Raw genomic sequence first — 144,179 nt, 5'->3', positions numbered from 1 at the left:
GCCATGTAATGAGGAAACACCAGGTAAGACACAATCTCATAGTCCAAACAAACAACATACGTTACTTTATGCTGTGCAGAATAAGCTAGGACTTTGTCGTGGAGTACAAACAACTCCTCGCACGGCTTCCCTCTACACTTCGTCTTCACAGCCCCACGTAAGCTCGACAAAAGATTTCGGTTGTATGCTTCTGTGACGGTTTGTTTCTCACAAGCATAATCTGTTAGCTACACACACTGGCAGTCCCAAAAAACTCTCAGCGTCCCCTTCCCCGATGACGGTTGGATCTTCGTCTTTTTCGGTGGTGATGAATCCAAGTGCTGCTGCCGGTTTGCTTTGGTTCTTTGTCTCGGGGTCCTGCTGATACACCCATGACCCATCTGTGGTAATTAATTGACTAAATATAGCAATTAAATTTTCCTGTCACAGCTACATCAATTTTCCTGCTGCCTGCAGGCTTTTCGAATTGTGTGAAGACGTGCAGTCCAGAGAATGGCATCGTTTCTCGTGTTCAAAATGTCCTACAAAATGTTGAACACTGATCCATGACTCATTTGATTTCCACGGTCGCTCCGATTGTGACACCCCAGCCTCCGAGATCCAAGGCCTCCACTTCTCTTGTCCCATCTAGTTCTCCGCAAAGAGATGGTCTGTCATTGAGTTCTTCCCCATTGGGCATGTCTGGCCACGCCACAATGGATGCGACTGCAGCACCTAACCACGACATCGTGTGGTGGCGCATTAGTGTCGTACACTTCCTCCTACTCAGCATGAACTATTGCAGCGTTGATCCCTTCAAATAAAAGAAAGATGGATTACCGCACGATTTTCCTTTTAGCAACGGGCTGCGCCACTCTGTTTTACCTCCTCGGCGCCGTGCTAAAATACTGTGACTCGGAGATTTCAGTATGTACCGAGATTGCAAACATCTACTGCAAAGGAAAAAAATTAATTATGTAACTTTATGTTTTCGAGGTAATAATCACCAGTTCACGACTAACCTCCGAGGCGGTTTAATAATATAGCTATTTGATCCCAGAGTGACTTACAGCAAGTGGCTAGTATAAAGAAGGGATAATGTCTCTTCTTTTCGTTTCCATTCCTTCCGATTAATTTTCTGTTTTAATGTAACATGTAAGTGTAGAATAGCTGCTTACCGACGTTCGGTTTATAAGTGGCAGTTTAGCCCTGTCAGATAAGACCAAAAAATGTCAATCGGGGGAGAAATTCGTTTAGTCACAAGTTGCTGTACTGTGGCAGCAGGGGAGTATCATGTGCAACTTATTAACACCCCTGACCGCTGAGGTGTGAGCGTGGGGTTCGGATGGCGTACGGAGGCACGTTTTTGGGTTTTTATTGAATGTCTCGAAAACTGCAGCACCTAGCGAAAATGTTTCTCTGTAAAGAATTAAGCTACTTTAAATTTCCTACAGAATAGTTCCTTTTTATTTTTTCTCTGGGAGTAATTACTATGGAGGGGAGAAACGCAGATTTTTAAAAATAGTGTTTTTACTGTATGAAATTGTTGTTTGTTGTTAAATTCAAATGGTTCAAGTGGCTCTGCGCACTATAGGACTTAACATCTGAGGTCATCAGTGCCCTAGAACTGAGAACTACTTAAACTTAACCAACCTAAGGACGTCACACACATTCATGCCCGAGGCAGGATTCGAACCTGCGACCGTAGCAGTCGCGCGGTTCCAGACTGAAGCGCCTAGAACCGCTCGGCCAAAACGGCCGGCTCAACTGCAGGCTATTTCAAAAAGTTACACATAATGTTCCTCAATTTCCCTTATGAATAACTGGGAATTCAGTGTGAATGCGGAGATGTTCATTTTCCACAAAGTGCGTTAACACCACTTGGAACTCAGATATGAATTAATAAAAATTGCAACACAATAAAAGCATGCGGGCAGAGTCTACGTAAATCTCTTCCTACTGTTCTACACTGCTGAAGGGCAAATTGATTCATAGTCATCTTGTACGGCAGTTGCAGCTCTCCTACGGGAAAAGTGACTTTTACATCACGAGCACTGCTTGATTTTTAGTTTACAGACAGACTACAGGGTGTTTCCCTTAGAGCGTGCAGAAATTTAAGAGGACATTGAGGTTGCTCCACTAAACAATTTGAGGTAGGGAAATTGGGGTCGGAGAAGCCAGCTTAAGGAGATAATAGGACAATAATATTACTGCGTAGTTTTTTACTTACATTAGTTACAAATAACTGCAAACTGGCCCAATGAAGATACCATTTGTACTATATCTTACAAAATGTACTGAAACTGACGGCCATTACCCTCAATGCAAGCATGTCATCGGCGAACAAGATTCCGACCCACACTGACAAATATCCCTGGTCTGGTCTGGTCTGGTCTGTTCTGTTCTTCATGTCGCCAGGTCCCTCGTTTCTTCTTTCCAGTTAACGAGTCTCCCGCATTCGTCGATCGAGAGAAATAAACACTCGTCGTGACGGATGATGTCTGTTAGAAAATCCTTTCCTGTAGACCCTTTCAGCAGCGAGAGCACTGCACCGTAATTCCCCATGCACAGAGTGCATGTCAGTGAGTTCTGCGAAAGTGTACCGGTACTGCTCCATCGTACTGTACTGTATGTGTCTGAATAGCAATGAGTAATGAGTAGGTCTGTCGTTGATTCATAGCAGTTCAGGCAGTTTGTCCTTAGGTTAGTTAGGCTTAATTAGTTCTAAGTTCTAGGGGACTGATGACCTTAGAAGTTAAGTCCCATAGTACTCAGAGCCATTTGAACCATTTTGAACCTGCATCATGACTTCCTAGTAATCAGACTCGTCGTCCTTGATTCCGTGCAGGAAATAAGGAATGTACAGGGTGTTTCAAAAATGACCGGTATATTTGAAACGGCAATACAAACTAAACGAGCAGCGATATAAATACACCGTTTGTTGCAATATGCTTGGGACAACAGTACATTTTTAGGCAGACAAATTTTCGAAATTACAGTAGTTACAATTGTCAGCAACAGATGGCGCTGCGGTCTGGGAAACTCTATAGTACGATATTTTCCACATATCCACCATGCGTAGCAATAATATGGCGTAGTCTCTGAAAGAAATTACCCGAAATCTTTGACAACGTGTCTGGCGGAATCGCTTCACATGCAGATGAGATGTACTGCTTCAGCTGTTCAATTGTTTCTGGATTCTGGCGGTACACCTGGTCTTTCAAGTGTCCCCACAGAAAGAAGTCACAGGGGTTCATGTCTGGCGAATAGGGAGGCCAATCCACGCCGCCTCCTGTATGTTTTGGATAGCCCAAAGCAATCACACGATCATCGAAATATTCATTCAGGAAATTAAAGACGTCGGCCGTGCGATGTGGCCGGGCACCATCTTGCATAAACCATGAGGTGTTCACAGTGTCGTCTAAGGCAGTTTGTACCGCCACAAATACGCGAAGAATGTCCAAATAGCGTGATGCAGTAATCGTTTCGGATCTTGAAAATGGGCCAATGATTCCTTTGGAAGAAATGGCGGCCCAGACCAGTACTTTTTGAGGATGCAGGGACGATGGGACTGCAACATGGGGCTTTTCGGTTCCCCATATGCGCCAGTTCTGTTTATTGACGAAGTCGTCCAGGTAAAAATAAGCTTCGTCAGTAAACCAAATGCTGCCCACATGCATATCGCCGTCATCAATCCTGTGCACTATATCGTTAGCGAATGTCTCTCGTGCAGCAATGGTAGCGGCGCTGAGGGGTTGCCGCATTTGAATTTTGTATGGATAGAGGTGTAAACTCTGGCGCATGAGACGATACGTGGACGTTGGCGCCATTTGGACCGCAGCTGCAACACGGCGAACGGAAACCCGAGGCCGCTGTTGGATCACCTGCTGCACTAGCTGCGCGTTGCCCTCTGTAGTTGCCGTACGCGGTCGCCCTACCTATCCAGCACGTTCATCCATCACGTTCCCAGTCCGTTGAAATTTTTCAAACAGATCCTTTATTGTATCGCTTTTCGGTCCTTTTTTACATTAAACCTCCGTTGAAAACTTTGTCTTGTTGCAACAACACTGTGTTCTAGACGGTGGAATTCCAACACCAGAAAAACCCTCTGTTCTAAGGAATAAACCATGTTGTCCGCAGCACACTTGCATGTTGTGAACAGCACACGCTTACAGCAGAAAGACGACGTACAGAATGGCGCACCCACAGACTGCGTTGTCTTCTATATCTTTCACATCACTTGCAGCGCCATCTGTTGTTGAAAATTGTAACTACTGTAGTTTCGAAAGTTTGTCCGCCTGAAAATTACTGTTGTCCCAAGCATATTGCAACAAACGGTGTATTTCTATCGCTGCTCGTTTAGTTTTTATTGCCGTTTCAAATATACCGGTCATTTTTGAAACACCCTGTACATGTAAATAAACAGCATAGTACGTGTAAACGTGCACACATGTTAGTTGTAAATAAGCCGGACAACAGTAATGCTAGACAAAGCGGTAGTCAAGTTTAGTTCCATATCTTCTTAGGATGGATTCTCATACCCCAAATTCCCGACCTCAAATTGTTCAGTGGAGCATTCTCTATATTCTGTTACATTCTTGTACGCTCTTACGGCAACACACTGTATATCTCCCCAGCATTTCCTATCCACAACTGTCAAGTAAATAGATAAAATAACTTCGTTGAGCTCCTGTTTGTATGGTGGAGATACTTTCAGTTTATTAAGCGACTCCTTATGTTCAGTAGTTAAGTGAGCTTTCGAGTAAAATACGCTCCTGTATACAACGGCTGTGAACTGCTTCTTACGTAAGAGTAATGTTGTCAGTCACCAATGTAATGTTGGTGGGAAAGGGATTGCTTTGGTAAATGTGGCGTCTTGCTGCTGTCTGACGTTCACAGGTTATTTTAAAACCATACAGGCGTGTCGTAGTCACTGGGTGGTGAATTAATCGAGGATTAATTGTGCTACTGGTAAACTGCATAATTGTCTCCAATTCAGGAATTTCTGGCACTGTAGAGTGGGCTGCACTGGTTGGAGCCAGTTATCAGTCTTCCACAGCGTGTTTTGCAATGTGTGTGTCAATATGTCTGACAGAATAAGGCTGATCAGGTTTAAATCTAGAATAGCAATCTTCTGTAACGCATTGCTTGACTTGTGTTTAAAGCTTTGAAGTTCCATAACACGTAGGTGGTCTAGTTCCATTACGTAGGGAGACAATTTAAGCATCACGGCTGCTTCAGATGTCGGGAGAGCTGAGGCTGGATCAATGGATTTGATACCCTCAAGCTGCGAAAAGTATTCCCGCGATTGACAGTAGAGACAATGAAACAGACTTTATCGAACACGTGTTGACAGCACGTGACACTTGGGGTAGGCGCTTCAGCGCGGTGGATACAGTAGCTCACACCCCCAGCTGCTGAGCTTTTCTGCATAACAGCTCTTTTAACAATTGTAAATAAATACCCACTTAGTAAACTGAAAATAAGTCAACTACATAAACAGGAGCTCAGTGGCGTTATTTTGTCTACATACATAAACCAACACTGCAGAAAATTCTGGGGAGATATTGACTGTAAGCTGAAAAACGAGCAGCGCACATTGTGGAGGAAGACTCAGTTCCCGAAACAACACTACAGCTGCCGTACAAGAAGACAGAGAATCAATTTCCCTCTAGCAGTGTTTAACACTACGCGGAGATTTACGTACAATCTGTCCGTAAGAGTTTCTTGGCATTAGTACTGTTAGTGATCCGTATGAGTATTCCGTGTAGTGCTAACGCATTTTGTAGAAAATAAGTACCTGAGCATGTCTGCAAAATTACAAGTTCCAGAAGTATTAACACTGATCGCAACGTGTATCCGAATAATGGGATTCATTACGAACCTGCACGGCAGAAATGTTGTACGTTAGGGAGCATTACTAACAATATCACCAGAAACAGGTATTGATTTTCATGGCTTTCACGTTCGAAACTCGTGCACCAGTTTCTCAGTGTTGCGGAAGGCCAAAGGTTCCAATAGACGTCAGCCGCTAGCCGGTAGAGTGAGGCACGAGAATTGCCCGTTGCGAAAGTGCGAAGTGCACAGGCGGGGCTCGTGGGCGTCCCCGCCAACTTGCCAACTGTGGCGAAACGGCCCGCGATTGCCGTCGACAGGTGCAAACCGCCGCTACTTCTCGTTTCTGATCTTCCGATGACACTACCTAGTCTTTTCTCTACGTAAATCAATGACCGTCGATTGCTATCCGTGAAACAACGATACTAGGAAAGTGAAAGAAATTCTGTTCTTCCACGGTTTACTTTTCTGCCATTTACTCTATAATGTCGGAGATGTGCAGCAATTCACTTCGTGTCGTGGTCAGAAAGTGATTTCAAAATGTCCGTGTCATCTGAGAGTCCAAACTCTCCTATTCGTTTTCAGATAAAATTGCGACACTTCTTCTACGTCTTGTGACAATAAGTACCTCTTTCGGTGGATGAAGCGAGTTCCTGCACTGATCATCAGTGGGGCCTCATACCAATAACGATAAGTCGGCGATAGGTGCACGTTCGGAAGCATCCATGCCAAAATAAAGTTTTAATTTAAATTTTTACTGATCTACATCCCATAATCATAATATACTTTACAGTGACTAATTGTGTAAGAAATCTAAGAGCTGTTCCATACTGAGGGCGGGAAGAAACTGACTAACCTCTTTATAAAAAATAAATAAAAGGTTAGTCGAGGCATTTCCAGGACAGGTTCTGACATATTGCAGTGATATGAAACCAGAGCAATTCGACTGTCTTAATAACCCAGAAAAGTCAATTTAGTAAACTAGATTTTAACACTTCGTTCTACCCTTCAACGAGCATTATCACTCAGTTTTAGGATTTCGTCATTTATTTCACATGTCGAAGAAAGATTTGCAGGCCGTTATATTCACAATTACAGACTTCAATAGTTTTGGTAAGTACGAAATTCAGTCTGCAGAAGGATGTTTCCTGAAAGCCGCTGGTCCATGGGCAGTGGTGAGTGGTGCTGTGACGTATCCTGGCAAGTCCTATAAAAATGAAGGGTTAAGGAAGTACAAAACTAAGTATATTACTGTCGATAAAAACTGTAACTAATACAACAGATAACTATAAAACCTACAACTCGTGAATATATTTTCTGTGTTAAAATTGGTAATGAAATATGTATTTTAGTATCAAAGACTAACTACACAATGTAAAGACATTATTTGTAACCTTGGACATCTTATCTCATTTAGGTTGAAAAAGTCTTGGTTCAAAGATCGAATACTACTTTTGTCTCTACTGTTGGAGAATTAAGTCGCTTACCTATTCTGGCGTACGAAGTATGTGATGCACGTATTTTCTTTAATAACATATGGTAAAAAGTAAATTTCTCCTGTTCTAATTCAAAACCTATCCCTCCCTGTGGAAATATTTAAGCCGAAAATAATTATTTAAAGTGAGTTGTGTAGAAGATTGTCCATCTGGCTTTCTTATGTCGTAATGGCGCACAGGCGGACATTACGTGGATTTAATTAGATATTAAATATTGGACTTCACCAACTAGTTGACATTACAAATACTTTGAATACTGATAATAATTTTCAAGCATTAATATCTGCAAAGTTCATTTTATCAGAACTTTTACGGAATTGCATGGAGAGATTTAACTGCAGTAGACAACCAGGCTTAGGTTTTGCTTCACGATATATTTGAGTTTGCAATTAAATTTATCCACGGAAATTGTTGAAATAAAATGAAGCCAGTTCGGTATCAATGGAGTTATTTATCGTGAATACAAATCCTTTTTCTACGTAGGTGGTCATATCGCTCTCTCTTTGCAACAATTAATTTAACGGGCAATAGCAGTACTAGTTTCATGCTGCTTCTGATTACCTTTGAGCTAGCCGCGATTTTAGGTAACGTAATCAAAACATTACAAGCAAAAATGTACCCATGTATACTAATACCTGTGCCTGCGTAGCAACCATGTAAGCCGCTTTTACGAGAGTGCGGGATATACATGACGCCAACGGTGTATTAAATTTCCTTTACCTTTTCCCAACAATCTCGACCACATGTTACATTATACCACATCTTACGTTATAATCAAAACACTTTATTACCAAAGAAGAGAGAGGAACGATACATAACGTAGCACCCATGCACAGGTATGCAGTTCCTGTATGTTGAAAGAAAAAAGGAAATGGTTTGCTGTTCTGGAGGTATCCAACAGTGATGTACTGGTGTTCGCAACTAGAAAATTTCTGAGATAGGACATAAAGGAATTCGTGATCATATTCTTCAACCGACATTACCACTCTTCTTGTCTCGCGTAATGTGCTAGTACCCTCCGAAGGAAGACCATATCCACCAGGGATGACATCAACCGTGAAGGAAAACAAGTGATCATCAGGAATACTGGTACAGTCCAAATGTTTGGCAGAGTCTAGAACACTATGCTAATAGCCCCAGTCCCTACAGATGACCAGGATAAGGTCCCTAAGTCTGTACCTCCAAATGTAGAACTGACATTTAATTGTAAGACTACATAACTTTTCCTCTTGTTTGAAACCAAAAAATAAGCTTTAAACGCAACTGCAGGATCATGTTGTTCCATACACGAGGCCTACTTGCTTCCGCAGGAATAACTATACATTTTACAATCATGGAGACATGGTTTATACACTGTGAACGTATCTTCCAGATATTGGCGATAAGATGAAACAAGTTGCAGCCAAATAAAATTTCTTAATTTGTTTTTGTGACTTATAAAAAAAGAAGTCTACTGCGAATCATAACTTCAAGAAGAAAGTTCCAGTACTTCCTCGATTCTTCTGCACGATTGTTATTGGCTTCTTGTTAATGTGTTATTTTCTCGCAAAGCTCCACTAGAAATATAAGTGTATTTTACAGTTACCAGTTAGGTTTCGAGATTTCACGCCATTTTGTAGTATCTGTTGAAGCCTTGTTGACGTGTAGTGTGTTTCGTCGCCATGCAACGTTTCGTACTATTCGCGCCCCACAGTTGGTAGCCCTGCTTCGTGTTTCGCTATCTGAGGTCGCGTTCTGTTGTTACGCTCTGTGTTTTGAGGTCGCTAGTCACGTTTGGAGGTCGTCACTGCGTTTTGCGGTCACCTGTTGCACCCAGGATCGCGCACTGTTTGGAGGTCTCTAGACGCTTTTCGGGATCTCGCTCTTCTTTTTCGAGGTCGCTAGTCGCTTTTTGGTATCACGTGCTGTATTCTGAAGTAGTTAGTCGCTTTTCGGGATCGCACTCTTTTTGAGGTCGGCAATTGCTTATCACGGACGCTAGCCGCTTTTCGCGGTCGCGGTCCCTTTTTCGCGGTCATGCGACTTATTTCAAGGACGCGAGTGGAATGATCGCTATCTTTGTCCTTTTTTGTAGTCGTTTGTTGTACTGTGCAATCATTCGCTGTATTTAGCATTTACGCACGAAGTTTTGTATTCGTGTACAGTGTTTTACCGCCAAACATTGTTCCCGTAGTAGCACAGTCTTTCAAGGCACATGTTATCTTCTATCATTGTACAGGACGACCTAAGAGTCTGTTAACATTTGAAAATTCAATACTTCACGGAATAATGCAGACATAGAGATAAAAGTTGACACAATATGCTTTAAATAACTTGTAGTTTTATCAAAACAAAACAAAAAAAAAAATTGCACAGAACGAACAACAGATGGCGCTTTGTATGATACAAGGGTCACTCCAAAAGATATACACACTATTTTTGTAAAAATACAGTTTTCATTCTGCATATGTGCAAGTTTTACAGTGTTTAGATACATCCTTCCCTCCAAACTTAGTTGAATCTGTTCCCGTGAGTGGCGCTGTCACAGCATGTCTTCAAGACGTGCTGTCATAGAATTCCTGTGCTGTGAAAACTAGACAGTGGGAAACGTCCAGAAGAGGTTGAAAAAATCGTATGGAGATGCTGCTGTCGATCGCAGTACAGTTAGTCGGTGGGCAAGCAGGTTACGTGATGAAAGCGGGCGCGGCAATATTGAAGATTGTCGTTGCAGCGGCAGGCCTCGTACTGTGGACACTTGCTTGTGGACATCATGCAAAGTGGAACCACCATAAACTCTGATGCATATGTGATGACACTAAAGAAACTTCAAGCTCGACTGAGTCGTGTTCGACCACATTGGCAAAAGCAGGATGTTTTGCTGTTGCACAACAATTCACGGCCACATGTCAGTCAAAAAACCATAGAAGCGATCACAGAACTCAGATGGACAACAATAAAACACCCTCCTTACAGTCCTGACCTGGCTCCATGTGACTATCCTCTCTTTAAGAAACTGAAAGACTCTTCGTGGAACAAGGTTTGAATATGATGACTCCCTTGTGCACGCTGCCAAACAGTGGCTCCCCAACAGGCTGGTTAGAATTTTACCGTGCGGGTATACAGGCGCTGGTTCCAAGAGGGCGAAAGGAAGTTGAGAGAGATGTAAATTATGTGGAGAAATGAAAATATTGTTCCTAAAGGATGTATATACACACTGTAAAACTTTCAAACATATAGAATAAAAGATGGATTAAAAAAAAAGTGTGCATTTCTTTTGGAGTGACTCTCGTACAAAATCAATTATTAGCGTAACAATTAAAGTTTAGCATAGACGATGTTATACACAGTAGGTCCTCGCTAATCCGTCCGTTATGGGTCGCATTACCAGAGGAACATTTTTACTGACCCATAACATCACAATGCATTACAGCACTATTTCATTGTTTAACTATTGCGTATTAAAACAGTAACAAAATGAAAGGAAAACGTTGACACTAATAAATATTTCTCGGAAGTGTAATGTACAGTAGTACCTGTATGTAAAATGCGTCAGTATCGTACGATAAGATATTGTTACTGTGAGTGAAAGTTTATCTGTACGCACAGTATAACAATATCGCATTTCCCCTCAACTGATTTACATTAACAGTTCAAAACATGACATGTTACAAGGTTAAAAAATAAAGTTCTGTTCTTAAGCAGGACGAAAAAAAATCTGTAATGTTCTTTTGCTTAGCTGGCGACGACCTTAATTTTGCCGCGATTTCCCGCCCTTTCCTAATCCATAAAATGTCTATTAGCATAGACGTAGAGCCTTATTCGGTGTACTGAGGGGCTATATCAAATGCTATGCGAGCCGTAGTTTGTCTTCGAGATTGTCATCTTTCTCGTTCTTGTCGGTTGCTCGCTTTACGGCGTCAGTGATTTGGTCGTCAGTTAATTCCGCTTCCGTTGTGTGCTGATTCACTCATGTCACAGGGGTCAACGTACGGTTATAAAAGAGGGTAACATGTTTTCGTTTATTTGGTGCCATAACTTCGTGTTACACACGTTTAATATATGAGAAGAACACTGTCACTGATTTATAGAACAAATGTGTGCACAATAAGAATTATTGATCGAGTTAGAAACAAGTTCTTTCGTACTAAAATTGGTGGGCGCTGATGACCTCGATGTTGAGCGCCCATAAGCCCCAACACAACAAAACTAAAATTGGTCGAACTATCGCACCCTGCAATGGTCAACTGCCCAGTGACTCATATCACAGGCGATGAACCGTCGGTGCTAGATAAGGGTCTGCATTTTGCACCTACAACAATTCCCATGCGTGATGTGATTAGTGTAATAGAACAGGCTGCTTCGAAACTTCCTGAGGATGCTGCGGAAGAGATTAGGCGTGAGACATGTCGCATCTTAACTCGAGATCCACGCAAGAAGTCCAATTTTAGCAACACCCCAACTGAAACAAATGCTCTACGAGAATTGAGAGAAGAATAAGACAACGTCATCTTACCTCCTGACAAAGAAAATGATACTGAGCTTCTCTCACGCACAGAATATAATAGCAAGATACACAAACTGCTCGACGATCTTTCATGCCGTAAATTAAATAGTGATCCGACGAGTGGGATCCAGAGAAAGACTTTGTAACTCATCAGGAAGAGCTCGATTCCAGCGCAAGTCGCTAAGGGTTTGTGTCAAGAGACTGCAGTTCCTCCTAGACTCTACGGCCTACCCAACATCCATAATAATGGGGTGCCTCTCTGTCCCATTGTAAGCAACATAGGAGCACCTATCAATTTTGTTGCCAAATATCTGACATCACTATAGGGACCTCTCGCAGGCAAGTGGGACCATCATACTCGAAACTGTGAAGATTTCGTAGGTCACCTGAAAACTCTTGGATTGAAATCGTCAGTTCTCTTAGTAAGCTGTGATGATGTTTCTTTATTTAGCGAGGAGGTCTTGCAGCACTCTTTAGTGCTCATTAGCAACAAGTTTGAGAAGGACATAGTGACATTATTTAAACACGCGCTTACTTCAACATGCTTCTTATTTCATGACCAATATTTTGAACAAGTTGACGATGTCGCCATGGAAAGCCCACTGTCTCCTGTGGTGACCAATTGTTTTGTGGAGTATTTTGAATGAATAGCACTACAGTAAGCCACTCTCAAACCCTCTTGTTTACTGCTGTATGTAGACAATACATTTGTAGTGTGACGCCGGCCAGGGTGGCCCAGCGGTCCTAGGCGCTACAGTCTGGAACCGCGCGACCGCTACGGTCGCAGGTTCGAATCCTGCCTCGGGCATGGATGTGTGTTAGATTTCAGTACTTCTAAGTTCTAGAGGACTGATGATCTCAGTTAAGTCCCATAGTGCTCAAGCCATTTGAACCATTTTGTAGTGTCGCCACATGGACTTGACAATCTACCTACGTTTCTTCAGCATTTAAATTTGCTCCATACGAATATAAATTTCACAGTGGAAGTGGAAAAAGATGGTACTTTACCTTTTCTGGATGTTTTGGTACGAAGAAAAGCGGATGGCACCTTGGGCTCAAATGGTTCAAATGGCTTTGAGCACTATGGGACTCAACTGCTGTGGTTATCAGTCCCCTAGAACTTAGAACTAATTAAACCTAACTAACCTAAGGACATCACACACATCCATGCCCGAGGCAGGATACGAACCTGCGACCGTATCAGCAGAAAGGCACCTTGGGACACAGAGACTACCGCAAGTGAACGCATACAGATCTATATTTGCAAGCCACAAGCTGCCATCATCCTGCTCAATGCGGTACTGCATTACGTAAATTAGTTCATAGAGAGCGTTTCGTAGCTGATCCTGAAAGCCTGTCGAGTGAAACTGAAGACAGTATTCCGACAAAACAGTTATCCTGAGAGACAGTTACGTGATGCATTCAGGCCCAAGTGAGTTCAGTCGATGGAGCAGTCACCACATTTGCCGTATTTTGGTGCCATGTTGTCAAGAATCGAAAGAGTACTTGGAAGATATGACATTGTGTTTTTCGACCATCTGCAAAATTGAGGAACCTGTTGGATTCGGTTAAGGATTATTTTGGTCTCAGTAAACGTGGTGTAATAAATTCCTTGTCAGTGTGGGGCGGCATCTATAGGCCAGACATGTCACACAGTACAATAAAGCTGCGATGAACATCAGCGATATACACGCCTACGCCAACCGAAAAATTCGGCAATTGCAGAACACTGTGTGAATACAGGACATCGCATGATTTATGAAAAGTTTCATCCCCGGCATCACCTTTCTGGGACTGAGTCATTAAGGAAGCAATGCATATCCGTACATAATGAGATTTTCACTCTGCAGCGGAGTGTGCGCTGATATGAAACTTCCTGGCAGATTAAAACTGTGTGCCGGACCGAGACTCGAACTCGGGACCTTTGCCTTTCGCGGGCAGGTGCTGTACCATCTGAGCTACCTAAGCACGACTCACGCCCCGTCCTCACAGCTTTACTTTTCCCAGTACCTCGTCTCCTACCTTCCAACCTTTACAGAAGCTCTCCTGCGAACCTTGCAGAACCCGGTAGAGCACTTTCCCGCGAAAGGCAAAGGTCCCGAGTTCGAGTCTCGGTCCGGCAGACAGTTTTAATCTGCCAGGAAGTTTCATATCCGTACAGCCGATAATCTCGTCAACAGGGATACGGGATTTCAACTGAGCACAACTTGGAGTCCCGCATTGGCTGCTATCAAATCACAACGAGAAAATTCAAAATTCTTTCGATAATAGACCCGTCATAACACTGGTCTAGTTACGTGAGTATCGTCTGGCCGCAGTGTTAGTAGACATACGTTATGTATAGCACACATGCAGGAGGGCCGCTCTGCGACTTTCGGCAGATTGTGGTTGAGTATAGCGCCATCTATCTGCAAATCACTACGCATGTGTGATTTCCGCGCCTGCACTTGTTCCATATACAGAGCGTCGACATACGGATACAGTCACCTGAAGATGACGGACAGTTGCTCCAAGAAAATAATATGCGATTTGCACGTCATCCGGCGACAAATCCGTGGAACCTACACTCCTGGAAATGGAAAAAAGAACACATTGACACCGGTGTGTCAGACCCCCCATACTTGCTCCGGATATTGCGAGAGGGCTGTACAAGCAATGATCACACGCACGGCACAGCGGACACACCAGGAACCGCGGTGTTGGCCGTCGAATGGCGCTAGCTGCGCAGCATTTGTGCACCGCAGCGTCGGTGCCAGCCAGTTTGCCGTGGCATACGGAGCTCCATCGCAGTCTTTAACACTGGTAGCATGCCGCGACAGCGTGGACGTGAACCGTATGTGCAGTTGACGGACTTTGAGTGGGCATGCGGGAGGCCGGGTGGACGTACCGCCGAATTGCTCAACACGTGGGGCGTGAGGTCTCCACAGTACATCGATGTTGTCGCCAGTGGTCGGCGGAAGGTGCACGTGCCCGTCGACCTGGGACCGGACCGCAGCGACGCACGGATGCACACCAAGACCGTAGGATCCTACGCAGTGCCGTAGGGGACCGCACCGCCACTTCCCAGTAAATTAGGGACACTGTTGCTCCTGGGGTATCGGCGAGGACCATTCGCAACCGTCTCCATGAGGCTGGGCTACGGTCCTGAACACTGTTAGGCCGTCTTCCGCTCACGCCCCAACATCGTGTAGCCCTCCTCCAGTGGTGTCGCGACAGGCGTGAATGGAGGGACGAATGGAGACGTGTCGTCTTCAGCGATGAGAGTCGCTTCTGCCTTGGTGCCAATGATGGTCGCATGCGTGTTTGGCGCCGTGCAGATCAGCGCCACAATCAGGACTGCATACGACCGAGGCACACAGGGCCAAAACCCGGCATCATGGTGTGGGGAGCGATCTCCTACACTGGCCGTACACCTCTGGTGATCGTCGAGGGGACACTGAATAGTGCACGGTACATCCAAACCGTCATCGAACTCATCGTTCTACCATTCCTAGACCGGCAAGGGAACTTGCTGTTCCAACAGGACAATGCACGTCCGCATGTATCCCGTGCCACCCAACGTGCTCTAGAAGGTGTAAGTCAACTACCCTGGCCAGCAAGATCTCCGGATCTGTCCCCCATTGAGCATGTTTGGGACTGGATGAAGCGTCGTCTCACGCGGTCTGCACGTCCAGCACGAACGCTGGTCCAACTGAGGCGCCAGGTGGAAATGGCATGGCAAGCCGTTCCACAGGACTACATCCAGCATCTCTACGATCGTCTCCATGGGAGAATAGCAGCCTGCATTGCTGCGAAAGGTGGATATAGACTGTACTAGTGCCGACATTGTGCATGCTCTGTTGCCTGTGTCTATGTGCCTGTGGTTCTGTCAGTGTGATCATGTGATGTATCTGACCCCAGGAATGTGTCAATAAAGTTTCCCCTTCCTGGGACAATGAATTCACGGTGTTCTTATTTCAATTTCCAGGAGTGTAGTTTCAAATTGGATGCACAAGAACGTAGGGGGAGAAAAAGTGGATGTGGCACTTCTGGAACACTATCTGAATATAGAAGTTGTCTTCAACTGGTGAAGAGCCATTAAGAGTCTGCGAAATTTAAATTTGAAATTTTAGTGTACGTATACACATGTATACTAACTTCACATAGTTTAGTTGTTTATGTAGTGAAATTGTTAGATGTTGTAAACTAGGCTTCCTTGATTATTTTACGTCTTAGAACTATTGTCGGCTAGCACATTCGAGGTTAATGATCCATAATTCCAATTTAAATCATGAAATGTTCAGTACTTCTGCGATATGACGATGAATCCTTGATTCAGTCATTATCAGATTCTACAGTTCTCAAGGTCCACCTTTCACCCTTACAACGTTATTGCACGTTGACGTCGAACATATGCGGTGCTCACAATGTTATGGCTGGACCGTGTAGTTTCAAACAAAGCCGGTCGGAGTAGCCGAGCGGTTCTAGGCGCTACAGTCTGGTATCGCGTGACCACTACGGTCGCAGGTTCAAATCCTGCCTCGGGCATCTATGTGTGTGATGTCCTTAGGTTAGTTAGGTTTAAGTAGTTCTAGGGGACTGATGACCTCAGAAGTTAAGTCCCATAGTGCTCACAGGCATTTGAACCATTTCAAACAAAGCCCTTAATTTGTGGAAGTAACTTCTCACAGTGGACATTTGCAGCACGGCATTGTGTGGAAGCGCACCATGCACTACTGGGAAACTATAAAAGGAGAGAATAGAAGCGTTTGAGATATGGTGTTACGGAAGGATGCTGGAAATTAAGTGGACTGTCAAAATAAGAAATGGGGTCTTTCTTCGGATAATCGGCGAGTTAACAAGTATGGAAATCGCTCTCAACAAGAAGGAACGGGTTAAGAGGATATGTCTTTAAACATCAGGGAATAGCTTCCATGGTACTAGAGGGAGTCTCAAGGAAAGGCAGAGCTTGGCATACTCCCAAAACATAATTGCATAGGTTTGGTGCATTTGTTACTGTGTGGTGTACAAGCTGGTACAGGAAAGGATGTTGCTGCTGCCCACATAAATTCTGTCTTTTTTCCTGCTTGATGGTACTTTCTTGATCCCGACTCAAACTGTCATGCCCCTTGAATTTACACTTCTGCAACTCTTCGTTATCAGTATGATTGCTTTACTACACTTCTCATAAGCTTCCCCTCTTCAGCGCAAGATTTATTTATGGAGTTTTATGGACTAGTATTTGTTTCACATGGTACTAGCTTTAAACCCTTTCCTGTATTGACACATTCCCAATGTTTCCATGTTCTTCCTCAGTTTTCATGCAGTTTGTGTTCCATATCCATACAGCACCATTCTTCAAATGGACAGTCTCACCATCTTCCTCGTATATCTTCAATGATTGAAATCACAAAATTTCTTTTGACTTCCTTTGCGCGAGGATGTGCTTTATGGCTTCCTTATGGTGTAGTTTTGGTTTCTAGGTAGCAGTGTAGATAAGGGTACTATCAAATAAACCTGTTTTCTGCCAATGCTTTATGTCTAATATGCACGTAGAAAACAGTTTTTCCCACTTATTCAGGGTCACTTGCATATGAATACCGAGTGTCTGTCCTATAGTGCGTCAGGCGCAGTTTATGCGACGTTTCGGCGGGTATTTGCAATTTCGTTTTCTCATCGTTCAGCTGAGACACACAATTAAAATATCGCTTTTAGAGAGGGTCATTTTGCCCATTACAAACAAAAGGATTTTTAAAAGTTGATTTTACGTGCCCATTCGATACAGCAGTCCCAAGATAGTCTAGTGCGTTATTCGTTTTAACGATATGTATTAACAGGAACATTAAACTACAAGAATAGTCTGTACTACGTTAGCGACCGAGCAGCAGTTCTGCACGGCGTAGCAGTCAGTGTAGGCCAGGGTGCTGCTATGGCTTCAGGAGTACTGGTCGTTCTTCATGTTTTACTGCATAAGCTGAGTTGGTGTGTGTGTGTGTGTGTGTGTGTGTGTGTGTGTGTGTGTTTTGCTGCTTTAATATTTTATATTATATTTCCACAATAAACGAAATTCACAATGAATGCGATAATGACGAATGGTAGTGTTGGAGAGACCGTTACGAGTGATGTAATAGAAGTCCCAAACGGATCAGCCTTGCGAGTGTGACGTTGGCACGCTTCGTGAATGGGACTGCTGAGGATTGGAGGGGGAAGGAGGCGGAGGGTGCGTGGCTGTGACCTTTGTGATCAATTCCCAGGCTGCGAGCCACTTGAGTCTGACCTTGACTACAATTCTAGGCCCCCCCCCCCCCCCCACCCCGTCCCTCCCCGCTGACGTCACTCAGGTCAGCCGGCCGTTGGCCAAACCCGACTGCAGGCGGAGGGGCTCGTCTTCCGAGACAGTACTGGTTACTGTGTGACGCCACAGCCGAACCAATGGCGCGTCAGCACTAGGTGGAGACCTGCTAACAGCTGAATCACAGTAAACAAGCCCCCGTTACGAGCTTAAGGCGCAATCGTTGTGATGTCGACAAGGGACTACTTGCAGTGTACCGTTAAACAACATTAATCTGATTCGAATTCTGGGACTCGTATTTCGTAGTCCGTATGAAGGTAGGAAACAATTTGTACGAACATTTTCTGCTCAAAATAACTAAAAGTGTAATCTGTAAGATAAATAACCAAGAGAGAGACCTAAAATTATATGCAATTTTGTCATATGATGACGTAATGGAGACCGTGGCTGTTGTTTGAAGACAAATGTTGATCGTGTTATGACAGCTTTTCCACAAACAATAAATTAAAAAGCAATCCATGATGTAAATACCTCCAAGAGTCCCTACCTTAAATCATGAATATACAAACTCAAATGTGATGCATGCCCGAAATTCTAGATCGGACAGGCAGCAGAAGTTTTGAAATTATATACAAAGAACATATTGATGCTTTAAGACTTGGTAACTTGAACAAATCAGCATTTGCAGCCTATATTGCTGAAGAAAACCATTCAGTGTGAAACACTGAGGACAACTTAAAAATTTTACATCTAGCAGAAAAAGGAGTCACTATGAATATATTAGAAGAATTAGAAATACACACACACAAAAACAGCACCCCAGACTATATCCTTGACGAACAAACATCCCATTCCTGAAAACTTTCAAAAAATTACTTTCCAGCCTCAAAAACAAATAATATTAGTACACCTATCTGCAGATCAAGTAGCAAATTTATATGTTACTATAATTCTCATGATGCTAAATGTAATTAAATAATATACTATTTTACCTATATAGTCCGATAAAAAAAACTTTATAATTAATTTAAAAATATCAACTCAAAAATTCATTGTCTCTGTACTAGTGTAAAAGGCATTACAGTTGCGTAAATGAATATATGATTCTTTCCAAACATAGGACATCATCGTCAAATGTTACGATATATCATAGCATCTGTGATACTCATATGTTTGTAAGCTCTTTGTATGTGTCAAAACATGTGGTGCGTGTTAGAAATCTTCTGAGTGACAAATATAAAGTGTTTAGTGAGAACAATTTACGTGTGCAACAATAACAATGCAGTGGTAATGCATTTACATCTGTTGGACGAATGTTATGGAAGCAAACACTCCAAACCGACGTTTCACGTAAGTCACATGCAACGAAAATCTGTAACGCAACCATCTGTGTGTGGCGTGTTTATAATTATGTATTATTTATATTTTAGGAAAATTAATCTGTAAAAAACACAAAACATGTCATAAAGAAAGCGTGTAAATCGTCTGAGGATGAATCACAACGACTCAAAACCGGTAACGGTGTCGTTTGCGTAAAGGAACTGAAAGTAAATTTGTGGCTGGTTGCTGTCCTTACACCATCAACATTTGTCCTAAGATTATAGTTTCTTTCGTTAGTTCCCCAACTGTTTTGATGTATTGTCCCTTATACTTGTTGCTTAAGTTATCACCTATTCACGGCGCTTAAACTAGACAACAGGCTGCACTTATCAGGACAAAGTTACAGCGTTTTCAACGCATTTTGTCTCGGTGAATTTCGGTAGGAAATAATACAGAATTTGGTGTGGGACATCGCTGAATATGGCTGTCAGCCCCTATAGTTTCATGAACACCCGATAGGAGGCAGCGCTATACGTAATCTTCAAACTGACAGTTGCGTTTCAAGCAGAGAGCTGTCATCCAGTATCTTTCGGCGGAAAACCAAAGCATCGCAGATACTCTTACGCCCTTTCAGACAGACAACGGAGACCTGGCCGTAAACAAAAGCACGGTGAGTCCTTGGGCCTCCTCTGTCATAATAGTAACAAGGTACAGCAAACCCATCCGATTTACCGCGAGCCGGCCGGCCGCACACAGCTATCGATTCTGCAATGTTGGAAAGTGAGGACACTTTCATTCGAGGTGGTCGACGGAGACCACAAAGAGCAACGAAGGACCCCTGTGAGAATTGTCTGGCCTAGAGAAGAGTGCACTCCGTGGGAAGCAGTATTTAGCTGATGGGGAGGTTAATGATGCAGCAAGGCATTGGCTCCGACGTCGACCAGAAGAATGATTCCATGAGGGCATACAGGCCCGCCCAGTAAGGTGGCATGTGGTCATTGCATCGAACGAACATTAGACTGAAACACGGGGTTTAGTAGCCCAAAGAGCGGGGAATAATATGGTGTACTGGAATCCTGAATAGAATCAACCTACTTTCGGGAAAATATGCGTTGCATTCCTTATTGAGAGTTGCTCCTATATGACGGAAACATACCGTCCGCGGCAGATGATAAAGTCACCGCGGAATTTCCAGTGGATCGAACACCGTGCAGGCTGCACCCATCTTGTTCCGGATTCATGTTGCTGTCGTTTTTCTTTTCCTTGTTGCGTGTGTAATAGGCCTTACTAATCGAATAGAACATATGAAACATTACGTGTAATAGTCACTATGGAACTACCAAAGTTATGATGCAATGGAAATGAATTCTGGTTCAAATGCTCAAGCAAATAAACAACCATTCACTTTGCGTGACAGCAGTGCTACAATAAATATTGGCTTAATTTAGCAGACGCCAGAGTTGTTCTCTCTTACAGCAGTTTGTACCAATACATTATTTACACAAAACGCATAATTTTATATGAAGTCTGGGGTAAGTATACGGTAACTTCTTATCATGTTCGGTTTGCTCACTATGTTCCATAGTCGATTGACTGGACAGTCATATGCATGTCTGAAGATGAATTTGTGTAACTCTGCATTTGATAGCATATTATACACAAACACAGTAAAAGTTAGCTCCGCTGACTGGAATATGTCAAACATATATTAATAGGTGAAGAAGACTTTACAATACTTAAAAGGAAGAGTGGTGCACTTACCTTATAAGCGTACATATAGATGACACATTTTGCAAGTCCGTTTTCGTGCAAGTAAATAGTGAAGAGAATACCAACATGAGTATCGTACTGCACCTATCAGACGAATTTCGATTACCAACAGATATACTGATACAGAGATACATTCCTGTGCCTGGTAATGTTAGTATGTAAATCAAGAATTCACTATGAAAAGCTATATTTATGTCGATCATACCTCTAACGAACATCCCAGAAACTTTATGAAATCATTTTTATTCCCAATTTCTATATCCTGGTTCTGCGTTAATCAGTTTTTAAAGTAATCGTCTCACGCCGGCCGCGGTGGCCGAGCGGTTCTAGGCGCTCCAGTCCGGAACCGCGCGATTGCTACGGTCGCAGGTTCGAATCCTGCCTCGGGAATGGACGTGTGTGATGTCCTTAGGTTAGTTAGGTTTAAGTAGTTCTAAGTTCTAGGGGACAGATGACCTCAGATGTTAAGTCCCATAGTGCTCAGAGCCATTTGAACCATTTTTTTAATCGTCTCATTAATTACCGAGCAATTGGGTTTCGTCACTGACGACTCGGAGCTACTTTCATTTACAGAGTTCCAGAAGAAACCTCATGGAAACTTTGATGCATAAGATGTTCTGACACAGCCATTAGCAAAGAAATATTTACGGGCTAGTCATTAAAGAATTTATGTGCGCATTTGACTGAAATAAACTGTATTGTGTACAGTAATGTGCTCGTTGATGCTCCACGCCAATTAAGCAGCAAATAATAAAAATACTGCGAAATACAACCAGGGAAAATGTGAGACGTCGAAAACGATATGGCTGTTGGATGAACAGATTTACCATACAGGAAAGTCAAAGTTAGTTCGGAGGATACTGTATATATATAATTATTAAAACTGTAATTATATATTTACAGACAATAAAAAGAAATTTTTCTGTTATACAATAGACACCGAATAAAAAACCCACTGAATATGCTGTAATTTCAGCGAAAAACGTCAGGATGAGAAAGAAAAATTATTTGTTCAATGTGCAACCTATCCAGAAACAAATATTTTTCTCTGTGAAAGACCTGCTCCTTACAGAATTGTTTTATACTGAAGGTCAGCTTGTCTCTCATATGGACATTAAACGAGACATTACGCACAGTTTGCGTACAGCGTCCATCTCAGTTCCATTGATATTTGCGTCGTGGACCTATATATTTGTGGCATGGGCCCATGAGGAGTAAATCTAAGTGAGTTGCTGCGTACACTGTCTTCACAGTGCACTTTTAATGATAAATATATTGAAAATATTTCAGTTTATCAGTATCGATTTCCCGAAAGCGATTTCTTGGGACACACTGTTGTTGTGGGATGCTATCATTCTCGTTTACAGCAACACTGAATGGAGTCTCTAGAAATTCCCAGGACAGAACAGTCCGGAGTTGTCAGTACGTAAAGTACAATTTACTTCATCTTTTGAAAAATTCGCGATGCCTGAAGCAGATGTAAAAATTAGCTGTAGTCGTCTTTACAGGATATTTCGGGAATGTTTACTTACAATTCCGTTTAGGTTTTAGGCGACTGCTACTATAGAGAAGATGTGCTGGTTTTCACGAGCGAGCGTATCACGCTAGAGTTTCTGCGCAGTACCGTACGAACATTGCGAAACCGCCATCAGGTCGACAGACATATTGCAGATGTGAAGAACTGATAAGCTTATCGCGTGACAATCCGGGGAACACGTTTTCCTCTTGTATTAACACGGTGCTGAAGGCTGGCCAACGTGTTTTCTTCCCCGAGTTGTAAAAGAGATCGATACATTCTCTATCACGATGCAGCATTAAAACGATTAATAGACACTGCTGGAATCGTTCGATTTTTGGTCTTATAAATTTGATGTGATTACGTATACGAATTAAAATCCAAACATTTCATAATTATTAAACTGCAGGGCCCTTGAAGTGTGCATATACTAATGTTGTCACGAAGAACATGAAGTGAAACTGGGATCGTTTACTGTTTCCTGTTTACGTTTTCTTTCTAATTGATGTTTGTCATTCCATGGCATCGGATGACTGGTGGATCTGCACATTGTAGTTCTGAGAGATTATGGGATATACCAGTGGGAAAAAGAAGATACTGTACACCTACGCTAGTAACAACGGAAAGCAATAATTTCAAAACGCGCGTTTCGATGTGTAACATTCCTCATCAGGTACTTTACTCCATTTTCAGGTTTGGCATTAGTGAAGGCGATGTTATTCTGGTGTTTGTGCAAGACACATTAAAATTTATGCTGCTTCTCAAAAGAGTCCGCAGTACATTTACCACACAAATACCAAACTAGAAGTTGAAGTACAATAACAGACCCCACTGAAGGAATTAATCAGGTGGAGAGGCGGTAGACACGTCACGTAAGAGAAATATCTAATCTCTATACAGCAATAAAATGATAGGACAATGTCGTATGGTTAACCTCCATCTCCGAACGTCTTAAGAATATTCCCCAAATTTGATTTTTCCAGAACAGTGGTGCAACTTTCCCAAATATAGCAGCAAGTTAATTGGTTATTTTAGTCCACAGTGGTCTGCAACGTATTAACAAACCTTATTTTCGAAACAGTTTATCAATCTTTTCGCAACCACTAGACGCTTTGAACTGAGGATAACACGTTTATAGCTTCATGACTGCAAATAGAATGTGATATTCTTTCACAGATTGGTACGTTTGCTCGAAGTTATCGGCTAATGGAACGCGCTACTCAGAGAAACAGATTTTCCGAGTGTATTGAAAAAGAAAAAACTGTCTCTTTTACGTTGTAATACAGCTTCAATTACTGCAGACTTTTAGTTTGCGTCATTTCTACTGTCAATTTCCGAAGATAATATCTGTGCTGAAGAATGCAACTGTCATAAAAGAGCGTTATTTAGCTAATTAACTATTCTGTGGGTCACTTGCACGATATGTCGTTGTGGTGTGGGACGAGGCTATTTACAAGTTATCAACTTAATTTATATTTAAATGCGGCTTCACGATAATCTTTCACAGACTAATTAATTTAACAGATAAATGTATTTGGTTTAATAATAGAAGTAATAATGTAAAATTTTTTACATTAAATGAGTTACAAATATCTAAAGAAAAATTCTTCGATAGTATAACACACAAGAAATTCCCTCAGTTTATTTTCAAATTTGGTTTCCTGTCTATCAAACATTTAACATAATCACGTGAATGACGAATTTTAATGACTATCAGTAGGTTTCTTTCCTCCTAGTGTTATGATTATGAACATCATTCTTCTTCATGAACTCCAGTGGATCATTTACAACAAATTTCACTGGAGAATGTCTATACTGAGCAGCTACAATTAAAATATCTACTGTCTTAAACAGTTGCCCGGAAGATGATCACTGGCCATCTTCACCTGTTATTACGAAGGCACACCTTTGGGCAATGAAAACTGTCGTCATCTAAGATAATCTGAGAGATTATAGTGTTATATAAGACTGTTGAATGTAAATAAGCAATGTAGTTAACTTACTGATCGGTTTCTCTCCTCTATTTAGAGTGACATTAGCTGTTTAAGAATATCTAAAATGTATTTTTATTCAATTTAAACATGTACACACAAAATTACTGAAAATCATGCCTCACCTGCCATACCAGTAACGACCGTTCTGTTTACGATCTGAGCTCATTTATTGCTCTGCGTTGCAGCCAGGGCCGTTTACCATAATTTTTGAACTGTAATGTATTTGTCGTAGTTGTGCGTTTTATTATTAGTCATAATTCTTCAAAATGTAAGCAAATGGTCTACATAGCACGCTGTGTATTTTTAATAAAGCTTTCTCATGATGCAGATTGCTTACTCATATATCATGTCTCTGACTTGTTTAACTTCTTAATTATCGGACGCTGTTGCTGTGGCTTTCAGTCGGAGGTACAGCTCCCTATGCTAGTCTGTCCTCTGCTATCCTCTTCATATCCGGATAACTACTGCAACCTACATCCGTTTGCACCTACTTACTGTATTCGTCTCGTGGTATCGCTCTTCAGTTTTTAATCCCCACACTTCCCTCCAATACTAAAGTCATGATTCTCTGATGTCTCAGCAAGTGTCCTATTAACCGATCCCCTCTTTTAGCTACGCTGTGGCGTAAATTTCTTTTCCTACCATTTCTGTTCGGTATTTCCTTATTAGTTACGCTATCTACCCATCTGATCTCTAGCATTCTTCTGTAGCACCACATTTCAAAAGCTTCCATTCTGTTCTTGCATGAACTGCTTACCGTCCAGTTTCATTTGCATACAAGACAATACCCCAAACAAATACCTTCAAAAAAGTCTTCTTAACACTTAAATTTATATTCTATGTTAACAAATTTATTTTCTTCAGAAACACTTTTTACTATTTCCAGTCTACAGTTTATATCCTCTCTACTTGAGGCCATCATCAGTTACTTTACAGCCCAAATAGCGAAACTCATCAACTACTTTTAGTGTGTCATTTCCTAATCTCATTCACTCAGCATCGCCTGCTTTTATTAATGTCCATGTTGCATTCTCCTTTCAGGACGCTATCCAGGCCGTCCAACTACTCTTCCAGGTCCTTTGCTGTTTCTGGCAGAATTACAATAGCATCAGCAAGTCTCAAACTTTTTATTTCTTCTCCCTGAACTTTAATTTATTTTCACATTTTTCTTTGCTTTCCTTTATTGCTTGCTCAGCGGACAGATCGAACAATGTCGGGGATAAGCTACGACCCTGTGTAACTCCCTTCTCATCCACTGATTCCCTTTAATGCCCTTCGACTCTTAGAATCGTCGTCTGGTTTCCGTACAAGTTGTTTGTAAGTTTTCACTCGCTGCCTTCAGTGTCCCAAAGAGTGTGGTCGAGCCAACATTGTTAAAAGCTGCCTCTAAACATGCTATAAAGGTAGGTTTGCCTTCCCTAACCTATCTTCTAAGAGTAGTCGTAGGGCCAATACTGCCTCGCGTGTTCCTATATTTCTCCGGATCCCAAACAGATCTTCTCTGGGGTTGGCTTCTAACAGTTTCTCTATTCTTCTGTAAATAATTTGCGTCGGCGTTTTGCAAACATGACTTAGTTAGCTAATGGTTCTATAACAATGAAAATCTGTCAGCACCTGCTTTCTTTGAAATTAGAATTCAAATAAAATCCTGCCGGAGTGGCCGAACGGTTCTAGGCGCTACAGTCTGGAACCGCGAGACCGCTACGGTCGCAGGTTCGAAGCCTGCCTCGGGCATGGATGTGTGTGATGTCTTTAGGTTAGTTAGGTGTAAGTACTTCTGAGTTGTGGGAGACTAATGAGCTCAGAAGTTAAGTTCCATAGTGCTCAGAGCCATTTGAACCATTTTCTCAAATAAAAGAAGATTAGAATAGCAGTTATTTGTCGAACAATTTTACTTCTCCTCTAATCGTATAAATAGCAATGAAGTGAAAACGAGACGGATGAAAATGAAAATACGTAAACTGTTCGTTATTTCAAAAGTTGCCATAACACTTCTATCCCACTGTGAGACAACAGGCCAATGCCCTCATGGAATAATGTTTGCGGTTTCCTACGGAATCATGATTGTATCCAGGGGTGCACCTCTTCGTCCGAAAAAAATCGACGCCCAGGAATGTCTTTCTTTACGGCCCCAAAAGAATACTGAAATTGTGAGCAGAGAGATCGTGTCTGTATGAGGAATGTGAAATGGCTTCCCAGCGGAACTTCGGTAGTGTAGTCCAAACAACCGTGGCAACATGTGGGCGGAACGCTCTAATTCAGTTTGTTACAACTGTGGTGCCACGTGGTGGCTGATTGTGATACCCGCCATGTTTACTGCACAATCTCGGCGTGGCTTTTAATCGAGCATGAGCACGTGTCTTCAGTGCTCTGTGTTTGATATTTCATGTAATGATTGTTTTACTTCTGACATTCCTATATATTGTGCCTCGCTTGTTCTTGGATTGTCTGTTTATTATGTGACAAATTACTGTACTCATGGACGAGATTCTTTGAAATGCAGTGCATAAATTGCGTAATGGATAAAAAAAATGGTTCAAATGGCTCTGAGCACTATGGGACTTAACATCTGTGGTCATCAGTCCCCTAGAACTTAGAACTACTTAAACCTAACTAACCTAAGGACGTCACACACATCTATGCCCGAGGCAGGATTCGAACCTGCGACCGTAGCAGTCACGCGGTTCCGGACTGAGCGCCTTAACCGCGAGACCACCGCGGCCGGCCCGTAATGGATCCATATTATGTTAAAATGTTACGTAGATCTCACACAGCCAGTTCTATGCTTACTCAGTCTGTGCTTTTGCAGATGTCAAGATGGCGATTTTTTTTTTTTTTTTTTTTTTTGTTGCAAGCCGGTAATCTGCGTAAATGCACTACTAGAGTTATCGCGGCATTTTGAAGTTTGTTTCTGTTTCCACATTAATGACTGTTAGATTATGGGCAATGCTGGTGGAGGGGAGGCTAATCAGCACATTATCTTGCTAGCAGAAGCCAATGACATGTTTGCAGATAGTAGCTGCGGTATGGAATCTCCAGCCAAAGAAAATTTCTCAAAAAATGTAGGGAATGTCCCACCGCAGAATGTGGCATCAAAGGACTTGAGAACAATTATTCTACATCTGCATTTTACATTTATACTCCGCAAGCCACCCAACGGTGTGTGGCGGAGGGCACTTCACGTGCCACTGTCATTACCTCCCTTTCCTGTTCCAGTCGCGTATGGTTTGCGGGAAGAACGACTGCCGGAAAGCCTCCGTGCGCGCTCGAATCTCTCTAATTTTATATTCGTGATCTCCTCGGGAGGTTTAAGTGGAAGAAAGCAATATATTCGATACCTCATCCAGAAACGCACTCTCTCGAAACCTGGACAGCAAGCTACACCGCGATGCAGAGCGCCTCTCTTGTAGACTCTGCCACTCGAGTTTGCTAAACATCTCCGTAACGCTATCACGCTTACCAAATAACCCTGTGATGAAACGCGCCGCTCTTCTTTGGATCTTCTCAATCTCCTCCGTCAACCCGATCTGGTACGGATCCCACACTGATGAGCAATACTCAAGTATAGGTGGAACGAGTGTTTTGTAAGCCACCTCCTTTGTTGATGGACTACATTTTCTAAGGACTCTCCCAATGAATCTCAACCTGGCACCCGCCTTACCAACAATTAATTTTATATGATCATTCCACTTCAAATCGTTCCGTACGTATACTCCTAGATATTTTACAGAAGTAACTGCAACCAGTGTTTGTTCCGCTATCATATAATCATACAATAAAGGATCCTTCTTTCTATGTATTCGCAATACATTACATTTGTCTATGTTAAGGGTCAGTTGCCACTCTGTGCACCAAGTGCATATCCGCTGCAGATCTTAAGAACAGTAGAGGTCCGCGACAGAACAATGGTGAGACATACTCTCACGGTAGTTCCGCAACTGCTCAGTGCTAAGGAAAGTGGATAATTTTTTATTTCGTCCATCTCACTGAGCGGGGTAGCGCAGTGCTCAGCACACTGCACTCGGGAGGACAACCCGCATCCGGCCATCGTGATTTACGCTTTCCGTAATTTTCCTAAATCCTTTAAGGCAAATGGGGGGGGGGGCAGTTCCCTCGTAGGGGCACGGCCGCTTTCCTTCCCCGTCCTTCCGTAATCGGCGCTTCGGCTCTGTCTCTAATTGCTTCACTGTCGACAGGATGTCAAACACTAATCTCCTCCTCGTCTTCGTCCGTCTCAGTTGCATTCATACAAAATTTTACTGCAGTGGTTACCGGTTTCGGGTTGAGACGCCCATTATCAAACCACACACATTGTGATTAACTGCAGTTATTAATAGAATATGGTAGTCCAAAGTCCACGAACAGCTTCTGTACAGGAAAGTATACCGCGGGTAACAAGTACCTCATTGATGTGTGTCTATTGCACCTGACTAACACAACCAAGTTTGATTGGAGTAATCTGTGGCAAAAGATTGACTTCAGATTAAATATTTGCTCACAGCATAATCTGGTCTTCCTAAAAGCACCTTGACATTCACCTAAATTACTGTTCAAAGTTGTTTCTACAAATTTTAACATAATCTCGGAAAATATGTTATATGCAATTCGATGCAAAGAAATTCCTCTTTAGTTATCAACGTCTTGTTTATTGCCTTTATTATGTAGTGGATGTATCAAGACAACCTTCTATTCACCCGGGAATTGTTCTGTTTTCCAGGTTTCCTCTAAGATTAATTTTAGCTCATTTTTTTTAAATTTTTGGTAGAGAACATGTCAAAAGTTCTACTTTAACAGAGTCTTCTCCACTAGTTCCTTTAGGCTTTAATAACGTCATCAATTTGTTTGACAGTTGGGGTTAAATCTTCTTCAAGATTTACCTGCGTGTTTGAGTACTCTTGTTTAAGGCAGGAAGTGTAAAATGTAAGGTGAACTGGTCAGGAAAACAAGCACGCTGATACAACAACCACAGATATACACTGCTGAATCGTGTGAAATTTTTTTTTGAGTTTTCATTTCTCCACTCAGAAGGTTAAGGAAGAGTGAAAGGAGGTACCAACTCTTCGGCCTTGGAGTACCCTGCTTATTGGCACATCGATTTTACAGTTTTTCACCGAACCAACGCGAACAAAATGTTGCAAATACCATCAATAACATGTAAAGAATAATACTGTGAACTATTGCATCAAATCAGCCGAATAATGCTCATAGAGCAAAGATACGCATAGTTTTTCATAACCTCGAAATAATAAACGTTTACGTTCCAAAACGGAAAGTAGTGCCATGTCTTTCCTGTGTAACTTTAACATAATTAAGACTTTTTAAAATGTTAATCTAGTTATGTATGATTATGAGCAATGTTTGAACACATTTTTTGAGTAGCATAATGTTCAGAAACATAATAATTAGGGTTATGAAGATCACTGTACCATAACAGTTTCAAAATGATTCTCGTGTCGAAAATCTACGCTAAAGAGCCAACTTCGCTCAAGCATCTGCATTAAGCGCAGCCTTCAAGTACAAAATTTGTTATCACTGCAGTACATTATTTATTGGAACAATTTCTGCAATTTGGGAAGTGGTGGGAGCATCTGGCGCAGTTAGCACTCTTACGCAGCCGGGCAGACAAGAGATGACGAATGTGGCCAGTCACACCTCCCAGATTTCTTCTACTGGATAGTAAGACTACTGGGGCAGAGCGGGGCAACAGACAGAGCCACACGATCGCGTCCTCTACATTTCGAGGATGTTGCGTGTATAACGTTCCTGCTTACGTCAGCCCTCCAGTGGATGAGTAATCACATGTACACTGAACTGTCTCAGGGCTAATTTTAGCAAGCGATGTCCTCTCCCAGTGTGTGGCATATGTTTAACAGTTAATAGACTTTTTGTAGAGGGTTAAGCAAGCTTGTTAGTACACGCGGTCGTAACACGAAAAAAAAACTGAACAAATTACGACTCTTTTGTACGTCCACATATCCCTTTCCATCTAGCCCCGCCAGCAGCTCAACCTCATATATATTCTGTCGGCACATGAATGAGTGGTGGTAGATCCCACGCATTACGTATCAGTGAATCTGGGGCTTCCCGTGCAAGAGTCAGTACGAAATAGAGGCCTGGGTAAACGTCAGGGGAGAGGAAGGGAGAGGGGGGGGGGGGGGGGGGAGAGAGAGAGAGCTGCCGTGTGATAAGCCGGTAACTGGATTGGTTATGAGGTAGCAACTGCAAGGTTTTTCCGAGCAAATAATTTTTTGAGTCATCAACGTTCTGACTGGTTTGATGCGGTCCGACACCAGTTCCTCTCCTGTGCTAATCTTTCCATCTCGGAATATCAGTTATAATGGATGTCCTCAATTATAAGCTGAATGTATTGCAATCAATTGTTTTTGCCATCAACAGCTCCCTCTAGTACCATAGAAACCATTGCCTGATATTTTAACAGATGTCCTGTCATTCTGTCCCCTCTTCTTGTCAGTTTTTCATTTATCCCTTTTCTTGCAGAATCTGCAAAGAACCTCCTCATTCCTTACCTTGTCAGTCCACCTAATTTTCAACAATTGTCTATAGCACCACATTTCAAATGCTTCGACTCTCTTCCATTCCGGTTTTCCCACAGTCCATGTTTCACTACCACACAATACTGTGCTCCAAATGTCCATTCTCAGAAATTTCTTGCTCAAATTAAGGCCTTGGCCAGGAATTCCCTCTTTGCCTCAATAGTTTCCTTTTTATGTCCTCTTTGTTCCGTCCGTCAAGGGTTATTTTACTGCCTAGGTAGCAGAGTTCCTTAACTTCGTCTACGTTGTGATCCCCAATTGTTCTCATTTCTGCTGTCCTATTACCCATTAGTATCCTCATATACTTTAAATATCTCTTCATCGTCTGCTTGCGACGTCGGCATCTATACCTGAACTATTGTTGTCGATGCTGGTTTGCCGTCGATTCTTGTAAGAATAGCCCTGTCACTGAACTGTTCACATTAACTCTCTGTCCTGTCTTCCTGTTCATAAGGAATCCTACTCCCATTATACCATTTTCTGCTGCTGTTGCCATTACCCTACATTCTTCTGACCAGAAATCATTGCCTTCTTTCCTTTTCAATTCACTGACCCCCAATATATCTAGACTGAGCTTTTGTATTCCCTTTTCAGATTTTCTAGCCTCCCTACCACTTTCAAACTTCTGACATCCCACGCCGTGATTTGTAGACGTTATCCATTCGCTGGTTATTCAGTATTTCCTCATAGTCACCTACATCTTGACAGAAGATCCGAATGTGGGATTAATCCGGAATCTTTTGCCAATGGAGAGAATCTCATGTCACTTTGTCAGTTACAGGCGACATTTCCAGTGGATATGCATTATATGTTTTTAATGCTGTGATTTCCATTGCCTTTGCATCCTCATACCGTTGAAAATTGCTTATTCTTCCACCTTTTAGGGGCAGTTTCGCATCCCAAGGACAAGAGAGTGTCCTGACACAGTTTCCGCTCCTCCGCCGTCTTTGACAAGGCTGTTGGTAGAACGAGGGCGACTTCTTATGGTGGAAGTCTTTGGTCGGCTTTGCAGATGACTTTTATTTAGAATTCAAGCGGTGGAGAGGTTATTCGAATCCGGGACTGAGCGCAACCGTTCTCATAATAGACATAGGTAAATATTAGTAAACATGTCGTTAGTCATCCGATTGTCGTCTCAGCGACTAACTGCATTGTATGATACACAGAACTCGTGCTGAAGACTATAGGTTATCCCTTTACATACTGTCAAAGATAAAGTTCAATAGTAAACAATTGTGGCTGCAATCTTCAGTGGCTTCTCCAAATCATTCTAGGCTCATGCCGAATTGGTCCCTGAAAATACGCCGCAGTCGATGTCATATGTCAACTTTTTCCAGATGAGCTACAGCTCTGTCGTTAATAACTTCCATGTCGACAGAAAATTAAACTCAAACCTTCCTTTCTCTTCGCAGATCCACGAGAACGAGGAAGGACTATTTAATCCCACAATGTTAAGTAATAGTCCGGTTCAAATAAATGTTGAGTAACGCGGTATGCAGCAAGTAGTGGAAATTAATTATCCACAGAGCACTCTCACAAAAATATTTCTTTCCGTGTGTGACTAGTGGAGGGTTTGAAGCAGTTTCAACAGAGATGCACACTATCGGTTACTCAGGAGAACGGCGATATTCGCTGCGTAATGATGTACACAACCAGCTTAAACATCTGAAAGGTTAAATAGTTCTCCTCTGGTCAAAGTCCCAAGCCTCCGCCCTTGCAGACTTCGCACAGTAAACACTTCTCACTAATGGACTGTTATTCTGTGCGTTGCATTCCATGGGATCGTAGTGCAGCGTTTCCGAAGGGATTTCGCCTGTTCATGCACAACAGAATATTTTAAAGCACCTATACCTCAAACATAGCTGTATGCTTCGGCAAAGTCATTAGAGTATTTAATACTCACTCTAGAACAAGCTGTATGAACAACAATACATATGTTGCAATGAGACCTACGATGCTACTATTGCATGTTGGAACCAGTTTTGGCCCGACTCGCTACATTCACTGGTGTTTATTTCATGCCAAAGGAGGACATGAAACAGAATAATCCCTTCAGAATCACTAAAAATGGTCGTCATGACTTTACCCGCTGAGGGTGTGGCTTTGTACTTCTTCTTCTTCTTCAAGAGTTGATGTGGCACCACTTCATGGACTAGCATTTCGTTTCCGGTTCGAAGTGATGACCCCGTCTTCCATCGCGCGTGATGATGTTCGACAAAATGTTGTCAGGATAAGTCTCGTAATGCTCAAGCAACTCCGCACAGATGGTCCTACGTTGCTCTTCATCTTTCCGACTTTACAAAATTTTCGTACATGTACACATGTCATCGCCATGTCTGAGCCTTTTCATGAAGTTTCCATCTTTAATATAAATCCCAATAAACTCTGTTCTTGTACATAATTTATATAAAAACTAGGTCATTGAAAAAAGGTGTTTGGAAGTATGTATATGAGTTAATGTTGGTTATCATAAACTGGTACATATGGCTCTCTCTTCGGATCCATTTCGAAAAAATGTGTGAGGTCTTGCCCACTCATCGCTAATAGGGTGCCTACGGGATGCAGCGTTCTCGTAATGCTATACAACAATTCAAAGAAATAACATTAGTAGTTTTATTCCCAGAACGCAAAAGACAATACTTAACTTCGGAAATTTACAAACAGGCGTCACAAACGAGGAGGCGACAAGTAATATAGCTCAGAGTCCTTGGTATGTGAACTGTTCAGGCAAGTTGATACACGTCACTGATAACTGATGCCGCGATCCGGTGCCGATGTGAGCAACCGAGGCTGGCAGGAACGGTGTTTATATTCACTTCTTCCAGGTGTCGCCCTTGGCGCGTGGCGGTCCAATTCTGTGTACCATTGGCCGCCGTTTCCTCGCTGCCTCTTCTGCTCTTGCGTCCCGTATCTTCGGTCCGGTGCTTGTGGTTACGCTAGAAAAAAATGTTGCACTAAGGTTATGACGGAGGATTCATTCTCCAGCTCAGAAACAATGTGCAGGATGATCATGAAACAGAGGTTGCCAAATATAACATTAAAATCGAACATCTTACCTCAGTGCGTTAGATTAGCCTAATGTGTGCCAGTAAAATGTGACAATGAAAAACAACCTGACAACTGTAACCAGTCAAAAACGCTATGTCGAAGTATTATAAGCAGTTGCACTACAGGCCTCACCACAGACTCCAAATCTAACAACACTTTTGAACAAAGATTATGAAGATGATCTTTAGTCGTAGATACGTGGCGAATAATGCACATGTATATCTACTTGAGTGGACAAAAGATTTATTTTTTAATGTGTTGCAATGAATTTGAAATTTAGTAGATGCGAAACTAAAGGGTCCTGCAGATTACAGATGACAATGATAACACACAATGTGTATTTATAACAGTAGACGTGAAGCATACATTTATCTGTACAAATTTTTGGGTAACAATTTTGACTACACAAGATGGAGATAAACAACTTGATTACAAGGTCAGAGCAAAACTGTCCAGGTAACCACAGGCCATAAATGCACCGTGGTGTAGCATAAGGTCCACACAGCGACGAGCACGCCGAATGTATGCATCTAAACTATCCCAGCTGATACATTTTGCGCTAAGGAGCACAGTTATTAATTACGTTAACTGAAGATAACTATTTCACTTGAATAGCCAAACGCAGTCAAACTTCAAATTATTGCATGTGCTGTAAGTAGGTTGTTTATGTTTTCTTATTGGTAACGCCGCTTAGCGCTCGGTATGAAAAATCACTGGCTGTGCTGTGCGCAGTCTGTGTTTAGTTTACATTGTTGTCTGCCATTGTAGTGTCGGGCAGCGGCAGCTGGATGCTAACAGCGCGTAGCGTTGCACAGTTGGGGGTGATCCGCCAGCAGTGGTGGACGTGGGGAGAGAGATGGCGGAGTTTTGAAATTTGTAAGAATCGGTGTCATGAACTGCTATATATATTATGACTAGTGAGGTAAACACATTGTTTGTTCTCTATTAAAATCTTTCATTTGCTAACTATGCCTATCAGTAGTTAGTGCCTTCAGTAGTTTGAATCTTTTATTTAGCTGGCAGTAGTGGCGCTCGCTGTATTGCAGTAGCTTGAGTAACGAAGATTTTTGTGAGGTAAGTGATTTGTGAAACGTATAGGTTATTGTTAGTCAGGGCCATTCTTTCGTAGGGATTTTTGAAAGTCAGATTGCGTTGCGCTAAAAAATATTGTGTTTCAGTTTAAGCACAGTCTTGTAATAATTTTTCTAAGGGGACGTTTCATATGGCGACCCTGCCAGGATACCTCACTGGAATCTTCTGATTTTTTTCTTGTAATTTGTGTAGTTAGTGTAGCCTTTATTTATCGCTAGCGCGTAATCATAGAGAGAATTTCCTTTGTAGTTGCAGTCTTTCATTGTTGTACAGTAAAACATGTGTGGCATGCATGAAGATTTACACCAAGTATTTCGCAGCTGCGCTTTTAATTAACTAGATATTATTTTCAGTGCTATGTTAATGTGTTCTCTTATTTTTGTTCTTCAAATTGTGTTTTTCTGTGTTGTTGTATGAAAAATTGTGACAATAATGGCGTGTGAAAATCGTAACACTAGGCTCCAAAGTAAACTGAGAAATGACAGTGAAGACGAAAGCAGTGTGTTAACGTCACCATGTAATGAATTCACTAATGTTCAAAGTAGTAATTTGGTAATAGAGCATAGGGAAATGGAGCGAGTTGCAAATAATGGTGTAGGCAGTGAAACAATTAGTGAACAGGGAAGCATTATCGATCGATCGGTCGGCAACAGCTCGCCTCAGGATTCCGAAATGACAGGATACAATCTTCCAAATACTGTAGATTCAGATTTTGCGTCCTCACCGTTTTCTCAAATAAATCAAGACACATTTTCTGCTTTTCAAAATGCGAATATTTCCGGTTCAAATGCACTGCCGAAAACCACTGAGGAACATGTTTCAGACACCAGTGCACTGTTATTACAGTTAATGCAACAAATGGGACAAAGGCTACAAAAGTTAGACACATCGCTTGAACAAAATCAGAAACAAATGGGACAAAATCTTCAAAAGTTAGACACAATGGAACAAAATCAGAGACAAACACAACAAAAGCTTCAAAATTTAGACACAATGGAACAAAATCTTCAAAAGTTAGACACAACGCTTGAACAAAATCAGAAACAAATGGGACAGAATCTTCAAAAGTTAGACACAATGGAACAAAATCAGAGACAAACACAGCAAAAGCTTCAAACGTTAGACACAATGGAACAAAAGCTTCCAAAGTTAGACACCACACTTGAACAAACACGTGAAGATTTAACTTATGAGTTACATAACATCGAATAAAAATGTCAAAAAGTCTGTAATGACATAAAAACACAAATTTGTGAGCATTTCCAACCTATTTTTTCGCGGCATGAAAATGCATTACAGAATCACGAAGCAGCCATAAAAGAACTGCAAACTATTGTTCATGAAAATCATGAGACCTTGCAAGCTAAAATTGACTCAGTTGCATCTACCGATTCGGTTACGCAACTTGCAAAAACTCAAGCGAACTTAAAGGACACAGTAGATACTCTGAAAATTGGTTCAGAAAGACACACAGAGGAAATAATTTCACTGTCGGATAAAGTAGCCGAACTTTCAGATCAGTTCACTAACTTATCTACGAAGGTAGATGATGATCTGAATGACACAAAACCTGTAGCCTTCACTGACACTGAAGAGTATGAACAAATTAGGAAATTCAAACAGAATCAAAATCAAATCAACACACAGTACAAAAGAGAAATGCGGGAAGTACAAGATCAGTTGGCTCAAGTAATACAAGAAGTGCATATTTCAGAGGACACTCGCGCCCCAGTATGGGAAGAGGGACATAGCAATACAGAACAACCACAAAATAATAACACAGGGCATTTCGGAAATCATGAAAGTAATTGGCAAGGTGCACCGAATTTTGAGATGGAACCGCCGATACGACGTAACAATGACCGATATGCTACCCGCCGACACGATGATTTTGACTATAAGCTGTTCATTACTGCACGTAAATTCAAAACATTTAAGAATTCTGGCAACGACATTCATCCACAAGCGTGGCTCCATCAATTCTCTCATTGTTTTCCTCCCAACTGGTCATTAGAACACAGATTAGAATTTATGTGTGGCTACTTAGAGAATGAACCATCTGTAAGAATGCGATCGGTCATTCACGATTGCCACAGTGAAGGAGAATTTTACCATACCTTCCTCTCAGCATATTGGTCCCAAGCCACACAAGACCGAGTAAAACATAGCATCATAATGATGAAACATTTCGAACAATCTGAATTTTCCAGTCTTGTCAAATATTTTGAAGACATGTTACATAAGAATCAGTATCTTTCAAACCCATACAGCCCCTCAGAACTCATCCGCATTTGCTTAATCAAATTACCTGAACATTTACGACAGATTATTTTAGCAGGACGATGCAAAGACGACATTGAAGCTTTTCAGGGACTGTTACAAGAACTGGAAATTGACACTGACAATCGCGGAACGCGAAAACAGGAACAGAACAATTACAGGTCACACCTATCACAATTCCACGATGACAGAAATAATACACGACAAGGCTATTCGTACAACGTAAATCGTGACCAAAACGGACACCACCCGTATGACAACCGTTGGCAGAGTAGTAATTATTACAGGGAAAGATCACCTCTCCGCGGTAATGACTATCACAGAGACAATCAGAGAAACAGACAATATGGAAACCAAAATAATTATTATCAAGGGAGACGGAATAACTTAAGACGCAACGGTCCAGCGCGCAGTTACGATTCAGGGAGAAATTCTCCACCACTTAACCGACAGGAAAGAAACTACAGGAACTACCGACATGACGACAGACGATATAATCATAACGACAGACCGGAATTTCATCAGAACTGGCGGGATTCAAACAGAGCTGGGCCTTCTCGGCAAGGTGAATTTGTAGAAGTTAGGTCTCCTAATCCCAATAACGGCGCGCGCCAACAAAGAGACAGACAATGACTCGCACCGCAGGCAGCCGCGTTCTCCGGCTGGCGCAGAGAAGAATAACATAGACGCTAACCTTGAGAAAAATTCCAGTATTCTTTACCGTCGTATACCGCATGATAATTGCGTTGAAGTTGAAACTCTGCGTACTAGGAAGAGTAAAGGTTTACACCACATTTCACATGTAAAACCGTTTATTGAAAGATAATCTGCTTTTTAACTTTGTCTTTGCCATAAAACATTTCACTTCACATTTCTAGTATGCTTTGTCACACTGAGAAACTGTTAACATGCAACATTGTTTTGAAGTTAACTATACAGTCTAAAATCTAGGGAATATTTTTAAACAGAAATTACGAATGCATTGTTATAGTAAACAGACGACACAGTGTTATTGTGTGTGTACATTCTTGCTTGGTAGTGGCACGATTACGTAACGACCATAAGGCTCACATACTTAGAACATATAAGAGTACTGCTAATGAGATTTTACTGCAACATTTTGATTTACTTGAAAATACATTATGGATTTAAAGTGCTTTCTGAGAGATACCGGATGACACAGAGGTTAGTTTATTTGACATCTACACGATTATATCACGGCGCTACTAATATGTGACACAATTTACAATGTTGCTTTTGCGGTGTTTCTGTTTTATATCTGCACAGTTTTTCTGTATTATTCTGGAAAGTAAAACATGTTTTAGTAGTAATTTTTGTGGTATAGCTACAATGAGACAGCCTTTATCGTAGCACAACAATACGTTACATTATAGTACTTTCTTGATCGCGGTAAGGTACGTAATAACTACGATATCTATACGGAAAGCATTTCACTTTCGTTTATGATGAGGTAAGTACATTGACTTCAGCAGAACTTTGCTTACAGGGGACGATAACTACGACAGTTCCACAGAATTATCTTACAGCAAAACGCACATTTAGCATTACAGGGCAAGCATTTGAGTGATTAATTTGGTACTTAAACCATTTATTTGTCAAGATTGTTGAATTAAAAAGAAAGTTTTTCGTGATACATTTCATTGCATTGCTGTAATCTGTAACACCTGAGGTATAATTACATTAATCCTCAGGGGGGTACACGCCTACATTGTGTACCATGTGTTTGGCAAGCACAAGGAGCCCTAGCTAATATGGTATTTGCTTATACAACTTTACACATCGGTACCACATTTCTCTAACACATAAATTACACAGCTATCTGATCATTTAACTGAGAGACAAACATTTACTTTACTACATCAGTGACAGATGTTTACGTAATTACACCATTGGATAACTTCACATTTACGAAGTTGTATTTTGTCTGTACTTTGTGAACTATTCATATTTTTTCAGAACCATTGTGATACTATGAGAGCTTTGAATGATGTATTTGGTATGAGATCATGATTTTTAAGGTACGTTTGAGGTAGATGACACTTTTGACATGAGCACAGATTTTTTTTTAGGTTTTGAAATAGGAAGCCACGACGATTTTGAGATTTAGCTCAGTTTTTATGATGTTATTATGACGATGACAATGTGTATTATGCTGTTGTGGTATGTTTATGACCAATAAGCTGATGGTATAAGAGTTATTTGATTATGCTACGTATCTGTTATGATGAAATATTGAAGATGTGTCTACGAATAAGGTAAGGAATAATGAGTAGTGGTTAGGGACTCTGGTTTGTGAAAAAGGTTGTTGGAAACCAAGAATCGTAGTTTAAGAGTTATGAAATGTATGTAAATGTGTGAATGTATTACAATGCCGACGAAAATTTTTTGGACACTTTTATATTTATAGGTTTTTATTTTCTATACTTTTACAACGCAAATTCTCAACCTGTGAAAATATTTTTATAAGAGACTGTCACTGTAGCGGAAACTGCTGTCGTAAATATTTTGGTAAGAAAGTTAAGTGACTACCTGCACGTAATGCGTCGTGGGCACCCAGCTGCGCGACAACCACCTGACAAAAGAAAGCCAGGTGTCAGAGACACAGGTGAAAAAAAAAGGCCATTATCCTCGCTATTGACATTCCTTTGTAGAAAGCATCGTAAATACGACACCCTCAAACTTGAAAACATGATTACACTGTGGAGTTCTTAATTTATGATATTTACCGAAATGAAATGATGAGAAACGTTTCATGTCTATTGTCTTGATAGCTGGAAGATTGTTTACTGCATTATGAAGTGCCTTATGGCTAGCGAATGACGTTTCACGCCTTGCTTTGCCTATTTTGTTTAACATCTAGTTTCTTGTTGCAATGCAGCATTGTTTGAATTAAAATGTAATACATGTAGTAATATAACTACTTTCTGTCTACAGACCCAGTAAAGAATCATTTTATGATTTACTTTCTTGGAAAAGAGAGCACAAATAGACATTTCCCTTCACGGGAATTGCAAAAATAATTTTTTTTTACGATTTGGTAATTTATCTGCTAGCGTATATTCTCGTGATGCATCACTCTAGTGTTAAGATGTGACATAGGTATTAAACATTTTTACTGTAAAATTTTTTTCTGCTTCAGCTTTGTCATGTTTAGATATAAATTATTACATTTATTGCTGCTCGCTATGCTTACTTGCATTTTTTTGTCATTGCTGTTTGTATTAAATGTTTTGTGCTGCTGCTGCCTTGTCCCTTAGTTAAGCATCTGAACTCAGTGGATTTAAGTTAGCTTAAGAGGGGGTAGACTATATAAGAAACTAACTGTGATGAATTGAAAGAAAAGCATTGAGAAGCTTTAAGAAAATGGTTTGGCCAAAAAAGTAGTGTACAGTGGAGAAAAACTATTTTTGAAAGAGGATGTGAACAGAATACAGAAAGCAGGTTTAGAGAGGACTTTTTGGGAATAATGATGAACTAAGGGAGATCTCTATGCAAAATACTGCAGTAAAACAAACCCTGTCCTTTCCTTTCGTATTATCCCTCTATGTGTTTATGTACCCTTGTGTATTTGTCTTCTTCCTGTCTTTATGTGTTTAGCAAATAAGATTTATGTTGTAGAATTTTTCAAATACTATGTTATTTTCTTTGTAAATATGTTCAGACGTTATTTATTGTGTTTTGTGTTAATGCTCATGTGTGAAGTTGATGTTTCAAAAGTTATTCTGAACTTTATGTATGTACTTATGTCGTAATTTTTGTAACACTGATGTATTTGCTATTTCGATTCTTTTGTAAAACCTGTACTACTGCAAATGTTATCTGTATTGTTATGTTCTTTAAAGATCTATTTTGTACCTTTGTTATTGCATTCTTATGTTATAAAATTGTAATTGACACCAGTTCATCAAATTAAGTAACTTGTAAATTACATTTCACGGCGCACGTTTCTGTTGGTCATAGTATATGGACAATATGTGAGAAGTAGGGACTGATAGTGTTTGCACTTGTGTTAATAATTCAGTAAGGGACTGGATAACAGCATTGCTGGTTGTAAGGACATTTCAAAAACAATTTTTTTGAGTGCACATGTGGTGGTTATGGACTTGCTATATTATCCGCAAGACTCTTCAATGGTGATTGTGCACCTGCACAGTCAAACAGATGGCTGCTGGCCATCTCTACAAGGACTACAGTGGGTCTACACCTTTGACGACCCACCAATACCATTATTTCTACAAGGACTGCAATGGGTCTGCACCTCTGGTGGCCCACCAATACCGTAATCTCTACCAGGACTACAATGGGCCTATTCTGTGACGACCTACCTACCAATATTCTTCAAAACTTGGACTGACTCTGCTGTGGGTTTGCTCTGTTGTGGCCCATTACCTGTCAGCATGTCAAGAGTCAGCACTGTCTTTCTGTTGGAAGGACAACACTACTTCTTCAAGACTGCATGGAAATCCTCTACTTCCATGTGCATTTTCTTTTACTACTCAGACTTTGAGAAAAACACTGCAATTTTACTTTGATGAATGATCAGGACTGTCTTTATGGACTGTGAGAAAATTTTAACTTTTGACCAACATTGTATCGATAAGTGTGTGCATTTCATTTCTTAGTCATAGTAATTATGAAAATTTTTATCAAATCACTATTGGCCACTGCCCAAAACAATTTGTAAAAATTTTTTGTGGGGAGCATGGGGGCTATGTAAGTAGGCTGTTTAGGTTTTTATATTGGTAACGCCGCTTAGCGCTCGGTATGAAAAATCACTGGCTGTGCTGTGCGCAGTCTGTGTTTAGTTTACATTGTTGTCTGCCATTGTAGTGTCGGGCAGCGGCAGCTGGATGCTAACAGCGCGTAGCGTTGCACAGTTGGAGGTGATCCGCCAGCAGTGGTGGACGTGGGGAGAGAGATGGCGGAGTTTTGAAATTTGTAAGAATTGGTGTCATGAACTGCTATATATATTATGACTAGTGAGGTAAACACATTGTTTGTTCTCTATTAAAATCTTTCATTTGCTAACTATGCCTATCAGTAGTTAGTGCCTTCAGTAGTTTGAATCTTTTATTTAGCTGGCAGTAGTGGCGCTCGCTGTATTGCAGTAGCTTGAGTAACGAAGATTTTTGTGAGGTAAGTGATTTGTGAAACGTATAGGTTATTGTTAGTCAGGGCCATTCTTTCGTAGGGATTTTTGAATGTCAGATTGCGTTGCGCTAAAAAATATTGTGTTTCAGTTTAAGCACAGTCTTTTAATAATTTTTCTAAGGGGACGTTTCAGTGCCTAAGTATGTTACACCCGGATTTTGCATAATGTTCACTGGGTACAGCTTTACTATTAAATGAACTACACTAAAATAATGCACTGTGAGGTCCAACATTCTTAACCGTGCGTTCTAAAACTGACGCATTTTTTTAAGTTTTACTGATGCACAGGGAGCATGAATGACAATTTCTTCTAAGAAGTAGGGGAGTCAGCTGCAGCTGGAGGTTAGTGTACCTAGGAACAAGTATATTTCTTGGACGATGTTAAATCTAGTGACAGATTTTAGAATCACATGAAGGACTGCATACCAGAAATCACCATATGCAGCTACCGGCATTTTCTACGTTTTTGCTGGAATGAGACAAAGTCGTGTTTTGTGCAGCATTTTCAGTTCTGAATATTTGTTGTATAATATCCGGTGTGCCAAAATTCTTTCCCTGATTACTAATATGTATAAGACAGAAAATGTGACACAGACATCTTTCATCTTTATGTGCAGGTAAATATTCGATTTTTTCTGTCCTCTAACGAAATTAATAAATTCAGACGTCCTCTCTTTTCGTTGCCCGAAGGATATCCAGGCGATAGTCCAACTCCACCCATGTGTTGGTCGAAATTTTGTAAGGGATGGATGTTATGACGTAAGAAATTCTGCCCCGTACTGCTGCGATGTCGTTTACTGGTGTTAGGTAAACCTGGTCCTAGGCATAATACACACACAAAAAATATCCAATGGTATTTCCGGTGATAGCGGAGGCCAGTTGATAGGACCAGTACACTCGAAACATCTTTCCGGAAAGGTTGTATCCAAATAAGCACGAACACCTAAACCCCAACGAGGTAGCGCACCATCTTGCTGGAAAATTAACTCCGGAATGTTCTGAATCTGTGGCATAACAAATGTATCAAGATAGATACTGATTGTGAAGACGTTCAAAGCGCTTCAAAATGATTCAAACGGCTCTGAGCACTATGGGACTTAACATCTGAGGTCATGAATCCCCTACTTAAACCTAACTAACCTAAGGACATTATGCACATCCATGCCCGAGGCAGCATTCGAACCTGCGACCGTAGCAGTCGCGCGGTTCCGGACTGAAGCGCCTAGAGGCTTCTCCTGCTGAGCTGCTGCTAGCGTCACGGGTAAGCACGCCGTGCAGGAAGTGATAAGTGTGACCGTCGGAAAAGCCACTCTCCTCAAGTTGCGTTACCTTCCACTTCTTCCTTGACGCCGGCCTGCGTGACCGAGCGGTTCTAGGCGCTTCAGTCTGGAAGCGCGCCACCGCTACGGTCGCAGGTTCGAATCCTGCCTCGGGCATGGGTGTGGGTGATGTCCTTGGTTTATTTAGGTTTAAGTAGTTCTAAGTTCTAGGAAACTGATAACCTCAGATGCTAAGTCCCACAGTGCTCAGAGCCATTTGAACCATTTTTTGACTTCATTGTGCGTAAGAACGCTCCGGGCGTTCAGCTTAGCGCGGTCTCTGATGGTTTCAAATACAGCGTGGGATTCTCCGGTCCACACATCTTAGCACTGGGTGGGATGAAACACCGTTCAAAATACATGTGGCTTCATCTCAGAATAGGAAGCGTTTCAGAGCCTCGTCATCTTCCTCAGTCTCAGCCACCAAGGCAACAGCAAATTCGTAAGAGCACTGTACTCCGATATTGGAAGAGACTACACGAACAGTACTTTGAACGCACGTAAAAGAAGTTTCTTATGTAGGATTTGGTGCACTAAGTCTTCGGCACCAGCAGATTACTTCTGGGATCTTCTCACGAAGGCGTCAGGCGTATCTCACTGTCTGAATTGTCTGAGCACAACATACGGTCCAGGCCTGCCTGTTCTAGGGATATCAAAGACGCTCCCTGTTTCCTTAAACTTCACACACCACATCTTGAGGCTATTAACATCATACCGGAGGACATACTGGGCTTCCTCCTCAATTGAGTAAATGTTGTTTGCAAATGGTGTACGATTCCGCTGTTACGTAACTGGGCCTTGTATTTACTTATTTAGAGTATGAATGGCGTCAAGTCACACAATAAAACATTTTTTCCTTATGATTACACATACTGATTGGTAACTCATATAAAAGAAAATCATGGTTATAACTTGATTATATTTACAATATTTACAAAGCACGGAAGGTCACAAGCTTATGTTCAATTGCTGAACATACACAATTAGTTGCTAACAGCAGCTCTTTCGGTTCGTCATCGAGAAACAGATCTGAGAATTATATGCTAAATAGTTTGTCGTTCTGCGCCACAGCTGAGCCAGCTGAGCAATGGTATTAATATGGAGCCCGGTAACAAGCACAGAAACATTAAATATGTATATATGCACAAAAACTTTAACACATCAAGATACACTGAAGCGCCAAAGAAACTGGAATGGGCATGCGTATTCAAATACTGATATATGTAAACAGGCAGAATACGGAGCTGGGGTCGGCAAAGCCTGTATAAGATAAGAAGTGTATGGCACAGTTGTTAGATCGGTTAATGCTGCTACAATGGCAAGTTATCAAGATTTATGTGAGTTTGAAAGTAGTGTTACTGTCGGCCCACAAGCGATGGGACGCAGCAACTCCGAGGTAGCGATGGAGTGGGGATTTTCCAGTACCAGCATTTCACGAGTGCACCGTGAATATCAGGAATCCAGTAAAATATCAAATCTCCGCTGCGGCCGGAAAAAGATCCTGCAAGATCGGGACCAACGACGACTGAAGAGAATCTTTCAACCTGGCAGAAGTGCAGTCATTCCTCAAATTGCTGCAGATCTCAATGGTGCGAAATCAATAAGTGTGAGCGAGCTAACCATTCAACGAAGCATAATCGATATGGGCGTACGGAGCCGAAGCCTCACTCGCGTACCCTTGATGACTGCACGACAGAAAGCTTTACGCCTCGCCTGGACCCGTCAACACCGACATTGGACTGTTTATCACTAGAAACATGTTACTTGGTCGGACGAGTCTCGTTTCAAATTGTATCGAGCGTATGGACGCGTACGAGTGTGTACACAACCTCAGGAATCCATGGACCCTGCGTGTCAGCAGGGGACTGTTCAAGCTGATACAGTCTGTAATGGTGTGGGGCGTGGGGATCTGGAGTGATATGGGACTCCTGATACATCTAGATACGACTGACAGGTAAGACATACGTAAGCATCCTGTCTGATCACCTGCATCCATTCATGTCCACTGTGCATTCCGACGGACTTGGGCAATTCCAGCAACACAACGCGACACCCCACATGGCCAGAATTGCTACAGAGTGGCCCCAGGAACACTTATGTGACTTTAAACACTTCCGCTGGCCACCAAACACCCTAGACCTGAACGTTATTGAGCCTATCTGGGATGCCGTGGAACACGCTTTCAGAAGAGATCCTCACCCCGTCGTACTCTTACGGATTTATGGAGCACCCGACAGGATTCATGGTGTCAAATCTATCCAGCACTACTCCAGACTTTAGTCTAGTCCATGCCACGCCGTGTTGCGGCACTTCTGCGTGCTCGAGGGGAACCTACACGATATTAGGCAGGTTACGAGCTTCTTTGGCTCTTCAGTGTAAAAAATATTTGTTTATGTATCATTTTTTTGCGGTATGAATGTCTGTTATTGGGGAAAGACTACCAGGACACGCGGTATTTGAAAGTTAAAGTTATTTGGCAGATACTGTTAATACTTCAGTTACAGAATTCTACGGTGAGTTAAATTCTGTACCTTTTTAGAAGTAGTTATATACCGTGAGGAGGGTTCACCCGTACTTCGTCGATCGAGTACCATTTTGTACCTCGAAACAAAAGGTCTTTTACCATGGAACATATGGTATCTGCGAATGAACAGTTCCTTTAATGTATCAACATCCATACGCGTCTAGAAAATGGAAATTGTTTTCAGTTCCAGTAGCTTCTATTTCAAAATGTATTTTGCTTATAATTGGGTTTTGATAAGACTTCTTCTTAATTATTTTTTCACCTACTGATTGTTGGTGTGTAATAGAGGTATAGTGTAACAGATATACTTCTAACTACATTACTGACAAGATTTTTCCGAATGCAACACTTTTAAATTTCAGTGGAATATTTGTTTTCACATTTGGAAAATATTAATTTAATGGAGCAGTTTTTGTTATTTGAGAAAAAGACTGCAGCACACAAAACGCCAGTGCTATCATTTAAAAATGGAATAATTAGATATATACTGAACTTCTAGTAAAGGGCTGGACACAGGTGAAAGTCTAGAACATGTTCCAAAGTACAATAATCTCCCCTACTGTAGATCAATACGAATTTACAGCAATTTAGCCAAACTCCTTTAAGGTGACTCCGACGCGGTACGGGACAGCGGGGTACAAGTAGCCTAGCCTAACACACAGCAGCGGCTTAGTGGGACAGAACCACATTGTTCCGCACAACCCGATATAAGTTCGCATTTCGCGCAATCTTCGAGAGCTTGTCAGTGGTTGACCATCGTTTATTGGCCGTAGCTCCAGAGTAGAGCATTTGTGACCTATAGTTATATGGAAAATTTCACTCGTTTTGCAATACCCTGCCCTGCTCTGCCCTCTGTCCTTAAGGTTGTTTTTATACCCCTTTAAAAGTGAATACTGTATGTGTGTCTTTGCGTGTGTATGTGTGCGCGCGCAATTGTGTACACGTGTGTGTGTGTGTGTGTGTGTGTGTGTGTGTGTGTGTGTGTGTGTGTACGCGCGCGCCCACTTGTGTTTGTGTCCGAACAACAAGTGGTTCAGCATGTCCTCGTGAAATACGACGATAAAAGCTCACGATAAGCCGACCGTAGCCCTCTGACTCCCACCTGCAACAACGTTGTGGTCGACTAATATGCACGTTTGAAGCAGCATGACTGGGGACATGAACTAAAGCTTGTTTGCTTTACCAAAACGGGAGGGGCCCATGTGGATCTGGCCATGCGAAAAGCAGCTGACACTGAGGTCCATGCTCACAAGTGTGTCTAGCCTCGTGCTTTGTTTGTGGTTATGGCGTAACGTAAGCTCACCGGTAATTTTACACTTTTAAACTAAAATGGTAAGCTGTCGGGATTAAGGGGGATTCGAGGTATAAAAATTCGCTCGCCTACGCCACTTTCCAGCAATGTTTCCGCTTCTAAGAGGTTACAATGGAGATAAGTAACTTTAAGACTCCTGATGATGCAAGATGCTTTCGATCACAGTTATGTCGCATCCTACTTTCAGAAGGGGATTCCAGACAGCGAGTTAAAGCCTGGTGCTCTCGGGCCACAACAAATCTCGCCTCATGATTGTCGCTGGTTTCGCGACTGCGTAGTCCTCAGTCTTTTAACCACTCTGTTATATTCATGAAGACGCGTCCATATTCCAGGCATTTTTATTCGTAAACAAAACGAAATCAAAATGCAATGTGTAGGCACGAAAATCACAAAGTAAACGTAATGTATTCTTTTTTCTTAGCAATATCTATAAATAAAACCTATCGAAAAGAAGCAAAGGAAAGTCGTTAAGTTTTTAATACACAAAGTGAAGTCAGTAAATCCGTATATCCTTAATTTGCTGTTAGTTTGTACTCATAAAGCTAAGTTTTCGGCACTTAATTCTGCCACTGACGTAAACTTCCGGAAATACACTGATCAACCGAAACATTATGACCACTGCCCATCGAGAGGTTGAATGCCTCCTGGTGATGTTGAGAGCACGTGACTCAGCGAGGAGAGAGAATAAGCGGAAGGCAGACGAACGGGCAGTGATTATGGCAAAGATACAGACGCAAATGCGGAAGCCCACTGACTTACGAGGTTGTGACAAAGGGCACATTGTGATGGCCCTGCGGCTGGAAACGAGGATCTTTGAAATGGCGAAGCTGGTCGCCTGTTGGCTTACTACTGTAGTTGTAAGTAGGCTGTTTAGGTTTTTATATTGGTAACGCCAGGTAGCGCTCTGTATGAAAATCACTGGCTGTGCTGTGTGCAGTCTGTGGCTGGGTGGCATTGTTGTAATATTCGCTAATGTAGTGTTGGGCTGTTGGCTGTTAGCGGCGCGTAGCGTTGCGCAGTTTGAGGTGAACCGCCAGCAGTGGTAGATGTGGGTAGAGAAATGGCAGAGTTTTGAAATTTGTAAGACTGGATGTCATGAACTGCTATATATACATTCCTGGAAATGGAAAAAAGAACACATTGACACCGGTGTGTCACACCCACCATACTTGCTCCGCACACTGCGAGAGGGCTGTGCAAGCAATGATCACACGCACGGCACAGCGGACACACCAGGAACCGCGGTGTTGGCCGTCGAATGTCGCTAGCTGCACAGCATTTGTGCACCGCCGCCGTCAGTGCCAGCCAGTTTGCCGTGGCATACGGAGCTCCATCGCAGTCTTTAACACTGGTAGCATGCCGCGACAGCGTGGACGTGAACCGTATGTGCAGTTGACGGACTTTGAGCGAGGGCGTATAGAGGGCATGCGGGAGGCCGGGTGGACGTACCGCCGAATTGCTCAACACGTGGGGAGTGAGGTCTCCACAGTACATCGATATTGTCGCCAGTGGTCGGCGGAAGGTGCACGTGCCCGTCGACCTGGGACCGGACCGCAGCGACGAACGGATGCACGCCAAGACCGTAAGATCCTACGCAGTGCCGTAGGCGACCGCACCGCCACTTCCCAGCAAATTAGGAACACTGTTGCTCCTGGGGTATCGGCGACGACCATTCGCAACCGTCTCCATGAAGCTGGGCTACGGTCCCGTACACCGTTAGGCCGTCTTCCGCTCATGCCCTAACATCGTGCAGTCCGCCTCCAGTGGTGTCGCGACAGGCGTGAATGGAGGGACGAATGGAGACGTGTCGTCTTCAGCGATAAGAGTCGCTTCTGCCTTGGTGCCAATGATGGTCGTATGCGTGTTTGGCGCCGTGCAGGTGAGCGCCACAATCAGGACTGCATACGACCGAGGCACACAGGGCCAACACCCGGCATCATGGTGTGGGGAGCGATCTCCTACACTGGCCGTACACCTCTGGTGATCGTCGAGGGGACACTGAATAGTGCACGGTACATCCAAACCGTCATCGAACCCATCGTTCTACCATTCCTAGACCGGCAAGAGAACTTGCTGTTCCAACAGGACAATGCAGATCCGCATGTATCCCGTGCCACCCAACGTGCTCTAGAAGGTGTAAGTCAACTACCCTGGCCAGCACGATCTCCGGCTCTGTCCCCCACTGAGCATGTTTGGGACTGGATGAAGCGTCGTCTCAAGCGGTCTGCACGTCCAGCACGAACGCTGGTCCAACTGAGGCGCCAGGTGGAAATGGCATGGCAAGCCGTTCCACAGGACTACATCCAGCATCTCTACGATCGTCTCCATGGGAGAATAGCAGCCTGCATTGCTGCGAAAGGTGGATATACACTGTACTAGTGCCGACATTGTGCATGCTCTGTTGCCTGTGTCTATGTGCCTGTGGTTCTGTCAGTGTGATCATGTGATGTATCTGACCCCAGGAATGTGTCAATAAAGTTTCCCCTTCCTGGGACAATGAATTCACGGTGTTCTAATTTCAATTGCCAGGAGTGTATTATGACTTTTGAACACTATTGAGGTAAATACATTGTTTGTTCTCTATCAAAATCTTTCATTTGCTAACTATGCCTATCAGTAGTTAGTCAGGGCCATTCTTTTGTAGGGATTTTTGAAAGTCAGATTGCGTTGCGCTAGAAATATTGTGAGTCAGTGTAAGCACAGTCTTGTATAATTGTTCTAAGGGGACGTTTCATATCACATAAATTACACAGCTATCTAATCATCTAACTGGGAGAGACAAACATTTACTTTACTACATCAGTGACAGATGTTTATGTAATTACACAGTTGGATAACACTTATGAAACTGTATTTTGTCTGTTCTGTGTGAACCCTTCATATTTTTCGGAACCATTGTGATACTATGAGAGATTTGAATGATGTATTTGGTGTGGTATCATGATTTTTAAAGTACGTTTGGGGTAGATGACACAACTGAAATGAGCAGAGAATTTTTTTTAGGTTTTGAAATTATTGGAGGAAGCTACAAAGTTTTTGAACTGACAGATGTTATGATATTATTACGACGACGATGTGTATTATGCTGTTGAGGTATGCTTATGATCAATAACATGATGCTACCGTATATGAGGAATTTGATTATGCTACGTATTTCTTATGATGAAATACTGAAGAAATGTCGACGGATATGTATATGTATAACAAGGTAAGGAATAATGAGTAATGGTTAGGGACTCTGGTTTGTGAAAAAGGATGTTAGAAACCAAGAATCGTACTTTAAGAGTTATGAAATGTGTGTAAATGCGTGAATGTATCACAATGCCGGCGAAAATTTTTTGGACACTGTTACATTCATACGATTTTGTTTCTACACATTTGCAACGCAAATTCTCGACCTGTGAAATTTTTAATATAAGACTGTCACTGTAGTGCAAACTGGTGTCGTAAATATTTCGATAAGAAAGTTAAGTGACCACCTGCACGCAATGCGTTGTGGGCACCCAGCTGCACGACAGTTGCCTGGAAAAAAAGCATTAGTGTGTGCCTTTCAGAGGCCCAGGTGGAGGAAAAAAAAGGAGGCCATTATCCTCGCTATTGACATTCCTTTGTAGAAAGCATCGCAAATACGACACGCTCAAACTTGAGAATATATGATTATACTGTGGAGCTCTTAATTTATGATATTTACTAAAATACCTAATGAAATGAGAAACATTTCGGGGCTATTGTCTTGCTAGTTGAGAGAAATGCCATATGGCTTGCTTTATGTATTTATTTACTCATTTTGTTTAATATCTAGATTCTAGCTGCACTGCAGCATTGGTTAAAATAAAATTAAATAGATGTACTAATATAGTTATTTTATACCTACAGATCCAGTCAATAATAAATTTATGATCTATTTCTAAGAAAACGAGGGCACATAAATAGACATTTCCCTTCACAGGAATTGCATAAATAATTTTTTTACGATTTGGTAACTTATCTGCTAGCGTAAGTTCTCGTGATGCATCACCCTAGTGTTAAGATGTGACATAGGTATTAAACATGGCCATTTTTACTGTAATATTTTTTCTGCTTGAGCTTTGTCATGTTTAGATATGTTATTGCATTTGCTGCTGCTGTTTGCCAGGCATAATGTTACTGAATTTGACTTTGTATTACTCTATTAAGCCAGTCTTACTACGGATTTACTTTTCTTGTTTGCTGCACTTTGCATTATATTAGTTGTAATATTGCATTTGCTTCACTAATTTATGCTGCATTCTTTGCCAATTTGTATTTTTTGTCATTTCTGTTTGTGTTAATTGTTTTGTGCTGCTGCATTGCCTCATCCCTTGATATACTTATCTGAGCTTCGTAGATTTAAGTTAGCTTAAGATGGGGTAGGCTATATAAGAGAACGAGTTGTGATGAATTGGAAGAAATGCACTGAGAAGCTATAAGAAAATGGTTTGGCCAAAAAAAAAGTATTTTGAAAGAGTATATGAACAAAAAAAGTTGGGTTTAGAGACAAGAAGTTTAGGTAGGATTTTCTTGGAAATAAATGATGAGGTGAGATAATGGAAAATAAATAATGAGGTAAGAAATATGTGAACATATAAATACAGAAAGCATGCTTGGATAGGATGTTTTGGTGGAAACAAATGTTGAAATAAGACAAAAGATGTATAGAATGAAGTTTTGGGTTGGACTGCAGTACCAAATGTTACACTGAACATGGACCCTGTCTTTCCTTTTGTATTATTCCGCTATGTGTTTATATACCCTTGTATATTTGTCTTCTTCCTGTCTTTATGTGTTTAGGTAATAAGATTTATGTTGTAGAATTTTCCAAATACTATGTTAGTTTCTTTGTAAAGATGTTTAGACATTATTAATCCTGTTCTGTTTCAATGCTCCTGTGTGAAATTAATGTTTTGAAAACTATTCTCATTATTTTATGTATTTACTTATGTCGTAATTCCTGTAACACTGATGTATATGTTTATTTCTATTCTTTTATAAAGCCTGTATTACTGCAAATGTTGTCTGTACTATTATGTTCTTTAATGGTATATTTTGTACCTTTGTAATTGTATTCTTATGTTGTAAATTTATAACTGTATAGACACCAGTTCTTCAAATTAATTTTCATTTCACTGCACACATTTCTGTTGGTCATAGTATATGGACAATATGTGAGAAGTAGGGACTGATAGTGTTTGCACGTGTGTTAATAATTCAGCAGGGACTGGATAACAGCATTGCTGGTTCTAAGGACATTTCAAAAAAAATTTTTGAGAGTGCACAAGTTGTCGTTCATGGACTTGCTATATTCTCCGCAAGACTCTTCGATGGTGATTGTGCACCTTCACAGTCGCAACAGATGGCTGCTGGCCGTCTCTACAAGGACTACAGTGGGTCTGCATCTTTGATGGCCCACTAATACCATTATTTCTACAAGGACTGCAGTGGGTCTGCAACTCTGGTTGCCCACCAATACCGTAATCTCTACCAGGACTACAGTAGGTCTACTCTGTGATGACCGATCTACCAATATTCTTCAAAACTTCGACTGACTCTGCAGTGGGTTTGCTCTGTTGTGGCCCATTACCAGTCTGTATGTCAAGAGTCAGCACTGTCTTTCCGTTGGAAGGACAACACTACTTCTTCAAGACTGCATGGAAATCCACTACTTCTGTGTGCATTCTCTTTTACTGCTCAGACTTTGAGAAAAAAAGAAAACACTGCAATTTTACTGTGATGAATGATCAAGACTGTCTTTAAGGAATGTGAGAAAATTTTAGCTTTTGACCAACATCGCATCAATAAGTGTGTGCATTTGATTTCTTTGTTACTGTAATCATGAAAAATTGTTTCAAATCTGTATTGGCCACTGTCCAAAACAATTTTTAAAATTTTTTGTGGGGAGCATGGGGGCTATGTAAGTAGGCTGTTTAGGTTTTTATATTGGTAACGCCACGTAGCGCTCTGTATGAAAATCACTGGCGATGCTGTGTGCAGTCTGTGGCTGGGTGGCACTGTTCTAATATTCGCTATTGTAGTGTTGGGCTGTTGGCTGTTAGCGATGTCGGAGTTTTGAAATTTGTATGACTGGATGTCATGAACTGCTATATATATTATGCCTTTGAACACTATTGAGGTAAATACATTGTTTGTTCTCTATCAAAATCTTTCATTTGCTAACTATGCCTATCAGTAGTTAGTGCCTTCAGTAGTTAGTGCCTTCAGTAGTTCGAATCTTTTATTTAGCTGGCAGTAGTGGCGCTCGCTGTATTGCAGTAGATTGAGTAACGAAGATTTTTGTGAGGTAAGAGATGTGTGAAACGTATAGGTTAATGTTAGTCAGAGCCATTCTTTTGTAGGGATTTTTGAAAGTCAGATTGCGTTGGGCTAAAAATATTGTGAGTCAGTTTAAGCACAGTCTTGCATATTTGTTCTAAGGGGACGTTTCATATAGTGAGCACCTATGGAAAGTGGTTGAAGGATGGTGAAACAACGAATAGGCCGTGTGGTACTGGACGACGACGTCTCATCACAGAACGTGGAAGTCGGAGGATCCCCCACTGTGTCATCCAGGATAGGCAGAGATCTCTTTCAGATATGACAGCAGTCCAATACTGGTGCAGGCACAAGTGTTTCGAAGCACAACGTTCGATGGCCATTGTTGAACATGGACCTCCACCATGACATGGCTGCTACGTGTTCCAGTGTCACTGTCACTTATAATTTCAGTGGACACAGCATCACTGAGTTTTCAGCGTGGATCAATAGAAACGTGTCGCCTGTTTAACAGATCCCATTTCTTGTTACACCAGGTCGACGGTTGGGTCCTTACATGCCGTCACCCAGGCAAATGGCTTCACGAATCGTGCACCGCGTCACTAATGCAGGCTGGTGAAGGTAGAATTATGATATGGAGTACACTGAGCTGGGCTTACAAGGGATCTGTGGTGGTAATCGAAGGCATCGTAACAGCAGTGAACTACGTCAACATTATTGCGGACCACCTGCATAGCTTCATGGTTGACGTCTCCCTCTACAGCGATGACATCTTCCAGCAGAATCGTGCTAGAGCGGTTTGACGGCCATTATAGTGAACTCACATTCATATTTTAGCCATCAAGTGTGCCCGATTGTACCCAATGGAACACATATCGGGTCATAGTTCTTTGCGTCATCGGTGTACATCTTTCACTGAGATAAAAAAGCTAACAGCGCCACTATTGGTTATCTGTTGTAGTACGAAATTAATACCGCCATTTATCGATTCTTTCGTGTATTACGGCACGATGATTAAACATCCAGACTAGTATGATGAGCAAACGGTTTTAGATATAACTTTGAATTACATCTTTTTCCATGATTAAGTTTGAATTAAATAAAGTCTAGGCGTTGCCCTAAGCTACGCTCAAATTACCTCTGAAAACCCCACGAAAATTAGTCTAACAGCCTAAGAGATAACAGTGTTCAAACAGAAAAACATTCAGACATGGTGGTTTTACAGTTTCATTATTGGTGTAGACGTACGTACTGAATGAAGTAGTAATGGTGATAGATGAAGTAGCATAATGACAATCAAGTTCATCAAACACTAGTTCGTTTGATTGGGATGTAGCATCATGAGGCGTGGTTGGCTACTCTGTCAACAAAGACCACTATTGTGCAGAGTTTGTCGCAAACACTAATTTCTAATTTACGCAATTTGCCCAATGTGTACAACAGTTGATCATGTGCATAAATTAAAACATTTATGTAAACTCTATTTCGTTGAGTTCCGTTTACATTTCTAAGCAAAATTATGACCCTCTGACGGCACGCGAACGTATTCTTATGGCACGAAGACCTAATCTCGTCCAGTTCCATTTCAGACATTTTGTTTCTTCTACAAAAATGGATTTCACTGATATTTTCCTTATATGCCAGAGTTTTAACATCGTCAGAAGGAACAGTCGATTGTCGTTAACGGTAATATCAAAGAATGTTTTCACGACCACGTCTAAACGTTCGTCCTGCAACAACACATACACTGAACAAAAATAAGAAAAGTATCACCGAGCGGGGAGGCGCAATGGCTAGCACTCTGGACTCGCATTCGGGAGGACGACGGTTCAATCCCGCGTCCGGCCATCCTGATTTAGGTTTTCCGTGATTTCCCTAAATCGCTCCAGGCAAATGGCGGGATGGTTCCTTTGAAAGGGCACGGCCGGCTTCCTTCCCCGTCCTTCCCTAATCCGATGAGACCGATGACCTCGCTGTCTGGTCTCCTCCCCCACACAATCCAATCCAATCCAAGAAAAGTATCTTTATACCTTTTGCCTATTTGTCTTGGCTTTTATCGACGCACTTTATATTGTGGAGAGGTATTCATTGGTTTACCTTCCGACTCATGTGATGTGCCACTTCTTCTTAAGTAGGAGCAATTTGCGATTCAGCCACATTAATTATGACCACAAGTTACGTTTATAAATATCTTCTCGTGCTGCCTTTCGTCGCTTCCGTTTTCTTCGCTTCCTGCTACTGGGCAAATAAACAGACGTAGTTGAACGAAACGTCAGCCCGAAGTCACAGAGCAGCCGCATCAACAGTGTTTTCAGTGCTACGTCACTTTGCTTTTGGGAGAAACCGCCCGTCCCGTGTGATGATCGCTCCCACGATATGGGCAGGAGTGCAGCACTGCCAGAGGAACAACGAACGCAGCTGAAGCCCACTTCCTGTCTGGCAATGACTGCACGTCATCTTATGACGTCACTCCAGACTCAGCAAGGAAGACTTCCTGCAGCCAGTGCGGACGCTGCGATTGTAGTCACCTGGGAGGCAGTGATGAATCACTTCCTGTGTAGTACCTCAGTGCCTCATGAACTCTGCTTCGTCTTCGGCTGCAGAGGATAACCAAAGGCGAGCCCTGATTACCTCTTCCTGGTTACCAAATCGAAACGGCGTTTCACTAACTGTAATAATAGTCTTGAGCCCAAATAGTCGAACAGTGGTTTTTAAGTTGGAGATCCCCAAGATAACGTCTAGTGGGAAAGGATTCGTTCCTTCCTTTCTTCGCCCACATTTTCACCAATATTGTGTCTTGTACGTTTTCCCTTATTGTAGATAGCAGCAACGAATGCGTAAGTTTTGTTAAAGATAAAGGGAGAGACATGCTTCTCTAGAATAGCGCACGTCCTCTCTCCATGAGACACTGCAGTTTGTAATTAACCGAGCTGAAGTTCTCTCATAGCATCATTTTCAACCCTTACTCACAACGTTTCGCCCGCGCTCTCTCATTCTTCTTGCTGGGGCACACTTCTTTTCATTGAACTTCGCACAGCTTTCTTGAGCGTGCACTATCGTTAATCCTACTGGACTTCATATTTTATATTCCCCGTCCATCGCCGCAATTTAGCACGATTTGTTTCGCGATTTCGAATATGTTATGTGAGCTTTCAGCATCAAAAACTTTCACCTGTAGTAAGGCGGTTCTATGGTGCAGCATGTAAGTGTAACCGGGAGAAATGACGTCGTAGTACTCGCCCACACTAGTCTGGATTTTGTTTCGAGACCCACAAACATTCATTTTAATGCCTGTACGCTTCCTCTAAAGCCCCATTACTTTCGTCCAGTCGACCTAACGCTCCCTTTGTGACGAATCAGTCGTCCCTATTCTTCCTTCAAAGAATATTGTTTTACGCGGGCCTTATCAACCGTGTGCTTCTTCAGTAACCGCCTGCCGTCTCTTTGCCAGTGCTTCCAAACGAAGGCACCGAGCGAGATTCTTCCTTTCCTATCTTCTTTCCTCTTCTTCACTCTAAACCATATTTTTGTATTTCTTTTTCAAAATTTAAACTTCATGTAAATTTTTGTTAAACGGTTTGGGAAAGCTGCCTTAAAGAAAAGAAAAGAAAGATAAATAGCAAACAAAGATAACCAAGTAAAAGAAAACAAAATAAAAGACACAAAAACAAAACATGATCAACTACGACCCGCCTGCACGTGGTGGGACACGGGCAACGGTGTGATCCGATGTGGGAACTGGTGTGGAGGTTCAGCCATATCAGCGACCATATGCCGATCGCAGCGGCTAAATGGTCAATAAAGACCCACCGTAAGCAATTAGGTGGTGGGTCGTAAAATCAGGGGGGAAAGTGAAAAAAATGGCAAAACACTTGAAAGACCACAGTTAAAAACCCTTATGGACCAGTCAGAATCTTTCGCGGTCTTCTCCATTACTGTTCAAGGAGAATTTTATTTGGCATGCCCGTAACTGATGCTGTATTTGTTTGTGAACAGAAGTTCCGCAACTGCACTGTTATTTCATTTATTTATCGTTCTGTCTTGCAACTAGTTTCGGAGTGGTGGTCTCATTTTTAAGCAGGAATAACGCTTATTTCCGAAAGATCCAAAACTAGCGTTCGGTCGTTTCCCCTAGATCGCTTAAAGAACTGACGAGATTTCTTTTCTCACCTCACATCAGAGCTCGTGTCCTCCTCTAATAATCACTTCGTCGAGAGGATGTTAAACCTTCATTCTGCATCTAATAGAAACTGCCCTCTACACATAATACGCTAACACTTCCTTCTTTCTCTGCTCCTGCGAAATTACGATTTGATTTTTTATCGTGTACGTGTGTGTGTGTGTGTGTGTGTGTATTTCTTTATATGTTTCTCCCATTGATTCAGATTTGAATTCTTTGCCAATTTGGTATTAATTTCATTTCTAAGCAGCCCATAATGTTAGCTTTCCATATCCTCCTTTGTGTTCTGCACTCTAAGACAAAACAACGACGCACCACGAAGGACTTGTGGGACTGGGACAAAAATAGGTAGGCTTGAAGTACATGTACAGACAGTCAAATTATTACAATTTCAGAAAAATTGTGTGATTTATTCGAGAGAAAGAGCTTAACAAATTGAGGAATTTAATGACGCCGTGGTCCACTTCTGGACCTTACGCAAGCAGTTATTCGGTTTGACAGAGTTGTTAGAAGATGTCCTGAAGGATACAGTACCACATTATGTCCAGTTGGCGCGTTAGATCGTCAAAATCTCGAAGTAATGGGAGAGCCATGCCTATAGTGCCCCAAACGTTTTCAATTGGGAGAGATTCGGTGACCTTGCTGGCAAATGTAGGGTTTAGCAAGCACGAAGACAAACAGTAGAAACTCTCGTGGTGCGCGGGCGGGCATTACCTTGCGAAATGTGAGTCCAGTACGGCTTTCCACGAAGGACAACGGAACGGGATGTGGAATACCGTCAACGTACCGCTGTCCTATAAGGGTTCCGAGAATGGCAATAAAGCGGGCCTGCTATCAAACTAAATGGTTTCTGGTTATAACCCTATGGTGGGTGACAGTAAACAAGGTGTCCCACGACGGTCTGGGGCGTCTGCACACACTTCTTCAACATGGAGTCTCATTGACTGGAGCACAGCTGCCTTCAGTGACGAGTCCCGCTTCGAACTGAGTCCCAGTAACGTGTCTGGACACGCGACGGACAGTGGTGAGTTACCATCCTGAGTGACGCCCACCATACGGCCTGACAACTGGGTGAGATGGTCCGGGGTGGCAGTTCATTTCATAGCACGACCGGTTTGGTTGTCATTCGCGGCACGCTTGCAGCACAGCGGTGCGCCGATGACATTCTACGCCACGTGTCGTCGGCCTTGTAAGGTTCCTGTGCTTACATTTGAGCAAGATAACGCCGTCCCCACACGGCGAGAATTTCTACTGCTTGTCGTCTCTCTTGCTAAACCGTATCTTATCCAGGAAGGTCGCAGGATCTCTCTCGAATTGACAACGTTTGGAGCATTATGTTCAGGGCCCTCATCAGCTCGGTGTTTTGACGACATAACGTGACAGTCGGAGAGAATTTGGCACGATGAACCTCAGGAGAACATCCAAGAATTCTGTCAATCAATTCCAAGCCGAATAACTGCTTGCATAAGGGCCGGAGGTGGACTTGCTCAATTTCTTCAGCTTTTTCTCTTGAATAAACCATCCAGTTCCTTTAAAATTATAATTATTGTTTGTCTGTACATCACATCTAGAGATCTCCGTCCCATTCACCTAATTTCTTCGCAGTGTGTCGTTTATCTTGTGTTAGAGCGAAGATCTTCGTCACTCAGCCTTCGACCACACTGTATGCGTCTGTGATATCTAACCGCTGTGTCACATGATGGCGCATTGTTGTCTTATACTTCCATCCATTTAGCGCGGATTGCTGTAGCATAGTTCCCCTCCAAATGAAGAGAATGAACATGGCACGACACTCCTCTTTATCAGTCCGATGCACCTTTTTTTCTGTGCTCAACTGACGGCGTGGTAAGAACGGTGGCGCAGGGATTTCAATGTGTACCAGGACTCTATATAAATTTATTTCTAATAAACAAACAATACAACTGTAAGTGTGCTGCTTAGGTTCTTATATTGGTAATTCCACGTAGCGCTCTGTATGAAAATCACTGGCTGTGCTGTGTGCAGTCTGTGACTAGTTTGCATTGTTGTCTGCCATTGTAGTGTTGGGCAGATGGATGTTAACAATGTTAACAGCGCGTAGCGCTGCGCAGTTGGAGGTGAGCCGCCAGCACTGGTGGATGTGGGGAGAGAGATGGCGGAGTTTTGAAATTTGTAAGAATGGATGTCATGAACTGCTGTATATATTATGACTATTAAGGTAAATACATTATTTGTTCTCTATTAAATTCTTTCATTTACTAACTATACCTATCAGTAGTTAGTGCCTTCTGAAGTTTGAATCTTTTATTTAGCTGGCAGTAGTGGCGCTCGCTGTATTGCAGTAGTTCAAGTAACCAAGATTTTTGTGAGGTAAGCGATTTGTGAAACGTATAGGTTAATATTAGTCAGGGCCATTTTTTGTACGGATTTTTGAAAGTCAGATTGCGTTGCGCTAAAAAAAAAATATTGTCAGTTTAAGCACAGTCATGTATAATTTTTCTAAGGGGACGTTTCACAACAGCTTTTTTTTTCTAAATGATTATTATAATTTTATGACTACCTCTCGTAATGTGCGTTGTCGAACTTGGTGCCTCCTGAGGCTGTGTCGCTCGTTCATTCTTCTGTTGACCGAGTAACATTGGCTGTAATGCCGAGATTGGCCGTGCGGTCTAATGCACGGCTTTCCGGGAGGGAAGGAGCGCGGTGCCCGGCACGAATCCGCCCGGCGGATTTGTGTCGAGGTCCGCTGAGCCGGCCAGTCTGTGCATGGTATTTAGGCGGTTTTCCATCTGCCTCGGTAAATGCGGGCTGGTTCCTCTTATTCCGCCTCAGCTACACTACGTCGGCCATTGCTGCGCAAACAAGTTCTCCACGTACGCGTACACCGCCATCACTCTACCACTACACTCGTCTGGTGTGAGACGTTCCCTGGTGGGTGCACCGGGGACCGAATCGCACAATAACCCTGGATTCGGAGTGGGGCGGAAGAGGGGTGAAGTGGACTGTGGCAGTCTTCGTAGGGTTGCAGACCACTGCGGCTGCGGCGGGGACGGAGCCTCTCCGTCGTTTCTAGGTCCCTGGTTAACATAACATGACATAGCATAGTGCCGTGGTCCTCAGGGAACGTTACATGTTAAGGGGTGAGAGTAGTCTAACTTAACTTATCGCGTCGGGTCCTTGACACAACGCACCCCACCCAGTCGTCGTCTGATACAGCGAGCTTCTTATCTGGTACACACAGGCACGCGCTCCGTCACGCGAGACAGGCGGCACTGCGTGGGATATGGGAGCTGTCTGGCTGGCAGACAGCGCGTGCGCGAGTGGGTGACTGAGTGACAGCGGCGGACAAGGTCGCAGCGCGGCGCAGACCCCGACCCCAGCCAAAGTCACAGCTGATAGCCGCCAGCCTGTGTTCACTGTGTACGTCGGACCCCGGGACTAACATCGCCTTGCAGCATTCCCGTGTCCTCCGTGTAAGCGAAACATTTATTTATCTACGCATTTACGCTGAAGCGCCAAAGAAACTGGTATAGGCATGCCTACTCAAACACAGAGACATGTAAACACGCAGAATACGGCGCTGCGGTCGGCAACGCCTATATATGACAAGAGTCTGGCGCAGTTGTTAGTTCCGTTACTGCTGCTACAATGACAGGTTATCAGGATTTAAGTGAGTTCGAACGTGGTGTTACAGTGGGCGCAGGAGCACATTGAAACGTCCCCTCAGAAAAATTTATGAATGACTGTGCTGGTAAACCCCTTACGTTATTTGATTTTTAAACAGCTGACCAGAACTGAACGTACTCAGACATTTCTCTCTTTACTTGTTCTGATCATCACTAAACTGACACACAATATTTTTAGCTCTATGCAATCTGACTTTCAATAATCCCTACAAAAGAATGGCCCTGACTGACAATAACCTATACCTTTCATGAATTACTTACCTCACAAAAATCTTCGTTACTCGAACTACTGCAATAGAGTGAGCGCCAATACTGCCAGGTAAATAAAAGATTCTAACTACTGAAGGCACTAACTACTGACAGGCATAGTTAGCAAATGAAAAATTTTGATAGAGAACAAACGATGTTTTTATCTTAATACTGTTCAAAAGTTATCATATGTATATCAGTTCAAGACATCCAGTCTCGGATGGAACACGTCCAGATCCACCGCTCCCAAAATTCCGCCATCTCTCTCCCCACATCCACCACTGCTGGTGGCTCACCTCCAACTGTGCAACGCTACGCGCTGTTAACAGCCAACTGCCCAACACTACAATACAAATTCCAACACTGCAAACCAGCCACAGACTGCACACAGTACAGTCAGTGATTTTCATATAGAGCGCTACATGGCGTTACCAACATAAAAACCTAAACAGCCTACTTACATCTTCATCTCACAGGTAGAGATGAAGTGGGGATTTTCCCGTACGACCATTTCACGAATGTACGTGTCAGTAGTGCGTTAAAATATCAAATATCCGACGTCGTTGCGGCCGCAGAAAGATCCTGCAAGAACGACACCAACGACAATTGAAGAGAATCCTTCAACGTTGCACAAGTGCAGTCATTCTGCAAATTGCTGCAGATTTCAGTGCTGGGCCATCAAGGAGTGTGAACGAGCGAACCATTCAATGAAATACCACAGATACGGACTTTCGGGGCCAAAGGCCATCTCATGTACCCTTGATGACTGCACGGTGCGAAGCTTTACGCCTCGCTTGGGCCCGTCAACATCTGCATTGGATTGTTGATGAGTGCAAAGATGTTGCCTGGCCGGAGGAGTATCGTTTCAATTTGTATCGAGCGAATGGATGTTTACGACTATGGAGACAAGCTCATGAATCCATGGACCCTGCGTGTCAGCAGGGGACTGTTCAAGCTGGCGGAGGCTCTGTAATGGTGTAGGGCGTGTCCCGTTTGAGTGATATGGGACCCCGGATACGCCTAGATACGACTCTGACAGATGACATGTACGTAAGCATCATGTCTGGCCATCTGCATCCATTCATGTCCATTGTGCGTGCCAACGAACTTCGGCAATTCCAGCAAGACAATGCGACATTCCACACGTCCAGAATTGCTACCGAGTGGCTCCAGGAACACTCTTCTAAGATTAAACACTTTCGTTGCCCACGGAACTCCCCAGACATCAACATTATTGAGCATATCTTGGATGCCTTGCAAGGTACTGTTCAGAACAGACCTCCACTCCCTCGTACGGATTTATGGACGACCCTGCATGATTCGTGGTGTCAATTCCCTCCATCACTACTTCAGACATTAGTCGAATCCATGCCACGTCGTGTTGCGGCACTTCTGCTTGTTCGCCGGTACCATCCACGATATTAGGCAGGTGTAACAGTTTCCCTCGCTCTTCAGTATATTTCACCTTTCACGGATTAGCGGCTGCAGGCTGTCACTTGCATGTAACCATATTCCACTGTTAAATTAACATCATAACACGTACAGGGTGCTAAGTATTCAAAGCGACAAACTTTAGGAGTCAAAACAATTATTTTTCACATAGCGAATATTTTCTAGCTGAGCATAAGGGAACAATTGACAGGAATGGGGGAAAGAAATATGGTAGAAGAAGAATGTGTAGCTTTGAGGAATGAAATAGTGAAGGCAGCAGAGGATCAAGTAGGTAAAAAGACGAGGGCTAGTAGAAATCCTTGGGTAACAGAAGAGATACTGAATTTAATTGATGAAAGGAGAAAATACAGAAATGCAGTATGTGAAGCACGCAAAAAGGAATACAAACGTCTCAAAAATGACATCGACAGGAAGTGCAAAATGGGTAAGCAAGGATGGCTAGAGGACATATGTAAGGATGTAGAGGCTTATCTCATCTACATCTACATCTACATCTACATGACTACTCTGCAATTCACATTTAAGTGCTTGGCAGAGGGTTCATCGAACCACAATCATACTATCTCTCTACTATTCCACTCCCGAACAGCGAGCGGGAAAAACGAACACCTAAACCTTTCTGTTCGAGCTCTGATTTCTCTTATTTTATTTTGATGATCATTCCTACCTATGTAGGTTGGGCTCAACAAAATATTTTCGCATTCGGAAGAGAAAGTTGGTGACTGAAATTTCGTAAAAAGGTCTCGCCGCGACGAAAAACGTCTATGCTGTAATGACTTCCATCCCAACTCGTGTATCATATCTGCCACACTCTCTCCCCTATAACGCGATAATACAAAACGAGCTGCCCTTCTTTGCACCCTCTCGATGTCCTCCGTCAATCCCACCTGGTAAGGATCCCACACCGCGCAGCAATATTCTAACAGAGGACGAACGAGTGTAGTGTAAGCTGTCTCTTTAGTGGACTTGTTGCATCTTCTAAGTGTCCTGCCAATGAAACGCAACCTTTGGCTCGCCTTCCCGACAATATTATCTATGTGGTCCTTCCAACTGAAGTTGTTTGTAATTTTAACACCCAGGTACTTAGTTGAATTGACAGCCTTGAGAATTGTACTATTTATCGAGTAATCGAATTCCAACGGATTTCTTTTGGAACTCATGTGGATCATCTCACACTTTTCGTTATTTAGCGTCAACTGCCACCTGACACACCATACAGCAATCTTTTCTAAATCGCTTTGCAACTGATACTGGTCTTCGGATGACCTTACTAGACGGTAAATTACAGCATCATCTGCGAACAACCTAAGAGAACTGCTCAGATTGTCACCCAGGTCATTTATATAGATCAGGAACAGTAGAGGTCCCAGGACGCTTCCCTGGGGAACACCTGATATCACTTCAGTTTTACTCGATGATTTGCCGTCTATTACTACGAACTGCGACCTTCCTGACAGGAAATCACGAATCCAGTCGCACAACTGAGACGATACCCCATAGCTCCGCAGCTTGATTAGAAGTCGCTTGTGAGGAACGGTGTCAAAAGCTTTCCGGAAATCTAGAAATACGGAATCAACTTGAGATCCCCTGTCGATAGCGGCCATTACTTCGTGCGAATAAAGAGCTAGCTGCGTTGCACAAGAGCGATGTTTTCTGAAGCCATGCTGATTACGTGTCAATAGATCGTTCCCTTCGAGGTGATTCATAATGTTTGAATACAGTATATGCTCCAAAACCCTACTGCAAACCGACGTCAATGATATAGGTCTGTAGTTAAATGGATTACTCCTACTACCCTTCTTGAACACTGGTGCGACCTGCGCAATTTTCCAATCTGTAGGTACAGATCTATCGGTGAGCGAGCGGTTGTATATGAGTGCTAAGTAGGGAGCTATAGTATCAGCGTAATCTGAAAGGAACCTAATCGGTATACAATCTGGACCTGAAGACTTGCCCGTATCAAGCGATTTGAGTTGCTTCGCAACCCCTAAGGTATCTACTTCTAAGAAACTCATGCTAGCAGATGTTCGTGTTTCAAATTCTGGAATATTCCATTCGTCTTCCCTGGTGAAGGAATTTCGGAAAACTGCGTTCAATAACTCCGCTTTAGCGGCGCAGTCGTCGATAACAGTACCATCGGCACTGCGCAGCGAAGGTATTGACTGCGTCTTGCCGCTTGTGTACTTTACATACGACCAGAATTTCTTCGGATTTTCTACCAAATTTCGAGACAATGTTTCGTTGTGGAACCTATTAAAGGCATCTCGCATCGAAGTACGTGCCAAATTTCGCGCGTCTGTAAATTTTAGCCCATCTTCAGGATTTCGCGTTCTTCTGAACTTCGCATGCTTTTTCCGTTGCCTCTGCAACAGCGTTCGGACCTTTTTTGTGTACCACGGGGGATCCGTTCCATCTCTTACCAATTTATGAGGTATGAATATCTCAATTGCTGTTGCTACTATATCTTTGAATTTGAGCCACATCTCGTCTACATTCGCATAGTCAGTTCGGAAGGAATGGAAATTGTCTTTTAGGAAGGCTTCTAGTGGTACTTTATCCGCTTTTTTAAATAAAATTATTTTGCGTTTGTTTCTGATGGATTTGGAAGAAATGGTATTGAGCCTAGCTACAATGACCTTGTGATCACTAATCCCTGTATCAGTCATGATGCTCTCTATCAGCTCTGGATTGTTTGTGGCCAAGAGGTCAAGTGTGTTTTCGCAACCATTTACAATTCGCGTGGGTTCGTGGACTAACTGCTCTAAATAATTTTCGGAGAATGCATTTAGGACAATCTCGGAAGACGTTTTGTGTCTACCACCGGTTTTGAACAAGTATTTTTGCCAACATACCGAGGGTAGGTTGAAGTCCCCACCAACTATAACCGTATGAGTGGGGTATTTATTTGTTACGAGACTCAAACTTTCTCTGAACTGTTCCGCAACTGTATCATCGGAGTCTGGGGGTCGGTAGAAGGAGCCAATTATTAACTTTATTCGGCTGTTAAGTATAACCTCCACCCACACCAATTCGCACAGAGTATCTACTTCGACTTCACTACAAGATAAACCACTACTGACAGACACCAACACTCCACCACCAATTCTGCCTAATCTATCTTTCCTGAACACCGTCTGAGACTTCGTAAAAATTTCTGCAGAACTTATTTCAGGCTTTAGCCAGCTTTCTGTACCTATAACGATATCCGCTTCTGTGCTTTCTATTAGCTCTTGAAGCTCAGGGACTTTTCCAGCGCAACTACAACAGTTTACAACTATAATTCCGACTGTTCCTTGATCCAAGCACGTCCTGTAATTGCCAAGCACCCTTTGACATTGCAGCCCATCCCGCACTTTCCCGAGGCCTTCTAACCTAAAAAACCGCCCAGTCCACGCCACACAGCCTCCGCTACCCGTGTAGCCGCCAGCTGAGTGTAGTGAACTCCTGACCACGAGGGGTAAGATAGAGACTGCCTACAGGAAAATTAAAGAGACCTTTGGAGATAAGAGAACCCTTTGTATGAACATCAAGAGCTCAGATGGAAACCCAGTTCTAAGTAAAGAAGGGAAAGCAGAAAGGTGGAAGGAGTATATAGAGGGTCTATACAGGGGCGATGTCCTTGACGACAATATTATGGAAATGGAAGAGGAGGTAGATGAAGATGAAATGGGAGATACGATACTGCGTGAAGAGTCTGACAGAGCACTGAAAGACCTGAGTCGAAACAAGGCCCTGGGAGCAGACAACATTCCATTAGAATAACTGTAGCCTTGGGAGAACCAATCCTGACAAAACTCTACCATATGGTGAGCAAGATGTATGAGACAGGCGAAATACCCTCAGACTTCAAGAAGAATATAATAATTCCAATCCCAAAGAAATCAGGTGTTGACAGATGTGAAAATTAGCGAACTAACAGTTTATTAAGTCACAGCTGCAAAATACTAAAGCGAATTCTTTACAGACGAATGGAAATACTTACAGAAGCAGACCTCGGGGTAGATCAGTTTGGATTCCGTAGAAATGTTGGAACCCGTGAGGCAATACTGACCCTACGAATTATCTTAGAAGAAACATTAAGGAAAGACAAACCTACGTTTCTAGCATTTGTGGACTTAGAGAAAGCATTTGACAATGTTGACTGGAACACACTCTTTCAAATTCTGAAGGTGGCAGGGGTCAAATACAGGGAGCGAAAGACTATTTACAATTTGTACAGAAACCAGATGGCAGTAATAAGAGTCGAGGGACATGAAAGGGAAGCAGTGGTTGAGAAGGGAGTAAGACAGGGTTGTAGCCTCTTACCGATGCTATTCAATCTGTATATTGAGCAAGCAGTAAAGGAAACAAAAGAAAAGTTCGGAGTAGGTATTAAAATCCATGGAGAAGAAATAAAAACTTTGAGGTTCGCCGATGACATTGTAATTCTGTCAGAGGCAGCAAAGGACTTGGAAGAGTAGTTGAATGGAATGGACAGTGTCTTGAAAGCAGGGTATAAGATGAATATCAACAGAAACAAAACAAGTATAATGGAATGTAGTCGAATTAAGTCCTATGATGCTTTGGGAATTAGATTAGGAAATGAGACACAAAGTAGTAAAGGACCTTTGATATTCGGGGATCAAAATAACTGATGATGGTCGAAGTAGAGAGGATATAAAATGTAGACTGGCAATGGCAAGGAAAGCGTTTCTGAATAAGAGAAATTTGTTAACATCGAGTATAGATTAAAGTATCAGGAAGCCGTTTCTGAAAGTATTTGTATGGAGTGTAGCCATGTATGGAACTGAAACATGGGCGATAAATAGTTTAGACAAGAAGAGAATAGAAGCTTTCGAAATGTGGTGCTACAGAAGAATGCTGAAGATTAGGCGGGAGATCACATAACTAATGAGGAAGTATTGAATAGGATTGGTGAGAAGAGATTTTGTGGCACAACTTGACCAGAAGAAGGGATCGGTTGGTAGGACATGTTCTGAGGCATGAAGGGACCACCAATTTATTACTGGAGGCAGCGTGGAGGGTACAGAAGGATGTAGGGTGCAGTAGGTACTGGGAGATGAAGAAGCTTGCATAGGATAGAGTAGCATGGAGAGCTGCATCAAATCAGTCTCAGGACTGAAGACCACAACAACAACAGCTAGCCAATAAACAATTTCTAAGAATTGGAGTTCTGACAATCAGACACTGCAAAAAAGGACATGTTTAAGGTATCGGTATAATATTTGATAAATATAAACTACCATGGCGCACAAATGTGTTGCTTTCATCCCACTCTCCAAATTTTTATTATTATATTTCTTGCAACTTACTTATAAACTGTAATGACAATAAAATGCCTGTAGATGTGTCTTTAATCTGCAGTATACAATCAATTGGCGTCAAAATATTTCGTTAAAATATCCGCTGACAAATAAAAAAATAGATACTAGAAACCATTTATCGTATTGTCCTGTAATAGTAAGTTTACTCTGAGAATGCAAACTGTTTTCTGTTATTAATATGCTGCGTTTTGCACATCACACGCATCACCTATGCCCTGTTCACATCCATGGTCAATAAAAAAATGAAATTTTTTGTATCTTTACTTACTGATAATCTTTGCGTTGTAAATAAAAACGTCACGTGTGTGGCACATGTGTCATTCTCAACACTGACGTTTGGACCACAATAAATAAATAAATAAATCGCCTTCTACCGGAACTTATATAACTGAACACAACAATTTCGCATTATATCCGAATAAATGCAATCAATGTAGTGTATTTCTGCTAATGAAATAATTTATAAAGTCGCACTATATATTTACATATTCTTGTGCAGTGAGGGACCAGAGGAGATGCTGTTGATCAGACCACCCATATAACTGAAACCAATTCTTTTTGTTTAATATCGTAATTTCCTGTGAGCATTAATTTATCCGGTAGAGAGCGAATTCACTCCTAAGTTGATCTGCTGAAACGGTTAGGTTCAGCAACTTAGGCTATTAGGGTTACTGCAAATTTTGGTGATAAACATATCAGTGAATTAGCCCACTATGCCTATTTTTATTCATTGCTTTCATATAGCATCATATTTTGGGACAATTCGTCATTAAGAGAGAAAGTATTCATTTCACAAAAGCTTGTAATCAGAATAATAGCTGGAGCCCACCCAATATCACCTTGCAGACATTTATTTGCCGGCCGTTGTGACCGAGCGGTTCTAGGCGCTTCAGTTTGGAACCGCGCGACCTCTACGGTTGCAGGTTCGAATCCTGCCTCGGACATGGATGTGTGTGATGTCTTTATGTTTGTTAGGTTTAAGTAGGGGACTGATGATCTCAGAAGTTTAGTCATACAGTGCTCAGAGCCATTTGAACCATTTTCTTCCTCTGTGATGCTTGGAGGCATCTGGGTTAGTTGTTTTTTTTTTTTTTTTTTTGCACATTCATTTTGACATTTATTTTAAAAACCCGGTATATTCACAGTACCTTCGCAATACATATACTCAAAACTGCTTCAAATGGCTCTGAGCACTATGGGACTTAACTTCTGAGGTCATCAGTCCCCTAGAAGTTAGAACTACTTAAACCTAACTAACCTAATGACATCACACACATCCATGCCCAAGGTATGATTTAACCTGCGACCGTAGCAGCAGCGGGGTTCCGGACTGAAACGCCTAGAACCGCTCGGCCACAGTGGCCGGCAACAACACATATATTCCACTTATGAAATTTGTCATTGTTAACTCATCCAAGTTCAAATATAACAGCGTAGTGCATAGCTACATCACCAGAAGAAAGAATGATATTCACTATTCTGGATTAAATCTCACTTTGGCACAGAAAGGGGTGAATTATGCTACCACAGAAATCTTTGGTCATTTGCCAAATTCTATCTGACAGATAGCCACCCAACATTTAAATGCAAATTAAAAGAATGTCTGAATGACAACACCTCCTACTCAATAGATGAACTTTAGATATGAAGTAGTAACTGTAAAAAAAATATTTTATGTAAAGAAAACTTATGTTACAGTGACACCTGCCACATCATTACGAAATGTCGTATTCCGATGTATGTATGATTTGTTACTCTAACGATTCCTGTTACACCAGTTGTAGTTTCACATTCACATCCACTTGTACGTCCTGACCCAGCACAGTAGCTGTTTGACATACACGTTTAGTTGTGTGTCTTGATCCAGTTCAGTACTTTTTTACTAATGGAGGGAAACACCTGGAGTGAGTACACTGATGTAGTTCGTACCTATTACACTACTGGCCATTACAATTGCTACACCAAGAAGAAATGCAGATGATAAATTGGTATTCATTGGACAACGATATTATACTATAACAGACATGTGATTACATTAACACGCAATTTGGGTGCATAGATCCTGAGAAATCAGTACCCAGAACAACCACCTCTGACCGTAATAACGGCCTTGATACACCTGGGCATTGAGTCAAACAGAGCTTGGATGGCGAGTACAGTTAGAGCTGCCCATGCAGCTTCAACACGATACCACAGTTCATCAATAGTAGTGACTGGCGTATTGAGATGAGCCAGTTGATCGGCCACCATTGACCAACCGTTTTCAATTGCTGAGAGATCTGGAGAATGTGCTGGCCAGGGCAGCAGTCGAACATCCAGAAGGGCCTGTACAGGACTTGCACCATGCCGTCGAGCATTATCGTGCTGAAATGTAGGGCTTCGCAGGGATCGAATGAAGGGTAGAGCCACGGGTCGTAACACATCTGGAATGTAGCGTCCACTGTTCAAAGTGCCGTCAATGCGAGCAAGAGGTTACCGAGACCTGTAACCAATGGCACCCCATACCATCACGCCAGGTGTTACACCAGTATGGCGATGACGAATACACGCTTCCAATGTGTGTTCACCGCGATCGCCAAACATGATTTCGACCATCATGATGCTGTAAACAGAACTTGGATTCATCCGAAAAAGTGTGGTTTTGCCATTCGTCCACCCAGGTTAATCGTTGAGTACACCATCGCAGGCGCTCCTGTCTGTGATGCAGCATCAAGGGTAACCGCAGCCGTGGTCTCCGAGCTGATAGTCCAAGCTGCTGCAAACGTCGTCGAACTGTTCGTGCAGATTGTTGTCTTGCAAACGTCCCCATCCGTCGACTCAGGGATCGAGACGTGGCTGCACGATCCGTTACAGCCATGCGGATAAGATGCCTCTCATCTCGACTGCTAGTGATACGAGGCCGTTGGGATCCAGCACGGCGTTCCGTATTACCCTCCTGAACCCACCGATTCCATATTCTGCTAACAGTCATTGGATCTCGACCAACGCGAGCAGTAATGTCGCGATACGATATACCGCAATCGTGATTGGCTACAATGCCACCTTTATCACAGTCGGAAACGTTTCTCCTCCTTGCACGAGGCATTACAAGAACGTTTCACCAGGCAACGCCGGGCAACTGCTGTTTGCTTATGAGAAATCGGTTGGAAACTTTCTCCATGTCAGCACGTTGTAGGTGTCGCCACCGGCGCCAACCTTGTGTGAATGCTCTGAAAAGCTAATCATTTCCATATCACAGCATCTGCTTCCTATCGGTTAAATTTCGCGTCTGTAGCACGTAATCTTCGTGGTGTAGCAATTTTAATGGCGGACAGGATGCCGAGAAGAATTTGGCTCGGTTACGCATCCCAAACAAGAAGCAGCAAAATCCTCGTAGTTCACTGATGGAAAAAAAAATCGCCACACCAAAAAGCAGTTGTTAGGAGTGTTTATACATCTGAATCATAATGTCTATTCAAATTTTGCACCTCTATGAGGACGCAAATCAGGTTTGAATTTAATATGTTTCGTAACGATCTTGAGCGTTAGTTACCTTTGAGATTGGACATGATCAGCTTATGTCAGTGAAGAATGCGTTTGAGGCGACAACGACTCTTTTATGAACTACTCACTGAGTCTGGGGGAGGTCATGTAATAGTGCTAGGAAAAGCTGGATGTTCCTTCTGCGATACTGCAGAAAGACTTGGCAGGAATGTAGCCACTGTACACGACTGCTGGTAGGGTGGATTACGAGAATGTACGGCAGCAAGAAGACGGGAGTCCGGACGGCTGTGTGGCACAACCGAGAGGGAAGAGCATCGTGTTCGGGGTATGGGTCTCTCGCATCCTGCTACATCTGCAGCAACAATTTAAGCAGCAGATGGCATCAGAGTTACGTAACGAGCTGTTACAAATAGTTGTAAATTACTTCAAGCGTTCATTTCTCTGGCCGCAAACCACTGCCATGAGGGTCTTCGTTGGTGTCAAGCAAGTGCTCATTGTAGGGTAAGGTGGAGATTTTTAGTTTTCTATCGTGGTGCCAGTTGTAATGTATCTTGCAGCGGTCTCTCCGCCATATTTTCAGAAATTTTATATATTATATAACTCAGTCCCCCCATGAACCATGGACCTTGCCGTTGGTGGGGAGGCTTGCGTGCCTCAGCGATACAGATGGCCGTAGCGTAGGTGCAACCACAACGGAGGGGTATCTGTTGAGAGGCCAGACAAACGTGTGGTTCCTGAAGAGGGGCAGCAGCCTTTTCAGTAGTTGCAGGGGCAACAGTCTGGATGATTGACTGATCTGGCCTTGCAACATTAACCAAAACGGCCTTGCTGTGCTGGTACTGCGAACGGCTGAAAGCAAGGGGAAACTACAGCCCTAATTTTTCCCGAGGACATGCAGCTTTACTGTATGATTAAATGATGATGGCATCCTCTTGGGTAAAATATTCCGGAGGTAAAATAGTCCCCCATTCGGATCTCCGGGCGGGGACTACTCAGGAGGATGTCGTTATCAGGAGAAAGAAAACTGGCGTTCTACGGATCGGAGCGTGGAATGTCAGATCCCTTAATCGGGCAGGTAGGTTAGAAAATTTAAAAAGGGAAATGGATAGGTTAAAGTTAGATATAGTGGGAATTAGTGAAGTTCGGTGGCAGGAGGAACAAGACTTCTGGTCAGGTGACTACAGGGTTATAAACACAAAATCAAATAGGGGTAATGCAGGAGTAGGTTTAATTATGAATGGGAAAATAGGAATGCGGGTAAGCTACTACAAACAGCATAGTGAACGCATTATTGTGGTCAAGATAGATACGAAGCCCACACCTACTACAGTAGTACAAGTTTATATGCCAACTAGCTCTGCAGATGATGAAGAAATTGAAGAAATGTATGATGAAATAAAAGAAATTATTCAGATAGTGAAGGGAGACGAAAATTTAATAGTAATGGGTGACTGGAATTCGAGTGTAGGAAAAGGGAGAGAAGGAAACATAGTAGGTGAATATGGATTGGGGCTAAGAAATGAAAGAGGAAGCCGCCTAGTAGAATTTTGCACAGAGCCCAACTTAATCATAGCTAACACTTGGTTTAAGAATCGTGAAAGAAGGTTGTATACGTGGAAGAACCCTGGAGATACTAAAAGGTATCAGATAGATTATATAATGGTAAGACAGAGATTTAGGAACCAGGTTTTAAGTTGTAAGACATTTCCAGGGGCAGATGTGGACTCTGACCACAATCTATTGGTTATGACCTGTAGATTAAAACTGAAGAAACTGCAAAAATGTGAGAAATTAAAGAGATGGGACCTGGATAAACTGAAAGAACCAGAGGTTGTACAGAGTTTCAGAGAGAGCATAAGGGAACAATTGACAGGAATAGGGGAAAGAAATACAGTAGAAGAAGAATGGGTAGCTCTGAGGGATGTAGTAGTGAAGGCAGCAGAGGATAAAGTAGGTACAAAGACGAGGGCTGCTAGAAATCCTTGGGTAACAGAAGAAATATTGAATTTAATTGATGAAAGGAGAAAATATAAAAATGCAGTAAATGAAGCAGGCAAAAAGGAATACAAACGTCTTAAAAATGAGATCGACAGGAAGTGCAAAATGGCTAAACAGGGATGGCTAGAGGACAAATGTAAGGATGTAGAAGCTTATCTCACTAGGGGTAAGATAGGTATTAAAATTCATGGAGACGAAGTAAAAACTTTGAGGTTCGCCGATGACATTGTAATTCTGTCAGAGACGGCAAAGGACTTGGAAGAGCAGTTGAACGGAATGGACAGTGTCTTGAAAGGAGGATATAAGATGAACATTAACAAAAGCAAAACGAGGATAATGGAATGTAGTCAAATTAAATCGGGTGATGCTGAGGGAATTAGATTAGGAAATGAGACACTTAAAGTAGTAAAGGAGTTTTGCTATTGAGGAAGTAAAATAACTGATGATGGTCGAAGTAGAGAGGATATAAAATGTAGACTGGCAATGGCAAGGAAAGCGTTTCTGTAGAAGAGAAATTTGTTAACATGAAATATAGATTTATGTATGAGGAAGTCGTTTCTGAAAGTATTTGTTTGGAGTGTAGCCATGTATGGAAGTGAAACATGGACGATAACTAGTTTGGACAAGAAGAGAATAGAAGCTTTCGAAATGTGGTGCTACAGAAGAATACTGAAGATAAGGTGGATAGATCACGTAACTAATGAGGAGGTATTGAATAGGATTGGGGAGAAGAGAAGTTTGTGGCACAACTTGACTAGAAGAAGGGATCGGTTGGTAGGACATGTTTTGAGGCATCAAGGGATCACAAATTTAGCATTGGAGGGCAGCGTGGAGGGTAAAAATCGTAGAGGGAGACCGAGAGATCAGTACACTAAGCAGATTCAGAAGGATGTAGGTTGCAGTAGGTACTGGGAGATGAAGCAGCTTGCACAGGATAGAGTAGCATGGAGAGCTGCATCAAACCAGTCTCAGGACTGAAGACAACAACAACATATAACTCAGTACATATCTCGAAATATCTCTTCTTATCTTACCGATTCCTAAACTTTAATATACGGTGATTATCAATGCAAAGTAGTTCCAAGCCCTATTATTCCTTGGAGCGTCCATTTACTCCATGGAATAGCTTCTCTGCTATCTCTGCTTTCTCTTATGGAAAGAATGTGACCAAAATGGTACTGAAACAGAGGATGACAGACTAAAGGCCGAATTACTAAATGTCTTCTTCCAAAGCTGTTTCACAGAGGAAGACTGCACTGTGCTTCCTTCTCTAGATTGTCGCACAGTTGACAAAATGGTAGATATCGAAGTAGACGACAGAGGGATAGAGAAACAATTAAAATCGCTCAAAAGAGGAAAGGCCGCTGGTCCTGATGGGATACCAGTTCGATTTTACACAGAGTACGCGAAGGAACTTGCCCCCCTTCTTGCAGCGGTGTACCGTAGGTCTCTAGAAGAGCGAAGCGTTCCAAAGGATTGGAAAAGGGCACAGGTCATACCCGTTCTCAAGAAGGGACGTCGAACAGATGTGCAGAACTATAGACCTATATCTCTAACGTCGATCAGTAGTAGAATTTTGGAACACGTATTATGTTCGAGTATAATGTCTTTTCTGGAGACTAGAAATCTACTCTGTAGGAATCAGCATGGGTTTCGAAAAAGACGATCGTGTGAAACCCAGCTCGCGCTATTCGTCCACGAGACTCAGAGGGCCTTAGACACGGGTTCACAGGTAGATGCCGTGTTTCTTGACTTCCGCAAGGCGTTTGACACAGTTCCCCGTAGTCGTTTAATGAACAAAGTAAGAGCATACGGACTATCAGATCAATTGTGTGATTGGATTGAGGAGTTCCTAGATAACAGAACGCAGCACGTCATTCTCAATGGAGAGAAGTCTTCCGAAGTAAGAGTGATTTCAGGTGTGCCGCAGGGGAGTGTCATAGGACCGTTGCTATTCACAATATACATAAATGACCTGGTGGATGACATCGGAAGTTCACTGAGGCTTTTTGCAGATGATGCTGTGGTGTATCGAGAGGTTGCAACAATGGAAAATTGTACTGAAATGCAGGAGGATCTGCAGCGAATTGACGCATGGTGCACGGAATGGCAATTGAATCTCAATGTAGCGAAGTGTAATGTGATGCGAATACATAGAAAGATAGGTCCCTTATCATTTAGCTACAAAATAGCAGGTCAGCAACTGGAAGCAGTTAATTCCATAAATTATCTGGGAGTACGCATTAGGAGTGATTTAAAATGGAATGATCATATAAAGTTGATCGTCGGTAAAGCAGATGCCAGACTGAGATTCATTGGAAGAATCCTAAGGAAATGCAATCCGACAACAAAGGAAGTAGGTTACAGTACGCTTGTTCGCCCAATGCTTGAATACTGCTCAGCAGTGTGGGATCCGCACCAGGTAGGGTTGATAGAAGAGATAGAGAAGATCCAACGGAGAGCAGCGCGCTTCGTTACAGGATCATTTAGTAATTGCGAAAGCGTTACGGAGAAGATAGATAAACTCCAGTGGAAGACTCTGCAGGAGAGACGCTCAGTAGCTCGGTACGGGCTTTTGTTGAAGTTTCGAGAACATACCTTCACCGAAGAGTCAAGCAGTATATTGCTCCCTCCTACGTATATCTCGCGAAGAGACCATGAGGATAAAATCAGAGAGATTAGAGCCCACACAGAAGCATACCGACAATCCTTCTTTCCACGTACAATACGAGACTGGAATAGAAGGGAGAACCGATAGAGGTACTCAGGGTACCCTCCGCCACACACCGTCAGGTGGCTTGCGGAGTACGGATGTAGATGTAGATGTAGATGCTTGCCGATTAGCCGTGAAAGAAGGAGGATGTATATGTATGTATTGTTGAGCTAGTCGCCATCTTGATGAGATTCTGTATGCGAAGGAATTTAATACATGAACTAAAGTATGTGTGTTCGCGTATTATTTAACTGCTATTGTTGACAGTGTCTGCTTACTACGCTGTATAGCACGGTATCAGTGGGGAACGTCTGATTTACACTGGACGAACCTGCCGTTTTGTATGCTCAAGATATCCAGTTACTTCAAATAAATAGGCTAACACGGTCTTACCAACAGATCTCCCGTCTTCCCCATGTGATCACCGAAAGTTAGTAATTATTACAAATGTTTTCAGGAGATCGACTGACAATTTTCGTCGCACCGAGACTTCGAAATTGCTCCACTGCCTTATGGAATTTAAGTTAAGCTCAATTTAATCAGGATACAACAGTATTGAACTGTGTGAATGTGATAAGCCTGCTGTGTGAATGAAAATTCCTTTAACATATGCATGTTTTTACTATCCTGATCAGTGAAGCTAAATCAGGCCAGTCTGAGAGAGGTTTCTAAATTTTTTGAATACCACAAAAAATAAAAAAATAAATTTGGCGACCGTGTACTGGGGCATACCCGCACCCCACGTACACAGTGATAGTCGTATGTTGATTGGAAGAAGGCCAGTTGAAGGGCAGTTGAAGGCCTGCAACCAACCTGTCTGCATGGACCTACACCTGGAGTTATTGTCTGGGGTGCGATTTCGTGTAACAGCTGGAGCACTCTCGTCGTTATCCCACGCACGTGACTGCATATTTGTACGTAAGCCTGGTGGTTTGACCTTTTCTGCTGACATTCATGAACAGCTTCCAGGGGGTGTTTTCCAAGAGGGCAAGGCTCGTCCACGTACCGCTGCTGTAACCCAAGGTGCTCCCCGGAGTGGCGACATGTTGCCTTGGCCTGCTCGATCACCAGATCTGTCTACAATCGAGCATATATGGGACATCATCGGGCGACAACACCAGCGACCCTGTGTTGCCCGACCACGTGCAACAGGCGTGTAATTTCACCCCACAACCTGACATCCGGCTCCCATACAACACAATGCATGCACGTTTGCATGCTTGCATTCAACCTTCTGGCCGTTACACCGATTATTTATGCGCCAACGTTTCACATTTTCCATGGCTTATCTACGGCTGCATTAATCTGTGGCCTTGCAATGTTAATCAATTAAATATATTACCTATTCGCGAAATTTGATTACTCTATATTAGCTATCTTTTGCTGTTGCGATTTTGTTTCCCTTAGTGTAAATAATCCATTCGTGATAAGGATAAATATTTTAGTTAGCAAAACAAGAATTTCTACGATGCTATGAATAATACAAAGAAACGCCAACTTTGTGAACCTCAAAGCTTTCATCGCAGGTCGAGGCTAGCAAGGAAATGCTGTGTCTATGGGATCTTGTTTTAAAAGATACCTGAATAAACGATTCACCACATGCGACGGTGCGACATCAAAACCAGCAGAATACATTAGATTTTTGTGTAAAAAATAACATCATCATCAACGCGGCCGGTAGGCAGTTCACACGAAACATACACTTCACACTGTGAATGAATGCTGACACAGTGACAGCGTGTGTGGAGTATGGTGGCTGTCAGTGCTCAGTTATTGTGCAGGGCATTAGCTGATGACAGCTCTTCATCTGCAAGAATATTAGAGGTCACACCGTTACCACCTCCTTTCCTTGGTGTAAACACGATCTGTCTCCCTTGCCTTGTCTTCAATTCTCTTTGACGATTAATAGCAATCATTAAACTAAGCAGAGTACGAGAGCAGTACATAATAATAATAACAGATTTAGAAGAACCTCCTTATAGACTTCCACCTTAAGATGTTTGAGGTGGTTTGTGTGTCTCGATAATACACGGAGCTTTGCTGAAGGGGGCTGTGCTCCTTGGTAGGTTTACCGACGCCCAACTGATGAGAGGCCAGACAAAGAGTAGTCCCCCATACCCTCTAAGGGGATCCCTACTTGACAGTATTTGGGTCGAAACTACACGTGTTCTTAGCTAAGTCTGACAATGATTCCATTTGCTTGTGTCAGACTACTTTCCCATCGGCCTGTCTTGTCCAGCTCTTGTTATTTTCGGCGCCGACAGTACTGGGTTGCGAGGCCCGAAGGTATCTTTCATTCTCGAATATCAGTCGCTTCACAGGACACAACCGGCCGTATTTAATGGAAATTGACCTGGATACGTATGCGAAAAAGGCTACATCTGGATCTAGGATAACAGATATTTCAAAACGCAGAAGGTGGAATGTGAAGAGTATAAATACGAAAGAACAGGGCTTGAAGAAGAAATATTTATATATAACTGCTATAAATGAAACGAGAAAGAAACTAAAAGCAACGAGACATTTGAACTAGTACACAGTGATATATGGTGGGAGCAGAGCAGAAAGAACGACACCAGTGTGGAGTGGTCAATGTAATGGATCAAAAGTGGAAGAGAAATCAAAATAAATGAAGGAATAGTACCAGTACGAGTTAAAGTAGAACAAGAATGTACGAGATTCTTATCCACGAACGCTCCTGAAGAAGTGAAAAAAGACGAAATGAAACAGTTTAAAAAGTAACACAATGTATAATATACAAAGGTATGAAGGGAATTTAAATGTTGGAGCAGGAAAGGATCTACTCCAAACGTCGGGTCTTTCGGGAAGTAACAATAACTCAAAATGGAGAGGAACTCAGGCAATTTACAACTTTCAACCAGCTGAAACAAACAAATACCTACTTTCTCAATAAGTATAGATCGAGTAGTCGACATGATAGATCATTAATCAATTGTATTATAACTGGAATGCAAGATGTTACGGTCCACATAGGTACAGATAAATATTCGGACCTCTATCTGGTAATTTCAAGAATAAGAATAATCTCAAAATGAAGGAAGAAAAATACAAAATCTATATGATACACTGAAGAAGTGTATAAGTTTTATCTCCTACGAGAGGAAACTGCCGCATAATCAGGAAGTGACTGTAAACAAGATTCCAGAAATAGACCGTATGACATTACAAGAATCAAGTATAGTATTAGATATGTAAAAAACCGATGAGTAAGTGTGGAACTTATTAAATATAGTCATACAACATGCAATTTTCTCAGTAATTGCTGAGAAAATAGCCTGGTCTACAACTCTAGTGAAAAATCCATTTAAAAGAGGAGATCGCAAAAATTGTGGAAATTACAGAATCTGTTATTTGCAGAAGATCAAATACTGATTAAAGTAAATGACACAAGTTTGCAGAAATCCAGGTACCTTTCAAATAATCTATGTATATCTTATAATTTTAGAATATCTGTTAGTAAAACTAATAGTGTGGGTTTTAGGGGAAAAGAAGTCAACCAAAAATTGTGCAAGAAAAGAACATTTTAGAACAAGTATATAATTTTATAATGACAAAGACATTGAGCAAAATGACAGCAAATTTCAAACTGTGTGACAGACAATTCAAAGAACTTATAAAAATAACGTTAGGAAAGAAACAAAAACTAAATTTTACGAAATATTGGCTTTACTCAAATTGCTCTGTGGTAGTGAAATATGGGTGTCGACTCAAAAGCAGGTGTGTGAAATACAGTCGGCAGAAATGAGATTCTTAAGGAGTTTTAAAGGATGTACGAGGATGGATAGGATAAAAAATGAAGATATTAGGAAACAATTTAATATAGAATAAGTACATAGTAAGTATTAGATAATAGTCAGAATTAGACCTACCACTTACAAACGGTGAGAAATACCAAACTTCCCATGGCAGCTTTGAAATAACATGCCGAGGGGAAGAAGAGACTGAGGACGACCCAGCGGAAGAACGTGTATGGAAGTCAAAAGCAATAACCTAGCGATCACATGAAGGAGTACGGAAACAGAGAAACACTGAACGAAGAGAACAAAATGAGATTGTAGCGTGATTTTCTGGCAAGTGAGAAAGACAATAATCAATTATTCTTAATACATTGTATACAGGATGGTCCATAGGCGTGAAACCAACATTCTAAAACAAAAACCGGTGGACAAACAAAAATTCAAATGTAAGTTACCGACGTGGCAGCCAGTTTGGTAGCAGCCATCTTGGAAGCAACACGAAGTTTTCTTATGGAAAGTGGGTACTGAGAAATAAGATACAGCTAGAGAATCACATTATGAAATCAATGGTATCTTCCAATTGGGCGTAGCCCTGTTGATTCTAGAATAATGGCTGAAGTTTTTTCCTTACAGGTGACGTAAAAGTGATAGCGTTAACGTAAGATACCTGATACGAGAAGAGAGAAGCACCCATGTAATCGCAGAGGGTTTCAAGCAACGCCATCCAGACAGAACACCCATTACCCTCATTGCACTGGTGAAACTGGCTCTCTGTCACACAGACTGAAAGATGGACGACCGAAAACTGCTGGGGATGAAGCAGCATCAACCGCTATTCTAACATCGTTCAGTAACAGTCAAGAGCAAAGTGATCACTGTAACTCGCAGAAATCTGGGGCCAGCCGTACATCAATAATGAGATTTTGTCCACACATAACTAGCACCCTTCCAAAACGCAAATAGTAGAATATCTCACCGAGGACTATCCAGACAGTGTGGTTCCGCTTATAGAATGGATGACGCCCAACAGGAACAAAAACCTACATTTTCTATGTGGTGCACTGTTTACTAGTAAAGCTAATTTCTATGTGAATGGTAAGGCAAACAAAGAGAGTCACAGATAATACTCAGCCAACCCTCGTTGGATGAATTCATCCAAGATATTTGGCACATCGACAGTGATGGTTTCGAATAGAATATGGGGGTCTCGTGTTCAGAGCACACAAATAGCAGCCTGTTACCCGCAATTTTTAAGCGAAGATGTATTCTCGTCGTTGCTTTCTGAATATGGGACATTTCAAAGTTCCTTTCAACACGATGGGTCCCCACCTCATTACATGCTAGCTGACAGAAAACTCCTGACATTACAGGAAAACTTCCATATACAAAGAGCCCTTGCAATTAACATGGAAGTAATAAATGACGAAATCAGTATAAACAGCAACTTATTAATCATGTTGGCCACTAACACAAAAACGGAGATTTATAAGGTATGCAAATGAACAACATCGCCCCAACGAACACACACACACACACACACACACACACACACACAGCATGCACAAAGAAAAGTCTAACGAAAAACAAAGAGCAACACTTGTCAACACTACATACAGTGAAAGAACCAAATCAAAACACAGTGATTAGTGGAAGTGAGGTGTTAAGTCAAAGTGTCTTCGTAAGACGCCGAAAATCGTACATCCTGGGTACGCAGACCATCTAAGGACAACTCCAAGGCTGCACGTATGCACTAATAAGCTCGCAAATCATAACCAGAAACAAATATTAAATTAACATTAAGAAACTTGTACTGCAAATGCTTTTGTTTTAAAGGGTGCTAACACATTTATGGACCTCCTGTGATTAGCATCTTTTTTTTGTAAATGTATCTTGACTCACTTCGTGTCCCTGCACTTTCTTCTTCTGAACGGGATCCACGGAACACTGTGGATTAAAAAAGTAAAGTTGTATGGCATTATTGGCTGGGAGAGGGAGATGCCGAAGGGCAGATTCAGCTACCTAACTGGAAATGTTTTTCCTATATACATTCTCAAAATTTCCAATTTTTTTCCAGAAAGGACAAAAGATATACGGATATGAATCAGTAATTCCTAGCCAAAACCTTCTACATGTTACTGTAATAGCAATTTCCTTACAGAATAGAAGGATTCGTCAAAAAGAATCTCTCTCAGTTTGTTTTCAGATTTCACTCAGCTCTCTGTCAGACATTTTGTATCGCAGGGTAAGTGATTAAAAATTTTTGTTGCACCACTGTGCACCAATTTTTTTTTTCTAAAGGGAACCTTTATGTGGGTAATGAATGTCGTTCATCGCTCTGGTGTTGTCATTATGTGATGATTGTTCTTTTGAACTGTAGTGGATTACTTACATCAAACTTTATGAGGGAACAAATGTACAGTAAAGCAGTAGTCATCCCAACTCTCTAAACAGATACCTACAGGATGATGGTGGCTTAGCATCACATATTATTCGTACAGCACGTTTCTGCGCTATAAAAACTTTCTTTCTTAAAGATGAGCTACCTCAGAACATTATTCCATACAACATTATTGAATGAAAACCTGCAGAATATGACAACTTACTGACTTCTCTCACCCCAAGATCTGCAGTGATTCTAAGTGAAAATGTGTCTGAACTAAGTTATTTTAGGAGTTCCTGAATGTGCTTTCACCAATTTAAATTCTTATCAATGTGGACACCGAAGAATTTTGAAGTTCCCATCCCACTTGTTATCCTCATCATGTGCTATAGTAAACATTGGTGTAGAAAACTAGATGTGCAGAACAGAATATGTTGTGTCTTTTTAAAATTGAGTATGAGAACTTTCGCAGAAAACTAGTCAATGACACTTATGATGCTTTCAAGAAATTTGTTTACCATCTTTATAATTTCTTCTGTTTCTGTATGTATGCCCAATTCTCCTTGTATGTTAGACGAAAGATCATTTACATATAAGAGGAACAATGGCGGACTTATGACTAAGCCTTCTTTTCTCTCCAGTCAGAATTATGACCCCGGACTAGATTGGCTGAATTACTAAGTAAAACTTTCTGTACCCTTTTGGTTAGATATGACATTATTCATTGGTCAGCTACGCCATCAATCACATAATATTTAAATTTATCTAGGAGAATACTGTGATTTATACAATCCAAAGCCTTAGATAGGTCGCAGAAAATACCAACCGGCGATATTTTATTATTTAATCTGGTAAGGGAACATGCAAATGGCATTCTCAGTAGAGCATGCCTTGTGAAACCCAATCTGTGATTTCCTGTGGAACGCAGTTGCTTAGGTGAGATACTCTTCTCAAAAAATTTGAAAAATGATGTCGGCAAGGAAACAGTTCGGCTGCCATTGAATAAAAAAATGAATAAAGTAAATTTTGTTAAATCATGAAGGTCTATCTGGTATTTAATCCACAGAGGAGGCAGTACGTAAGCAAATATTCCTGTTGTGAGTGATTATTATACTTGTTAACTCTGATATTGATTACGGCTTTCGAACAAGAACAACAACAACCACACACGCACACACACACACACACACACACACACACACACACACTTCTTCGAAGTCTGGGTTATATGGTATATGGTCTGAGATCGTATAGTGTGCACTTTGTATGTAACACGGGAGCTCCTGCTAAGTATATTTGTATGAAAACCAAACATAGTTACACATTAAATGAGGATGTAGCAACAAGTCGTTTTTCAGGAGTCTCTAGCGGGCAGCCAAAGCTTTTAGGATAACGTTTCCTGGCTTGATTTTGCAAGCGAGGATATCACGGCGCAACATTTCGCACAGTCTTGCAACGGTATAAAAGTCTAGCGGTGCTGTAAATCACATCGTGCTTGTCAAGCACGCTACAATACAAGAGTTCCAAAGTCAACAGGGATTCAGAAACACCGGCCACTCCTCACTAGTGTAAACATTTGTCTCCGCCAACGGCTTCAGTAGCTGTTAATCACTGTCTTGTTAGAGAAATAAAGGCACTGTGACCAAACTCCAGTGATATTCTACTTATGTACTCATAATTTAAGTTAATGAGATCCTGATGCTCCATCCAGTGTCCAAATTCCTGCGACGTTTCCCTTCACAAGTACAACGAGAACAGCTCACAGTTCCACGACTACAAAATGACAAATTTCTTTACGCAGCTTCTACTCTAAATTACTTTGTGTGGGAAATTTCTCGTGGTGCGCATGTGGAAGAACTTTTTTACAGGGGCACGTCCTGGGATCGGCGATGCTCCCATGACAAAGCTGAGGAAAACGATTCTCCGATGGACGAGTATGCCAACGCAACGAGGATGAGTCGAATGCGAACATGCGCTATTCGGACATAGACCACCTGAATGTAAATTATTAAGGCCACCCATGACTATTACATGTTCGACTCCCTTCACTACCTGAATAATTTCTTTTATTTCATCATACATTTCTTCAATTTCTTCATCATCTGCAGAGCTAGTTGGCATATAAACTTGTACTACTGTAGTAGGCGTGGGCTCCGTGTCTATCTTGGCCACAGTAATGCGTTTACTATGTTGTTTGAAGTGGCTTACCCGCATTCCTATTTTTATATTCATTATTAAACCTACTCCTGCATTACTCCTATTTGACTTTGTATTTATAACCCTGTATTCGCCTGACCAGAAGTCTTGTTCCTCCTGCCACCGAACTTCACTAACACCCACTATATCTACTTTAACCTATCCATTTCCCTTCTTAAATTTTCTAACCTACCTGCCCGATTAAAGGATCTGACATTCCACGCTCCGATCCGTAGAACGCCAGTTTTTTTTTTTTTTTTTTTTTTTTTTTCTCCTGATAACGACGTCCTCTTGAGTAGTCCCCTCCCGGAGATCCGAATGGGGGACTATTTTACCTCCGGAATATTTTACCCAAGAGGACGCCATCATCATTTAATCATACAGGAAAGCTGCATGCCCTCGGGAAAAATTACGGCTGTAGTTTCCTCTTGCTTTCAGCCGTTCGCAGTACCAGTACAGCAAGGCCGTTTTGGTTATTGTTACAAGGCCAGATCAGTCAATCATCCACACTGTCGCCCCTGCAACTTCTGAAAAGGCTGCTGCCCCTCTTCAGGAACCACACGTTTGTCTGGCCTCTCAACAGATACCCCTCCGTTGTGGTTGCACCTACGATACGGCTGTCTGTATCGCTGAGGCACGCAAGCCTCCCCACCGACGCCAAGGTCTACGGTTTATGGGACATGGGGGGTATTCATACATATGTCGTTTAAAATATGATATCAGACATGTCACCTTAACTGAAAAAGGAAGAGAATTTCGGAACTGTTACTAATTCGTACATACACTAACATTACTTCACGTAGGCCTACGCTGACAATTTGCGTTGTTAATTTTTATATGTTATGTACAGTGTTTTTATACATATTTCAAACAAGTTTACAATTAATATAAGAAAATACTTTGACACTATTAATTTACATAACTTGACTGGCCACTGTCCAAACTACGCACAAACAAACGCGCACACTAAACTACGCACAAACAAAAGCACACACTAAACTGCACACAAACAAACAAACGCACACACTAAACTGCACACAAACAAACAAACACACACTAAACTGCACACAAACAAACAAACAAACACTAAACTACACACAAACAAACAAACAAACACTAAACTACACACAAACAAACAAACACACACTAAACTACACACAAACAAACAAACACACACACTAAACTACACACAAACAAACAAACAAACACTAAACTACACACAAACAAACAAACAAACAAACAAACACTAAACTACATATAAACAAACAAACAAACACTAAACTACACACAAACAAACAAACAAACGAACACTAAACTACACACAAACAAACAAAGAAACAAATACTAAACTACACACAAACAAACAAACAAACAAACAAACACTAAACTACAAACAAACAAACAAACAAACAAACACTAAACTACACACAAACAAACAAACACTAAACTACAAACAAACAAACAAACAAACACTTTACACAAACAAACAAACAAAAACTAAACTACACACAAACAAACAAACAAACACACGCTAAACTACACACACACACACACACACACACACACACACACACACACACACACACGAGCGCGCGCGCGCGCACGCTGGTACATCTGAAATAGAACTTCACTACACAGAGTGACATATTGTGCTCAAGAAAATAGAAATAGTCTGAAATTGTCCATCAAAGTTCCTCCACATAGGATTTTACAGTAATCTCTGAAAAAATTTCATTTGTCAGTTGCACAGACTTTTTTATTTCGCTTTACCTGTATCAACAAATTTCTCTTCTTCAGAAGCCTACGAAATAAGGGATATTATAAATCACTAAACCCTGACCATATATTTACGTAAGGTATAAGAAGTGTATTACAGAAACTTACTCAGTATTAGTTTAACAGATGTCAGTATTTTACAAAACTCAACACTATCTGCTCCTTGTATTTCACAAAGGACCGACATCAGGATCCTATGGATAACCGTACCTGACCACTTCAGATTCCTAGTGCCTCTTCCAGTGTGATCGACAAGGCACTGATACACATTGCTTTCTGTCGGGCAGATAAGATAAGCCGTGGAATTGCATTGCCTGCTTTCACATGATATTTTAACTTTCGCACGGGGATGTGATGGCTTACAAAATCAAAATATTCTCAGTTATAATTATCATTTATCTATTACCTCTAACAAATCATCGTCGAGGGAAATACAGCTTGTTCGCTTACAGTCGTATTTGAAATCTAAACTGTTTGCTATTGAGATTCTTTACTGTACTAAGTATTTATAAATTATATTGTACAAGACAAACACGCAAATTTTTGAAAATACTGACAGAAATACGATGGACAGATAATTCTACGCTTTTATTTTATCTCCTTCTTTGCAGTAACCTGACAGCAGCATACTTTATCCTGTCTGGGAAAATGCCAGTACGGGAAGATTTGTTACAGAATTAATGTACTGTATTACAGTAATCAACTGAACCACATTTAACTACACTCCTGGAAATTGAAATAAGAACACCGTGAATTCATTGTCCCAGGAGGGGGAAACTTTATTGACACATTCCTGGGGTCAGGTACATCACATGATCACACTGACAGAACCACAGGCACATAGACACAGGCAACAGAGCATGCACAATGTCGGCATTAGTACAGTGTATATCCACCTTTCGCAGCAATGCAGGCTGCTATTCTCCCATGGAGACGATCGTAGAGATGCTGGATGTAGTCCTGTGGAACGACTTGCCATGCCATTTCCACCTGGCGCCTCAGTTGGACCACCGTTCGTGCTGGACGTGCAGACCGCGTGAGACGACGCTTCATCCAGTCCCAAACATGCTCAATGGGGGACAGATCCGGAGATCTTGCTGGCCAGGGTAGTTGACTTACACCTTCTAGAGCACGTTGGGTGGCACGGCATACATGTGGACGTGCACTGTCCTGTTGGAACAGCAAGTTCCCTTGCCGATCTAGGAATGGTAGAACGATGGGTTAGATAACGGTTTGGGTGTACAGTGCACTATTCAGTGTCCCCTCGACGATCACCAGAGGTGTACGGCCAGTGTAGGAGATCGCTCCCCACACCATGATGCCGGGTGTTGGCCCTGTGTGCCTCGGTCGTATGCAGTCCTGATTGTGGCGCTCACCTGCACGGCGCCAAACACGCATACGACCATCATTGCCACCAAGGCAGAAGCGACTCTCATCGCTGAAGACGACACGTCTCCATTCGTCCCTCCATTTACGCCTGTCGCGACGCCACTGGAGGCGGGCTGCACGATGTTGGGGCGTGAGCGGAAGACGGCCTAACGCTGTGAGGGACCATAGCCCAGCTTCATGGAGACGGTTGCGAAAGGTCCTCGCCGATACCCCAGGAGCAATAGTGTCCCTAATTTGCTGGGAAGTGGCGGTGCGGTCCCCTACGGCACTGCGTAGGTTCCTACGGTCTTGGCGTGCATCCGTGCGTCGCTGCGGTCCGGTCCCAGGTCGACGGGCACGTGCACCTTCCGCCGACCACTGGCGACAACATCGATGTACTGTGGAGACCTCACGCCCCACGTGTTGAGCAATTCGGCGGTACGTCCAGCCGACCTCCCGCATGCCCACTATACGCCCTCGCTCAAAGTCCGTCAACTGCACATATGGTTCACGTCCACGCTGTCGCGGCATGCTACCAGTGTTAAAGACTGCGATGGAACTCCGTATGCCACGGCAAACTGGCTGACACTGACGGCGGCGGTGCACAAATGCTGCGCAGCTAGCGCCATTCGACGGCCAACACCGCGGTTCCTGGTGTGTCCGCTGTGCCGTGCGTGTGATCATTGCTTGTATAGCCCTCTCGCAGTGTCCGGAGCAAGTATGGTGGGTCTGACACACCGGTGTCAATGTGTTCTTTTTTCCATTTCCAGGAGTGTATTTTGTTAGTAACTTCAGCCGGACCGTGTGGTTCTAGACGCTTCAGTCTGGAACTGCGTGACCGCTACGATCACAGGTTCGAATCCTGCCTCGGGCATGGATGTATGTGATGTCCTTAGGTTAGTTAGGTTTAAGAAGTTCTAAGTTCTAGGGGGACTGATGACCTCAGATGTTAAGTTCCATAGTGCTCAGAACCATTTGAACCATTTTAGTAATTTCATCTCATGTATAAAGAGAAAAAGAGTCTTATTGTGCGACTGGATTCGTGATTTCCTGTCAGGAAGGTCGCAGTTCGTAGTAATAGACGGCAAATCATCGAGTAAAACTGAAGTGATATCAGGTGTTCCCCAGGGAAGCGTCCTGGGACCTCTACTGTTCCTGATCTACATAAATGACCTGGGTGACCATCTGACCAGTTCTCTTAGATTGTTCGCAGATGATGCTGTAATTTACCGTCTAGTAAGGTCACCCGAAGACCAGTATCAGTTGCAAAGCGATTTAGAAAAGATTTCTGTATGGTGTGTCAGGTGGCAGTTGACGCTAAATAACGAAAAGTGTGAGATGATCCACATGAGTTCCAAAAGAAATCCGTTGGAATTCGATTACTCGATAAATAGTACAATTCTCAAGGCTGTCAATTCAACTAAGTACCTGGGTGTTAAAATTACGAACAACTTCAGTTGGAAGGACCACATAGATAATATTGTCGGGAAGGCGAGCCAAAGGTTGCGTTTCATTGGCAGGACACTTAGAAGATGCAACAAGTCCGCTAAAGAGACAGCTTACACTACACTCGTTCGTCCTCTGTTAGAATATTGCTGCGCGGTGTGGGATCCTTACCAGGTGGGATTGACGGAGGACATCGAAAGGGTGCAAAAAAGGGCAGCTTGTTTTGTATTATCGCGTTATAGGGGAGAGAGTGTGGCAGATATGATATTCGAGTTGGGATGGAAGTCATTACAGCATAGACGTTTTTCGTCGCGGCGAGACCTTTTTACGAAATTTCAGTCACCAACTTTCTCTTCCGCATGCGAAAATATTTTGTTGAGCCCAACCTACATAGGTAGGAATGATCATCAAAATAAAATACGAGAAATCAGAGCTCGAACAGAGAGGTTCAGGTGTTCGTTTTTCCCGCGCGCTGTTAGGGAGTGGAACGGTAGAGAGATAATATGATTGTGGTTCGATGAACCCTCTGCCAAGCACTTAAATGTGAATTGTAAAGTAGTCATGTAGATGTAGATGTATGTCATTGGCTTGATAGGTTCCCGGGAATTACGGCGGATAGTATTGTAAAAAGCGCATCTTATGTCATTGTTGGCGGGGAGGTTTCGTGAGGTAGGTTCCTCTCCACTTTCAATGCACTACCACTTTTGCTCTCCGCATGCAGTCGATTTAACTCTTAAGTGTATCTGTTGAATATTGATAACACTGGCAACTTCTTTAAAAGTGTCTATAATTTTGGAACCATCTTTGATAAGTTCGTTATTTATTTTTAAAGGCATTTCACTTTTCAAATTTATTTTATTTTGCTCGTTTGTACTGTGCTCAAAACAGTTCTTATATTTTTGGCTAAGAAGATTAATTTTGCCATGAAAAATCATACATTTTGCCACTCTGATGAGGCAGAGCATCAAAATTTACGTAGACTGTCTAAACCGCAGTATCTCAAGTCAATCAAGAAAGTGAGGTCTATGAGAATAATTAAATGATTAGCCGAATAACTTAAATTAAGGACAATATAACCACCCTTTTGGATACGCTACAGATATTTCATTCATGTATTATTAGTGAACATCACTGTTAATGTAATTTATATTTTAATATTGCAAGGGAAGACGCTATACGTCATAAACCGCACGAATATTTTAGTAGAATAAGACTGAAGCACAACGTTAACTTTCAATTTTGATATGTTTTGTTGTTATGTTAACTCATTACAAGGTTGCCCCAAACATCTTATATTATACCACAACATTAACAGTTTCAGCACAGAAGAGGTGAACTTACATGCGTCCTTTTTCATATTAGTAAAACAAAGTCTCTGTGTGCTGTGTATAAGCACTCTAAGTTCACAAGAAAAGTCTGTACTGAAGTAAGAAAGTGAAGTGTAGTGTTTTGGGGCTTATCTGAAGTACATATGAAATATTGATCTAGAAGCCTATGTTAATCAAGTTGACAAATTGTTCAATTTCCACTTTTAAGCTTGCGAATGGTTCAAATGCCACTCAGAACTATAAGACTTAACATTTGAGGTCATCAGTCCCCTAGACTTAGAACTACTTAAACCTAACTAGCCTAAGGATATCACACACATCCATGCCCGAGGCAGGATTCGAGCCTGTGACCGTAGGAGAAGCGCGGTTCCGGACTGAAACGCCTAGAACCACTCGGCTACAACGGCCGGCTGATAATATGGACATGGCCGCAGCTTATCAGCATGGTTTTTAACTTATTTGTTAAAGAAATGGCGAAGATGAGAACAGATGGTTACAGAATAAAAATTAAAGCACGAAGAGGAAAGATATCAACACTAATATTCGCTGACAAAATAACACATGCTCAAAGTATGGAAGTTAACTGAAGAAGATGAAAGTTTTGTATTTCAAAAGAGCTCTGCTGGCATTTATTACAGACACGAAATTGAGGCCATGGTTTTCAAAACATCTAAAACATAACAGTATGTCGAAGTGAAACACTAGGGTAGAGAAAACTACACAAGACATTTTGAAGTAGGTGTACTGTGATGTCATGGAAAGTTAAAAAATTGACTATTTTTAAAATTCACACTAGGGTCAGAAAGCTGCGTTTTCAAATACTTTCATAAATTGAAAACCGAGTCCCAGAAAAAAGTATCTTAGCTTCAGTTTTTAACTCAATCTGGAAGCGACATTCGTCATCAATGAGTGCTGCGGCTGCAACAAGACGTCTGCTCTCATCCGTCTTGAGCACAAAGCTCGCATGCCAACGCCTAGCGAGATCCAGGGATATCCATCCTTTAGTTGCAAGCGCAAAGCTATTCAGTACCTGTTTTCAAGATGAAACATGCACTGAACGATTCATAGCACATATTACTTCCAGTAAAATTACATTGCACCATCGATACATAAAGAAATTTGAGTTCAAGCACCTGTAATTCTGGATGTGGATTTTAACTGAGTTTAACAGCAAAAAATCTGACCATTCCCTTGTTAGCCATAAACGAAACTATATTATTACCTATAAATTATGTATCATTAATCACAGGACGAAATTAACGCGGAGATAATACGGCTACAATAATGTAAGCGTGCTAGCACACAGTATAGGAAGCTAAGGCTGGCAGCGACCGGAGGCAAGTACGAGGGCGTGTTGTAAAGCAATGCCTCAAAATTTTGTATTCTATTCTCAGTATCGCTTGAGGTACTACATGTCATGCATGTTACACGGTCTACTTTCCCGCTTGGCTAAAGCAATGTGCAACTCGTTGGCGATAGAGGGCTACGAGCTGTAGTACATAACTATGTCGGGGTGTGAGAAACAGCGTGCTGTAATCGAGTTTCTATCCGCGGAACAGTTCGTCCACACTTGGAGCACCCCTTCCTTCAGCATGACAATTTCAGGCCACACACGAGTGCTGGGACGTCTGCAACAATGCGGCCCCTTGTGTGTTCAGAGTCGTCGATCATCGTCCCTACAGTCCTGACACTCCCCCCTCCGATTTTCATCTGTTTTCTATGCTTAAACACCACCTTCGAGATGTCCTCTTTGATTGTGATGAAGTGGTGCAAGCAGAGGTGAGGTTGTGACTTTGTCAACAAAGTCAAACATTCTACAGTGACGGCTTCAGCAAACTGGTCTCTCGTTTAGTGAAATGTGTTCGTCGCCAGAGTGACCGTGTTGAGAAATAAATATGGAGACACGAATAATAAAGGTGTAGAATGTTAATCACATTTGTTTTATTTAAAAAGCTGGAAGAGTTTGTATATTCAGAATTCAGACATTACCTCTCATCACGCCGTCGTAGATATCGGCCCGAAGTCAAACAGTCTTCCCACGTCTATCTAAACAGCTTCAACCACCAGCCATCATGCCAAGGGTCTTCGTAGACAGAAAGATTAATAAAGCACTTTACAAACCAGTCTCCAAGCTGAGGACAGAATTAAGTTACTGGATTATTCCGATAAATATCACTCTTATAGCGGTGTTCCTCACGGTTAGAGTGAAGTAGGAAACACTGTAGAGACAGACGGAGACTCGAATGTAAACAGATTATGGAGGACTTTAGCTACAGTATTCATGTAAACATGAGACAATTAACACTGGGAAGGAGGAGATGTTCGGTTTTAAGGGAGGAACACATGAATTAACAGTATTTTACGTATATTACTTGGGTCCCAGCTCGCTACAAGTGCAGTTTTGGTTCATATTTCCTCCTCCCAAAACATGTAAAACAAAGACATTGCAGTACAAGAGATGTGATTAACAGTATCGAAAATGAACAACTGCGCATAGTTCCTTTTTTAGAGGCCATGTTTACTAGACTTTTTTTTCGTGTTTTGGTAGGGCACGTGTCTTTGACGTCTGTGAAGGGAATTTAGTTACACCCTTTATATCTACATATACAAGGGGTAAAAAAAAATCATATTTTGAGAGGTGGTAGCATGGACCAAACAAAAAAGAAATGTCCAGTAACCATGGGCTCTAAAATGCAAACCTTAACAGCTATGAGCATTAGCACATTTTCACTACTTTGAAACTTACCTCTTCTCCTGAAAGCTCTTGCTGTTACGATCGAGTTACAGAATGTAGCAAACAAATGAGAATGAATTATTCTGTTGCTGCGAAACAGCAGAGCTTTTACAGCATACAGGACACGGGCTCTATGGATGCTTCCATTTGCCAGATCCTACCAGATGATTATGTCTTCCATTTCCCGCGTGGAACAGTAGGCTTCCTTAACGCTAGTAACTGAGGAGATAAAACTACAATGTAAAAGCATTTCACAAACTTATCAAAACACAAACTGGTTCCATTTGTAGTTACGTATGCGCTTCTTTTACCCAGAAATGTGAATATGGTTCACAGTAACAACACTTACAGATGTTTACTGCACATTGTACCCATGGACATTAACAGAGGGATCTATACCGATTTGTTTGCTGCATGCTGTAGGTCATTCGTACTAGGAAAGAACTTGCTGTAGAAGAGATCTGTTTCACAGCAGGGGGAGATGAATAAGTATTCACTGCTCTTAAGGTATGCATTTCAGAGCCCATGTTGTTTCTTTCTACTTTTTGTCCATACCATCACCTCTCAAAATATGGAATATATTTTTCAACACGTTATACGCTCCGAAACGCAGTGTTAAGTATTCTTCCGTTTTTTTCCCTCTACACTGATTCTATTAACTCGTTACTTGCATTCGGTGACTCGTTTCGGCAATCTGCCATTGTCAACTAATCCTGCAATATTCAACAAAGTTTTTGGTATAAAATTATGTAAATATAAATTTGATGGTTTACGTCTATTTTTGTAGATACTTACTCCAACGTTTTGTGTGTCACAGTGTAGTGTCTTGGAGTGTCTGTTGAGACTGTTTCTCAGTTTACGTGTTGTTAAAGTTTGTCAGGATTTCTTATCTGCAGTGATGTTCATTTGACAGCGAAATCCACTTCAGTGCCACGTATATGTTTACAATGTATTTACAATTCATATTCGCGGAATTTCGGTGGTACTAGTTACATACAAACACCATAAATATCTACCAAAGTAGACGTAAGCTGTGAAACGTGTATTTATGTAAATTGTAAGGTGGCTATGATTTCGCACCTTACAAGCACTCATCTACACACTTTGCCGTGATTTATAACCGGAATTATGTATCATTTGATAGGTTGTAAATAGTATATATCAATATTTAAAGAAGACGGGCATTGTTACGTACACCTTGTAAATAGTTGTTAATGCCTATTACATGAAAGATGATGGATTGTTTTTATTATCAGAACGGCATAGTGAATGATTGCCTGTATTAGTAGAGGTTAGAACGCCAGTGGAAATGAAATGGCAGGCGTAACTCTAGCCGTTCGTGGAAAAACCCACACAGATTGTAACACCATAGCTCCAATACTCCAATGATTTATTTTGGTTTTTGTTTCATTTAATGTTACATCACTGAGCTTCTGTAAATGTGTTTGTTTGAATCTATAACATAAAATTGTATACTCATTTCTTTGTAAGAACTTCGATGTCATCATATGATTCTATGCAATGTAGTGTATCTGTCATTTAAATTCTTTGTCCCATTTGGAGGGAACAAAACTTACTGTATATGATTCTAATTTTGTGTGAATAATTTTTGGTAGAAATGTCAATATGTGCAAATGTTTTGTTTTATTTAATGTATTTCTTTACTGTTATGTAAACTGCTGAGCCTCACTTAGGGTTCTTTGTTATTCTGCATGTAAAAGTTGTTGTGGTTCCCCTCGGGGACGGAACTGTGTAGCGCGCGCAAATTGTGGTTGGCCCATGTAGAAAAGGTGGAACTAAGAGTCAGTCGGGGACGAGCCACCAGTCGGGGACGAGCTACCAAATTGTACGCTGCCATGTAATAGTTGCATATTGTGCTGGTTCCGAGACAGGTTTTTTTCTGCCACTTTCCAATGCCTTGGATGGATGGATAAATAACTGGAACTATTCTGGAATTTGTATCTATCATCGCCACCAAGAAATGACAGAGTCCAGCAATTCTACCTGTAATTCCACCTACCGACATGCAATAGCCACCACATTGCGCAATCACTGTAATGGAGCACTATAGCAATGTACAGTGAAGGATCAGCTTAATGGATGTGTCAGTGTGATCAAATATAAGGTAATTTATAACTGAGTTTATGTACCTACCTTGATTTTTCTCCTTATCATAACACCTCTCAGGTTCCTCTCCGTTTGAACTAAAGTGATTTCCGAGTGTCCCTACTGAAAGAACATTAAAGACCAGTGTTTTTGCTAATTAATGCCTCTTTAACATAATAATAAAAAAAGAAAGTTAATGAAAGTAATTTTCCTAATAAAACTGCTTATTAATGTGTTGTTGCCAACTTCAAATTAAAAGTTGTGAAGACTGAGGCTTATAAAGTTTTCCTTAGTAAATGATCACATTACTGCCTGTTGTAAATCGCAGAAGGTGAGTCAGTATCTTACATATATGTTAATTTTGTGTCTCAATGTAGTAAAAGTGGAAAACAGCAGTGTGGAACGTTATATACTCAAGTTTGCTAAGTGTTTGTCTCACCTGTGTATTAGAAGTGCTTATTAATAATATAACAGGATCCACAGTTTGTCTATTGGGTTAATGCTCGGTAACAAGTAACGGAAAGACCACTAATTAAGGAAACCTTAATTTCTTTAGTCAAATGATAGTGAGGAGCAACCTTTAAGTGGATTCAAATTAACTTTCATTTTAAATAGTAACGTATTTAACTGAGAGAGACTTAACCTATATCCAATTAATGATTCTGTAGTTAATAGTAATAATAACGTTATAAAGACCATTATTTTGTGTAAGCCCTGAAAGTAATAGTGTGTTTCGGTATCTGTTATAATTTTGCAAATAGTTTGTGCTGCTTTAACTGTTAGTTTCAATCTTACCGTACACATATGTATGTGTCAAGAGTTCACTGCACTCGCGTGTGACAAAGTATAGGTTGTGTTTATCCATTCAAGTTACTAATAACTATTTTCTTGAACGAGAATGTTAATCATTCTCCTGCCTAGTTAGGCTGGCGACCGTTTTCTTTACCTGTTAAACAGTGCAGATAGGCAAAATTTTGTTTGTTACTGTTCAAATATTTCCGTATTTCTGACTTTCATTTCCGATAAGCCACCTCCGTTAGGTACAACACGGTCAACACAACAAAATTCCTCTCAGAGGGTAACACTGCTCTGTTGCGTTATACCATAATTGCTTCAATAAGATTGTTTTATTTCACAACCTGCTTTAAGGTTACGGTACAGCAGTAGCTAATCGCAGCAGACGGTAGCGTTATAAGGTGTGTTGGTCCTGATTAACACAGGAAGTAGCCGAGACGATGAGTCGGAGCACCTGAGCGCTGAAGCACAATACAGCAGCGGCCGGCAGGTTTGTAACTGAGCCGGAAGGATAACCGGATAATATTTCGGAAACTCTGAAAACCTTGGACGCAGCAGGGAGGAACGAGGAAGTGTTACCTTGGAAATCACGCAGGCTGGATTATTTCCCAGGATATTTAATCCGAGAAGCGTACCACTGTATGAATTCCTAATTAGCGAGGATAGGTATTTCCTCGCAAACTTTCCGCGCTGGACGACAAACGACTAAAATATGGTTGGTCGGCGTTCGGAAGAATCTGTAGAGAGGGAGAATCTGTAGAGAGGGAGAATATTTTGTGGTTTAGAGAATATAATTCGCCTTCTGCAGTTACGAGGGAGGGGAGGGGAACTTTGCTGGGAAGCCAGCGGTAGAGAGAAAGAGATCTTCCATTTCGAGCGCCCGTGTCAAAGTTGCTCAGTATCAGCTTTGGTTGGTACATTCGGACTTGCTGTATTTGCACTCATGAGATATAGTTAGAACGGTTAGCCACTGTACTGTTGCGTACTGATACGATTCTGCACTTCGCCTCTGGTTAGGGAGTCGTCGATGAGTACACAGCATTCAGTGATTGAGAGCACTACTCCTGCCTACACTCACATAGGGACGTTACCTGAATTCCGTCCTTGTGGCTGGGAGTTCGCGTTTCTTCTCTGTAGAACACAGGCAGGAGAAAACAGTATTAGATTATACTAGTCAGAGGGCCGCCTTGTGACGTCTTAGTGTTTGAAAGAGTTTTTATTTTGCGACTGGAGTTCTTCCCTCGTCGCATTTGTGTACGAGAATCATCACTCCGACGCAACGGTCGCAGTACATACAGTGATATTGCCAATTACTTAGGCAAATTAGGGCTATAAAGCTAAACAGCTGTGATCTTGTAAGTTTTATTTCCACTGAGATTGCACACCACTGTAGATCATCATCTAAAGGAGCGTCTTTTAGTGTTTCAGTCATCAGGCGTTATTTATATTAGATCGTGTGGCCATAAAAGGGGTAGATTTGAGAGATTTATCAATAATGAAATTCATTTGCATCTCTTTATGTCCATTGGAGACAGATATATAAACATTTGTAAGATATAAAGGCGTTTTTGATCTACAATAAATGTATAAGCAGAAACAGCATTTATCATTACGTAGTTACTAGTAGCCTTAACCATTCATATATGTTTATGTTGTAATTTATATGTTAAGGGGCAAGAAGGAGGAGATAAAAATCACCATTAAGAGAGCCTAAGATGTGCTTCACTGGGTAATCAGACAAGGTCAAATCTTCATTTTCACGTTTAATATTTTCTGTTGCGCACATTCTTTTTACACCCACCTGGAGTATCATCTTGGAAATTTAGCAAGAAAAGCTTTGTATTGTTGAAAGTAGGATGTATAGGTTTTTTTAATGGTAACGCCGCCGCCACGTAGCACTCTGTATGAAAATCCCTGGCTGTGCCGTGTGCAGTCTGTGGCTGGTTGGCATTGTTGTAATACTCGCCATTGTAGTGTTGGGCAGCGGCAGCTGGATGCTAACAGCGCGTAGCGTTGCGCAGTTGGAGGTGAGCCGCCAGTAGTGGTGGACGTGGGGAGAGAGATGGCGGAGTTTTGAAATTTCTAAGACTGGATGTCATGAACTGCTACATATATTATGACTATTAAGGTAAATACATTGTTTGTTCTCTATTAAAATCTTTCATTTGCTAACTATGCCTATCAGTAGTTAGTGCCTTCAGTAGTTTGAATCTTTTGTTTAGCTGGCAGTAGTGGCGCTCGCTGTATTGCAGTAGCTTGAGTAACGAAGATTTTTGTGAGGTAAGTGATTTGTGAAAGGTATAGGTTAATGTTAGTCAGGGCCATTCTTTTTAGGGATTTTTGAAAGTCAGATTGCGTTGCGCTAAAAATATTGTGTGTCAGCTTAAGTACAGTGATGCACAATTTTTCTAAGGGGAAGTTTCACTCTATATTGTAGGATTATTTGAAATGGCAGCTTGCTGAAACGAGACCGGACTCAAGTAAATAAGGAGGTAATAAAATCAGTGTGCAACAGTATAACGGAAAAATACTTAACACAGGGGGTCCAATAAGTAATGAAACGCATTTTTTTCTGAAAGCGGGTTGGTGCTGTTCAGGATCCCATTATAAGGTGTAATTTCTCACTGTTTTGACTACAAAACTATTTATCACCATAATCTTGTTCCAATGCGACGGCCTTACGCATCCTTTCTGGGTTGGGCTGTATGCGCACATGGCACCAGTCTACTGGTCGACATCAGAGCCACTGTTTTTCCGCATCAATAACCTTCCCATAATCCACGTACTGTTTCCCGCGGAGTGTACCCTTCATGTGTCAAGCAGCTGGAAGTCGGAATGTGCGAGACCCGCTTTGTAGGGTGGGTGAGCAAGAACTAATCCAATGAAGTTTCGTGCGGTCCTCCCGGGTGCGCAGAATCGTATGAGGTCGTGAAGGAGAAGTTCTTTGAATCACCTCAAGTGAGCTCTGCACGTTGCAGCATTGCAGGAGTCACAGCTGAGCGCGGCCGGTCGGCACGCGAGAGATCGCACAGCGACTCCCGGACTTTTATTCACTGCAACGTCTCTGTACACATTCTGCAAGAACCTATGAAAATCTGCGATGCCCTGGTTTCCCGCCAACAGGAACTCGACGACAGCTGTCTGCTTGGAACGCACCCTCATTACAGACGCCATTTTGAAGGCTACGTACAGCGCTGCCACATGCGGGAACTTTATGAAACTTTGGGCCTGAAGCGAGAATATTCCATGATATCCCACGTCAAATTCTGCGTTTTACAGTAGGAACTGGCCGAGAAACGAAAATGTGTTTCATTACTTATTGAACACACCTCGCTTGTTATTCACTGACCTAATGCATGAAGCAAGACTACCTGAAAAGAAGTTTTAGGAGTCATAGAAACACCGAAGAGTTTCCCCAAATTCCACTAGGTGCGATATAAGACTGTTGCAGTATAACGGCATGTTATTCATTGTCCGCTCACTTTCTGCCACTAATACCATGTCATCAGCAAATACTTACACATTCTATTCTCTTTCCACCAATACATATTCCTCCTTTCCCATCTAAGCTTTTCTCGATAATCTTTTCAAGGTATTCGTTAAACAACAGTGAGGAAAGGCAACAACCTTGTCTTAACACCTCCTCCAATGCTGCTTCCTTCTGACATTTCATTTCCAATCCTTATCCTTACCTTCTGGCGTAAATATAGATTCTGTATCAGTCGTCTCTCTTTCCAATCTACTCCTTTCCTCTTCAGAATGTCCATCAGCTTGTTCCACTAAACTCTGTCAAAAGCCTTTTCTAAATCTATAAAAACAGCAAAGATTTCTCTACCCTTTTCCATATATCTTTCTCCTATAGTTCTTAACAGGCCAATAGCATCTACTGTTCCTTTCCCTCTTCTAAATCAGAACTGCTCGTCTGCAATCCCTCTGTCCAGCTTGCCACATAACCTTCTATTCAACACTCTCAGCAAGACTTTAGGTGCACAAAGATCTGAATGAAGCTAGTGTGAAATATGGGACGCAAATAAACACAGCAAAAGCAAAGACATCAGTACAAGACGCAGACTGTTCAATATTAAAATAGGACAATCTACCATTAGCCAAGTAAGTGAATTTAAATATCTTGGAAGCACAATAACTGGAGACTTGAGATGTCACCAGGAGCTGAAAACTCGAATTGCCATAGCGAAGGAGGCATTCAACAGAAAGAGGAGACTCTTAAGTGGCAAATTACATAAACGACTAAGGAAAAGGTTTGGCAAATGTTTTGTCTGGAGTGTGGCACTATATGGGACAGAAACGTGGACGCTGAGAAGAGAGAATGAAAAAAGGTTAGAATTTGAGATGTGGATGTGGAGGAGAATGAAGAGAATAAGCTGGATGGAAAGAATGAGTAATGAAAGAGTATTGGAAAGGATTGGTGAGAGAAAATGTCTGCTGAAGGTTGTAAGAGAAAGGAAAAAGAACTTGTTGGGACTTTCACTGAGAAGGGAGTGTTTGCTAGTTGATGCTTTGGAAGGATTGGTTTGTGGGAAGAGACTGAGAGGAAGAAGGAGATACAAGATGATAGACGACATAAAGGGAAGAGGAAATTATGCAGACCTGAAGATGGCAGAAGACGGGACAACCTGGAGAACTACCATGTGATAATCTGCCTTTTGGCAGAACACTGATGATGATGATTATAGCGGCGACACATTTTACTTCATATACAGCATTCCTAAATGTAGCAGACAGGGTTTTGCCTCAATTACATCGTCTTTCTTCCAAGGATTTCTGTTCACGTTCCCCAGCATGACGATTACAGTTTTGTATGGGCTATAGCGATCCGTTACGACCTTTGTAGTGTTTCTCTCAATGCGTTCGACATCTGCTCACATTCTTGTTTAACAAGGACTCTAGAGGCTTGAACAGTGCTCTAGAATTGGTCACATTAGCGTCTGGCGTACGATTTCCCCGCAGCGGCCGCGTCTAGCTAGCGGCGCGCCTGAAAAGCATGCCGCGCAAGGCGAGCGCCGCGCCGGTGTTTCGCCACGGTGTAGACAGAGAGACCCGCTTGCGTAACGCGCGGCGGGCTGCCCCGCCTCCCAGACGCCTCGCGAAGCCGAGGTCGGCGCGCTGCAGCGGCTGACGCCACACCGTGCAATCCTCAAGGCCGCTCCGTCCACTCTGAGCAACGATGCGGGGGCGGTGGGCGCCACACACGGGGTTTCCTGTTCTCCCGGGGGCAAAGTCCGGCACTGCATTCCACCCACTCAGCCGAACAAGTTTCTCCGGTGGACCGTTGACCTGAGAGGCAGTGTTAGCGAACCACTGGCGCTGTTTTTAGGTCAGCGACAAGATAATTTCCAGCGCCACGACATCAGGAACCAAGGTCACGAGAGTTCTCAAACTGCTTTAAAGCAGAAAGAGAAACCGAGATAAACCCATCTCGAGTGATACATCTATTAAACGCTTGCCCTCTTCGCTAATCAGAGATTTCACGGTATCGCCATAGGAATGTGACACATTTCAGCAACAATAGAGGCCAACTGATAACATTTTTCCGCACTAGTTGTCATTGGTTGAACTACAGCTTCCCTTCATCTTGTTTGTGGTGAAAAATGTAACGATTCAGACAGTTTGTGGTGGCTGTGAACGTGGTTTCAAACAAAATTATAAATGGTATAAATGCTCTGGCAGTTTCAAGAATAACGCAAAATGTGGAGTGCACAGCTGCATTTAGGTTTATACTCACAACTGGATTAGAGATAGGTGGCCTTTGCGTAGAGAGAGTATGTCTGGCTTTTGAAAATGTCATAGCTCAACGTGGCACGTGTCTCGGACGTTGTCAGACCTTCAACTGGCTTGGAATGCAGTAGGCTTTTAAAACTATCACTGTTACTGGAATGACGCTAATATCCCCAAATACAAATAACGTGATTGGAACTTACCTTACTGTCTTGCTAACCCTCCCACCAGTGAAGACTGCATACTAACAGACCCACCATTATCGTAAATGTTCTTAACACTGACAGAGTAACACCAAGGGAAGGGTAGCCCAAAAACCTCCTTCTCGCTTATATATTCTGTAGTTACCAGTCAACAATTACAACACATTGGGCCAGGGAAGGGAATCCCTAGCCGCTTAATAACGTAGTTGAGTTTAGCAAATAAGATGGATCTTTTTTTACAGAGGAGGCGCGTAGTCCTCCCAAAACGGCAAGACATCGTTACGCAAATTTACTAATTACAGACAGGTACGGCAACTAAGTTGTGACAGCACGTGGAAGACAATCATCTCAGGCCCCACTTTCTCTGTATGCCTTACAAAGACTTCCGCCAACAGTGCTTAAAAAAAAAAAAAAAAAAAAAAAAAAAAAAAAAAAAAAAAAAAAAAAAAAGTGTGTTACTTCCAAGCAGGAAGAGGAGGGGAAAGAATCTAACGTCAACTGGAGTTCACGAGAAAAGATCGATAAAAGAATGGAACCCCTTAATTTAATTGAACTTGAAGTTACTTTAATTAAATTAACGTAAGTGAGATGTTCAAACCAGTGTTTGAATGCACAACCTGGGCGCCTTCAAAGCGACCTGAGGACGGGATGTAGAGCTGCTAGTGTCACGGAGCAACGAGTTTCCTCGATGACCTGTTGAAGTCTTTGTTGGATTGTATAAGGTGTACCTACATGCCAGGTCGGAATGTACAGGAAAAGCTCCAATCCCAGAGGAGTCTAAGCATCACATTGAGGAAGGCCGACGCTCCGTGACAGCACCAATTTTATATCTCGTCCACAAGTCGTTTACAAAGCCCATTTATTGTGCTTTCCGGAAAAAGGGCACTCTTCTACTCTTCTGACCACCAATGCGCAATTAAGTGCCTGGCAGAGGATTCATCGAACCACCTTTAAGCCACTTCTCTGCCGTTACACTCTCTAACAGTGCGCAGGAAAAACTAAATCTTTCCATGCAAACTCTGATTTCTCTTATTTTATCATGAAAATTTCTCCCTGCGTAGGTGAGCGCCAACAAAATACGCTACTGACCATTAACACTGCTACAGCACGAAGATAACGTGCTACAGACGCGAAATTTAACCGACGGGAAGAAGATGCTGTGATATGCAAGTGATTAGCTTTTCAGAGCATTCACACAAGGTTGGCGCCGGTGCAGACACCTACAACATGCTGATATGACGAAAGTTTCCAACCGATTTCTCATACCCCAAACAGCAGTTGACCGGCGTTGTCTGGTGAAATGTTGATGTGATGCCTCGTGTAAGGAGGATAAATGCGTACCATTTCGTTTCGGACTTTGATAAAGGTCGGATTGTAGCCCATAGAGATTGCGGTTTATCGTATCGCGACATTGCTGCTCCCATTGGTCGAGATCCAATGACTGTTAGCAGAACATGGAATCGGTGGGCTCAGGAGGGTAATACGGAACGCCGTGCTGGATCCCAACGGCCTCGTATCACTAGCAGTCGAGATGACAGTCATCTTATTCGCATGGCTGTAACGGATCGTGCAGCCACGTCTCGATCACTGAGTCGACGGAAGGGGACGTTTGCAAGACAACAACCATCTGCACGAACAGTTCGACAACGTTTACAGTACCATGGACTATCAGCTAGGAGACCGTGGCTGCGCTTACCCTTGACGCTGCATCACATACAGGAGCGCCTGCGATGGTGTACTCAACAACGAACCTGGGTGCACGAATAGCAAAACGTCATTTTTTCGGATGAATCCAGGTTCTGTTTACAGCATCATGATGGTCGCATCCGTGTTTGGCGACATCGCGGCGAACACACACTGGAAGTGTGTATTCGTCATCGCCATACTGGCGTATCACCAGGCGTGATGGTATGGGGTGCCATTGGTTACACGTCTCTGTCACCCCTTGTTCGCATTGACAGCACTTTGAACAGTGGACGTTACATTTCAGATGGCTCTACCCTTCATTCGACCCCTGCGAAACCCTACATTTCGGCAGCATAATGCATGACCGCATGTTGCAGGTCCTGTAAGGGCCTTTCTGGGTACAGAAAATGTTCCACTGCTGCCTTGGCCAGCACATTCTCCAGATCTCTCAAGTGAAAACGTCTGGTCAATGGTGGCCGAGCAACTGGCTCGTCACAATACGCGTCACTACTCTTCATGAACTGTTGTATCGTGTTGAAGCAGCATGGGGAACTGTACCTGTACACGCCATCCAAGCTCCGTTTGACTCAATGCCCAGGCGTATCAAAGCCGTTATTACTGCCAGCGGCGTTTATTCTGGGTACTGATTTCTCAGGATCTATGCACCCAAATTGCGTGAAAATGTAATCACATTTCAGTTCTAGTATAATACATTTGTTCAATGAATACCCGTTTATCGTCTGCATTTCTTCTTGGTGTAGCAATTTTAATGACCAGTAGTGTAGAACTCTGTCTTTTGCATGTAGGCTTACATAGCTCGCGCCTTAATTCTTAAGACGGAATGCACATGCCCCACAGAGATCTGATAAGAAGGTAAGTACAACTGACACTGAAAAAAGCTAAGCCGCATTATACACAACAACCCAAACTCAATTTTACCTAACGTATAAGCTATTTCACGAATACCGAAGGCCCTTTAGGGTATTTAGTTACACGTAACGAAGGTGCCCACCGTTTTCTTGGTACGCCTGGATCTCGTTGTAGCTGATAACCGACAGCACAGCGTTCGGAACCAAGGCAGCAGCAATGAGGAACATGTCGACTCCCAAGATGCAAACCCGCGACCAAGAAACAGAGGGAAGCAGCAATTCTTCAAGCGTCGGAAGTACATCGTGTTCACAGCCGCCGACAGTACAGCGAGCGACCTCAGATACAGTGAACGCCAGACAAACATTCCGCTCAGGGAGGAGCGCGCATGCGGTAAAGTGAGATCGGCGAGCGATTCCGCGCCCTCTCGAGAGACGCGACCAACCCGTCGCTTCATAAAGCCAAGCAGAGAAGTTTCATGGGCAACAGAAATCGATTCTAACAACGCACGACTAAGTTTTGAATATTAAGTATACTGATACGAAATGATGACGTCCTCAGCATATTAGGCGAGGAAAGAAGTATGTGGGAAAAGGTGGCTTCTCATCTACATCTACATCGATACTCTGCAAATCACATGTAAGTGCCTGGCAGAGGGTTCATCGAATCACCTTCACAATAATTCTCTATTATTCCAATCTCGTACAGCGCGCAGAAAAAACGAACACATCTGTCTTTCCGTGCGAGCTCTGATTTCCCTTATTTTAGTATAATGATCGTTTCTACCTATGTCGGTCGGCCTCAAGAAAATATTTTCGCATTCGGAGGGAAAAATTGGTGATTGAAATTTCGTGAGAAGGTTCCGTCGCAACGAAAAAAGCCTTTCTTTTAATGATGTCTAGAGCAAATCCTGTATTATTTCTGTGACACTCTCTCCCAAATTTCACGATAATACAAAACGTGCTGCCCTTCTTTGAACTTTCTCAATATACTCGGTCAATCCTATCTGGTAAGGATCCCACACCGCGCAGCAGTATTCTAAAAGAGGACAGACAAGCTTGTAGACAGTCTCTTCAGTAGATCTGTTACATTTTCTAAGTGTCTAGCCATTAAAACGCAGTCTTTTGTTAACCTTTCCCACTTTCTAAGTGTTCCTTCCAATTTAAGTTGTTCGTAATTGTACTTCATATGCATTTAGTTGCATTTAAAGGCCTTTAGATCTGCCACATTTATGGTGTAACCGAAGTTTAACGGATTTCTTGTAGCACTCAATTTTCGTAATTTAGGATCAATTCCCAGTATTTGCACCACACATATCTTTTCTACATCGTTCTGATATTTGTTTTGAATGGTTCAAATGGCTCCAAGCACTATGGGACTTAACATCTGTGGTCATCAGTCCCCTAGACTTAGAAACTACCGGAACCTAACTAAGGACATCACACACATCTATGCCCAAGGCATGATTCGAACCAGCGACCGTAGCAGCAGCGCCGTTCCGGACTGTAGCGCCTAGATTGGCCGGCATTTGTTTTGAATTTCTGATGACTTTACTACTCATAAACAACGGCATCATCTGCAAACAACCTAAGACGGCTGCTCAGATTGCGTGCTTAATCGTTTATATAGATAAGGAACAGCAAAGGGCCTTTAACGCAAACTTGGGGAACGCCAGAAATCACGTCTGTTGTACTCTACGACTTTCCGCCAATTACAACGAACTGTGGTCTTTCTGACAGGAAGTCATGAATCGAGTGACATAAGCGAGACGATATTCCATAAGCACGCTAATTCACTACAAGCTACTTGTGTGGTACAGTATCAAAAGCCTTCTGGAAATCTAGAAATACGGAATCAATTTGAAATTCCTTGTCAGTAGCACTCAAGGAGCTAGTTGTGTTTCTCAAGATCGATGTTTCCTAAATCCATGTTGACTTCACGGACATCGTGCGTCCTCACGTGTTACCCATCACTCTACAGTATCGTGGTATCATTTTTCAACAGGACACTACGCGTCCACACATGTGAGCTCTCTATGAACTGTGTGGTTGGTGTTGAGATACTCCTGTGGCCAGCAATATCCCCAGATCTCTAAGCGACAGAACGTGTGTGGGACCAGCCTGAATGTCCATCCAAGTGCCAGAATCGAGTATTCCAAAGACCAGATACGACAGTCGTGGGCCATTTTGTCTAATGAGAAGATACAACCGATGTTTGATACCCTTCCCAATCTAATCAGTGCAGGTATCCAGAACAGAGGAGGTGCAATGCCATACTAATGTGTGTATTCATGCCGCCAAGTTCTTTGTAAATTTGACTCGATTTTGTAATCACAGAAATAACTTTACATACCCACTCAACTCATGAAATTTCAATTAGTTTCTTTCTCCCCTTCCTGTTACATCATTTTTCTCAGGCAGTGTACTAGCGTCATTCAATAAGTAATGCTCCACATTTCATTTAAAAATCCGATAATATACAAAGGCAAACGTCCTTTTTGGTGGTTCACATTTAGTGTTTGTTACGTTAAAGAGGTAATAGGCCATGTCTTAAGAATTAGAGTAACTTCCGTGGTACTAGAGAGAGTCGTAGATGGCAAAAACTTTAGAGGTAGTCAGAGATTGTAATATGTCCTACAAGTAAGTGGGACGTTAACTGCAATTGCCACTGTGACATGAAGACGTCATCGCAAGGGATAGCCGTGAGGTCTAGGGCTCCTTGCCACGGTTAGCGCGACTCCCCCCGTCGGAGATTCCAGTTCTCCCTGGGGCATGTGTGTATGTATGTGTGTGTGTGTGTGTGTGTGTGTGTGTGTGTGTGTGTGTTTAGCGTAAGTTAGTTGCTGGGAGCAGACGATGTTGCTTCTCGTACGAAGGAGAGCACAGGATGAGCAACTTAGGTTTCCAATACCTGAACATAGAGGTTTACCCATCTTAGTCGAAGGCTGTTTTTGTGTGTGAGGTTGGTGACGGAGGGCTACCCCTCTGCTAGCTTCCGCTGCACGGGGAGCTAGGTAATCTCGAAAGAGAAAGGGGCACTCTTCGGTGAGCGCTTGGTGTGTACGGATCGTACCTCTTAAGGGGATTTTCATGTGATAGGAAGCAGGTTGAGTTAGGACTTCGTTATGTTTAACTTTTGAAATACTTAAGAACTTCGGCTTAACTGAAGCGTGTGAAGCGAGTATGATTTTTAATGATTTTAATCCTATATTTTGTGGAAGTTGCTTTTATCTTTGTGTGTCGACTTTGTGCCACATGTTTGGTAATCAATGACTCTTCTGGTCCACCTCGGCACCGCAATAGGCTTTATTTTAACAGTTTGCTTGTTTAATGAGCTATAATTTCTGCAAGAATATCTGTTCTTTCGTGCGCTTTCTACAAAGCAGCTCAAGACTTTGATTCGGAAATCACCACGTGCTCTAGTTCGGCCGTTTGTAAGCAGCAGACGCAGTTAGTATGTTGAATAACTATCGCACAACATCTTGCATTGGTTAAACCTCTGTCCACAATAGTGCATGCGTAGAATCGTAATGCGAATCTCACTGAGATATTTTTATGGCATGAAAGCAAAGGAGATGATAGTATCATTTTCTCCCACCCCCGTTCTGTGTGTTTCTTCTTGCTGTAGTTAAATTGTGCTCTGTTACATTCCCACGTAATTCTTACTTAAATATTTCTAGTCAGGCACTAGTTATGTGTAGTTAGGATGTGCAACCAAACACTTAGATACAATAAATAATCTACGTGAAATATAAATTCTGCGGTGTTGATCTTACCCACTTACTCCAATTTTCAATCCTGAATTAATCAAGTTGCATCATGCACGACATGGAGTGCTATTTATCTGGCTACTGAAAGGAAATAAATTATTAAAGTAATTAAACTAATAATTTTCCAGCTCCGTTTTTCTAAATGGTTAGGAAGGGCTTGGGCTGGTGGCGACCCTGAATTTCTGAATTTTTATCATCATTTGTGTGAGAGAAGCAGCTAGAAATGCGAGATAACGTATATGGCTGGATGAGAAACGTAAAGATAGTAATACGTTACACCAAGCAGACAGAACAGAAAGAGACATTTCCTCCGAGCCTCTTTATACATGAATCGTTGTGGTATAAGACTCTTCTCGAAACTAACTTTTTTTCCTTGTTCGTGTATGAAATCACGAATTGCCACACAAACCAGTCTGTATTTTCAAAGCTGATAAATTCTACACCCTGGTTTTAAGTCACTACTGATTTCATGCCACGAAAAGACATCTTCAGGTGAACATATAATTAAAACATTGCAGCTGAAATTGTTTATTAATATCCACGGTTACTCATTGCTGTGGTCACCGTACCGACACGGTTGTCTGCAGATAAATTGTAACTTATAAGCACTGTAATTTTCCCAAAACGACCTATAGGTTCCCTTGGAGTAAAACACGGCTGGACTGGTTTCTGAGAAATGTAGTGTACTAATAGCAGAAATTAGGACAGTTAGGAATTACTATAGGTTTCAAATACGCACCTCATCAAACTAAGTATGAGAGTATAGTTAGAATGCCACCACGACTGTCTAGCAGATCACTGGAAGCTGGGTTGACATCTTGAGTCGCCATGCGTCGATTACCACTGACGCCATACCTCGGATAATAACGACTTGTACGGTGTGCAGCCGAAGTGAACTGAGATATTTAGTGACATTCCGCGATGTTCAGCGATGTGTTTCGCAGTCAGGTCGACGTCAGTGTGTCCGCAGATGGCCTGGTGAAGTAACAGGAAGCACCGACCCTCGGGACCAGTACGTCTGCAACTTCTGGACTCATCGTATGGAAGCGACAACAGAACTGATTTGGTAATTTTTGAAAGGAGGGTGAATGGCCACCGGCGTGTGGGAACAATGTTACACTCTACGGCCAAGAAACCGAATGGCAAAATCCAGCAGGATAATGCAGGGCCGCATACTGCTGTCCGCACCACAAACGCCTGACCCTCAGATCTGATAGCCATCGAGCGATGGGAATATTATTATCTAACAGTCTCGAGCCAGCAGTCTACTTGAACTGACACATCATGTGTTTCACACATGGCAAGAAAGTCCCCAAGATGGCATTCAGACTGTTTGATTCCAAGCCATAACGAATACAAAAATGTATTCAAAACTTTTTCTGATGTTGACGATGGGCCTCAGTCCCAGACAGAATGGGTCTTTTAATAATTTAACACCCTTTATGTGGTGAATATCTGCACGATTGTTTTCATGGTGTAATAATTTTTACTTTCCATTTCCACCTGGGCGTGACGACCTGCTGAGCTGAAATCCTCGGCCGTGACATGTGCACATCTCCTTCAACTGGTGTGTCCAGCAGCATCAAGTCTATCCGGCAACCTGCTGCCCCTTTGGCCGCCTATGAGCGGGTAACCGTCATTCAACAGACTGTGTGGTCGCAATATGAGCGTTGTCTGGTGTTCAACTGATGATGTGCGCTACTTCTTTTTCGTTAGTTATTTGTAACGTCGATTGAGTTTCTTTATATACGGACATGCCTCATTTTCTGTAAAATATCTATCACCTTTCATAAATAGTTGTCTATACTTCAGAGACTGTATTGTATTTCATACTGCCACTAACAGCTGTATGTTATTTCGTTCGAAAAGTTTTTAATACGTTTTACCAGTAACAAAACATTTAACTGAAGGAAGTTACGCAATGAAATAGTTCATACAGCTCTATCTAATCAAATGAAACTATATGGTTCCAGACAGCTTTTCAAGTCTCAAACATCTATGATGTACCGGGTGATCAAAAAGTCAGTATAAATTTGAAACCTTAATAAACCAAGGAATAATGTAAATACAGAGGTAAAAATTGACACACGTGCTTTGTTTGACATGGTGTTTTATTAGAACAAAAAAATCCCATATTAGTAGACGCAGGAAAGATATCTTGCGCGCGTCGTTTGGTGATGATCGTGTGCTCAGCCGCCAGTTTCGTCATGCTTGGCCTCCCAGGTGCCCAGACCTCAGTTCGTGCGAATATTGGCTTTAGGGTTACCTGAAGTCGCAAGTGTATCGTGATCGACCGACATCTCTAGGGATGCTGAAAGACAACATCCGACGCCAATACCTCACCATAACTACGGACATGCTTTACAGTGCTGTTCACAACATTATTCCTCGACTACAGCTATTGTGGAGGAATAGTGGTGGACATATTGAGCATTTCCTGTAAAGAACATCATCTTTGCTTTGTCTTAATTTGTTATGCTATTTATTGCTATTTTGATCAGATGAAGCGCCATCTGTCGGACATTTTTGGAACGTTTGTATTTTTTTCGCTCTAATAAAACCCCATGTCATTCCAAGCATGTGTGTCAATTTGTACCTCAATATCTACATTATTCCGTGATCTATTCAGTTTTCAAATTTATACTGACTTTCTGATTACCCGGTATAAAGGCAGACTGAAGTGACGAATGAGAAATTGTACGAAGACTGGGGTTCGAACTCACTAAAGAGTTGCGCTGTCCACTACGACACCCCAGCACAATGGCTCCGCATGAGTGCCCCGAACGCGTAAGTACTCAGCTAGTGAGCAGCAGACCCGGGTTCGATCTGGGCCTTGGTAGAAATTTTCATTCGTCACTTCAGTCTGCATATATACATCATGTTTGAGACTCGAAAAGCTTTCTGGGACCGTATAGTTTCATTCATTCATTCATTCATTCATACATACATACATACATACATACATTAATCCTTGTTCCACAGATCATGAATACGACATTTCGTAATGATTTGGAACGTGTAACTTTAACATGAGTTTTCTTGACACAAAATAATTATTTTTTTATTGTTTTCTCAGTTGCTACTTTATCTGTAAGAATTTATCTCCTGAGTGTCATTCAAAAATTCTTTTAAATGTTGTTTGGCTATCGGTCAGACTTTTAATACTATTTATTTGATTAAAGCACCTATGCCTAGCTTTCAGACAGGATTCCCAGTTTATTTCGATTCTCGGGTGCTATTCCAATGCAGTCGGAGAGTCTCTGCAATACTGTTCTAGTTTAGAGGGAAAAACCAGGTGGGCTGATTGTGGAGGCAGGTATACTAGGGTAGTCTGTGCAGCTGCACAGAGTCACTGCGCCAGGGTGACTTAGTGGCTGGCTCATCTGCCTATTGAGTGGCAGATCCAGATTAGAATTCCAGCGTTGGTACAGATTTTCATTCGTCGCTTTAGTATGCACATATATACATCAAAGCACAAATTCATTAGTTTTAAACATTTTATTAATTTAAAAATTATTTTATTAAAATAATTTTGAATAATTTACTAGTTCATGACCCAAATTTTGACAGTGCATCTACATAAAGCGCTTACACACACACACACACACACACACACACACACACGGCTTGTTATTTATCTATTCCACTATATTTATAATTTGCTAAATATGATTTCGTTTTCTCTCTCTGTTTCTCTTACTTATTCTGACGATTGTCAGTGTAGGTCTATACCAGTCAACGTTTTGGAGCGTTCTGTGATTAAGGCAGATGAAAATAAATTTGTAGGCATATATTTAGTTACATTCTCTGACCACATTCTGAACATTCAAGAAGAGACATGGAAACTAGATTGGCTGCATATGAACGTAGCTGGAGGTTGCAGAATTCTGAATCCATATTTGGTGATTATGTTATGAGCGAATGTGCCACCTACAAATCACAATCACATGTCCTCCGCTTGGGAAAAAAGGGGGGGGGGGAGGGGGCGACAGCTAAGCGTGTTGGAAATCCTCAATTAATATTAAATGATCAAACTAAATTTCAATTATGTCCTCGTTGCTCTGTTCGTCAGCTGCTGTCTGTTCCATTCTGTTAATCTATTTTGCCTTTGATTTATTTTATTGTCACTGTCTACGTTTCCAAATTGCTCTATATTCCGTTACTTCATCATAGACACATTTTCCCTGCGGTCTAGTGTCATTTCATACTTATATGTGGTTCATCTTTAATACCTCCAACCATGTTACAACTGTCGAAGATAATTTTTTGCGTCACCTTCAGTGCGCATTGCTTTTTTCAGAATTATTCTCCAGCACGCTAGTGCACGTCTTGTACCAATTGTTTGTGATTGATTGTCCATGCAAACTAGATAGCTATATGTTCTGTTGTTTGCCCAGACAACTATCTGCACTCATGTATAGTTCTTCACACTCATTTATATAAATCTGCCATTTGTGTGTTACTCGTAGTTGCAGCATTACAGTGTTAGATGTAGTTGCAGCATTACTGTCTTTCTCATATTACCCCTCCACGCCCCTCCCCCCTCTCCAAGGAAAAAGAAGAGAATACTTTTCTTGTATAAAAAAATGGTTCAAATGGCTCTGAGCACTATGGGACTCAACTGCTGTGGTCATCAGTCCCCTAGAACTTAGAACTACTTAAACCTAACTAACCTAAGGACATCACACACATTCATGCCCGAAGCAGGATTCGAACCTGCGACCGTAGCAGTCCCACCTTTTCTCGCATACACACACACAGTTATTTCAGCGTTTATACTTAATATTTTTCTGTTATTTGCCCGTTATATTTCTTTACTGTTAGCTTATATAGGTAATAATTTGAGTGTTAAAGATTACGTTTACCATGTTTGTGCATCACACGTTCGACGCGTAGTAAGTTTTTAAAAGTTGTTTTAATCTACATGAAAACGGAGTTACTGCGTATTAAACGGTTTCATAAGTGTCTAAGGTGAATGACCCTGTACAGAATGCGTTACAACTCGGCGACTGTTTGCTTGAGAATATCTTGTGTGTTTAAAGTAGTAACAACTGTTCTGAATAAAGAAACAATGTCTCAATTTGAGTCTGTGGGTCCATACTACAAGGAACCATTAATAAAGTAAGCGATTGCGTCTTTTTACTCGCAATACTGAAGCCTAAGATCAGGTTGCATCAATAACTGGAGTGGCTTATTTGACTCAACAGTCTATTCTTAGTCCGAACCAGAAACTTAAGTGTATCTGGATCATGTGGCTGTATTTCGTAACCGGCTATCGAGGCCTGATGGAAGCGATATGTTACACGTCATCCGAGACCTTGCGCCAAGGCCGAAGGCCGTGTTCCTCGCACGGCTTCGGCTGCACGAAGCAGCGATTGTTAATGCGTTCCCAGTCAACTTTTGTCTTCTGACACTGAGTGAAGTGCCACCACGACAGAGCAGTGGGTTGGTGACCTGAGGTCGTGGTTCGAACTCCGGTACAGCTAATGTGTGTTACCAGGACTGACTTCCAGTCTGCATTGTATAGTACGTTCTGAAGGAGTTTCCTGACGGATTAAAGCGATATGAAACACTGAAAACACTGAATTAGCATAAAAACAGTGATGGGAGGGTGTGACAGATAAATATCTAACAGTAGATTGTCACCAGGTAAATGAGTTTAGTAGAACTAAATCAGATGATAGGGACGGAATTGGACTAGGAAATGAAACGCTTAGAGTAAAAGACAAGTCTTGCTTTTTGGGAAGCAAAGCACCTCACGACAGAAGAAACATTGAGGAGAAAATGTAGACTGGCAAACGCTAAAAAGTTTTCCTGAGAAAGAAAAATTTATTAATGTCTGTACTACTGTATAAAGGCAGGTCGTTATCTAACGTTGTTACCCATTATATAAAAAAATTCTTGACCAATAGCCTTTAATACATGTGAGATACACACTTTATATATATATATATATATATATATATATATATATATATATATATATATGTGTGTGTGTGTGTGTGTGTGTGTGTGTGTGTGTGTGTGTGTGTGTGTGTGTGTGTGCGCGCGTGTGTTCTATAAATGTGTAAATATACTACATAAAAGGGAAATGTTAGCAAAAATGTCAAAAAGCGTTTAACTATTTGCTTCAAATCTTCAGGCGGTGGCCTAATAAATGTTCGGGTTGATATAGGCTACGTAGTTTTTTTTAATTTGACACAAAAATTTTGTGAAGAACTTTGTACATTTTTTCTCTGTCGCAGACGGCGTTAACAGAAAACAGGAACTTTTAACTTAGGGCTTTTCGGCTCAGGATTAGAATACTACTATGGCATCCGAATCATCTTGAAACGTCCCCTTAGAAAAATTATACAAGACTGTGCTTAAACTGAAACACAATATTTTTGGCGCAACGCAATCTGACTTCCAAAAATCCCTACGAAAGAATGGCCCTGTCTAACATTAACCTATACGTTTCACAAATCACAATTACCTCACAAAAATCTTCGTTACTCAAGCTACTGCAATACAGCGAGCGCCACTACTGCCAGCTAAATAAAAGATTCAAACTACTGAAGGCACTAACTACTGATAGGCATAGTTAGCAAATGAAAGATTTTAATAGAGAACAAACAATGTATTTACCTTAATAGTCATTATATATATATATATATATATATATATATATATATATATATATATATATATATATATAATGACATATATATATATCAGTTCATGTCACCAATTCTTACAAATTTCAAAACTCCGCCATCTCTCTCCCCACGTCCACCACTGCTGCGGCTCACCTCCAACTGCGCAACGCTACGCGCTGTTAGCATCCAACTGCCGCTATCCAACACTACAATGGCAGACAACAATCCAAACCAGCCACAGACTGCACACGGCACAGCCAGTGATTTTCATACAGAGCGCTACGTGGCGGCGGCGTTACCAATAAAAGAAACCTAAACATCATACTTACATAGCCCCCATGTTCCCCACAAAACAGATTTGAAATTTTTTTCATAATTACAATAACAAAGAAATGAAATGCACACACTTATCGATACAATGTTGGTCAAAAGCTAAAATTTTCTCACAGTCCATAACGACAGTCCTGATCATTCATCAAAGTAAAATTGCAGTGTTTTTCTCAAAGTCTGAGTAGTAAAAGAAAATGCACATGGAAGTAGTGGATTTCCATGCAGTCTTGAAGAAGTAGTGTTGTCCTTCCAACGGAAAGACAGTGCTGACTCTTGACATGCAGACAGGTAATGGGCCACAACAGAGCAAACCCACAGCAGAGTCAGTCGAAGTTTTAAAGAATATTGGTAGGTAGGTCGTCACAGAGTAGACCCATTGTAGTCCTGGTAGAGAGTATGGTATTGGTGGGCCACCAGAGTTGCAGACCCACTGCAGTCCTTGTAGAAATAATGGTATTGGTGGGTTATCAAAGGTGTAGACCCACTGTAGTCCTTGTAGAGATGGCCAGCAGCCATCTGTTTGACTGTGCAGGCGCACAATCACCATTGAAGAGTCTTGCAGATAATATAGCAAGTCCATAACCACCACTTGTGCACTCACAAAAATTGTTTTTGAAATGTCCTTACAACCAGCAATGCTGTTATCCAGTCCCTTACTGAATTATTAACACACGTGCAAACACTATCAGTCCCTACTTCTCACATATTGTCCATATACTATGACCAACAGAAACGTGTTCAGTGGAATGTAATTTACAAGTTACTTAATATGATGAACTGCTGTCAATTACAATTTTATAACATAAGAATACAATAACAAAGGTACAAAATATATCATTAAAGAACATGACAATACAGATAACATTTGTAGTAGTACAGGCTTTACAAAAGAATCGAAATAGCAAATACATCAGTGTTACAAAAATTACGACATAAGTACCTACATAAAAGATCAGAATAACTTTTGAAACATCAACTTTACACATGAGCATTAGAACAAAACAGAATAAATAATGTGTAAACATCTTTACAAAGTAAATAACATGTTATTAATGCAAATTATATTTGAGGATAACAGTATTCCTCATCATAGTGAATGTAGCTTAGTATTAGAAAAAGTCTTATCAGATAAACATATAAAGACAGGAAGAACATAAATACACAAGGGTACACAAACACATAGTGGGATAACACAAGGAAAGGGCAGGGTTTGTTTTACTGCAGTATTTTGCAAACAAAAATTTCTTTACTTCTCGGAGATCTCCCTTCGTTCTTCATTATTTCCAAAAAGTCCTATCTATACCTGCTTTCTGTACTTTTCTCATATAACCTCTCAGTGCATTTCTTCAAATCCATCGCAATTCATTATCTTATATAGGCTACCCCCTCTTAAGCTAACTTAAATCTACTGAGCTCAGATGCTTAACTAAGGGACGAGGCAATGCAGCAGCACAAAATGATTAATACAAACAACAATGATATAAAATGGAAGTTATCAAAGAAGCAGCAATATTAAAACTAATATAAGGCAATGCACAGCAAACAAGAAAAATAAATCCGTAGTAAAACTGGCTTAACAGAGTAATACAAAGTCAAATTCAGTAACATAATGCCTGGCAAACAGCAGCAGCAACTGAAATAACTTATATCTAAATATGACAAAGCTGAAGCAGAAAAAATATTACTGTAAAAATGTTTAATACCTATGTCACATCTTAACACTAGAGTGATGCATCACGAGAACATACACTAGCAGTTAAGTTACCAAATCGTAAAAAAATTATTTTTGCAATTCCTGTGAAGGGAAATGTCTATTTGTGCTCTCTTTTCTAAGAAAGTACATCATAAAATGATCCTTTACTGGGTCTGTAGACAGAAAATAGTTATATTAGTACATGTATTAAATTTTATTTTAACCAATGCTGCAGTGCAGCAAGAAACTAGATATTAAACAAAATAGGCAAAGCAAGGCGTGAAACGTCATCCGCTAGCCATAAGTCATTTCATAATGCAGTAAACAATCTTCCAACTAGCAAGACAATAGACATGAAATGTTTCTCATCATTTCATTTCAGTAAATATCATAAATTAAGAACTCCAAAGTGTAATCATATGTTTTCAAGTATGAGCGTGTCGTATTTGCGACGCTTTCTACAAAGAAATGTCAATAGCGAGGATAATGGCCTTTTTTTTACCTGTGCCTCTGTGCCTCTGGCTTTTTTCCCAGGTGACTGTAGCACAGCTGGGTGCCCACAACGCATTATGTGCAGGTGGCCACTTACCTTTCTTACTGAAAAATTTACGACAGCAGTTTCCGCTACAGTGACAGTCTCATATAAAAATATTTTCACAGGTTGAGAATTTGCGTTAGAAATCTTTATAGTCATAATATATATATTAGTTCATGACACCAATTCTTACAAATTTCAAAACTCCGCCATCTCTCTCCCCACGTCCACCACTGCTGGCGGCTCTACTCCAACTGCGCAACGCTACGCGCTGTTAACATCCAGCTGCCGCCGCCCAACACTACAATGGCAGACAACAATGCAAACCAGCCACAGACTGCACACGGCACAGCCAGTGATTTTTATACAGAGCGCTACGTGGCGGCGGCGTTACCAATAAAAAAACCTAAACAGCCTACTTACAACACTACCAAACAGATGAGACAATATACCAATAAATGTTATACAAAGGACATGCAGTTAAAGTAATTGTCTTAACTTTACACTCAAAAGTTGTGTAAATGGTGATTTACGCAGTTGCTAACAAATTGGCTATGGCCCGCTGTGTGGCCAACACACTGCTAAGTCCAGCAATAATATATATTAATACTTCTGATTAAGTTTCAGTAGCTGTAAAACAGAATAGTACTCGTATGATTGTACATATTTTTCTACACTGATTTAGGGAACAATTGCTTCAAGAACATGTCATTAAGTCTTTTCAACATTGGTCAGAAGCTCAGATACTGCTGAACTTATTACTTTTATTATTTTTGTTTTATTAGTGTTATTTTTCTTCTAATTATTAAGCCATAAAAATAATCAATAAACATGATATTTTAAACTTTAAAATGATTTGTGATTAGCTGACCAGAATCATACATGGATAAAACTGCAGTAGAATGTAAATTTCAGCTACTCAAAAACTGAAAGCGCACTAATATACAGGCCTTGTACTCGTATGCAGGAGATTGAATATAAAGCATATGGAGACTACAGACGCGGGACGCAGTCGTGTGAATGACAGCCCCCTTCTTCTCACAGGCGTAAGCACTTGTCGATTCCTGCTGATCACGTTTAATGCCACTCGCCAATATCCTTCCGTAAGGCATCAAAACAAATTCGGTCACTACGGCACTCGATATAAATACATATAATTATTGACGAAGTATATTCCTTGATGGTAAATTTTATGACAAATTGCATCCCATCTGTGGTAGAAATCGAGCATTCAAGAGATCAGAATCACAAGAAAATTTATTGTAAATAACTATTACAAACACAAGGCATCTATCTTACACACTATTCCTCATTTTGCAGAGGTCAAACTCAAAGAAGTTGTAAAAATGCTTTCAGAAAGCTCACCGATGCATTTAAGTTCAAACATTTTCACGAATAGTCATACAAATGCAAAACATAAATCTTGATATACATTAACCAGATACTACGCTCGGCATTTTTGAAATCGCACTTCTAAGCTCGATACGTTAGAAAAACTACAAATTCAGTCACAAAAATTTGTTCCATGAGCAGTTCAGGCACTTTATTAATTTAGTTGTTCGGGCTTGTTAGTTAATGTGAACAGTGCATGAACTTTAATTGTTTTTAGACATTCACTTACTCGTATCCTCTGATGTGGGAATACATTATCCCTAATGTGTAAGTATTTCGGTTCCTAGTAGAATGATTATAGTTTCAATGCTGTATCTGTGATTATTCTACCTGCGGCATCCACATCGTTCAGAAATCTTATCTCATACATTGTTATTTGTAATGCGTTGAGGAAGAAAACCCCCTATTGACGCACAACTACCGTGGATTCAGAAATTTTCGTTCTTGTGAAAAACAGCTGGCTCTTCTTCATAAGTAGTAACTAGTGATATTGACAGGAAATCTCAAGTTAATTCCACATTTATAGATCCCCGGAACGCTTTCGACATCGCTCCACGTTAACTGATCTCTGGTCACATTGAGTGCCTAAGAAGAATCGCCTCAGTTACGTGTAATTTCCTGCCAGAAAGGTCACAGTTCGTAGTAACTGACGGGGACTTACTGATTACAATAGAAGTAGTGTGCGGCGTTTTCCAAGGAACAGTTGTAGACTCTCTGCCTTTCCTAATCTACATAAACGTTTCAAGAGGCAATGTAAGCAGTCCTCTCAGATTGTTAGCAGATATACTGTCGTTTACCATCTAGTAAACTCATCAACAGATCAAAACGAATTGGAAAAAGATTTAGACGAGAGATCTGATTGGTACGAAAACTGGTAACTGGCCCTAAACAATAAGAATCGTGAGGTCATCCACACGATTATTTAATAAATCGTTAAATTTCATTACACAATAAATCACACATTTAAGGTTTTTGATGCATGCAAATACTGAGGACTACAATTACAAACATATTATATTGGAAACATCACATAAAAAGATGTTGTGGGGAAGGGGAACCAAAGACTGCGTTTTATCATTAGAACAGAAGAAGCAACAAATCATCTAAAGAGACTGCTTACACTAGGCTTGCCCGTCCGCTTCCGGAATACTGTTTAGCAGTATGGGATGCGCATTAGATAGGATTGACGGAGAACATAGAAAAACGTCAACGGCAGCTCGTTTAGCTTATCGCAAAAAGGATAGTGTGTAATGTTGTTGCATTAATTTGTGGTGTAAGCGGTGCTGATATTCAAGACCATAGAAGTGGGTTAAAAGCTGTGAGCTATCTGAGGAAGTTAACCTTGCATTACTGCGCAACTGTTTCACCAGGTATCCAGTCTAGTTTACTAAATTCCCAACCAGACTACCATTAATTATAATATTTTAGTACTCATCTTACGATAACTGGTGATATATATATATATATATATATATATATATATATATATATATATATATATATATATATATGACAACTTAAATTTAAAAAAATCAGTTTATATTTGGACATTTATTTCAACATTGACCATTGAAATTTCAGCATATTAAACTTGATTCATAACTAAACTTGTGCCTTATTTAGGATTGTGAAAATGTGATTTTTTTAATCTTATGGAACACATCAAATAGGGAGCCAAGATTGGGAGACTACATACAACACTGCATTCATAAAATAACACACGAAGAACGTCGAAACATATCCAAAAGGAAATTAACCGCAAGCAACCGATTCAATTTTCACTCAAAGAAGTTATATTCGTAGCACAATCCTATTGTCATAAAATTACCACATACTGGTATACTAAATGCATACTAACTCTCTGTGAAATGTTCCCGAAAAGAATAGCTGAGGGCTACTTTGATGCTGACACCACAAGCTTCACGTGGCCAACTTGGTTTACACAAAGAGTGTAACTCCACAATAATTTTGATAATTAAAATAAATTACATCGAAATGCAATTTACAAAAGAAAAACTTCGAACTGGTTACTATCGTCTTACTATTAACCTGATGGGTCAAACAATTGTATAAGCACGTGGTACTGGTCTCACAAAGTACACCCCACGTGGTTTGAACATAACGAAAAGTTGCTGTATTGGAAAATATTGTCAAGACGAGACGTTATAATATCACGCACATTCGCATTTAAGATTGATGATGTTAGTTAGAGTTACTGATTAACACGTGGTTCCACTTTACTCACAAAGTAGTGACAAAGCAACTACTGGAAGATATTCTGAACTTTACACTCGAAATACACTGAGTTGTAATTTAAGATAACATTAGATATTTTAGAGCTAAACCTGAAATAAAGGTGATTGAATTTTCAGTTAGGCTGAACTTAAGAAATCCACTGTCCTATGGACTTAGCAGAGACGCACTTAGGCGGAGATCTTATCACTTCAGACGCTCGCCGCGGACAGACTGACCTGCGGGGCTCCTACAGAGCGTGCTTTACAGATACAAACGGAAGTGACCAGAGAGGCAGCTTCCTATACCAACATGACAAGGGACGGACAGAACCATACTAAGGATAGAAACCTCTTTGCTTCTAGAAAGCGTAGCTACCTGTTCCGACGTTGGTCCTACTGTTCTCTAGCACACAGGCTTGTCTGCTACCATCAAGCATGCAACTAGAAATACATTTCCTCATTCATTCTTATCACACAGAAGGGAAGGGGGATGTCAGTATCCTATCATATACAGTATATAAAAGAAAGCGGATGTAGGTTCCGTATGAGACTGTGTGACATGAATTACATATAAACTGTGTTTTAAAGTGTAGTAGTGTGACAGATCGTTCTTGTTTATGTGTAAAACTTGCACGTTTCACTGCTCAGTCTCCTCCCAGATAGTCAGAAACACCACAGTAAATTTAGAAATTTATGCCGTAAATTGCAACAGATTTCAGAAATTAACATGAAGGGAATCCAACAAAGACCTTTCAAGTGTGTCACCGATGATACGCGAGTTGGGTTTGCAGTCATTAAAACAGAGGCATTTTTCGTTGTGGCGAGACATTTTCACGAAATTTCAATTATCAACTTTCTCTTTCGAGTACGGAAATATTCTGTTCGCCGGCACCTACAGTGAGAAAACAGCTATGGTAATGAAATAAGAGAAATGAGAGCTCGCATGAAAAGATTTAGGTGTTGATTTTCTGCTCGAGCTATTCGATAGTCGACCGATCGAGAAATAGTCAGAAAAATGTTTCGATGAATTCTCTACCCAGTATTGAAGTGTGGTTTTTTTTTTGGGGGGGGGGGGGGGTAAGGCGTGGGGGGGGGGGGGGGGGGGGGTTAGGGCGCAGAACATCTAAGGTCGAAAGCGCCCAGGTTGCGAGTAGTGATTTAGATGAAGATGTAGGTAGGTGTCTTTCGTCAGTGATGTGACTTTCTGTCACAATCATAGTTTTGTTAGTGCTGTAGTGGAGGAGGAGATTAGTGTTTAACGTCCCGTCGACAACGAGGTTATTAGAGACGGAGTGCAAGCTCGGGTTAGGGAAGGACGGGGAAGGAAATCGGCCGTGCCCTTTCAAAGGAACCATCCCGGCATTTGCCTGAAAGGATTTAGGGAAATCACGGAAAACCTAAATCAGGATGGCCAGAGACGGGATTGAACCGCCGTCCTCCCGAATGCGAGTCCAGTGTGCTAACCACTGCGCCACCTCGCTTGGTAGTGCTGTAGTGGATAGCAAATATTCTTAGATAAACATCTGGCTGTTCCGTGCCATATAATGACGTAAATATTTTATATGACCCTAGTGTTCTGTATCAAACACAGGATATACAGTGAAAAAATTAATGCAGTTTCCAAAGTGTTTCAAGAGGGCTCCACAAGTGACGGAATATTAGTACATTAAATTGTGAAGATGTGTATAAATAAAGGCGCAGTTTATCTGTATTCTCTCCACTCTTGTCCATATGAAGCAGCGAGTGAGCTGGATCAGTGACTTACAATCGGGAGGGCATTGGTTTAAATCCCCATCAGGGCTCCCAGATTAAGATTTCTCGTGGTTTCCCTACATATATTTGGAGAGGACAAAGACGATTTGTTTCGCCATCCCTTCTCCTTGCATGAGTTTGCATTTCGTATGTATTAGTCTTCTTGCCGAAGAAACTTTCTACCCTAATCTTCCTACCTTAAAGCAAAGAAACTAGCCCTTTAGAGCCTGCGCTTTTTTACCTACATTGAAATAACACCAGGCTTAACTTTGACATCAGAGAGGGAAACCAGCAGCTTACGCTTCAGACGCTGTGTAACTGCGTCACTGCTAAATGATCGCCTCAGGAACGACTTGTTGGCTGTGTGTCGTCAGAAAAGGCAAGAGACTGAAACGTCAGCACAGACAAAACACATTAGCAGCTAACGGCCGGCTTGCCGTAGTACGCTGTGTGCCGGACACTCAAGGCCAAGCCCAACCATACTCGGCTAGGCGATGAATTTACAGACGAAAACCCGGAAAAGCTTACTCTACTCTGTTACTACTTTTGTTCTGAGATAATATGATCTGCCACGGTAGTAGAAGTCATGTAAGGACTTCAATGCGACGGCGTTATTTCCAAAAACAGCCATTTCGAATGCTACGAGAAGAAAATTTCTTAATCGCCAGCATTTGCCCACATAGAAGGCAAACGTTCCTCATCAGCGTACTGTACTTCAATACCCTGGGATGAAGCCCAAATTAATCACTAGCGTTTTGTCGATTAAGAGAATGTGACGCTGTTGATGGTGACCCATTCGTCAGATTTTGATGAAATATGCTGATTCTCTCTCTTCTTGGATACCTGACCACCTCTGAAGTTGATTCCTTTGTTAGAGGGACGTCTTTTAAGCAGGTATGCCTATCAGCTGAAAGTATTGGAATCCTGAATAAAACCAACCCGCTTTCAGAAAAACAAATGTGTTGCATTACTTATTGCACGCCCATCGTACATGTATGAAAATGAGCCTCAATGACAGAAACCTTGAAAATTTACAATTGCAGTGTGTATAAAACAGGCCGCTTTGTGCTTAATTTGATATGTAACATATCACTGGAGTCTAATAATTGTAATTACCTAATGTATAACTTTTAAGTTATGGATAAAATGTGGAGTAGTAAACTTCGCGATGGTTTAGTTGCAATGTAACGTTGTTCCCTCTTTACCGCTGTAGGGTTAGTAACCTGTTGGTAGCGAGATCATTACGGAGCATAAGTTGGAACCAGACAAATACCTTTCAGGAAATGGGCTGTGGCCTGCTACAAAACCATCAGGGGATTCCCCTTAGATGAATGGCGGAAACTCGGTAGACCTAAACGCGGAAAGGGACTTGAGTCTCTGTTCTCTCGAATGCAGATGTATTACTGAAAATAGTGTGCGTTAGCATTTAGTTGTCAGGGCTCGGGTTCGAAGTAATGACAAGACGTAGACGTAGTCATACAAGATTCTGGTTATGTGTGCTTAGGATACACCCTAGAGTTGTCCCTAACGCTGGAGACAAACGAGAACGAATTGTATTTTACTACCAAAATGTTGGTAAGGCCTGTTATAGTTTGGCATTACTGGAAGAAATGGCAAAAATAGTGTCATTGTAGGCTTCGTTTACAACCAGAAGATAGTTTCCCCGACCTTACAACAAGGAGGGAAACAACACGAAGTTGAAGAATAGCGGACCGCCGTTCTTTATTATGCAAAGCCATTTAACTACGATTACAGACTATATGGTCGTTACTGTCGTAAAATGACTGCCTGCAGTAACGCAGTTATCTGTCTTTTGACCTTAAAAAATAGCTCTTACCACGAAAACAGCACAATACTGTCATATTCAATATCACCAAATCTATGCTTTTCGTTCCTTCAAGGTTAGGTTACAGGCGCTCTTGATAAATTAATTTTAGATAAATGCAGTTAAAAGTTGTAAACCTTAAAAAGCGCAAAATACAGACGTCTTAAACATCTCCCTAACCCTCTCCTATTTTTCATTTATTTTTGCTCGAACGTTCGTATCATCTATTACATCGTAAAAGCTCTGAATGGAGCCGTTTTTATAAAAGTTGCTTAAGAGTAAAGGCTAAAACAACGACTCAGAAAAATGTGTGTTTTCGATCGCCTACAAAAATTAAAATACAAAAAATAAGCAGACAAACATTTAAAATCCTTTCCTAATAATTTCGGAAGCAGGTAGGACGTTTCACAGAATCTTAGTAACCATACAATACTCGTATCATCATCTGCTATAATAGAGGGTAGATGAGTGGGAAAATTTCCCTATGGATGAATATAAAAAAATAACGAGTTAAAAACTACACTGATAACTGTACCTGAAAAGCACCTGACGTCGAAGGTTTCGGTTGCAGAAGTGGAAGCTATGCGTCATCGAAGAGTTTAAACGATTGAAAAAGACGTCATCCCATCGGAGTAGCTGGGAGGAGATAAATCACGGCCCATTATGTTGTTCCACTCCATCACTTTAGCGCTCTTATTCCCAATGACGCATGCCTCTACCACAATAGCACACTGACAGCATGTAAGTGCGCAGCGAATTTAGCCTCGGGATTGTGAGTAATCGCTTCCTGGGCTGTCACAACTACTGATTGGCTTCTCTGCAATCCCAAGTCTCTTCGTTCTGGATCTGTTCATCTGTTACGTCGTATATCTCGAAGGGCAATAAGGAAGTCGGAACAGACGAATTATTTTGCAGTCTCAATAGATCGTATCTTCCCCAGCACTCCAAGATGATGTGTATGCATCACACCCAGTAGATGAGTTTGGTAATCTGATTCCAGGAGCAGCCATAGAGCGGCCGAGAGAGTCTACCTACTTGCTCACACCGTTGCATGCTCATTAGTAAATTCATGGAACAGCAGAAAGTTAAAAACACGTTTACGAGTGGATTCCCTCCCATAACTCCGTAAATACGAAATAGACGCGGACCTCTCCAGCAACGGGGGTTGAAATCTGCGTTTCGCTTTTGTGTTTGACACACCTGAAGTGCCGCTACGTCGACCTTTGTGCAGCTCGCAAATTACCTCCAGCTCTCGCGATTTATGAAGATCTATTCGACAGCAGATCGACCAAAGATTAGTCATGCTGGCAATCCTGGAAAAGCAAGGTCCCTCATCTGATGTCTCGCTAGAAACCCGTCAGATAGCAATTGGCGGCCCGGCGACGAAATCTAAAGATATAGCATAAGTGTACCTAAAGTTGAGGATCCAAGCCTTGGGCTGCATGTTACTAAGCTACTAAGAATAAATTGTTGGTGATAATCGCGCACCATGTACCTTCGTAGTGTACCTCAGACAACCACGGCACGCCTATCCTAAAATCTACTTTCAGACAGCGCTAGTGGTTACCACGAATTTCTTATGACTCACTAAGCGACTATGTTCCCCTTTAAGGTAGCACAAAGTGCGTTATCACTGGCTCAGTCGCGCGGAGCACGCTAATTATTCGTGCTTAGAAAGAGAAAGTATGACTCATACCAGATAAACACGCAGTTAACAGCGTGGCCGTGCAGGTAAATTAACGTGAGTTTGTTGCGAGAAAGAAATGTGAATTTTCGGTTGTGAGTGGTGCCTGAATCTTACCAACGCCAGATGATACACTTGTATTTTGCCTGGAATTTAGCAACCTCACTAATATGGAGTAAACGAAAAACTGTACGAGGTTAAAGTAAATCACGATTTCCATTTACTTTGTTGTTATTGGTCTGGCGAATCTAACTAAACGTGTCCCTGACGTGTATCTGCAATAGTTTTCCAGAACGTCCAGAGGAGCAAAGATTATTATACAAGTAAATTTGTTTATTTCCATTAAGAATGTAGAAACGTGTATGTCATTGTTGGCAACCGTTAGCCAGTTGTTTCAGTCGTTTCTTAACCTTGAAACGAGTTAGTGTTCAGTGAAAGAACGAAGTCGATACACGCGAGGCATTACTTGCTCGCATTGAGAATGCAATAGGCGAAGTTAAAAACAAACTTGTTGAACTGAAATGAGCCACAAAATCTGTTCATACACGTGCAACTAAATGCATTGAACTCGGTGGAGACATTTTTGAACATTTATTGTGAATGTATTGTGAAATTGTATGTACACTGTACAATTTCCTTAACACTGAGGTTTGTTTTTTTCCGGTTTAGCATGAACACACATGTGCTATGGTATTAACAAAAGCAGATTATCTCACACATTTCAGTTAACGTTATTACCACCATTTTTCCAAAACTAAATTCTCTTCAACTTTTGTTGAAAACTTTGTGTTGTGCAATTGGATTCACCAGATTAATAACAACGAAATAAATGGAAACCGTGCTTTACTTTAAACTGGTACAGTTTTTCGATGGCTTCATATTAGCGAAGTTGCTGAATTTCAGGTAAAATCTTTTATTAGCTGCGGACCTATGTTTATATGAACCGTGTAGAACAACATATTAAAATATTTGCATATCTTCGTGAATCACCATATATATATATATATATATATATATATATATATATATATATATGTGTGTGTGTGTGTGTGTGTGTGTGTGTGTGTGTGTGTGTGTGTGTTTTGGAGGTAGGAGAGACAGAGAGAGAGAGAGAGAGAGAGAGAGAGAGAGAGAGAGAGAGAGAGAGAGAGAGAGAACTCTAATTCTACACGTACTTATGTTGATTTACAACTCTGCATCAATATGTTATTTCGTGCGGGAGCCACGCTGCTCTTGGGCTAGATTTCGTATACTGCCTATAATTCTGAGTGACCTTGAATCAAACGTTCTTAGAGCAGCTCGTTAATGAACTACTTCCTCTCAAGCTTCAGAAAAAACGCAGAAACCTCCAGTTCACAACGGGAGCATTCCTGAAAACTTTATTAATCGGCGAAATATGCAACAAATCAATTTTTATACTCTACTTCGCCACAATTTCGTCGACGTTCCACCCACCTCCAGATATTTTAATATGTCTGCATATTTGTTCATTTTTCTATTGCATTTTAAGTTATTTGAAAAAATAAAGAAAGCCATCACCCGTGATTTAGTCCATACCACCGTTCCTGAATTCCCCAATCCTCCCCCCCCCCCCCCCTCCACCCCTTGCGATATGCGACAAAATGCCTTCTTCAGTACTAACTTGGAACTGAAGAATGAGGATGAACTTTCAAGTTTGTGCCGCTAGATGACGCTGTTGGTGAGTGACATTACTGTATTAAAAATTGACATTTATTATTGTAGAAAGAAAGATACCTCAAAAACTAGCTGAGTAGTTTCTTAGCAGTGAGCGTTTATATACAAGGTATCATGAAAAAAAAGAAGAAATGTCACATGGACGGTTTCGTCGTGTGATTATTTGCGATTTTCGTAACTCGACAACAACGTCTCGAGGCTTTTGCTAATCAGTCAGCCCGAGTTTACAATCTTTGCCAAAATTTCATCGTGGCCTTATTTCTGCCAGCGACAAATTTGGTTAAGTTCAACGAAAATCGATTGTTTATGCCAAAGCACATTGAATATTTTCACATGATGAAATACGTTTGGCACGTGAGGCGGTGATATCGTTACGCACACTGAACAATGCAGCACATTCGATTTTGTATCAACATTTAGCTGTGGAAAGATCCGTTCCCAGTGGATTCCGCACACTTTGACGCGAGCTCAAAAAGAGCCTCGTGTAATTGATGTAACGTAAGGCTCAAAATATTTGACCGAGAAAATGCAGAAACCGTATATAACTTCCTAACAGGAGATGGAACTTTAACATAGCGCGTGCAATAATTAATAACCAAAACTGATGTGAGTGAAAATATACGTTAGGGAAGCTCGAAGGCTGCAATAAACACGGTTTCGCAAACGAGCCGTTAGCGATATAACTGCAGATATTTGATTACTAGGCACCTTCGACTTCAGCATCAAATGCTGTTCGGGTTAGCACAAATGAATTTGAAATGTTAACCTTTGAACTAAGTTACCGTCTGACTTGGTTCAGAAATTAACATCAAATAATCAACACATATATCTGGAAAAACGATAAGACGTCCGAAATCAAGTGTGACATTTTTACGTCGACCAGAAGAAATGTATAATGTTGACAGTGTTACACGAGACTTTCGTATTCACTGTGTAGGTCTACTAGTAAGTAATCTTCATATCTGGACGTAAACATCATAGGTTGCTCGTAACTCATGGAAGCTGTAAACAAGGAAGCGCCTGTATGGTAGCGGGCAGCAGACTAACTGATGCCATGAGTCAGTGGGTTTACAAGGAAGAAAACTCCGCCAGATGGCGATATTGGTAGATGATCGCAAAACCCGCGAACGATTTGTTGTAGAAATACAAGTGAATATAATTTGAATGAATAGATAAAAAACTATAGTTAAAATTACACACTCTCAGTTCATTGGAAGTATCAGTAACGTCTAAGCCCGCCGGGGTGGCCGAGCGGTTCTAGGCGCTACAGTCTGGAACCGCGCGACCGCTACGGTCGCAGGTTCGAATCCTGCCTCGAGCATGGATGTGTGTGATGTCCTTAGGTTAGTTAGGTTTAAGTAGTAAGTTCTAGGGGACTGATGACCTCAGCAGTTAAGTCCCATAGTGCTCAGAGCCATTTGAACCAACCATTAACGTCTAAACTATATACATCTTATTATTGGACGCCCTACAGTAACAGATACAAAAAAATTTAATGAATGGATAAGAAAAAATTACGTATAATTAAAATCAGTACCAAAGGGCCACACACATCAGACATGGCGTATTAAACACGATGCAGTCGCATTAATGTGCCCATTGCCTGAATTCAACGTCAAAGAGCAACAACCACTCACAAACGGCAAGTGGCAGCAATGGCAGTGGACGATACGCACTATGTGATCAAAAGCATCCGGACACCCCCAAAACATAAGTCTTTCATATTAGGTTCATTTTGCTGCTACCTGTTGCCAGATACTCCACATTAGAGACCTCAGTAGTCATTAGACATCGTGAGAGAGCGGAATTGGGCACTCCGCGGGACAGTGGTCAGATGATTGGGTGTGACTTTTGTCATACGTCTATACGCGAGATTTCCACGCTGCTAAACATCCCTAGGTCCACTGTTCCCGATGTGATAGTGAAGTGGAAACGTGAAGGGACACGTACAGCACAAAAGCGTAAAGGCCGACCTCGTCTGTTAACTGATAAAGACCACCGACAGTTGAAGAGTATCGTAATATGTAATAGGCAGACATCCTATGCAGACCATGACACAGAAATTCCATAGTTAGGCGGGGGAGGTGAGGAAACTTTGATTTCATGCTCGATCGGCTGCTCATAAGCCACACATCACGTCGGCAAATGCCAAACGACGCCTCGCTTGGTGTAAGGAGCTTAAACATTGGACGATTGAACAGTGGAAAAACGTTGTGTGGAGTGACTAACCACAGTACACAATGTGGCGATCCGATGGCAGGCTGTGGATATGGCGAATGCACGGTGAACGTCATCTGCCAGGGTGCGCAGTGCCAACAGTAAAATATGGAGGCAGTGGTGTTATTGCCGGCCGGAGTGGCCGAGCGGTTCTAGGCGCTACAGTCTGGAATCGCGCGACCGCTATGGTCGCAGGTTCGAATCCTGCCTCGGGCATGGATGTGTGTGATGTTCTTAGGTGAGTTAGGTTTAAGTAGTTCTAAGTTCTAGGTGACTGACGACCTCCGAAGTTAAGTCCCATAGTGCTCAGAGCCATTTGAACCATTTTGTGGTGTTATTGTGTGGTCGTGTTTTTCATGAAGGGGGGGGGGGGGTGGCTTGGACCCCTTGTTTTGCGTGCACTGTCACAGCACAGGCCTCTATTGATGTTTTAAGCACCTTCTTGCTTCCCACTGTTGAAGAGGAGCACTTCGGGGATGGTGATTACATCTTTCAACACGATCGAGCACCTGGTAATAATGCACGGCCTGTGGCGGAGTGGTTACACGACAATAACGTCCCTGTAATGGACTGACCTGAACTGAGTGCCGACCTGAATGCTATGGAAGACGTTTGGGATGTTTTGGAACGCGGACTTCGTCCAGGCCTCACCGACCGATATCGATACCTCTCCTCAGTGCAGCACTCTGTGATGAATGGGCTGCCATTCCCCAAGGAACCTTCTAGTACCTGACCGAACGTGTGCCTGCGAGAGTGGAAGCTGTCATCAAGGCTAAGGGTGGGCCAACATCATACTGAATTCCAGCATCACCGATGGAGGGCGCCACGCACTTGTAAATCATTTTCAGCCAGATGTCCGGATACTTTTGATCACATAGTGTATGAAGCATGTCCGTGAGACGCGGGATAACAATACAGTCATTACCGTAATACGGAAACGGAATGATTTACTTGAAAGGTGGCTTTCGTTGGTGACGTTCATTTCGCAGATTATTCTGCATGTTTGAAGTAAATATAATGGTTAATTAGTCTTATTTGGTGGATTAGAAAGAGAGATACGTGATGATTAAACAAATGTCTGAAATAATACGGGCTTTGGTAATGATAATATTTAGTCGCATGTTGTAGGTGTAAGCAAAGTAAATTTGCCAGTGGAGACGACGAGTGGTCGGGCAGGCGGGGAGGCGAAGGCCGGCGAGCGCCGGAAGAGCGTTGTGCAGGGGCTGGGGGTCCCAGGAGATGGGGCCATTGACCGGCAAGCATCGAAAGGAACGCAGCCAGGTTCCAGGTGTGTGTGCGTGTGTGTGTGAGAGAGAGAGAGAGAGAGAAGGGGGGGGGGGGGAATGTCGAGCAGACAGAGAGCGTCCAACGTATGAGCTGACGCCGCCTGGTCGCTCGCTGTTTTAGCGGCAATTGGGCTGAGCTCTGGTTGGGCAGTTCATAAGAAAGTGCGGGAAACGCTGAGGGTCAACGACCGCTGTTTGGTCAGAGAAATTTTTGGATAGGTGGAGAAATTGTATCACTCCGCGAGGGAGATGTGGGAGGCCTTTGCAGCGTCGGGATTGGCTGATTAGAGTTTGGCGGAAAGATTGTCGCAAGAGCATCGTGCAGAGCGAAACAGGGGGAGAGCGTCTCGTGCCGTGAAAGCAGACAGTCGCAAAGTTCGGTAGCTCTGAGATAGGGACTTCGATTCTGAAGACTGTGCTGTGCATGATCTAGAGTCTGCAGCTACGGTAGGACATCGGCGTCCACGATAGGCATTGCATTGACTACTAGTATAATTGCAGCTGATTCCGCCTTATAGGCTGGCAGTCACCATTGAACATAGTCAACCAATACACAGAGCTATCATACTGGTATTGCACGTTAGTACAAGACACACTGGGCTGCACCTTAAAGGTTGTTGGGCCAGTCTTGAAAGGATTGTATACAATTTAGAGGAAATATAGGGTATGTGGTATTAATAGCTTCTGAGTAGTTTATTCTGCTCAAGATATCTGAGAGACTTATCTTAATTCAGTGACTTCGCATCTGCAGTCGTCGCCCCAGCAGTGTTGACAGAGCCAGCACGCTGGTAGACGGTATTACAAAACTTGCAGCAGCGGCAGTAAGTTCAGAAATAGCTGTTGGATCGTGTTCTGGCCATCCACTGAGCATCCGTGCAGTTTTGCTTACGATTCGTTATTGGTTACTTGTCTTTTGCGTGTTGTTTGGTTTGTTTCTTGGCTGTGGTGTCCGAAGTATACAAGAGATTATAGGAACGCAGTCAGATCACATTTACCATTTGCTTATCCAGGGGCATAATTAAATCTAACTTCGCATCAACTTAACATTAAGAGCTGAGAGCCAATCTTACCAGTGTAGTATATCTAAGAACACTGTACAATTTGTTTAATTTGTCTTCATTCATGATTTGTTCAATATGATCTAATTTCTATCGTGTGATAATTTACAATAAATACAAGTTATTTACAATATCGCTTTTGATTCAGAAGTAGTGGTTGTTAGCCGTCACTGTCACATTAATATATTTTATTCATGTTTAATAACGGCCACTACCCAAGAAGAAGCCCTCCGTACTGACTTCCAAAAGACATGATCATTGGCTTTTGGGGCAAGGGGCGAAGTATTTCTGGATCGGCTATGTTTGTAAACTGTTCGCTTGCCACTACAGTTACAGTACACCCTACGTGGTAGAATGGTAGTATCCAAACCCGACGCCGTGGCAGCTTTGGTACCCCAAGGACCACGGATGACAGGGATACACTACGGCTCCGAAGTTTTATACGACCGAATAGACGTGCTATTGACAGCCCAGCTGAACCAAGGGGCTGAAGACAGCGTCTCCTCAATGACCATTCAGCGCACGTTGCTTCGGTGAGCCTCCACAGCAAGCCCCTGGTGCATGCATCCATGCCTAGTGCTGTTCAGCGGCGACGAAGGCTGGAATTTGCCGGCCAGTACAGCAACTGGACCTCACTGAGGGGCGACTGGTGGCTTTCCAGATTAATCTCGTTTTTGTTCCATCGGACGTGTGACCGTTGCTGTGTACTGCGCGAAACGTCTGAAAGCATACACCCAGCCCGGAGGGGGGAGCATTATGGTGTGGGGAATGTTTTCGTGGCATTCCTTGCGTGATTTTGTCACTGTGGGAGGCATATGGATCAACATAAGTATGCATCCATAGAAGCAATTTATGTTCCTCGTCATGATGGCATCTACCAGCAGGACAATGCAATGTGGTACACAGCTCACAGTGTACGGGCATAGTTCGAAGAGCACCAGAATGCTGTGTACATAGTTCGGCGTAGTCAGCGCGTACACAACTGTCCCACTAGAGCGCGCCCCGCTAAGCACAACAGCGCAGGCGCAGCGCTCATCCGTCTCTACACCACGAGATGGCGCTGCCTTAGAGACGGACCAAATTCTGCTTCCGCTGATCCACGTATTAATATGTAACGCAGCCAATGAGATTGCTGCTAATGTAGAACCTTTTCTCCTCGTGGGTCACACTCGTACAGTGATACCTGAATGTGCGAGGTATTATAATGAGTGTACAGACCTCCGATTAGTCAGTCTGCATTAGTCAGTACGAGTCTGCATTTGTCTGTACCAGTCTATAGTCAAGTTTCAGTCTGCACCTAATAAGATTATCATATTCCTGTACATAGCCATGAAGAGAAATGTGTAGACACTGTCAAGTATCATAGATATGTGCAAATAAGATTAATGTACCAAGACCAAAGGAACTTCAGATTGTCCATTGTAAATAGCATCCAGAATGAAGTTACGTAATGTTAATGCTTGTTGTTATTTTAATAAATGCGTGTGAAAATTAATCAAGTTCTGTTTAAAGTTGGTCACCGTCAGTCTGTTACTCTTAAGCGTGCAAGTGTCATTTCTATCGTCTGACCTAACGGCAAAAGATAAACACGCGACAATAAGACCACGTGACCTATAGCTGACACTCGCCTACTTCGTTAGAGCGACAAGTCAATCTGATGGTGTGTGTACCGAAGGTCTTACAGTACGCACACCACATCGTACGCCTCAGATTTGAACACAATTTAGATTCTTTGGGAGCACCTTGATCGGACTGCTCGCACTATGCATCTACATCAGGACAACCTAGCACAGCTGGCCACAGTACTGGGTTTGGCATGCCTCCATCTTCCTGTCGGTACCTTCCAGAAACCTCTTTACTCTCTTCCTGCACGTCTTGCAGGTCCGCAGTGCAAAAGGCGGCTATTCAGGCTTTTGCTAGGTGATCTCATTACTGTGACCGGACACTGTACATCCGCCGAAACTACCAAAGATGCCCGAAAGACTACCATGGCCACGAAGAAGATGCAGACACTACATCGCTGTTACGGTAACCTACAGAAACAGGTTCACAGATGTTGGCCACCAATGTGATCGTGTATACGATTGGAGCTCACCCCTCAGTGTCAGTTAAGGACTGAAGATGGTGTACTGAATCGCCGAAACTGGTAGCTATATAATAAATAACATCGAATGAAGGTTCAAAAATGTGCGTGAAATCTTATGGGAATTAACTGCTAAGGTCATCAGTCCCTAAGCTTACACACTACTTAACCTAAATTATCCTATGGACAAACACACACACACCCATGCCCGAGGGAGGACTCGAACCTCCGCCGGCATCAGCCGCACAGTCCATGACTGCAGCGCCTCAGACCGCTCGACTAATCCCGCGCGGCGACGCCTGAAGGTGCTCCATTTTATTGCATAAGAGGACGGCCGATGTGTCTCAAACCTTGGATAGCTGTTGAAAATAAAAATGGTTCAAATGGCTCTGAGCGCTATGGGACTTAACATCTATGGTCATCAGTCCCCTAGAACTTAGAACTACTTAAACCTAACTAACCTAAGGACAGCACACAACACCCAGCCATCACGAGGTAGAAAAAATCCCTGACCCCGCCGGGAATCGAACCCGGGCGTGGGAAGCGAGAACGCTACCGCACGACCACGAGATGCGGGCGGATAGCTGTTGAGCTTGAGCCTTGTGCTCTAATGGCCTGGAAAAGTTTCTAGGTTACATACAGTTCTCACAGCTAAAATATTTATATACTTGTCTTATCACAAATAAAACATAGAGTCTGTGTATTAACGGGACTCATTTTTTTACAGTGATGAGACGGGCAGCATAATTCTGTGATGTCAGAATACCTTCTCAGTTTTTGGACAGAAATAAGCTGTGTGCAAAGAGAGATACATTGTTTTTTGATTTTTCTGACAAACATGAGAACTCTGCCCTTCCACTCTTCATACGTACAGGGTTATTGTAAAGTACCTCCAGTGTTTCAGAAGATAATTACACGACAACTACGAAACGTGCAGAAAAATGACCCACGTCCCAGTTCAGATTCGTAATACGCGCCGTGGGGTACTTGCCCTAGGGGGCAGACGTGTCGGAACACGCACACAAATCACTCGGTTCGAGTTGTAGCATCGAACTGGTTCGCTCCTGCATGAACATAACTCCAAAGCGAGCTGCTGTCTCGACCTCTCAGGTAATTTGTGTCAGCGAATTCAGTGAACTGCACGCACGAATTGGTGTTTGTCGTGTCAAGAATGGTCCCCGTATCTATCACCACTTGTTATGTGATTTAAAGAATCTGCAGTGAAGCTCTATCCACTGACGCGTGTCATTTTGCTGCATGCTTTGGGGTTCTCGCCCAGCCGTCTTCTGATGCCCTGCAGGTACTTATAAATTACACAGTACTTTTTTTCCCACAGATTAAGATGACATCGATACATGGAGTGTTATGCAATTAGCGCAGGAGTGCTTTACCGGCTTTTATTTCGTGGTTTTAGCTGGTAGGCGCAAATTCCACATGGAGCTTTTGGCGGAACCTAAGGGATCCGATCATGAACTGCAGCGAAGAGTAGTCGATTCGGTCTTTGAGAAGAGATCTGGTTTTGGACACGGAGCCTGGAAGCGTAGGTGGATGAGAATAAGGAGACGGGAGTCCACAGTTGGACAGAGGCTCAATGGGCACCACATCTCGAGATTTCTACTTGCGCGTGATGACTATTTTGCAGCACAGGTAGTAGGAATCACTGGAGTGAATTTGTCTTGCTTCATCGTGGACTCTCAGCAGCAGCAGCAGTCGCTGTCCGATTGAAGCGCATTATGGAAGTTGGTTGCAGGACACAATTCACAGTCACTGTAGTTCTTATCAATCACAGACAGATCGCATCAACCATTTTTATGGTGTGGGTATTGAAGTCACCACCCTTAGTTTAACTTTGTCAGCTGTCCCATAAAACGTATGTACACGAGGAAGAACAAAACCGATGTGTTATGTTGAGCCGGCCGATGTGGCCGAGCGGTTCTAGGCGCTTCAGTCTGGAACCGCGTGACCGCTACGGTCGCAGGTTCGAATCCTGCCTCGGGCATGGATGTGTGTGATGTAATTAGGTTAGTTAGGTTTAAGTAGTTCTAAGTTCTAGGGGACTGATGACCTCAGATGTTAAGTCCCGTAGTGCTCAGAGCCATTTGAACCATTTTGTTCTGTTCACCAAAGTTTCATTTAATTCATATCTTCTACAAACAAATCTGTCGTGATACTAAATTCAACTTCTTATTCAAATAAACAAAAGTCCCTTGATCACTTGTTAATTTTAGTTATCGATGTAGGAATAAAAGGCGTAGTCTTGGAATAAAAATACAATTTGTCGTCTTCTGTTTCACTACACAGGGCCACATTTCTTTGTAATCGCGTTTAAAATCAGTTGCGTATCAATTTCACCGTAGTGTCACTGAGGGGGTGGTTCTGTGTCTTAAAAGATATCGAGAGGCAGAAGTTCATTGGAATTACCCACATACCTGCATGACAGGGAGACATTTTGTAACTTCTTATGTTAACTAAATAACTATACTGATTTACATGTTATATTAGATGAACGGTTGTCACTCCTGGTGATGATAATTCTAAGAAAGTTTCCTATACGCATCTTCCCACGTTTAATACTTCTTTGATTTCTTTATGAGGTTGATTTTTATACGAACGCAATCGTAATACTTTTACATAATATGAAGGACAGATTTTCTCTCTCCGTTTCGTCGCATTTTATTTCGAGCGAGCAGGCGCAGCAATTATGACTTACTCTCCACTAGCAACACTATCCCCATGTGGTCATAGTGATTCGCTTGGATGCTTACGTTAAATTGCTCACAACAAGGACGTTAAACTCTAATGTTCTTCTCTGACATGCTTGCTATAAGGTTTGTGAACAGAAATAATGTTCTTGGTAAACTGCGGCTATAAGACAAAAGTGGTTCAAATGGCTCTGAGCACTATGGGACTTAACTGCTGAGGTCATCAGTCCCCTAGAACTTAGAACTACTTAAACCTAACTAACCTAAATACATCACACACATCCATGCCTGAGGCAGGATTGAACCTGCAACCGTAGCGGTCCTGCGGTTCCAGACTGTAGCGCATAGAACCGCTCGGCCACTCTGGCCGGTGGCTATAAGACACATTAACCATTTTCTCAGCCATGATCATCTACGACGGTCTGTTGATAATTAGTAAGATTAACAATGTTTTGATTTTTCTGTAATCCCAAAAATATATAAATTCGTATGCCTATAGATTAGAAACCTATTACACGTCATATTTCTGTATCATCGTAACTCTATACGTCAAACTGTTGAGACCTTCCTTCTGTTTACAGCCCTAGAGCCTGTTGGCAATAATTTCATGATCTTGAAACGTCCCCTTAGAACAATTATACAAAACTGTGCTTAAACTGACATACAATATTTTTAGCGCAACGCAATCTGACTTTCAAAAATTCCTACAAAAGAATGGCTCTGACTAACATTAACCTTTACCTTTCACATATCACTTACCTCACAAAAATCTTGGTTACTCGAACTACTGCAATACAGCGAGAACCACTACTGCCAGCTAAATAAAATATTCAAACTACGGAAGGCACTAACTACTGATAGTTATAGTTAGCAAATGAAAGATTTTAATAGAGAACAAACAATGTATTTACCTTAATAGTCATAATATATATCAGTTCACGACATCTATTCTTACAAATTTCAAAACTCCGCCATCTCTCTCCCCACATCCACCACTGCTGGCAGCTCACCTCCAACTGCGCAACGCTACGGGCTGTTAACATGCAGCTGCCCAACTCTACAATGGCGAGTATTACAACAATGCCAACCAGCCACTGACTGCACACAGCACAGCCAGTGATTTTTCATACAGAGCGCTATGTGGCGTTACCAATAAAAAAACCTAAACAGCCTACTTACAATCTTCAGGCGATAGTTTGGCACGATTCTCCAACAAGAATATCTGCCATTCTCTTACTGTTAAAGTTCAAGAAAGTCTTGCTGTAAGAACGTCAAGAAAGCAACGAAACAGCCGTCGATGGAACAGCTCAAAACAAACGATGGCACACATAGGAACTGGAAGTGATCAGGTCTTGTCATTGTGGCAACGTAATATGACGAACATCTGTTAACGTGGACTCAAATTTTGGTCATTTTGCACGGATTATAAAGGAGTCAGTATTGTCTACAGTAAGTGTACTGCAGCCTGATCGAAATGTTAAGTAATGTGAGGTCAGTATTGTCATTAAGAACACGTTGAAAAATTTAAGACTTGTATTGGCACACTTATCACCTCTCCAGAAAATAATTCTAAGAAAATGAAATTAAAAAAGTATTTTAAGTATTCGTGAGAAAAATGAACATAAATAAGAGGGATAGACTGTCAAGTGTATTTGGAAGCTTTGTATCAGCGACATCAACGATTTGTATCTGCAGATAACGACAGCTCCAGTTCCACGTAAGTGGTCGGCGATAAGGAAATGCTTGTGCAAACAGGAAGTGTTGGCAACACCTTTCTTATCCGGTAGCGGTCAGCATCACATGACGGTAACCCTGTCTGGCACCTGGTGGGTTGCGTAAGCGTTTGGGTCCGTTATGAATGGTCGCTATCTGGAGAACAATGTCGCTCACTCGTGTTCGAGGCGACACTACATCAACAGTAGATTACCAATGAGCCGCACAACAGACCGCGGTGATCTAGTTTTTTAAGCGAAGCACCCTTACAGACAGTTTTTTTAGCGACGAGGAGGCTAGAACCCCCCAAAAAACAAATTAATAACTATGTGTCGACCAGTTAACAACATTAACGACGATACAACCACAAGATCCGAATTCTGTTGTGTCTTCTTCGTTTCTTTCGTATATTCGGTCTTTTCGGACATGATGTTGTCACTTTGGCAGTTCCTGTAGTGAAACGATAGCATAAGGTGTCATTGTTTTAGGATGATTATGTTTCGTTTGTGGGGCGCTCAATCACGCGGTCACCCACGCCTGTACAAAGTCCCAATATTTACACAGTCCAATCTAGCCACTGTTTCGAATGATGATGATGATGATGATGATGATGAGGACAACACAAACACCCAGTCCCGGAGCAGAGAAAATCACCAACCCAGCCGGGATTCGAACCCGGGACTCCGTGATTCAGAGGCAGCAACGCTACCAACTAGACCACGAGCTGCGGACGTCATCATTCTGTGACTCGCGGATTAATGAGGAGAATCCAAATTAATGAAAAGTGGTAACGTCCACCAGATCACACCCAACTGGTTGAAACTAGCCATGTTGCTCTGCTGGTAGTCTTCGTTTGACAGTTGGAATACAGGTTAATAATTTAATGTGCACTTGCGGAGCTTTCACATCGAAACATCACTTTGAAAGTTTGGTGCATATTTTAACAACGTAGATTAATACCTGTAAGTAGTCTGATGTAGAAACTGAGCAACGACCTATGCGTAATACAATGTATCTGTTTCACGAAAATATTACGTACTGTCGATGTGATATGCATCTGCTGACAGATATAGAAATAGTGCTTTTAAGTATTTGTCGTTATCTTCACGAATATTAACTCCCCCTAACAAGTCAATTTAAATGGCAATCTGTCGATCGACTGTTTGAGACTGATTCCTTTTTTCTCTCTTGGTTACATTTTCGTCACAAAATACCTAAATCGCTGAAAATCCTCAGTGATCTGTGACACATTACCCGTCCTTACCAGCTGTCTCTGCTCTTTTCACTACCCGCGAATCCACTTGTGACCGCCCTAATACAATTATTGAGAGACTACTTCAATTCTTTTTGCGTTCAGCGCATTTCTAAAATTCCTTTCGCCTCATGTTCTGTTTACCTCGTACATCCATATTAGTTCCGGAGATGGGGAAGGTATTTAAAGATTGTATGAAGATATAAAAGAAATTATTCAGATAGCTAATGGAGGTGGAAGTGTGGTGGTAATGCGAGACTGGAATATGACAGAAGGAAAAATAGCAGGCGAAAATGGACTGGAAGACTGGAATGAAACGGGAAGCCACGCCGTGGAATTTTTCATAGAGCACAATAGAATCATTAATAACACTTCCGTTAAAAGGATGAAAGAAGGCGGTAAACACGGTAGACACTAGAAGGTTTCAGACAGTAGTATAATGGTAAGTCACCGATTTCGAATTCAGACTAACCTGCAAAACATTTCCAGCGGGAGATGTGGACTCAGACCATAAGTCACTGGTTGTAAACGGCAGATTACAAGTGAAGAAATTGCAGAGAGGTAGGAAATTAAGATGATAACACATGCATAAAGTGAAAAACAAGTAGAGGTAGTCGAAAATGACAAAGGAAGAATTAGGCAGCGATCTGCTGAAATGAGGAAAAAGAATACAATAGAAGACGAATGAGTGGCCTTTACAGATGAAATAATGAGAACAGCTGAGGATCAGACGGACAAAAATAAAAGGCCGAGTAAATTACCCTGGATGACACAAGAGGTATTGAATTGAAGTGCTAAAGAGACTGGCAGAACACGGCGCTGCTGTCGGCAACGCCTTTGTAAGATAATAAGGGTCTGGCGTAGTTATTACATCTGTTACTCCTGCTACAATGGTAGGTTATCAAGATTTGAGTTTGAACGTGGTGCTATAGTCGGCGCACGAGCGATGGCACACAACATCTCCGAGGTAGCGCGGCCGGAAAAAGATCCTGCAAGGATGGGACCACAGACAAGTGAAGAGAATCATTTGGCTTGACAGAACTGCAACCCTTCCGCAAATTGCTGCAGATTTCAATGCTGGGCTATCAAAAAGTGTCAGCATGCGTACCATTCAACGAAACATCATAGATATGGGCTTTCGGAGCCTTTATGAATATGTGACACAAAACTTTACGCCTCACCTGGGCCCCGTCAGCACCGACGTTGGACTGTTGATGCCTGGAAACCCGTTTTCTGGTCGGACGAGTCTCGTTTCAAATCTATCGAGCGGATGGACGTGTACGTGTATGGAGATAACATCATGAATGCATGGAACCTGCATGTCAGCAGGAGGCTGTTCAAGCTGGTGGAGGCTCTGTAATGGCGTGGGCGTGTACAGTTGGAGTGATGTCGGACCCCTCATACGTCTAAAGTAGATACTACTCTGACAGATGACACGTATGTAAGCATCCTGTCTGACCACGTCCATTCATTCATGTCCGTTGTGTATTCCGACGGACTTGAGCAATTTTAGGAGGATAATGCGATATCCCAAACGTCCAGAATTCCTAAAGAACAGCTCCAGAAAGACTCTTCTGAAGTTAAAAACTTCCGCTGGCCACAGACTCCCCAGACATGATCATTATTGAGCATATATGGGGTGCCTTGCAACGTGCTGTTCAGAAGACATATCCACCCATTCGTTCTCTTAAGGATTTATGGCCAGGCCTTGTAAGATTCATTGTGTCAGTTCCCTTTATCACTCCTTCAGTCATTAGACGAGTCCACGCCACATCGTGTTGTGGCATTTCTGCGTGCTGAAGGGACCCTACACGATATTAGGTAGGTGTACCTGTTTCTTTTGCTCTTCAGTGTAGATTTTAACTGACGAAAGACCAAAACATGAAAGTCCATGTAATGGAGCAGGTGAAAGAGAATACAAACTTCTAAAAAAGTGAGACTGACACAAAGTGCGAAATGGCAAACCATAACTATTTAGAAGAGACATGCACGGCCGTATTCTGCAGCATGCATGTCTATGGGAAAGACAAATGCTGCCTATAGGACGGTGTTACAGACCTTTAGACCAAAGAGAAGCATCTGTATGAATATTAGTTCAGATTGCATGTCAGTTGTGAGCGAAGAAGTGAATGCCGAGAGATAGAAGAAATCTATGCTATACAATGGATACGAACTTGAATACGATATTATAGAATGGGAAGGTAAAAACACGAAGGTAGTGCAACAGTGCTGAAAAACGATAACTCGAAACAAGGCGCTTTGAGATGAAAATATTTCAGAGCTATTAAAATCCTTTCAGGTAACATACTGAGACGAAAAATTTCAGCTGATATGACATATATGAGACAGGTGAAATAAACCCAAACTTTAAAAATAAAGTAATAATTCCGGTTCCAAAGAAGACATTCTGTCAGGTGTGCATATTACCGAACCACCAACCTAATAAGTCATGGTTGCAAAATACTAGCACGAATTACTTAGAGAAGAATGGAAAAAGTGTCAGAAGCCAATCAAGGGGAGATCAGTTTTGGTTTCGGAGAAATTTATTATCATGCGAGGCTATACAGCTCCTACGACTTAGCCTAGAAGGCAGATTAAAGAAACGCAAACCTACATTTACAGCAA

At 42.0% G+C, this 144,179-nt stretch overlaps 1 long non-coding RNA gene across 1 annotated transcript; it reads right to left on the bottom strand.

Moving 5' to 3' along the window:
• Positions 1–33,817: 33,817 nt before the first annotated feature.
• LOC126273049 (uncharacterized) lies at positions 33,818–87,668 on the bottom strand. The gene is made up of 2 exons (XR_007549297.1): positions 87,536–87,668; positions 33,818–34,154 (listed from the first exon to the last, which is right to left on the bottom strand). It is a non-coding gene; the product is annotated as an uncharacterized LOC126273049 (long non-coding RNA).
• Between the last annotated feature and the right edge of the window lie 56,511 nt (positions 87,669–144,179).

This window comes from Schistocerca gregaria, chromosome 5 (genome assembly GCF_023897955.1).
Source record: "Schistocerca gregaria isolate iqSchGreg1 chromosome 5, iqSchGreg1.2, whole genome shotgun sequence".
Lineage (NCBI taxonomy): Eukaryota > Metazoa > Arthropoda > Insecta > Orthoptera > Acrididae > Schistocerca > Schistocerca gregaria.
The sequence above is the reverse complement of the archived record's forward strand: the minus strand, read 5'-3'. Positions and strand labels throughout refer to the sequence as shown.